The sequence below is a fragment of the Rhinoderma darwinii genome, chromosome 11, assembly GCF_050947455.1.
Source record: "Rhinoderma darwinii isolate aRhiDar2 chromosome 11, aRhiDar2.hap1, whole genome shotgun sequence".
Classification (NCBI taxonomy): Eukaryota; Metazoa; Chordata; class Amphibia; order Anura; family Rhinodermatidae; genus Rhinoderma; species Rhinoderma darwinii.
In genome coordinates this window covers 36,209,323-36,353,501 of record NC_134697.1, presented here as the reverse complement: position 1 = coordinate 36,353,501, position 144,179 = coordinate 36,209,323, and the positions used below count along the sequence as shown (strand labels likewise).

General features: G+C 42.8%; 1 protein-coding gene across 1 annotated transcript; it reads left to right on the top strand.

The window, feature by feature from the left end:
• The first annotated feature begins 38,093 nt into the window (after nt 1-38,093).
• On the top strand, nt 38,094-135,140 carry NT5C2 (5'-nucleotidase, cytosolic II). Its single transcript, XM_075841086.1, has 18 exons — nt 38,094-38,164; nt 70,903-71,024; nt 85,702-85,775; nt 96,717-96,834; nt 97,563-97,658; nt 109,393-109,484; nt 113,364-113,421; nt 113,883-113,976; nt 115,224-115,277; nt 115,518-115,601; nt 117,261-117,302; nt 119,512-119,619; nt 122,772-122,838; nt 123,965-124,135; nt 126,767-126,818; nt 127,552-127,612; nt 129,793-129,969; nt 130,819-135,140. The coding sequence occupies exons 2-18, from the start codon at nt 70,924-70,926 to the stop codon at nt 131,053-131,055; spliced, it is 1,686 nt and encodes a 561-aa protein (XP_075697201.1). The 5' UTR covers nt 38,094-38,164; nt 70,903-70,923; the 3' UTR covers nt 131,056-135,140.
• Nucleotides 135,141-144,179: the final 9,039 nt, after the last annotated feature.

Sequence of the window (144,179 nt, the reverse complement as noted above, 5' to 3'; positions counted from 1 at the left end):
AGAGAGCAACAGAGACAGAAAGAAGAAGAGGCCAATTAGTAAGGAAAGAAAGAATAGAAAATGGGGAGTGAGAAAACAAGAAGGGAAGTGGGGGGAGCTGACCTGACATTCCGGGTCTGGACAGGAATTCCCATCTCTCTTTTTAACGAAGAAGAACCTGGCCCCCGGCGCGGGGGGGGGGGGGGACTGTCGCATGAAACCTCTCTCCAGATTCTCCTTGATATAGGCCGACATGGATTGAGTTTCTGGCAAGGAGAGAGGATAAACTTGTCCACGGGGAAGAGAAGCATTTGGGACTAGTTCAATCGGACAGTCGTAAGACCGGTATGGAGGACGCATCTCAGCCTCCTTTTTTCTAAAGACGTCTGCAAATCGAGAAAAATGAGTAGGCAATCCTGCTAATCACTGAGGCAGAGAAGGCTGGACAGGATGGAACTGTAACAGGCAGCGGTGGGGGCATTTGGGGCCCCATTGGAGAACCTCTCCGGAACTCCAATCCAGGACAGGAGCATGCAGCCAGAGCCAAGGCAGGCCCAGCAGAACCGGATTGATGGCTTTACGCAATACTAGGATGGTAATCAGTTCAGTATGAAGAACTCCAACTTGGAGCTTCAGTGGCTTGGTCTCAGACACGATTGGATCAGGCAGAGGAAGACCATGCACGATGCAACAACTAAAGATTTCTCCAGAGGAACAGTGGGCAACTGGAGATGGTCACAAGCAACAAATACAGAACCTCAGTAATACAAACAGATCGCTCCGGAACAGTCACAGGACCCCCATTTAATAATTATCATTAAGCTCTCTACAGCAGGCGCCAAACCTTTTTTTTTTTTTTCTTTTTTTTTTTAAAAGCCACTAGAAATGCTTAAGAGTTATTTTATCCTGTGGTGTAGGGCCACGGTCTCCTCACACATGGGCAATGGATGTCCTGCAGCTCCCGTGCAAGGAAAATACTGTTGCATGCCCATAATGACAGGCATGCGATGAGTTTCCTCAGTCCGGCTCTATGGTGAAGCTTTAATGCTGTATAGTTGTTCAATTTGTGTGGAAAAAAAAAAACACTTTTCAGCTACAGTCCCCAGATCATGGCTTGTAAACGGAATTGCAACTGGATATAAATTAAAAACCTCCAGCACTTAGCTAAAGGGGTAGCAGATGTAGCAATGGTATCCTGGCCTGATGCCTAGGGAACCCATAATCCACCATGACAAATAAGAATAGTGATGCCATAAGTAGGAGGGACAGAGGTGTAATGACATTTCATGCTTATTACAAAATTGTAAACCCTTAGGGTTCCTGCCAGCATGATGCCAAAACGTGTGGATGTCTATATATATTTTTTGTATGTATGTTTTATATAATTTCTTGGTCTCTGATGAAGGGATAATTAAGTCTGAACCGTGCAAGTCCATTACCTTTAAAATGACATGCATGTATTTTGTAGCGTCCACGGCCGCAGACCGTCGGGATTACTCACTCCCCGACAGCCGCAGCCATGGATCTGTGAGCAGTGGTCCATATTTCCTCCCTAGGAGACGCCAGCGCTCACTTCCGCTCTGTTCAGCTGTGTCCCGTAGGGTGCACGCGCACGCTCGTGCCTAGCCTTAAAGGGCCAGCGCGCGCACATGAAAATAATCATCTATTAGCCCATGATCACCCTGGACTATAAGAGGGGCCCTGCCCCTTTACACCTTGCCTGAGCATTGTTGTGCTTACCAGTGTTAGTCTTGCAAATGGTCCCTTAGTGTTATCCTGTTCCCAGTGTTCACGTACCTGTTACCTGTATCCTGTATCCCATGCTACCTTGTTCCTGTGCCTTAGAAAGTTGGAGTTGTGTTGTGCCACCGGTCACGTCTGCTTTGTTACACCATGCCTGGTGTCTGCTGCCAAGGTCCCATCTGAGTCTAGCCATTGCTACTGTCTGAACTACTAAAGGTACACTTGTGCTTGGACTATATATATACATTGACTTGGTACACTGTTTAGCCAGCTGCTATCCCGCTATGGTGGTACGGCCCAGTGGGTCCACATACCCACAGATCGTGACATATTTTATGTCTTTTACTAACATAGCGCTACATTTTTACCTTTATATCCATTCACTGGCCTATTATCTTATAAATAACTATGGTTTCGATGTAAGGGGTGATCTGGATTCATATGTAGTGTAGCCTTTGACAACCCACATGGTGTGATTGACTTTTTTATTACCATATACTATTATATGTTTGTTCTATACAATCCAGTGCTCTTAACTGCTTTTATTTTTCTGTTTTGTTTGTCTTCATTAACTGTTTCCTATTATAAAGAAAAAGAACATGTATGAAATTTATCTAAACAATGAAATAGCTGTGCATGTCACTCAAGCCGTGCATCTAAATTCAAGCTTTGGTTACCAGTGAGTTTTACCATCCAGTCATCAGCAGGGGTCACTCTAATAACATTATAGGTTTGAAAATAGACACAAGTCCATCATCTTCAGACTATTAACCTACAGTGGCAAAAGAGATAATCTCCGAATATCTCTAACGAGGTACAGTAAATACAGAGCTACCCTTTATAATATATATAAAAATGGGAAAAATAGGGGAACAATGGAAAAAGGCATTTGGTCAGATATGTGTTCAAATAATTAATATCTTTATTATAGCTAAATAGATTTAAAAACATAATAAATTCATTAGGTGATCTTGCACGAAAAGGCACCACACACCCATACTAATTCATAGAATCGGGCCAGATCGACAATCTTAGGGCGGATTTACACGAACGTGTAATCCGTCCGTGCAACGCGCGTGTTTTTCATGCGCGTTGCACGGACCTATGCTAGTCTATGGGGCAGTGCAGACTGTCAGTGATTTTTGCGCAGCGTGAGTCCGCTGCGTAAAACTCACGACAGGTCCTATATTTCTGCGTTTTTCGCGCATCACGCACCCATTGAAGTCAATGGGTGCGTGAAAATCACGCCCACCACACGGAAGCACTTCCGTGGGACGCGCGTGATTCGCGCAACAGCAGTCAAAAGTATGTTTGCAAACAGAAAAGCACCACGTGCTTTTCTGTTTACAAACATCCAAACAGAGTGTCATAATGATGGCGGCTGCGCGAAAATCACGCAGCCGCACATACTATGTGATGACTCACGGAGCTGTTAAGTGCCTTTTGAGCATGCAAAACGCAGAGTTTTTTGCGTGCGCAAAAACGCACACGCTCGTGTAAATCCCCCCTTACAATCACAATTCATAAATGTTCTGTATACTTAGGCCGGATTCACACGAGCGTGTGCGTTTTGCGCGCGCAAGAAACGTGGTGTTTTGCGCGCGCAAAAGGTCTGCAAAAGCTCCGTGTGTCACCAGCATATGATGCGTGGCTGTGTGATTTTCGCGCAGCCGCCATCATTATGACTCTGTTTTTATGTTTGTAAACAGAAAAGCACGTGGTGCTTTTCTGTTTTCATTCATGGTTTTTACTACTGTAGCATCACGCGTGGCACACGGAAGTGCGTCTGTGTGCCGTGCGCGGTTTTCACGCACCCATTGAATTCAATGAGTGCGTGATGCGCGAAAAACGGCCAAATATAGGACATGTCGTGAGTTTTACGCAGCGGACATACGCTGCGTGAAAATCACTGACAGTCTGAACGGCCCCATTGACTAACATAGGTCCGTGCGACGCGCGTGAAAATCATGTGCGTAGCACGGACGTATTATACGTTCGTCTGAATAAGCCCTTAGGCTGTGTTCACATCAGCGTTGGGTTTCTGTTGATGGGTTCTGTCAGACCTTTCCATTGGAGGAACCCATCAACGGAAAGGCAAACGGAAACCAAAGCTTCCGTTTGCATTAACATTGATTTCAATGGTAATGCTTCCGTTGCTAATAGTTTCCGTTTGTCTCCGTTCCATAAGGTTTCAGTTTTTTGGATGGAATTAAATGGCACAGTCGACTGCCCTATTGTTTTCGCCCCAAAAAAACCTGAAACATTACGAGAGAAACGTAAACCATTAGCAATGGAAGCATTACCATTCAAATCAATGGTAATGCAAACAGAACCTATGGCTTCCGTTTGCCTTTGCGTTGATGGGTTCCTCCAATGGAAAGGTCTGATAGAACCCATCAACGGAAACCGACGCTAATGTGGACAGGCCCTAATTTTAATAGATAGGAAAATAAATAATTTCATCAATGGATTCATCCGTAACCAGTATGCTAGGATGACCCACTACATATAAGAGCATAATGCAAACAGTAACCTAGGCTCTGTGCATATCAAGTTTTTGGTCTACGTTTAACGTATGTGACAGGAAAAGTATCCGCCATCATAGATTATAGTGGCATCGTCAAAAATATACATCATGAACTCTCATGACCCTGTTCATGACATATAGGTTAAATGAATACCATTATAGTCTATAGGTGACAGATGCCACTGTTAGTCATCAGTTTAACGCATATGTTGCCGATAGACTATAATGGTATTTGTATGTCATGAAAGGTTATTGAAAATGCCATGATGTATACGATAAACGTATACTTGTGACATATGCCATACACTGGCATACGTCACCTATAGACTTCTAGGTTCAAAAAATGTATACCGTGAGGTATCCTTTTTTTGCGGGATACGTCGGGATGAAAGCATAGTATACTACGCCATTTCATCTTCCAAAAAAAGATATACTAACGTTTTCCAGTCCAATGGAGGCCAAAAGGAAACTCTGAGGCCAAAAGAAAACCCTAAGGCTAATGGAGCTTGACGTCAGGGCCGGATGCTTTATGCTGCCCCTGGGCGTAGCTATAGGGATCGCAACGGTTGCAATTGCGACCGGGTTTCCAAGCCTGGGGGGCCTACAGGGCCCCCTTTGCCACACAGTGCTGACTGCGCTGGTCCCGCTTCCAACTGTATTGGTGTCCTCAGGATGCAGATACAGTTCAATTCAATTCTGTAGCCTTGCTCCAGCATTCACTGCATTCCAGCAAGTCACTCACCTGTCTTCGCCGAGTCACTCACAGCACAATACAGAGGCGGAGAAGGATCCCCTCCACCCATCGTGGGAACGGGGATAGGTAAATAATTATGTTATTATTTTTCTATTAGGCACATATTGGGGCATTATACTAGGTATAGGAGGGAGGCTGATATGGTAGCTGCTGAGGGAGCATTATACTGTGTGGGGGCAGCTATGGGGGGCATTATACTGTGTGGGGGGCAGCTATAGGAGAGCATTATACTGTGGGGCAGCTAAGGGGAGCATTATACTGTGGAGGCAGTTATGGGAGGGCATTATACTGTGGAGGCATCCATGGGGGCTGTCGGGCAAGGCAGTTGGGCATAGGCATGCACAGGGGTCTGGTGGTGCTGGGAGGGGGTAGGGGGCCCAAGCTGAATTCTTGCACCAGGACCCATGAGCCTTTAGCTATGCCCATGGCCCCTGTAGATAGTGCCACACACACACATACACACAAACACCAGGGGAAGCCACTGACGTCATTGTCCATACATCGACAGTGACATCAGGGGCTCCTCCGGGACCCAAATCCCCGGCCACGGTATCGGCAACGCTCTGGCTGGGGTTTCCACTCCTAGAGGGAGCCCCAATTGTGCTATCTACAGAGGGTGTGTGGATTTATCTAAAGAGGGCACTGTATACATGGGGGCACAAACTGGGAGCCTAACTTCTATAAGGGACCATAAAGGGGGCCTAACTTCTATAAGCGGGCACAAACTGCCATTTTCTGCTGCTGTGAGTTCCCCCGCAAAGGGGCCCACTAAGTCTGTGTCGCCCAAGGGCCCACATAAACCTGCAGCCGGCCTTGCCTGACGTACACACTAAACATAGGGCCAAAACGTAGTGTGCACACAGTCTTAATAGGGAGGTGATTTGAAGAGAAAGGAAATTAATTATCAGGGAACACAAAAATCCAAGTTGTCAGTTCATTATGACCGATATGTCCATTAACCTGCTCCAATACAATGCCAATTATTAGGATTTTTTGCATACAATTCCCTGGACAAGCAAATTGTTGCACATTCCCTTTTAAATATTGCACAGACTTGTTAACATGTGCCAAAATTTATGGAGAATTATATAAAAGCATAGAGCTCAAAGTTCAAATTTCATCGCTGACTTTCTCTTTACAAGTACTACACCAGTTTCAGCCTTAAACCAGAGTAGACAGAAAATATGATTCTCTTTCGTAGACACGGATAGCGTCAAGGCAGATGGCAGGGCGCTGGTGTTCATCCATGGACGCAAGTTGTAATCGGGTAAGAAGCACGGATTGAATATTGAGAACTTTATTCTGTGGGCTAATACGATTATGGCAATACCTAATTTTTATAGTTTTTCTATGTTTTACTACTTTTACAAGAAAAAAAATATATTAAAAAAAATAATTGTTTTGTGTCGCCATATTCTGAAAGCTATAAATTTGATATTTTTTCGTTGTTTGAGTGTGAGGGCTTTTTTTTAGCGGGGCTTTGATCACTTTTTCTTAATTTTTTTGGGGGGGAGCTAAAGTCATCCAAATAATATTTTTTTTTAATTTATTTTTTACACACGGGGCGATACAAATTATGTTTATTTTTATTTTTTACATTACTTTGGGGGAAAAATGTTAAAAGTTTTTTTTACTTTTTAATATTTACATTTTTTTATACATTATTGAGGACTTTATTTAACTGTTCTTTGCAACAACCAAAAAATTAGCCCCCTAGCGTAGCGATCATTTGATCACTGGTACAACACACTATAATACCTATGCATTGTAGTGTATTGTAATTTTTACCAGCTCCTATTAAGCTGTTCATTAGGCCCCCAGGCTGCCAAGACAACCATCAGCACTCTGTGATCACGGGAGAGATGGGGGCGACTCTTTCTATCTCCGACCGCGGCCATTACAGTGAAGAATCAGCCAACACCCACCGAGTATGGCGCAGGCTCAGTCCATGAACCTGCTCCATAGTTCCGCTTCCTGGCCATGACCTACAGTAACGTCATATGTCGGGAAGGGTTAAGGTCCGAAAATCCCTTAGAAAGAGTTAGTCACTGTAATGAGCTAAGGAGTAAATGTGCTGTTAACATGTTGTGCTTATATATGTTATGCAAGATTTATACAGTTTTTTTCTATGTGGTACCCAAGCCAAGGTTGCAGTGACTGCAGTTGTAAGTCTGCATTCACACATCCCAGTTAAAATGCACTTTTTGATGCATTTTGACCACGCCGTGTGAACCCAGCCTAAGCAGATGTTGTGTATTGTGTACACACACCTCCATACAGGGGCGTAACTAGGAAAGACTTGGCCATGTAGAAAACTTTTGACTGGGGGCCCACCCTCCCCTGGGTATCACACAACCACCCCTTGTAGATAGTGCCTCCCTGTAGATTCCACCACACAGTGCCCTCCTATAGATAGCACCATACAGCCCCCTGTAGATAGCGCCATACACAGAGCCCGGTAGATAACGCCTTACAGCCCCCCCTGTAGATAATGCCATACAGCCCCCCTGTAGATAATGCCATACAGCCCCCCTGTAGATAACGACATACAGCCCTTCCCCTGTAGATAATGCCATACAGCCGCCTATAGATAACACCATACAGCCTCCCCTGTAGATAACGCCATAAAGCCCCAAACCCCCCTGTAGATAACGCCATACAGCCCCCCTGTAGATAACGCCATGCAGCCCCCCTGTAGATAACGCCATACAGCCCCCTGTAGATAACGCCATACAGCCCCCTGTAGATAATGGCATACAGCCCCTCTGTAGATAACGCCATACAGCCCCCCCTGTAGCTAACGCCATACAGCCCCAACCCCCTGTAGATAACGCCATTCAGCCCCCCTGTAGATAACGGCATACAGCCCCCCCCTGTAGATAACGCCATACAGCCCCAAACCCCCCTGTAGATAACGCCATACAGTCCTCCCTGTAGATAACGCCATACAGCCTCCCTGTAGATAACGCCATACAGCCCCCCCTGTAGATAACGCCATACAGCCCCCCAAAAAATGAACAGCCTACAGTTTGTCCTACAAAAGAGATGTATCCCCTATCCACAGGATAGGTGATACATGTGTGATCGCTGGCAGCGATAAAGAGAACGGGGGACCGAAAGTCCCCCGAAGTTCTCCATGACGAACCTCGGACTTCCGGGGGCACAGGGTAGATTACATCTTGCATGTTGCACTCATGTTAACCGTACAGAAGAATATTACAGTAATAACTTTCCAGTGATAGTCTGTCATCCAGATTAATGTATTTCTATATTATGTTATAATTGTGTTTCTTGTAAGGTTTCTGGTTCCCATCTGTATATTTTCTTGTGTGTAACTGCAGTTTTCCAATTATTGTAGACCGTCACAGCAAGATTCAATAGCGTTACTCATATTTATAACATATTTTATGATTGGATCATATATTGCTTTTATGAGAGATCGCTGAGAAGGGAAAATGGACTTCTAGAGCAATATAGTAAAGCATTTTCTCCATACAATACAAAAACAGCGGCAACCATAAAGTTGTCCTTTCCAGCACGGCCAGACACAGATGGGATAGAGCCCCCATTCAAGAACAGGTCAATTATTCTCCAATAGTCCATCATATTGCGCCTTTCTTAGGGCACATTCACTTAAATTCCGCTGCGGACACTCCGCAGCGTTAATCCGCAGCGGTGCTGTTTGTCCATTGACTTACACTTTAATTTAGCAGTGTTCGTTTAGACGAGGCGTAAAATTCCGCTGCGGAGCATAGGCTGCGGAGCGGAATTTGGTGTCCGCAGCATGCTCTGTCTGTTGCGGAGCAGTGGCGGACTCATGGCGGAATTTCTCCATTGACTTCAATGGAGAGTCAAAATTCCGCAATGAAGTCCGCAGATCTTATGTGTGCTGCGGAGCGTATTGGTTTTACTACCATGACATTTCTTCATTCTGCCTGGACCTATGTATTTCTAGGTCTACAGCCAGACTGAGGAAGTCAATGGGGCTCCCGTAATGACGGGAGCGTTGCTAGGAGACGTCTGTAAATAGTCACTGTCCAGGGTGCTGAAAGAGTTAAGCGATCGGCAGTAACTGTTTCTGCACCCGGGACAGTGACTACCGATCTCAATATACATGTATCTGTAAAAAAACATATAAGTTCATACTTACCGAGAACTCCCTGCGTCTGTCTCCAGTCCGGCCTCCCAGGATGACGTTTCAGTCTAAGTGACGGCTGCAGCCAATCACAGGCCAAGCACAGGCTGCAGCGGTCACATGGACTGGCGCGTCATCCAGGGAGGTCGGGCTGGATGCCGAAAGAGGGACGCGTCACCAAGACAACGGCCGGTAAGTATGAAAATCGTTTACTTTCACTAGGGAAAGTGCTGTCCCTTCTCTCTATCCTGCACTGATAGGGAGAAGGGAAGCACTTTTCCTGCAGTCCGCAGCAGCTAGTCCGCATCAATGTACTGCACATTTTGTGCAGATCCGCAGCAGAATCTGCAACGCAGATTCTGTGCGCCATTGATGCGGACAGTTGCGGAGGAATTCCGCCACGTCTGGCCGTGCCCTTATTTTAAAGGGAATGTGTCGCTAGAATTTTTACATTTTTTTTTTTATAGTTAAACAATTATTATTTAAGTGATTACACATTGTTTTAATTTTTTTAATTTTTTCACAAGTCAGGAAATATTATAAATTAGATTCTAATTTATAACATTTCCATGTGCTGGCCACTAGAGGGAGCAGTTCCCAAAATTGCAGCATTGGCATGTGGTAAAGCAACCTCATTGCTTTATGCTGCAAATTTGGGGTAGACACACTCTTTCTAGTGTCCTCACACAATCCCCCATCCTTTATTCTGACTAGTGCCAGGAGAAGGAGGGGTTTGAATCTTCAAACCTCCTACACTGTGTGCCGCCATTTTCTGAGCGACTGCACAGTGTAGGAGGATTAGATACAGTGCTCAGCAGACAGTATAACACGAACATACACGCACATAATATACACATCATACACACAAACATAAATTACCTGCTCCTGCCACCGCAGCCGCCTCCGCTCCTATTCCTTGCGCCTTCGCTTCCTTGAACATATGGCCGGAAGTCGCGGCCGGAAGTCGTCATCTTAATGTCCGGCAGCGGCTTCCGGTCCACATGAAAATGGTGCCAGATTTCACTCTGCGAACTAGCTTAGTTTTGGTCTGTGTGGGAGCGGCGCATGCGCCGTTCCCACACAGACGCCGTACGTTTTTGAGAATGGAATGGCTCCCGTTCGCATTCTCTATGGGGTTGTATGTGCAGTATTCCATCTCTGTATGTGTCGTTAATCGACACATACAGAGATGAAAAAAAAATGGCAGCCTCCATAGAGAAGTAAAAGTAAGAACACAGTAAAAAGTTTAAAGTCACAACACTAATAAATAACATTTTTGTTTATATTTTATTAAAAGCAATATAATAATAATTAAAAAAACATGACACCTTCCCTTTAAGAAAGGTGTGATCTATTCACACAATGCTCCTCGTCTGAGAAAGACAGGTATTGCCAGCCTGTGGGAGTCAGAGGTTCTGGTAAGAACATATGTTTGTTGTGAGGTGCTGGGCAGAAGGCCTTTCACCCTGATAGCTAGGGAAGCTGTATGTTTAGTTAGAGGCTGGACGGCATAGGGTTTATTTTTTAACTGTTTTGTAAAACCGCTTTTCCTGTATGAAGACAATAAAGCTGGTTGCGGCCAGTTTCATACCGAATCCACTGTGTTGGAGTGAAAATTCTTAAAGAGGCACTGTCACCAGATTTTGCAACCCCTATCTGCTATTGCAGCAGATCGGCGCTGCAATGTAGATTACAGTAACGTTTTTATTTTTAAAAAACGAGCATTTTTGGCCAAGTTATGACCATTTTTGTATTTATGCAAATGAGGCTTGCAAAAGTACAACTGGGCGTGTATTATGTGTGTACATCGGGGGCGTTTTTACTTCTTTTACTAGCTGGGCGTTGTGTATAGAAGTATCAGCCACTTCTCTAAACAACGCCCAGCTTCTGGCAGTGCAGACACACAGCGTGTTCTCGAGAGATCACGCTGTGACGTCACTCACTTCCTGCCCCAGGTCCTGCATCCTGTGTCGGACGAGCGAGGACACATCGGCAGCAGGCGACAGAGGATCCAGTTCATTCTGCAGCATCGGCGTTTGCAGGTAAGTAGCTACATCGACTTACCTGCAAACGCTGATGCTGCAGCAGAATCAACTGTAGCCTCTGGTGCCGATGTGTCCTCGCTCGTCCGACACGATGCAGGACCTGGGGCAGGAAGTGAGTGACATCACAGCGTGATCTCTCGAGAACACGCTGTGTCTGCACTGCCAGAAGCTGGGTGTTAACGAAGAGAAGTGGATGATACTTCTATACACAACGCCCAGCTAGTAAAAGAAGTAAAGACGCCCCGATGTAACGAACACAATACACGCCCAGTTGTACTTTTACTGTAAACACGCCCAGTTGTACTTTTGCAAGCCTCATTTGCATAAATACAAAAATGGTCATAACTTGGCCAAAAATGCTCGTTTTTTAAAAATAAAAACGTTACTGTAATCTACATTGCAGCGCCTATCTGCTGCAATAGCAGATAGGGGTTGCAAAATCTGGTGACAGAGCCTCTTAAAGTGTGCCAACCATCTTACCCTGGAGATGGCGACCATCTGGAGTGGCCAGCGCAGTCACCAGATCTCAACCCCATAGAGCTGTTGTAGGAGCAGCTTGACCTTATGGTACGCAAGAAGTGCCCATCAAGCCAATCCAACTTGTGGAGGGGCCTTCTGGAAGCATGGGGTGAAATTTCTCCCGATTACCTCAGCAAATTAACAGCTAGAATGCCAAAGGTCTGCAATGCTGTAATTGCTGCAAATCGAGCATTCTTTGACGAAAGCAAAGTTTGAAGGAGAAAATTATTATTTCATATAAAAATCATTATTTCTAACCTTGTCAATGTCTTGACTATATTTTCTAGTCATTTTGCAACTCATTTGATAAATATAAGTGTGAGTTTTCATGGAAAACACAAAATTGTCTGGGTGACCCCAAACTTTTGATCGGTGGTGTATATATATATATATATATATATATATATATATATATATATATATACACACACATATATATATTTATTTATATATATATATACATATATATATTTATTGATATTTATTTATTTTGTGAGCCTGTGGCTGGAAAAGTACTGGAGGCAGTGTATTTTTCACCTGGCTGGTTTGATGGATGAGATGAGGAATCCAGGAAAGTTGGGTTTCTCAACAAAGCTTATTTTGCTGAGGCTTTTGTAAAGGTAGGACTAGTATGGGTACTTGCCATTCCCTTTCCACTCCAATGCTGGATTTTTCCTTGCCCAAATTTGTACAGGAGTTCTCACTGGGTTATTTAGGGCTGCAGTAACAGAGCCTGATAATTCACAAAAGGATAGTGCGAAAAGTCTGATCCAAGAAACATTGTACTCATGGTTTATAAATTTGAGGAAACCTGCTGTTTAGTTAGTGCCCAGACAGGCAAGGTGTTTGCTTTGTTTGTATGCTGCAAGTCTTGTATGCTGGATAAGCACTTGTTTATTTTTGGACTGCAATAAAGCCAAGCGTGGACTTTCAACTTGAACTGTATCGACAGTCTCATTGCCAACCCCCCATATGCATAGAGCCTGACAATATATATATATTCGCCCATAAATTGTACAGGATGGCATGATAAAGGCACAACCAAAGCTAGGATTATGATTGCCCGTGTATGCTTGGTAACATAATCTCATCCTCAAATTGACACAAACGATAAATAAATGCAGTGGCGTAACTACTGCTGTAGCAGCCATAATGGCTGCTACGGTGCCCGCGGCATGAGGGAGCCAGTGCCACCCGCTTGCGTCGTTCAGCTCCATGCAGACCTCAGAAGAGAGCAGATCTGCATTGCCACCGTACGGTGCGGGAAAAGGATCATGTGAGTATGTTCATTTTTATCTTTTTATAATAATTCTGTGAGTGGCATTATCTACAGGGGGGTTCTATCTACAGGGGGGTCTATATGTGGGGATGTGGAGCACTATATACAGAGGGTCTATATCAGGGACACTATATACAGGGGTGGGCTAAATGTGGAGCACTAACTATAGGGGGACTATTTGTAGGGCACTATCTATAGGGGTGGGCTATATGTGGGACACTATATACAGGGGTGGGTTAACTGTGTGGCACTATCTACAGGGGGGCTATATGTAGGGCACTTTCTACAGGGGTGGGCTATATGTGGGACACTATATACAGGGGAGCAATATGTGAGGCACTATCTACAGAGGTGGGCAATATGTGGAGCACTATCTATAGGTTAGCACTATTGCCTTGCAGCTCTGGAGGCCATATGTGGACACTATATACAGGGAACTGTTTGTGGGGCACTATCTACAGGGGCTCTATGGGTGTCACTATCTATAGAGGCTCTATGGGTGTCACTATCTACAGGGGGGCTATGGGGCACTATTTACAGGGGGCACAGTGTTTGGGAGACAGTGTATGGTACTGTTATAATCAGGGACATAGTGTATGGCGCTATTACATTTAGTGGTGCAGTGTATGGCGCTATTACATTTAGAGGTGTTGAGAATTTTATCTTCGTTTATAGGTGCAGAAATGTTTTAAAAGTGAGAAGCTGAAGACATCTGAGCGAAAAACTGCAGAAATGAGTTGTGGACGGGAGAAGTCATCATAGAGGTCAGGACCGGATCGAGAAGAAAATAAAAAAAGAACTAGAATCTATAACGTCACCGGTGAGTCACTTAATGTAAATGTTTATTCTGCCTCTTATCAGTAATGTAGTCACTGTATGATCTGCAGCAAGTTCATGGGTGGGTTGATTTTGATATGATTTTTTGGCACTATATACAAGGGGGAAGCAGAGTGGCACTATATACAAGGGGGGAGCAGGGTGGCACTATATACAAGGGGGGAGCAGGATGGTACTATATGCAAGGGAGGAAGCAGGTTGGCACTATATACTAGGGGGCTGTGTGGCACTATACACAAGGGGGAGCTGTGTGGCACTATAAACAAGGGGGAGCTGTGTGGCACTATATACAAGGAGCTGTGTGGCACTACTAAGGGGGTGCTGTATGGTACTACTAAGGGGGCTGTGTGGCACTACTAAGGGGGGCTGTGTGTCACTATCTACTAGTGTGGCTCTATGGCACCATATACAAGGGGGAAGGCTGTGGCGCTTTCTACAGGGGGCTGTGTGTGGCGCAATCTACAGGGGTCTGTGTGTGGCACTATATACAAGGGAAGGGCGCTGTGTGGCACTATATACAGGGGGGCTTTATGGCGATATCTGCAGGGGGGCTGTATGGCACTATCTACAAGGGGGAGGAGGGGGCGCTATCTACAAGTGGGGTGTGATACTGTTTACAGGGTTGGCTGTATAGCACTGTCTACAGAGGGGACGTATGGCACAATCTACAGGGGGCACTATCTATAAGGGGGGCTGCGTGTGGCACCTGTTGGGGGTCCCAGTCAAAAGTTTGCTATGGGGCCCAGTCTTTCCTAGTTACACCCCTGAATAAATAGTTTGTATCACTGTTAATTTTAATATAAGGGAGACAACTGCTTTGCTGTGCAGTATTTCCATAGTATAGAATTGATGACCTATTTGTTAAGGTCTCCCTTTATAGCACTGTGAATACTGCTGTCAGCAATGCTACATCCCTATAGACCTGCTATTTTTTCTAGTCTCCATGTGATGTATTACTGACTTTGGTAGAAGCTCTCAACACTGTTGTTGCTCTGTTTTTGGTTTTGCTCCAGGTTTTGCTAGAATCTGTTACAATAACCTGGTTGTTATATTTACTGTAAACTGTGTTTAGTGCCAACTCTGTCCTAGATATTGAGACATCCCAAAATGTGCAATGATATACACCCACTGTCAATTCACTCTATTCAAATAGTAGTACAGGGGTCACAAAGCATAGCTACGCTATTCAATACATGCAAAAAGAGTAGACTTTCTTTTTTTATTATGAAAATCAATGGCAGAAGTATTTATTGGAATAAATAAATCATGTAACACTACTACATGCCTTAAAACCTGTTGGGAACGGCACTTTATCCATAATTAAGCCACTAAAGGAAATTTCTGTTTAGTTTTTTAAAAAAAACCTCTTTTAAAATACACTATTTCTATTAATTCTAAGTTAATAGTGGGGGTCCCTCATTTCTAATCTCCATCAATAAGCCGGAGCAAATACAGAAAGCCCATTGATTTCAAATGGGCACCATGTCCTTGTGGTGGTGCGCTGCAGGAGAATAAAACACTTGCTGCCAGGTACCCCTACAAATTACAGCTGATCGCTGGGGTCACAACAGCGGAACACTCAGTGAACAACTTATTTTGGGGGGCCCTTCTATCAAAAAAAATCAATCCTTTTTTTGTTTACACAAAATTTCACTAATGGCCAGTATGGACAGAGCTATTCTGTGCTTTTTCAATCCTTTAAAAAAAATGGATCCAGTCTAAACTAGTGCAAACATTTTTACAACAGTTTACATTCTATAACAATTAATGGGATCCATAAAATACTTCATTCTTGTACTTAACTGGCAAAATACTTGCACAAAGAAAAACTCTAGTATGAGCCCATTTTAGGCCTCATTCCCACTTCAGTTGTTTTTCTTCAGGGTGCTATCTGTTTTTTAATTTCTATGGGACCATGCACACTTCCGTTGTTTTAACGGAACCGTGTGGCCGTTCCGTCAAAAATAGGACAGGTCCTACTCCTGTCCGTTTTTGATGGAACAGTCTCTGCCTTTTCATTGATTTTGTCCGAGAAAAAACGTACCGCACACGGAAGCCATCCGTGTGTGGTCCGTGTTTCACGGATCCATCATTAACGGTCGTACGATGGCCAACAGAAGTGTACATGAGGCCTAAACCTGGTGGGATACAACTTTATTTAGGTCAGTTTCACACAGAGTGTTGTGCACTGTTTTTGCCTGCGTTTTTTTGCTGCGTTTTTTGCACCCTTTTTGGGGCTAAAACACTGCAGCAAGATGTTAGTTAAAAGTCTACTATAAATTATGAAAATGTCCACATTTTTGGGGACAGTGGCGTTTGAATTAATACGCACCATGCTCCATTGACTTCTCAATATCACTTCAAAACCAAAAGGAAAATTGCCTGTATAAAAAGCTACAAAATAAAAAATGCCACCACAAAAACACATGTGAAAAACGCCATTAGAAACACCTGTCATTTTTTCCATGAATTTTAAAATCCAGAAAAAAAACAATGTGAAGGATGCCATACGCTAGTACAACATGGTGACACACATGCGACCACTTCAGAATTTTTTACTATGATGATTGCAAAGCTGCAGGTAGCGTTAATGCCGCCATTTTTTTAACATTATTCGCAGGCAACACCATATTGCCGGGAAGCGCTAGCCGTAATCTTGTTAATATTCACTTACATTAACAGTCAGTAGCTTCTTTATATGAAACACCTGTACAGCAGCTGGTAATGTAGATATCTAATAAGCCAATTTTTACAGCAACTCAATGTATACAAGCTGCAGACATGGTCAAGATGTTTAGTTATTGTTCAGCCCAAACACAAGAACAGGGCAGAAATGTGATCCCCATGGTATGACTGGTGGTGCCGGTGGGTGGTTGGAGTGTCTCAGAAACTGCTGATCTTCTGGGATTCTCATGCACAACTAAGTTTACAGACAGGGGTGTATAAACTAAGAGTAACTATTGAGAGCCAGTTATGTGGGTGACAAACACTATATTAATACCAGACATCTGAGAAAACTTTCAATATACAGAAATGAAGAGCACTAATCATCTTGTTTAATGATCATATTACCCCCTAGTGGTAGATTTTTATATACCTGTTGTTAGGGCCGATTATAGCTTTTCTGCTGCCTGAGGCGAAAATTGAAATGGCGCCCCCCCCAGATATTGATTGACATTCCCCTGACTGTTCTACATCACTATCAGCCACCTCCAACTCGCCATTGCCTTGTACTGGGGCAGCCTGGCAGAGTACACCTCGCTGCACGGTGTGTGCCCAAGGAGTACAAGGCATTGGCACATCCGAGAAAGTTGGAGGAGACTGGTAGTGATGTATAACAGCCAGGGGGATGTCAATTAAGAATGGAAAGGTGGGTTTGGAGGCAGGACTATTTGACTCTTCAGGATAGCGGCACCGCCCCATGACCCTTTAATGAGAAATTAGCATATAGTGTGCGCCTTTTTAAAAGCTGATTTTATAGATTTTGCTGCATCTGAAAAAAACGTACAAGGGAATGTTTGGAAATATTGTCAGGTCATATATTACCGCCTGGTGGTGGTTCAAGGGGTTAAAACTACCTGACATTCCCATTAAATATACAATGAACTGAAAACAATTCTATCAGCCCTGCAATTTTGTTATTATAAATATATCCTATATAATTACAGCTTCAGAACCAAGCTCATACATTTATACAATACCGCAACCAAGCTCAGTACATAAATACAGCAACAGAACCAAGCTCATACATATATACAACACTAGAACAAAGCCTATACATATATACGGCATGAGAACCAAGCTCAGTACATATATGCATTCCCAGAACCAATCTCAGTACATATATACATCCCCAGAACCAAGCTCAGTACATATATACATCTCCAGAACCAAGCTCATTATGTATATACATCACCAGAACAAAGCTCAATATATATATATATATATATATACACACAGCACCAGAACCAAGCTCAGTACATAAATATAGCTCCAGAACAAATCTCATAACATATGTACAGCACCAGGCCCAAGATCATAACATATATAGCATCAGAACCAAAATCATAAGATATATACAGCACCAGAACAAAGCTCAGTATATAAATACAGCACCAGAACAAAGCTGAGTACATATATACAGCACCAGAAAAAGGTCATACATATATACAACACAAGAACCAAGCGCATACATATATACTGCATGAAAACCAAGCTCCGTACATACACAGCACCAGAACAAAGCTCAGTACATAAATACAGAACCAGAACCAAGCTCAGTACATAAATACAGCTCAAGAACAAAGCTCATAACATATATACAGCACCAGACACAAGATCATAACATATATACAGCACCAGAACAAAGCTCATACATATATACAGCACCAGCACAAATACAGCTCAATTTAGTGCAAACCCTGCTGTATAGGTTTGTACGGCGTAAAAGTACAGCTCCCAGCATGGCCCGAACAATGGTAAGGATATGCTGGGAGTTGCTGTTTCACAAAAAAACAAATCATACAACCCATCATAATGCTGCAGATCATACAGTGACTACATTGATGATTAGAGGCAGAATAAACATTTACATTAAGTGACTCACCGGTGACGTCTCTTCAATTCGAGTTGTTCTTTTTCTCTTTTCTTCTCCATCCGCTCCAGACCTCTATGATGACTTCTCACGGCCACAGCCGATTACTGCAGTTTGCCACTCAGATGTCTTAAGCTTCTCACTTTTCAAACATTTCTGCACCTATAAACGAAGATAAAATTATCATGGTGCCACACACTATGCCACGAAATATAATAGCGCCATACACTGAACCTCTAATTATAATATCACCATGCACTGTGTCCCTGATTATAATAGCGCCATACACTGTGTCCCACACACACAGTAATCCCTGTAGATAGTGCCACACATACAGCCCCCTGTAGATAGGGCCCCACATACAGCCACCTGTAGATAGTGCCCCACATACAGCCCCCTGTAGATAGTGCCCCACATATAGCGCACCCCTGTATATAGTGCCACACATATAGCCCACCAATGTATATAGTGCCCCACATATATCCCACCCTTGTAGATAATGCCCACATATAGCTCCCCCTGTATATAGTGCTTCACATATAGCCCATCTGTTTATAGTGCCCCACACTTAGCCCACCCCTGTATATAATGCCCCACTTATATCCCACCCCTGTATATAGTGCCCCACATATAGGACACACCTGTATATAATGCCCACATATAGCCCACCCATGTATATAGTATCCCTCATATAGCCCACCCCTGTATATAATGCCTCACATATAGCCCGCTATTGTATATAGTGTCCCTCATATAGCCCACCCCTGTATATAGTATCCTTCATATAGCCCACCCCTGTATATAGTGCCCCCTGTAGATAATGCCACTCTTATTTTTATTAGAAGAAAAAACCAAAAAACTTTACATACTCACCTTGATCCCTTTCCCATGCTGCCTATTGGCAATGCAGACCTGATCTCTTCTGAGCAGATCTGCTGGGGCTGAACGAGGAAAGGTGTTGATTGACAGGGCAAGTCATTCTGCCCTGCCAATCAGCGCCTTTCAAAGACGCAAGCGGTGTGATGACATCAATGCGCCGCTTGCGCCATTGAAAGGCGCTGATTGATAGGGCAAGTCATTCTGCCCTTCCAATCATCGCTTTTCAATGACGCAAGCGGCGCGACAAAGTCATTGTGCCGCTTCCGTAGTTGAAAAGTGCTGAATGGCTGGGAACGGTGCTCGTCCATTCATCGCTTATGCAATTATAGTGCAAGAGGGGGTGGCGGCGCCTGGTTTCAGTGGCGCCGCCGCCCCCTCAGAGAGGCAGCAGGCCGCAGACTGAGGCGAGATGCTGATCTCGCCTCTTGGACAGTGCGTACCTGTCTGTTGTTCTTCAGGGGTGCAGGCACTGGGAAGATTGGCAGCTCATGCAACCATATGGCCCCTTCCCAAAACAGTAGAACCTAGGAGTTGTTCAAACACCCTTCTCCATTCTTTGTAGGTGGTGGCATTTCCCTTGTTGCGTAATGCTGTAGTGCATGAGCTGAAGCGACTTCTTCCTGCCCCCACAGCAGCAGAGGCTACTGCTTTTGTGTGTATATATATATATGTAAGATACTTTTAATATTTAAATAATATGCTCAGGTTAATTTTCAAAATTTGCCACTATATTGTAAAAAAATAAAGAAAATAAAGTGCTGTTGCCATAAGTACACAAGAAGGAAAAGTAGATATAGACTAACGCTACCATTTGAAAACGAACCACAGCATTATCTAAAATAGCTACAAAACCACTGCAAAAATTGCAATGTGTGAATGGGAAAATCATAAGTTGATTGCACTTCTGCCTAATGCATACCTCCCAACTTTCAAGTATCGCTGTAATGGCAGGAAGGAGGTGAAGGGAAAGTGAGCCCTAATCTACCCACCGCCCTGTCCCTGCCTACTTGCAACGACCCGCCCTAGGCGACGAGGTACAACTGGGCGGCGGTCCCTACGCTGGCTAAGTGCACAGGAAGACAAACAGGGAACACGCAAGGGAAGGGGCAGTAGCCACGGAACACCACGAGGAAACGGGGCGGCGAACGAACAGTCAGGACCAGGACGAAGTGAGTACCCCCGAGCGGACACGGAGACAGAAGCAAGCCAGGGCAAGCAAAGCAGGTCAAGCAGAACTGCAGCAAGGCAGAAGCACGGCAGAAGCAGGCTGGAGCAAGCAGCAGTGGGGCCAGGAATCCAAAAGAATTACAAGCACTGAGGGAGAGCACAGGGCAGGTAATAAAGGGCAGGGGGCGGAGCTAACTCCGAGAGACCAGGCCGCGATAGGCTCTCCCACTCCTGAGCCTGCCACCCTGGTTGGTGGGAGAAGGTGTCAGTCGAACAGGTCTGGCCTCAGGTGTGGATTGATTAATCCCAGGAGTGTAGCTAGATGAAGTACCTGGCAGATCCCTAACAGTACTCCCCCTTTTATGAGGGGCCACCGGACCCTTACTAAGGGGACCCGGTTTAGTGGGGAAGAGGAGGTGGAACCTCCTGATCAATACCCCAGCGTGAACATCACGGGCAGGTACCCAAGTCCTCTCCTCCGGCCCGTATCCTCTCCAATGGACCAGGTACTGGAGGGAGCCCTGGACCATCCTACTGTCCATAATCTTGGCCACCTCGAATTCCACCCCCTCAGGGGTGAGAACGGGAACAGGAGGTATCCTCGAGGGGGACCAGGACGGGGAGCAGCGTTTAAGGAGGGAGGCATGGAAGACGTCATGTATGCGAAAGGATGGGGGGAGCTCCAGACGGAAGGATACAGGGTTGAGGACTTCAATGATCTTATAAGGTCCAATAAATCGGGGAGCAAACTTCCTGGACGGGACCTTAAGGCGCAAGTTCCTGGACGACAACCAGACCAAATCCCCGACGACAAACCGGGGGTTAGCAGAACGTCTACTATCCGCCTGAATCTTTTGTGCGCTCTGGGACGCCTCTAGGTTCTTCTGAACCTGGGCCCAGACAGTGCACAGTTCCCGATGAACCTCCTCTACCTCAGGATTATTGGAACAACCAGGGGAGACGGAGGAGAACCTAGGGTTAAACCCGAAATTACAGAAAAACGGGGAGACCCCTGACGAGTTACTGACCCGGTTATTCAGGGAAAATTCAGCAAGGGGAAGGAATGAGACCCAATCGAATTGACAGTCAGAGATGAAACACCTTAAATATTGTTCCAGGGATTGGTTGGTCCTTTCCGTTTGGCCATTGGTTTCGGGATGGAAGGCGGAGGAGAAGGACAGATCAATCTCCAACTTTTTACAAAAAGCTCTCCAAAATAAGGAAACAAATTGTACCCCTCTGTCAGAAACGATATTGACTGGGGCCCCATGGAGACGCAGGATGTGTTTCACAAACAAAGAAGCTAACGTCTTGGCGTTAGGTAGCTTCTTAAGGGGCACAAAGTGGCACATCTTGCTGAAGCGGTCGACTACCACCCACACCACCGACTTGCCCTGAGATGGAGGCAAATCGGTGATAAAATCCATGGAGATATGGGTCCAAGGTCTCTGGGGAATGGGCAAGGAACGTAGTAGGCCCGCAGGTCGGGACCTAGGGGTTTTGGACCTAGCGCAAACCTCACAAGCGGCGACGTAAGCCCTAACATCTTTAGGCAACCCAGGCCACCAATAGTTTCTGGTAATGAGGTGTTTGGTGCCCAAGATGCCAGGATGACCGGATAGAGCGGAGTCATGGTTTTCCCTGAGTACCCTCAGCCGGTATTGCAGGGGAACAAACAGTTTGTCCCCAGGGACGTTCCCGGGAGCTGCACCCTGATCAGCCGCGATAACAGAAGCTAAATCAGAATCCGTGGCAGAGACGATTATACCAGGGGGTAAAATACAAGCGGGATCCTTCTCGGAAGGAGGATTGGCCATGAAACTACGTGACAGAGCGTCAGCCTTAATATTCTTGGACCCAGCCCTATAGGTAACCAAGAAATTAAATCTGGTAAAGAATAGTGCCCACCGAGCTTGTCTAGGATTAAGCCTCCGGGCCGATTCTAGGAAAACCAGATTCTTGTGATCCGTAAGGACCGTTACCTGGTGTCTGGCCCCCTCCAGGAAGTGCCGCCACTCCTCAAAAGCCCATTTAATGGCTAGAAGTTCGCGGTTGCCAATATCATAGTTACTCTCCGTGGGCGAAAACTTCCTAGAGAAATAAGCACAGGGGCGGAGATGGGTGAGGGAGCTGGTACCCTGGGACAGGACGGCCCCCACTCCCACCTCGGAAGCGTCAACCTCCACAATAAATGGCTCCTCTTGGTTGGGCTGAATCAGCACGGGGGCCGAGATAAAGCACTTCTTGAGAGTCTCAAAGGCCTGGACGGCCTCAGGGGGCCAATGGAGGACATCGGCACCCTTGCGGGTAAGGTCCGTAAGAGGCTTAGCGACGACCGAGAAGTTGGCAATAAATCTCCTGTAATAGTTGGCGAACCCTAAAAAACACTGTAACGCCTTAAGGGAGGCAGGTTGGACCCATTCCGCCACAGCTTGAACCTTGGCAGGGTCCATGCGGAATTCATGAGGAGTGAGGATTTGCCCTAAAAATGGTATCTCCTGTACCCCAAAGACACATTTTTCAGTCTTAGCAAACAGATTATTCTCCCGAAGGACCTGGAGCACCTTCCTGACATGCTCCACGTGGGAGGACCAGTCCTTGGAAAACACCAGTATGTCATCAAGGTACACAACAAGAAAATTACCCAGGTACTCTCTCAGGATTTCATTAATAAAATTCTGGAAGACAGCAGGGGCATTACACAACCCAAAGGGCATGACCAGGTATTCGAAATGACCCTCGGGTGTGTTGAACGCAGTTTTCCACTCATCCCCCTCTTTGATGCGGATAAGGTTATATGCCCCCCGTAGATCGAACTTAGAAAACCATTGGGCTCCCTGAACCTGATTAAAAAGATCCGGAATCAAAGGAAGTGGGTACTGGTTCCTTACGGTGACCTTATTCAGGTTACGATAATCAATGCACGGCCTAAGACCACCATCCTTCTTCCCCACGAAGAAGAAGCCAGCACCTACAGGAGAAGTCGAGGGGCGAAAGAAACCCTTGGCCAGGCATTCTTGGATATACACCCTCATCGCTTCACGTTCAGGACATGAAAGATTAAATATCCTACCCTTAGGAAGCTTGGCACCAGGCACCAAATCGATAGCGCAATCGTAATCTCTATGGGGGGGCAACACCTCGGAGGCCTCCTTAGAAAACACATCGGCGAAGTCCTGAACAAACTCAGGAAGTGTGTTTACCTCCTCCCGGGGAGAAATAGAGTTAACAGAAAGACATGACATCAGACATTCATTACCCCATTTGGTGAGATCCCCAGTATTCCAATCAAACGTGGGATTATGCAACTGCAACCAGGGAAGGCCTAAAACCAGATCAGACGATAATCCCTGCATCACCAGTACAGAGCACTGCTCCAAATGCATGGAGCCAACCAGGAGTTCAAAAACAGGAGTATGCTGAGTAAAATAACCATTAGCAAGGGGTGTTGAGTCGATTCCTACTACAGGGATAGGATAAGGTAAATCAATACAAGGCATCTTTAGAGACATAGCAAATTCCACAGACATGATATTAGCAGATGAGCCAGAATCCACGAAAGCACTGCCCGTGGCAGACCGGCCAGCAAACGAGACCTGAAAGGGAAGCAAAATTTTATTGCGTTTCACATTAACGGGAAATACCTGTGCGCCCAAGTGACCTCCCCGATGATCACTTAGGCGCGGAAGTTTTCCGGCTTCTTATTCTTGCGCCTGGGACAGGTGTTCAGTAGATGCTTGTCGTCCCCACAGTAGAAGCAGAGACCATTCATTCTGCGAAACTCCCTATGTTGTCGAGGGGACATGGAGGCCCCGAGTTGCATAGGTACCTCCGAGTCCTCCGTGGAGGGGCGAGGAGACGGGACCTCGGGGGGAATCGCAGAAAAGTCAGAGGGGAGCACACTGAAGCGTTCTAGCTGACGTTCCCTGAGACGTCGGTCAAGTCGTACTGCTAGGGCCATAACCTGGTCAAGGGAGTCAGGCGAGGGGTAGCTAACCAGCAGATCCTTCAGGGCGTCAGATAATCCTAACCTAAACTGGCACCTTAGGGCCGGATCGTTCCACTGAGAAGCTACGCACCACTTCCTAAAATCAGAACAGTATTCCTCAACCGGTCTTCTACCCTGACGTAAGGTCACCAGCTGACTCTCGGCTAAAGCAGTCCTGTCAGTCTCGTCGTAAATGAGTCCGAGGGCAGAGAAAAAACGATCAACAGAGGAAAGTTCAGGGGCGTCAGGAGCCAAGGAGAAGGCCCACTCTTGGGGCCCTTCCTGGAGTCGGGATATGATGATACCCACCCGCTGGTTCTCGGAACCTGAGGAGTGGGGCTTTAGGCGGAAATACAGTCTGCAACTCTCCCGGGAGGAGAGAAACGTCTTACGGTCCCCTGAAAACCGGTCAGGTAACTTGAGGTCGGGTTCTAGAGGTGAGGTGAGGGGTACTACTAAAGCAGCGTCACCCTGATTGACCCTTTGGGCCAGGGCCTGGACCTGTAGGGAGAGGCCCTGCATCTGCTGGGTCAGGGTCTCAAGGGGGTCCATGATAGCGTCAGCGTAGGAGAAATGGTAGACTAGGTAAGGGCTTGTAATTATGTAATGGCAGGAAGGAGGTGAAGGGAAAGTGAGCCCTAATCTACCCACCGCCCTGTCCCTGCCTACTTGCAACGACCCGCCCTAGGCGACGAGGTACAACTGGGCGGCGGTCCCTACGCTGGCTAAGTGCACAGGAAGACAAACAGGGAACACGCAAGGGAAGGGGCAGTAGCCACGGAACGCCACGAGGAAACGGGGCGGCGAACGAACAGTCAGGACCAGGACGAAGTGAGTACCCCCGAGCGGACACGGAGACAGAAGCAAGCCAGGGCAAGCAAAGCAGGTCAAGCAGAACTGCAGCAAGGCAGAAGCACGGCAGAAGCAGGCTGGAGCAAGCAGCAGTGGGGCCAGGAATCCAAAAGAATTACAAGCACTGAGGGAGAGCACAGGGCAGGTAATAAAGGGCAGGGGGCGGAGCTAACTCCGAGAGACCAGGCCGCGATAGGCTCTCCCACTCCTGAGCCTGCCACCCTGGTTGGTGGGAGAAGGTGTCAGTCGAACAGGTCTGGCCTCAGGTGTGGATTGATTAATCCCAGGAGTGTAGCTAGATGAAGTACCTGGCAGATCCCTAACAATCGCATAGAGGGGCAATTTTTTTTCCTTTTAAGCCGCACCCTGCCCCAACCTCCATTCACACACCAGATTCATCCCACACAGTATCATGCCTCTCCACAGTATAATGCCCCGATAGAACCCCCACACAGTATAAAGCCACTATATCTGCCCCCACACAGTATAATAAACCATAGTGCCTCCCACACAGTAAAATGCCAAATAGCTGCCCCACTCAGTATAATGCCCCCATTGCTGCCCCCATATAGTATAATGCCCCCATACATGCACCCATACAGTATAAAGCCAACATAGATGGGTACACACAGTATAATGCCCATGCAGATGCCCCATACATTATAATGTCCACACAAATTCCCCCATACAGCATAATGCCCCATAGAGCATAATGCCCCCATAGCTGCCCCATACAGTATAATGGCCCCATAGCTGCTCCATGCAGTATAACCATATACCGTCTGAGCTGCACAACCATCAGGTGCGCCGCGTGAGTGGCAGCAAGCAGGAGCAGCTCCCGTTTCAGAACATGTCAGTGTGTGTCTGTCTTTGTACCTGTGTCTTTGTACCTGCTCGTTTTCGGTGTAGAGGACGAGCGGGTCGGAGGATTCAGGAGGAGAGGCGGTCCATCGAGGGTGGTAGCCCCTGGGAGCTTGGAGTGGGTGTTTGAGTCGGCAGCTGAGCGCCACGACTCACGGCGTTGCGGTGCGGCTTTGTAGCCGTGAATGAGCCAGCGGTGAGTGACTTGGCACTGGATGATGAAAGGAGAGGAGTCGTGATGAGTTCTAGGGGGACGTCTCGGTGAACCAGCGCTCCATCAAAGGGGTTTTGAGGAGGCAGTGTTCTGGCTGTGAGAGAGCTAGACCTCCAGGTACGTGTGCTCCAGGTGGTGTTGGTCTGGCTGTGAGAGAGCCCGACCACATGGTACACAGACCGACAAGTGCAGGTGAACAGCTGAGAGATTCTGTGGGGTGCCTGGAGAGAAGAAGGCGCGGTGTTGGACCAGCTGTGAGACAGCAGGACCGCATGGTGCATTGACCTAAACCGCAGGGGGCCTGCAGTGAAAGACTGCTGGGTGTTTGGAGGGAAGTTGGAGGAGTGAAGTTGGAGGAAGTGCTGGTCCGGCTGTGAAAGAGCATGGACCAGCAGTGACTTTGAATTCCTGCTGGAGAGGTGAGAACCTGCTGGTAAACTACTGGAGACCTGCTGGAGAGGTGTCTGTCCACCATTACTTGACATTCATTGCCAGCACGGACAGAGGGGCCCATGCAGGATTGATGAGGCAACCAGTGCGAACAAGGATGGAGGGATTAGGAGGGCTTTTTTGCCAAATGCTGTTTTCCATTTTTTCCATACTTCAAATATTATCGTTATTGAAGATGCAGTTAGGGGAATCTGATTTGTCATCGTGCCTTAAATCATCTGGTTATTCCATGGAGATAGCTGACACTCAGGACTTTGGAAGTTCAAAGGGACCTTGGTATTCTGGAGGAATAAAGGAAGAACTGTTTGCGGATTCTAAACAGGAATTGAATTGTTTTTCTGTGGTTTTTAACAGGGGTACCGTTGTTGTGATTAAATATTCAAGGAGAGAGTTAATACAGATTCGTAAGGATATGCCAAAAGGTATTACTAAACTAGTGAGGATTCCTAGGGATGTGTGGAGGCCGTTTAAGGGGTGCAGGGTGGGCCATAAGGTACGGGCAAAAAGAAGGAGGTATAAACCGGCGGTTCCATCTGTTCTAATGGGGAATGTGAGGTCTCTTGGAAATAAAATGGACGAGCTGGTTGCAATGGGGTTGCTTGTTCGTGATGTGAGGGAGTGTAGTATTTTGGCTTTTACCAAGACGTGGCTCCACAGGGATGGATATAACCGATGCGAGTATTGAAGTTCCAGGGTTTGAATTAGTAAGAGCGGATAGAGACTTTTGAGAGTACAGGGATGAAAAAAGGGGGAGGAGTGGTACTGTATATTAATAGTAAATGGTGTCATCCAGGTCATATCTCTGTGAAAAAGACATATTGTAGTATCAATATCGAATTGCTTGTGGTGGGAATAAGACCATATTACGTGCCGAGGGAATTTAATGTTGTAATGCTGTGATGGTGTATATTCCGCCGTCTGGGGACGCTAAAGTAGCGTGTGATGTTTTATCATCTGTAATATCAGGTATCATGACTGAATATCCTGACTGTTTTTTTGTATTAACAGGGGATTTTAATCATGTGTCATTGAGTGGAGTCTTACCAAATTGTATGCAGTATGTGGAAGGTGCAACAAGAGGTGATAGAAAGCTGGACTTGTATGCCAACGTGAGGAATGCATATCGTGCCGATATACTACCTCCATTGGGTCGTTCGGACCATAACTTGGAATTAGGTCGGCCTGTATATTGCCCAATTGTAAAAGCAAACCCGGTTGAAATTAAACATGTAAGAAAATGGACTAAGGAAAGAGAGGAGAGGTTAAATACTTGTTTTGAAGTAACAGATTGGGGCGTTTTTGGAGTTGAGGTAGACGGATGTGATTTTAATGAAGTTACAGAACATATAACAGATTAAATAAAATTAAATCAAATGAAAGCTGAGAGCCTGCACATTAAGCCAATATTTATTATATAACTGTATATTCAATATGTTTTGGTAAACAGCTAAAATGCCAAAACTTGTGTCACTGTCCAAATAATTCTGGACCTAAGGCCTTATTCAACTTTCTTTGAATGGCCGTCACACGGCCTTTTTCAGAACAATGATGTTCTATGGGTTTATTCACATGGACATTTTTTTAACGGCCCGTGAATAATGGCCATCATAAAATAGGACATGTCCTATTTTTGTCCGTTTTCACGGCCAGACGGCCCCCATAGAAGTCAATGTATCCGTTTTTAACGGTTGTCAATACATGTAACAACCGTTAAAAATGTATCTGTGACATGGGGATTGGCAAAGGAACTACTAGTTCCCTTGCTGGCTATCGGCGGCATACTCACCGATGCAGCGCCGTCCTCTTCACGTGTGGTCTCTCGTCTTCACAGGTTCTGAGATGGCGACGCGATGACGTCATCGCGCCGCCTTGGCAGATCCCGTGCAGACGAGAGACCACACCTGAAGAGGACGAGAGACGGCGCTGCATCAGTGAGTATGTAGGGCAGCCGAAAGTTAATTAAATGTAGTGTATTGTTGCGCTCACTACAAGGGTAGTGTGGCGCTAGTACAGCGGGCATTGTACATAGTGGTCAACTGTAGTGAATTTTCCGGGACTGTCCAGAATTTACAGAGACAGTCCCTGAAAATTCCTACGGGGAGGGTGTGTGTGGCATCATATACAGGGAGGCTGTGTGGCATCATCTACAGGGAGGCTGCATGGAATCACATACAGGGAGGCTGTGTTTCATCATACAGGGGAGGAGTGTGGCATCATATACCGAGAGGTGTGTGCCATCATCTCCAGGGGGGCTGTGTGGTATCATCCACAGGGGGTCTGTGTGGCATATACAGGGGGTCTGTGTGGTATCATCTACAGGGGGTCTGTGTGGCATAATCTACAGGGAGGCTGTGTGGCATCACCTACAGGGGGGCTGTGTGGCATCACCTACAGGGGGGCTGTGTGGCATCATCTACAGGGGTCTGTGAAACAATCATGACAATGACCTTCCTTTGGGTGTTTTCAGGGGGTTGGGACAAAAAAAGCCTGACAAATGAAATTCATCAGTTTTTTTAACGGCCATGAATAATGGACAGATGGACTGGTAATGGATGAAAATTTGGAGACACACTGATGCAAAACGGCCATGAAAAACTGACAGTTGATCAGTTTTTAATGGCCATTTTTTTTCACTGTCGTGTGAATAAGGCCTAACTGTATATCCTGTATTTCTGGATCAGATCCATGTACATTTGGTGTGCTAAGTGTTCTGTCCAAGGCCAAGAAAACACAAGGCAGGAGGGAAATGAAAAGGTTGTATTATCTTTTCCTCTCCGAAGGTTCAAACTTGTCTTGCTTCATTATAATTTGCTGAGCTGGCCCAATGACAGGGAGCAACGCTGCAGTGCAAGGGATCAGGGACAAGTTGCCATACTTCGTCAAGTGAAAGAAGAGTATACATAAGCCATTGATGTAAAGGAGAAAATACACTCAATATAGGAAATAATAATCAGTTACTGAGTCATTATCAAGATTATGAGACGTTATATAAAACAAAATGAATTGAGATTGCATAAACTCTATAGCATGATGTGACTTTGATGCTGGGGTATTTTATTGCAGCGGACAGATGTGCAATGTTAGTGAATGGGAGTTTATGAATTTTCATGCACACATTACCGCTGTCGTTTGCAGTAGTTTTAGACCATGCTGAATTTTTTTTTATTTTAACATTTTTTATTTTCTGCACGTTATACAAAACCATACAAAAAAAAAGAGCACGCAGGCTCAAACATATTAAACAGTATTAACACAAAGTGTAATATAACAAATAAAGAGATTGCACATTAGGTTGTATCAAAAATTTAAAAAATAAGAACAAAAGGGGAACAAACCCCTCCCACCTTCTCGGGAAGAGATAATCCTAGTTTAGTTTGGTAAGAAATTCAGCTGTCCCGCAAATGCAGACGACCCAGCGTACCCTTTAAGACTTCCAACAAGTACCATTTGACCATGCTGCATTTTATAAAACACAGCAAGGTATAGATGGGATATAGAAGTGTACAAAAAAAATCATTGAGCCTAATAACAAAAACGGGGGCAAAAAAGCAGAAACTATGTGCAATAACAGCTAAAACTGTAAATACTATGTGTATATACTGTGTGTGTGCATTCTGTGCTGAATAATTCAATAATATATGTAAAAAAGAGTTGAAGCTCACTTTTTCTGACAGCTCCAAATCCCCTGATTACTTAAAGGGGTTTTCCCATGAGAGACATTTATGACATATCCACAGGATATGCCATAAATGTTAGATAAATGCAGGTCCCACCTCTGGGACCCGACGGCACCTATCTCTAGAACGGGGCCCCCTAAACCCCGTTCTTCCGCTCTGTGTTGCGTCAGAAGCAGGTGAATTCCGACCATGAATTAGGAAACAGTGTAGCTCGCTGAGCTACGCTGTTTCCGTAAGTCACATGGAACTGAAGAGTAGTTACGGAAACAGCGTAGCTCACATGCTACGCTGCTTCCTTAAGTGCCATCCTCTACTATGGGAGTTACGGAAACAGCGTAGCTCAGCGAGCTACGCTGTTTTCGTAACTCCCGACCATATAGTCAGGAGGTGGCCGGGGAGGCAGAGGGAGCAGAAAAAGGTAGAACGGGATTTAGGGGGCCCTGTTCCAGAGATAGGTGCTGGTCCCAGAGTTGGCATCTATCTGACATCTATCTGACATTAATGACATATCCTGTGGATATGTAATAAATGTCCTTCATGGGAAAACCCCTTTAATACCATGATAACGTTAATTGACATACATAATTCAGGCTGCATGTAGCCACCACTAGGATTTATACAGCTCCCTATGAGTTCAATTAGCGCAGTACATACCAATGAGCTCCAAAATTGTATGCAGAGAGCTCCTCCAAGTGGTGCAAGTAAACAGAATGTTATGGTGGGGGTAACAGTAGTAGCAGTTCAGTGCCTCCTCTCCCATAGGGTCTGCCTCTGTGGTAGGCGCACCCCTAGTGTGGAATGTTTGTGGACTTTTTATCTATTGACTGCAGTGGAGTAAAACACGATACAGATGGCAAAAAGTGACTACAACAATATATTTTTTTTTTTCTTGTCTCTGGGGTCGTCATTTCCCATCCCCCACACAAAAGTGACTGAGAACACAGATTGCCCATCCCAGACTTTCCAGACCTATTTTGGCTAAATTGTTGCTTTGCTGAATAGCATCCAAAATTGTACTCAAACTCCAGAAAGTATTTATACACGGGTGATTAAATATATAAATACCTTTAGGCTGGGTTCACACACCATATTTACGGACGTAATTCGGGCGTTTTAACCTCGAATTACGTCCGAAAATACGGCTCCAAAGCGCCGGCAAACATCTGCCCATTCATTTGAATGGGTTTTACAATGTACTGTGCCAACAGTCATTTTTTTTACGCGCCGCTGTCAAATCACGGCACGTAAAAAAGACGCCCGCGTCAAAGAAGTGCATGTCACTTCTTGGGACGTAATTGCCATTATGTCTGAAATTCAGGAGCTGTTTTCTCCTGAAAACAGCTCCGTAATTTCAGGCGTATCGGACGTGTACGTGTGAACATACCCTTAGGGTATGTTCACACGCTTAACAAAAAACGTCTGAAAACACGGAGCTGTTTTCAAGTGAAAACAGCCCCTAATTTTCAGACGTTTTTTGAGCAACTCACGTATTTGCAGCGTTTTTTACGGCCATTGTTGGAGCTGTTTTCATTGGAGTCTAAGTTCACACAGAGTTTTTTGAGGAGTTTTTTGATGCGGAAACCGCGCCAAAAAGCTCATCAAAAACGGCCCAAAAATGCCTCCCGTCGATTTCAATGGGAGGCGGGGGCGTTTCCGCCTCTGACCTCCCATTGACTTCAATGGGAGGCAGAGAAAGCGTATTTAGCTGCGTTTTATGCCCGTAGCGCCCAATGGCCGCGGGTGAAAAACGCAGCGAAAATCGGCGTGCAGGGAGAGGAAAATCTGCCTCAAACTTCCAAACGGAATTTTGAGGCAGATACTCTGCACTTCTTTTGACGAGGCTGTAATATTACGCGCCGTCTTTTGACAGCGACGCGTAAAATGACAGGTCGTCGGCACAGTACATCATAAAGCCCATTGAAAGTAATGGGCAGATGTTTGCCGACGTATTGGAGCCGTTTTTTCAGACGTAATTCGAGGCGTAAAACGCCTCCATTACGTCTGAAAGTAGGTCGTGTGAACCCAGCCTTAGGGTGTGTTCACATGGCGGAATTTTTGCGGCGATGTGATCAATTACAGGTGGATCCTTTGTGTCAGAGACACTCAGGATCCGCCAACACTGTATCTCCAAAAGTAAAACATTTTTTTAAATAAAAACTAATTAAGAAGTTACACTAATCACGCTGACTAATCTATTTATAATTTAAAAAAAATAAAAATAGAGCCCTCAAAGGTGTCCATAGTCTTTAACTATATAGATAACCCAGAGCCATAGCTAGGCTTTTCTTCACCTAGGGAAAAGGTTTATTTTGCTAATTCTAGCCCATTATCTAAATATCCTGGCCAAGGCAAAGTGACTTGTTGACACCCGCCCTGGCAACCAGCACTAGGGGCATGTGCCTCGGTAGCCCCCCCCCCCCCACAGATATGCCCCTGCATAACCTGCCAAAATCGGGCTGGTCTGCCTGCAAATTTCTCATGTCTATCGCAATTATAAAAGGCAGGAAATTCTTATATTAATTTAAATGATTTCTTTCTTGCTTTAGATTTCTTGTGGCTACTTGGGCTATTTTGAGTAAAATATATTTACAAACAGGGCATTGCCAGCTTTAGCTGTAATTACTGCAATACCTAAGACCACCAAGCGCAATGGTGCAAAAGTGCCAACATCTCTGTGAAGCAAATAACCCACATTTTTAGGGTATGTTCACACGGCAGCGTCCGTTATGGCTGAAATCACGGAGCTGTTTTCAGGAGAAAACAGCTCCTGAATTTCAGACGTGATGGCATGTTGCCGGCATTTTTCGCTGCGTCCATTACGGACGTAATTGGAGCTGTTTTTCTATGGTGCCAATGGAAAACGGCTCCAATTACGTCACGAGAAGTGACAGGCACTTCTTTGACGCGGGCGTCTTTTTTACGCGCCATCTTTTGACAGCGACGCGTAAAAAAAATGACCGTCTGCACAGAACATCGTAAAGCGCATTCAAATGAATGGGCAGATGTTTGCCGGCGCATTGGAGCCGTATTTTCGGCCGTAATTCGAGGTTAAACCGCCCGAATTACGTCCGTAAATAGGGTGTGTGAACCCAGCCTTATTCTCTCATGGAACTTGGTGTCCCTTCAGATGGTATTATCACTGAACACTATTATCGGAGCAGCACACAGAGTTCACAATGCACATCATACTACACTGGGTGGGGATAATACGTCTTTGGATGCCAGCCATGCACATTTTTCTGTCATCAAAGTAATTTTATGACAGATCTATAGATCAGTTCCAATGTGGTGTCACTTTGAGATAAAGGAGGCACAGGGAGAGAAAGAAAAAAGCATTTGATTCTTGACCCGTTGTGGGCTTTTTTATTTTTAAATGGGAACCTGTCAGTAGGTTTGGAGCCACTAAACCACCAGCATTTCGGGTATATGGCCTCTGCTACATCTGCGCAATGTGCATTGCCTGATGTCGCTCCCGGGCTCATTTCGGTAAGTGGTTAGTTACTTTACTAACTTTACTAACTAAACTACAGTTTTTGACACACAGATAAGGCCCTGTTCACATAAACTGTATGGCCTCTGTTTAATGTATACGCAGGGAAAATCTCACAAGATATACGTTAAATGGATGCCCTTGACAGGTGCCATACAGTGGCATCCGTCACCCATCGAGTCCCATTGTAAAATAAATCTTACACCGTGTGTTATACATTTTCTTCTGGATACTATTGTATGGAATAATGTAGTCGTCTTCGCTTTTCCATTCCTTTTTTTTGCAGTATGCTGAAGTAACCGGCCCCTTTTGACTTTAGTCAGACTAATGTATTCCTATAGAGACGTTTAGTGTCTACATATTGAGGTTTCCTTCCGTACACGGTAAATATACATGAAAAACGTTAACAGGGCCTTAGTTGCAGAAATTTCTGTGCCTGAAAAATCTGTTCCATGCATCTGAATGGAGCTGTTCTGGAGCATGTGATTTTTACAAGCCTCATTCATATATATGGGACAGGTTTTCTGCCACGTGTGAACATACTCCAAGGTCCTGTTCACACTGAGTTTTTTGGTGCTGATTTTGGAAACCGGGTCAAAAACTGCCAAAATCGCCCCTTTGATTTCAAGTGGAGGCAGAGGCTTTTTTCCCCGGGTGGCTTATAGCCGCTCGCAGGAAAAGAAAGCGGCGTGTCCTTTCTTGCTGTGGTTCTGTCTCTGACCTCCCATTGAAATCAATGGGAGACAGAAAAAAACCTGTGGCACTAGTTTCCGAGCATTTTTTTGCCTCCAGTCCTTGCATTAGCTTCAATGGCCGTGGGCGTAAAACATCGCAAAAAAACTAGGCAAAAAAACGCAGGCAGGTCACAATCTGCCACAAAATTCCTGAAGGAATTCTGAGGCAGATTTTTTCTCCCTTCAAAAAACTATGTGTGTGTCACGGAGCGGGTTAGTGGACCCACTAGGCCGTACCGCCGTAGCGGGGAGGCAGCTGGCCAAACAACAGGACACCCCAGAAATACAATGTCCCGCACAAGGGTACCTCGATAGTCCAGACGGTGGCCGCAGCTCTGGCACAGATGGAGATGGGTGCAGCAGATAGCGCCAAATGTGGCAGATGACACAGGAGCCGCAAGTTGCGCCAGACGTGGCGGACTCCTCCGGACGTGGCAGATGACACAGGACATGGCAGATGACACAGGACGTGGCAGATGACACAGGACATGGCGGATTCCTCCGGACGTGGCAGATGACACAGGACGTGGCACGACTTGATACTAAGGCACAGCACAGGAAACAGGAACGGGGAACAAGGCACGGGTCAAAACTGGAACGGGAAACACTAAGGGACCATTTGCAAGACAGACTGGGAAAACTAACAATGCTCAGGCAAGGATTAGAAGGCCAGGGGCCTTCTTATAGACAAGAAAATCATGGCAGTTGATGATGATGACTTCAGCCGAAGTGAGCGCTGGCGTCTCCTAGGAAGGAGATGGGGACCAGCGCTCACGGATCCATGGCCGCCGGCGTCGGGAGGTGAGTAAACCCGACGGCCCGCGGCCATGGACGCTACAGTGTGAACAGGGCCTAAGCCGATTTTGTTTATAGTTGGCAACCATGCAGATACTGCATGGGAGCTGTATACACAAACTAGTAGGACATTTGTAATCAAGATTATTTGCAAAGTTGCTTAATTTAAATGAAGGGTCTGAAACTCTAGTTGAGGTGGTATTCTGGTTTTAGTAAATTAATGTTAATTCTTTGTATAATGAAAAGATCTCTGCTTACAGTCCTTTATTTACATTTATTGTTTACTTCTAGTGATCAAAATTGTCCTCAGGACACAGATACAGTTGAACCCAATGCTGAAGCAAGGACCCGTCAGCTCCCTGCTTCAGCATTAGTACAGAGCGGAGGAGCAGAGGGAGCTCCTCCACTCGTCGAAGACTCCACGGCCACAACGCTACTTTAAGCGCTGAGCCTGGAGAAACCCTTGACGTCACTGTCCATATATGGACGGTGATGTCGGGCTTTCAACTATGGAGTCCGCGGCCAGAGCAACCCAAGCTCTCTGGCCGGGGACTCCTGTCTTGGGAAAGCCCTTGACGTCACAGTCTATATATGGATAGTGAGGTCAGTGTCTCCTCCAGTAGTGGAATTCTCAGAAAAAGCGTTGCCGATGCTCTGGCCGGGGATTCCTCTCCTAGAGAGAACCCTTGACGTAATTGTCCATATATGGACAGTGACGTCAGGGGCTCCACTGGGAGTGGAACCCCCGGCCACAGCGTGGCCGATGCTCTGGCTGGGGATTCCGCTCCTAGAGGGAGCCTCAATGGCGCTATCTACAGGGAGTTAGCGCTATCTTCAAGGGTGGTGTGGCATTATCTATATGGGCACTGTGGCACTATATGGGCACTATCTACAGGGGTCACTGTGACGCTATCTACATGGGAACTGTGTGGCACTATCTACATGGGCACTGTGGCACTATCCATGTGGGCACTATGGCACTTTATATGTGGGCGCTGGCACTAGGGGCAGATAAGGGGGCATTATACTGTATAGGGGCAGCTAAGGCAGCATTATACTGTATTGGTGCAGCTATGGATCATTATACTGTATGGGGGAAGCTTAGGGGCATTATATTGTATGGCGGTAGCTAAGGGGGCATTATACTGTATGGGGGCAGCTATGCGGCATTATACTGTATGGGGGCACCTGTGTGGGCATTATACTGTATGGGGGCATTTGTGTGGGCATTATACTGTATGGGGGGCATCTATGGGGGCATTATACTGTATGGGGCAGTTATAGGGCCATTATGCAATATAGGTGCTACTATGACTGGACAGACGGATCCAGTTAGGGAAGTCATCTGATTATATAACACAATTAGGGTATGTTCACACGCAGTAGCAAAATACCTCTGAAATTACGGAGCTGTTTTCGCCTGAAAACAGCTCCTGACTTTCAGACGTTTTTGTAACTACTCGCGTTTTTCGCAGTGTATTTACGGACGTTATTGGAGCTGTTTTTCAGTGGAGTCAATGAAAAACGGCTCCAAAAACATCCCAAGAATTGACATGCACTTCTTTGATGCGGGCGTCTTTTTACGCGCCATATTTTGACAGCGGAGCGAAAAAATTACACCTCGTGGGAACAGAACATCGTAAAACCCATTGAAAACAATGGCCAGATGTTTGTAAGCGTAATGGAGCCATTTTTTCAAGCGTAATTCGAGGCGTAAAACTCCAGAATTACGTCTGAAAACAGTGCGTGTGAACATACCCTTAGGCTGGGTTCACACGCACTATATACGGACGTAATTCGGGCATTTTAAGCTCGAATTATGTCCGAAAATACGTCTCCAAAGTGGCAGAAAACATGTGCCCATTCATTTGAATGGGCTTTACGATGTTCTGTGCCGATGGTCATTTTTTTTATGCGCCGCTGTCAAAAGACGGCGCGTAAAAAAGACGCCCGCGTCAAAGAAGTGCCTGTCACTTCTTGAGACATAATTGGAGCCGTTTTTAATTGGCACCATTGAAAAACAGCTCCAATTACGTCCGTAATTGCCGCCGCGAAAAACGCGAGTACGAGCAATTATGTCTGAAATTCAGGAGCTTTTTTCTCCTCAAAACAGCTCCGTAATTTCAGCCGTAATGGAGGCTGCCGTGTAAACATACCCTAATAGTAGCAGTTGTATGTTAACGTAAAACTCTGCCCTTACAAATAAATTTGATTTACTCTTCAATGACTTTCTGATTATCCAGAATATTTGCTAATCCGGCATCTACGAGGTCCTGTAGATGTTGAATTACAGGAATTTTACTATATAAATATTCTGTCAATTTGTCGCCCACTTATTGTAATTATTTTGTTATGTCAATGATTTGTAATGATGTTTTCCCTATTGCTGTTATATAGATGCTGCCTGTGTTTTGTGTTCACTGTTGTATTGTCACGAGTGTTTATTTTTTAGTTTAGTGTTTTGCAGTAAGGGGGCGGCTCTGGGGTTCGTAGCATTGACGTGTCACGGTGACGTTCCTATAGAAAGTATCTTCTCTCTGCGCTTTCGTCGAAGTTGGAACTTTGCCTCTGATCCCTTAGTACACAGCTCTGCGCACGCGTGCTGCGTTTCTGGTTTCTGTTCGCTGTCTTGACAGGAAAGGAAGGTGAGTGACGGAGACCGTGGCTGTCCGTGTACCGGGGGAGCTGTGCTCGGTATTATACGGGGTTATCACTGGTCCGGGGCAGGTATTAGTGGAAGGTGACGTGTCCTTTACTTGGAGAACCCGGGGTATCCTACATCTGCACATGGCATATACCAGACTGCAACCTCTGCTTACACAAAAGGATGTAAGACGTACTGAGAGCCGGCTCCGTGTGAATAGCTGTATATAGCAGCTCACATTATATGTTCAGACCTACTTACACATGGTCACAGCGTGACACAGATCCATCCATAGTGTGACATCATCCTCCAGTATACAGCTGCAAACTGATGTATGGCGGTATACAGGAGATGCAGGCGGTATACAGGAGATGCAGGCGGTATACAGGAGATGCAGGCGGTATACGGGAGATGCAGGCGGTATACGGGAGATGCAGGCGGTATACAGGAGATGCAGGCGGTGTACAGGAGATGCAGGCGGTATACGGGGGATGCAGGCGGTATACAGGAGATGCAGGCGGTGTACAGGAGATGCAGGCGGTATACGGGAGATGCAGGCGGTATACGGGAGATGCAGGCGGTATACAGGAGATGCAGGCGGTATACAGGAGATGCAGGCGGTATACGGGAGATGCAGGCGGTATACGGGAGATGCAGGCGGTGTACGGGAGATGCAGGCGGTATACAGGAGATGCAGGCGGTATACAGGAGATGCAGGCGGTGTACAGGAGATGCAGGCGGTATACGGGGGATGCAGGCGGTATACAGGAGATGCAGGCGGTGTACAGGAGATGCAGGCGGTATACGGGAGATGCAGGCGGTATACGGGAGATGCAGGCGGTATACGGGAGATGCAGGCGGTATACGGGAGATGCAGGCGGTATACGGGAGATGCAGGCGGTATACGGGAGATGCAGGCGGTATACGGGAGATGCAGGCGGTGTACGGGAGATGCAGGCGGTGTACGGGAGATGCAGGCGGTATACGGGAGATGCAGGCGGTATACGGGAGATGCAGGCGGTGTACGGGAGATGCAGGCGGTATACGGGGGATGCAGGCGGTATACGGGAGATGCAGGCGGTGTACAGGAGATGCAGGCGGTATACCGGAGATGCAGGCGGTATACGGGAGATGCAGGCGGTGTACGGGAGATGCAGGCGGTGTACGGGAGATGCAGGCGGTGTACGGGAGATGCAGGCGGTGTACAGGAGATGCAGGCGGTATACGGGAGATGCAGGCGGTATACGGGAGATGCAGGCGGTGTACAGGGGATGCAGGCGGTGTACAGGGGATGCAGGCGGTGTACGGGAGATGCAGGCGGTGTACGGGAGATGCAGGCGGTGTACGGGAGATGCAGGCGGTGTACGGGAGATGCGCGCTGCGTACAGGAGATGCGCGCTGCGTACAGGGGATGCGCGCGGCATACGGGAGATGTATACGGGGCGATGTGCGGCATTATACGGGGCGAGGTGCGGCGGTATACGGGCGATGTGCGGCGGTATACGGGAGATGTACACAGGGCGATGTGCGGAGGTATACGGGAGATGCATACGGGAGATGTGCGGCGGTATACGGGAGATGCACACAGGGCGAGGGCACCGTTATACAGGGCAATGTGCGGCAGTACATGGGAGATGTACACAGAGCTGGGCACCGGTATTCAGGGAGATGTATACAGGCGTTGTACACAGAGCTGGGCATCAGTTTTCAGAGTAATTTACACAGCTGGGCACCCGTTTGCAGATAGACTACGCTGAGCTAGGCACCAATTTGCAGAGGGATGTACACAGAGCTTGGCACAAACTTACAGAAGCTGAGCACAAGTCTGCAGTGCCCTGTACATGTGTATACAGAGACATGTACAGAGCTACATACTAGTACGCCAATAGATGCACACTAAGTACCAGTATTCCAAGTGATGTATAAAATACCTGGGTACCATTAAACAGATAGATTCACACATCTGGGCACTAGTCTGCAGATCGCTATTCACTGAGCTGAACCTTATGCAGAAAGATGAACAAAAAGCTGAGAACCGTTATGCTGAGAAATGTACAAATATGTAACTTTTGATGTAATTTTGCGTATACTTTGAATTTGTATTTTTAAACCAAAATCAGCCGTAGAACCTAAACACAAAAAAATATAATGGGCCAAATTTTACTTCCATTATTTGCTATGCACTTTGCTGTAAATAAAGTAGCATAACATTGAGCAAACAACTAGGCATCACGTGGCATGTATCATAGTACAGTTGAGTTTACAAATACCCAGCCAAAGATCGAGCGTGAAATAAGTACTGAAGTATAGGCTAGGTTCACCGTGAATTCATCAGTGAAATGGACATATAAATAGTTAGAAAGATTAGCAATAAAGTGGTGAGCAAGTATTCTTCTGTCTGTAACTTCTCTGTTTACCTCCTTCAAGGCTTATGCTTAAAGGTTTTTTTTATTTAGAGGGTGGTGTTTTTTTTGGCGTTAACTGGTAGATTTTATGACCCCATTAAATCCCACCATATTTCAACTCTCTACCTTGAGCCGTTCAAAAGTTATGAGTCTGTTCTGGAACTTTTGGTGGGCACTGTATAAACACGGTGAACAAATCACACCGATATAGGCTAAATATAAATCAACAATTGTGGATGGCAAGCTGGAAAATATACTATTAACCTTTTCTTACTTATACCTGTTTTGGAAATGTTGAGTGACAACCAATATAGCTACCATTATATCTCCCTTATATTGAATAACCCATCTTATCCAGACTCCTGAATGGCAAAATGCATAGTTAGGCCAGGGCTCCACAGCAATATATCGTGCTTGAAAACTTATAACATACTTGTAACATACACCATATGCTACAATACATTAGTTTTGCAGTATATTGTGCAAGTAATCCAACGATCGCTAGTTCATGTTCGAAACAGTTGAGTTATTTATATATATATATATATATATATATATATATATATTTATTTTTTTTTATTTATTTTTTTTTAAGTTCCAAACTGTTTTCCACAAAAAGCAATGTAAAAAAAATCCCAACAAAAACATAACTGGTATCGCCACATCCGTTTAAAGTCCGAACTATTACTATTAACATTATTTAAGGGTGAACACATTAAATGGTATAAAAAGTGATCAGAAATTCATACCAAAAATGGTACCAACAAAAACGACAGTAACACAATCCATTACACCGCTGAATCAACGGACAATTAAAAAAAGTTATGCCTCAGAATATGGGGACACTAAACACATTTTTATTTAACAATCAGTTTTTTCATTGCAAAAGTAGTAAAACATAAAAAAAACATAAATTCGTTATCGTTATAATGGTCTTGACCCACAGAATAAAGTTAATGTCCCATTCTACCCCACAGAGATTTATTTTTTCCGTTTCCCAGTACATTTTATGGTATAATAAATGGTGCCACGACAAACTACAACTCACCCCGCAAAAAAACAAGCCCTTATATGGCTATGTCCACAGGGAAATTAAAAAAGTTATAGCTTTTGGAAGGTGGGGGAAAAAATGAAATTGAAAAACGGCTGTGGCGGAAAGGGGTTAATACAGAAAGTATATTGGAAAATTGTTTAACTTTTATAACTATTATACAATAAATATTTAATTTGTTGAAACCAGACAACCCCTTTAGCCCTTATTCACACGACAGGGTTGCCCGGCCGTGTGTCGGCCGTTAAAAAACAAAACAAAAAAAAAACGGCCGTCGCACGGCTGCAGTAGGAACAATAGACCCCTGTGAGCAGATTTTTTTGACGGCCCGGGAAACCCATCCGTCAAAAAATGGGACATGCCCTATTTGCGGCCGTTCTCCCGGCCGCCCAGCTCCTATAGAAGTCTATGGGGCCATGTAATACACGGCCATCACTTGAATGTCTCCAAGTGACGGCCGTGTCTTCCGTCGCTCGCTCTCTCTCCTTCTCACAGTGCGAAGTGCATGTGAGGAGGAGGAGGGTATGTCTTTTGCTCCCTGTAGGAGCTTTGGCAACGCTGTGGCCGGTGATTGGGGATTCCGCTCGAGCAGAAGTCCCTGACTTCACTGTGTCCATATATGGACACCGTGACTTCAGGCACTTCGGAAGCGGTATCCCCGACCCTGTGACCGGTGTCTCCGCTCCAGGAGAAGTCCCTGACTTCACTGTCTTCATATATGGACATTGAAGTCAGGGAAATCTCCTGGAACGATGGCGCGATCTACAGACAGGTAGGGGGGGGGGGTGGGTGCTGTGTAGAACTACCTGCAGTGGGCTGTGTGACATTACCTACGGGGGGGGGCTGTGTGGCACTACCTACAGGGGGGCTGTGTGGCACTACCTACAGGGGGGCTGTGGCAGTATCTACAGAGGGCAGTGTGTGGCATTATCTACAGAGGGAAGTGTATGGCAAGAATTAAATTCAGCCGATTTTTAAATCGGACAGGGAAAAAACGGATACATAAGGGGTCAAAATCGGCCGTTAAAAACGGCAACACGGAATGGAATCGGAACGGATGCAAACCGGCCGATTTTATCTTCCGACACTCTGACCTTGTCGTGTGAATAATGCCTTAAGAGAGCTGGGTAACGCACTTATTTGCACTTGTCTTGGCAGCCGTTCTGTTACCAAGCTTTCTCAGAAACAGATGGAACAAAGACTCAGTAAACTCAAGGCCCTATTACGCCGGCCGATTATCGCCTGCTGCATCCAGCGCCGATCAACGATACATCGTTGGTCGGCGTTCGTTTGCTCCTGCCACACGGAGCTATGGATGGGGGCGAGCAGTCGTTTCTCCGATCACTCGTCCCCATACATTATTATGTCGGCAGTGCGTCTCCCTGTTTACACAGGGAGATGTGCTGCCGACAACGATAATATTTTACTTTTTTAATACGAAACGATCAGCAGATGAAAGCGTTTGCTCGTTCATCTACGGATCACTGCCCTGTTTACACAGGGCAATGATCGGGAACAAGCAATAATCATCCTGTGTAAAACCCCCTTTATGATTTAGAAGTGATTTATCATTCCAGGGGTGCCCTTTATAACAGGACGATGTAATCACCATCTAATGCCCTTTTTACTACACCGGAATATGTGCTGTGGGTGGTTGCGTCACACGGATGTAGACATGGTTTGAAGCCCCATTGTGCGGATGTCCGTGTCCCGACATATAGAACTATTTCAGCTTATTATATGCAGACTGATTGCAGTTGGTTTAGCCTTTCTCATTTTTACAGACGTTACTGACTGGTGACTCCCTGGTGTGTTTTTAGTAAGGACTGTGGAGTTTTATGATCGCATAGTCCTCTGTTGAGATTAACGGCCCTTACCATCGTCATGTAGATGATAGTGGTTCTTGTCATTCAGAGACTAGCAGAGTATCGAGTTGTTATGGCCGCAGGTTGGCCGACCCTCTGTCATTTTTCCAGACTTGACATATGTCAGAAGATAGGGAGGTCTAATGTTCCTGCTGAGGCCAGCTGATAACTGCGGGCAATTACATTCATGCATCAATGTAATTAAATGGTGATCGCTATCTCAATGTGTTTAAATCTATCTCTGTTCCGTTAACTGTTTTACATCCAGTTTTTCCTGTATCAGAATACACTTACCTTTTAATATACGATGTTGCCTGTACTAGTGATCCAGATTTATGCTTCATTTTTGTGAAGTAATTTACTGGATTCCTCTATGAATATAATTTGAATATTTTATGTATGTTTACCATAATCGAACCTACACATCAGGGAGGTGCATAAATGGCCATTCCAACAATTCAATCCATGTGTCCAAGTTGATGTCTTCTCTGATTGTAGTGGTCGTGTCCCCCGCCCCCCATCTTTTCCATCCGGCTTAGATCAACATGAAGGCTTCTTCTAGCTATGACTCCTCTGAAGTGTTTGCCACCCAGGGACCCTCGCTTTTCACATATTTTTCATGACAGCCAAACATTTACTCCAATAGACGCTCACCCCCCCCCCATGCAACCCCCATGATCCTAGTTCATGCTTACCCACCGGTTGAGACTGACTTCTCCACGCCTGCAGTAACTAATGTTGGCATCGACTTTATTTGCTTAGGCCACTTGCGCATTACGTCTTTGCCCTACTTTTAGCGTGTATGTCAGGAAAGCTCACAACGTACAGGCTAAATGTGCCCATAGGCTTCCCTTAGCCCAATGGATGCCAAACGAGTGTCCTTTTTTGTCTTCGATGAGCTGATATACGTCAGTTTAATTTTTGTAATTTTTTTTTTTAGGATGGAATCACGTAGTAGACTCACGTGGGATCCCACAAAAACATGGGAGACTATGGGTGACGTATGCCACTTCATGGCTTACATCGCAGGCATACATTTAACATATACGTCATCTGCTTTTCAATAGCTTTTCATGACGTATACATTCAACATACACCATTATAGTCTATGGTGACATCGGGAGAATTTCCCAGCATGTGCACCAAACGTAGGCTAAAAAACATAATGTGCAAGACAAGGAAGCAGCCACAACCTAAACGTTAAAGCTGCTTCCCTGCTAGTTTTTAATTGTGCCCGCTTCCTAAGGACACCGTTGCAATTGAAAGTTGTGGTTGTTGGCCCAGGACACCAGGCAAAAGACCCAGTGACCTTGCCCCTGGTGCCAGGGCTTAGCAATGCCACTGAATTCCACACGATAGTGCTTTTATTGCAACTGTATGTTCTCACACTTTTTTGCAGGCAGTGTTCCTACAGGAATTTTGAGGCAGATTTTGACCTGCCTACACTTTCTTTGCCGCATTTTTAGCAGTGCTTTCTCTGCCTCCCATTGATCTCAATGGGAGGTCATAGACGGAAATATGAGAAGAAAGAGAATGACGCTCTCTTTTTACGCCCGCGGGACAAAAAACGCCTCCGCCTCCCTTTGATTTCAATGGGAGGCGAATTCGGACGGTTTTTGGCGCAGTGTGATGAGGTTTCCGCATCAAAAACAGCTCCAAAAGCTCTGTGTGAACGAAGACTAAGGGTTTATTCATACATTCAGGTTTTTTGATTCCGGTTTTGAAGCCAAAACCAGGAGTGGATTTTAATAATCCACACCTGGTTTTGGCTTTAATAACTGTTTAAAAAAAATCTGATCAAAACCTGCATGCGTGAATACACCCTAAACCAGGGATGCCGCAAAAAATATTTTGCTGTTCCCCTTACCAAACAGACATTCTGCTTACAAAGTGTCAGGGCATTAATGGGAAATTTGGCTTTACTGCTGCCCTACAGTCTTAAAGGGGTATTCCCATCTGGAACATTTATGGCATATCCACGGGATATGCCATAAATGTCCAATAGATGCCCACACATCTCTCTAGAATGGGGCACCCTGAGCCCCGTCCCATCTTCTGCTGAGTTACGGGGTGGCCAAGAGTACATAAACAGCCGAGCTTTTATTAGAATGAAAGTTACAGAAACCGTGTAGCACTTCGAGTTACGCTGTTTCCGGAACTCAGGAGTTATGGAAACATCGTAGCTCGCTATGCTACGCTATTTTTGTAACTCCCACTTCTACTGGAGTTAGAGAAATAGTGTAGATCAGCAAGCTTGGCTATTTCCGTACTTCAGGCCACCTCTTAACTCATGGGCCGGAGGCCACTGGCAGCAGGAAAAGGTAAGGACGGCAATCAAGGGGCCCCGTTCTAGGGATAGGTAAGTGGCCCAGAGGTGGGACCCGCATCTATCTGACATTAATGGCATATCCTGTGGACATGCCATAAATGTCTGAGACAGCAATACACCTTTAATATTGGATTGCATTTACTTGTGATGGGTACAATTTAAGATAATGGGACTATGCAAGAATTGGTATTCAAGAAGTTTGGAATATATTTTTAGAATGGGCCGCCACAGTGGTCCTTTTTTTTTTTTTTTTTTTTTTGTTGGCGCTGCTAGTCTTTGAAAAAAGATCTCTCTGCTGCTTACAATAAGGCCAGGTTCACAAGCCCGTAACACCAGCCACATTTTAGTATCCATATTACGCCCACAAGCAATGATGTAACTACGGTTCAGAGGGCCCCATTGTAAAACCAGTAATGGCCTTTTTACCTTCTTGACCGTAAGCTGGACTGTAGTAACGTGAACAACAGCATAACTAATTTTATTTGCGCTGCCACCAAAGGAAAGACAATCATCATATATCTGATCTTCTGCACAAAGAGAAGCATAGTGGAGGTAGAAAACCAGCACTGTTTTTTTTTTTTTTTTTTTACCTCTATGGCCTCATGCACACGACCGTAGCGGTTTTGAGAGCGACCGTTGTGGGGCATTTGTCCACAAAAAAACTTTTGTTGTGCATCCGTGCCATCAAGATTCACGACTTCGCAAAAAAAAAAAAAAAATTGATGGCGGGAGTTTAGTCAAGCCGAAAATCCGTACTGTAAAATGACTTGTCCTTGAGTTTTTGCGAACCCGGTTTTGCAGCCCCAGCACAAATCCGTGAAAACCACAGTTGTGTTCATGGGGCCATAGAAATGAATGGGTCTGCAATTTAATCTTAAAAATGCAGATAAATTGCGTACACAAAAGCTCGGTCATGTGCATGAGGCCTAAGAAAGGTGCAAAGAATCCTGCACCTCTGTGGGCCCCCTCAGTGTCTGGGCCATGTAGCTGCTACAGCTGTCGCCACACCCATGGTCACAAGAACTGCTTTAGGGTTGTGCGACCTGTGCCATTGCACAGGGCGCATCAGTCCAGCAGGTGGAAGGGGGCGCTGTGTTACCTCCCTTCCCCTGCTTGTGTTTTAGATACGCCCGGGCCCGGCGACTCAGCAGCTGCCTTTCTGTCAGGACGCTTCACTCTGTGGCGTTGTCACCGATGTAGCAGCCATGGCGATGCCACATTCAATAGTATCTGCATCCATAGGACGCATATACTATTAAACACTATAGCCGTACAGGGAGGTATCTCCCTGCTCTGCGATCTACTAGGCCTGTGGTTCCCCAACAGGGTGCCGCGACGCTCCTCTGCCGTGCTTTCTCTCCTCACAGAGCGAAGTGCATATGTGGAGGAGATTTTTTTTGCAGCCCCCTTGTACATAGCACCACCACCTCCTTCCTGTACATAACGCTGTCCATGGACAGCGACATTAGGGACTTCTCTTGGAGTGAAATTCCCGGTCACAGTATCCGCTTCAGGAGTTGCCCCTGATGTCACCGTCCATATATGGCCACAGGTGTATTCTGCTCCTTCAGGAAGCTACAGTGGCGTTATCTGCAGGAAGGAAGCTGTGTGGCACTACCTACAAGGGGGCTGTGTGGCACTGCCAGGGCCGGCCGTAGGATAGATGGCACCCTGTGCAAAATTATCTTTTGGCGACCCCCCCCCCCCAAGCATAGTGCTCTATATAGTGCCCCTACACAGTATAATGCCCCTTTAGTGTCCCCAATACAGTATAATTCTAATATATTATTACCCCTTCAAGGACACAGTATTTTGTCCCCCAAGTGCGACACACAGTATATTGTCCCCTATAGTGCCATTACACAGTATGTCCTTGTTGATAGTGCCATGTTACTCACCTAGCCCCCCTTGTGGGTAGTGCCGCACAGCCCCCTTGTAGGTAACACCACTGTAGCTCCCTGAAGGAGTGGAATCTCCACCCCCCCAATATGGATAGTGACATCAGGGGCTTTTCCTGGAGCCGAATCACTGGCCACTGCAGCCGCCAACACTGTGTATGAGGATTCTTCTTCAGGAGTTGCCCCTGATGTCACTGTTTTATATATGGACAGAGACCTCAAGAGACCTCAAGTGCTACGTCCAGGAGCGGAATCCCAGGGCACAGAGGGATTCTGCTCCTTCAGGGAGCTACAGTGGACGCTATGTACAGGAAAGGGGGTGTGGTGGTTGCTATATACGGAGGTGGGGGTGCCATCTACAAGGGGGCTGCAAAAAATCTCCTCACATGCACTTCACGCTGTGAGCAGGAGGAGAGCAAGCACGGCCGTGGCAGTGGTTCAGAGGAGTGTCGCGGCACCCCGTTTGGGAAGCACAGGCCTAGTAGATCGCAGAGCAGGGAGATACCTTGAATGTGGCGTCGCTACCACTGTAGCAGCCACAGCGGTGGCACAGGACATGGTGGCATGGGCACCCTCATGCCCAGTGCCGCCGCTATGGCTGCAGCAGCGGTAGCGACGCCATTGAAAGAAGCGCCCGGGCGGAAAGGCAGCTGCTGAGTCGTCTGGCCCAGGCGCATCTGAAACACAAGCAGGGGAAGTGAGCCAACACAGTGCCCCCTTCCACCTGCTGGAGTGATGCGCCCTGTTCAATGGCACCGGTCACACACACTCCAAAGGCCGGCCCTGCCTGCATGTCTCATAACTTAGATGTGATCGATTACAGGTGGATCCTATGCCCCCTGTGTAGGGGCATTACAGGGGGCAATATACTGTGTGTGGCACTTAGGGGGCATAATACTGTGGGCACAATTTAGAGGACAAAATGCTATGTCTTTGAAGGGGTTATAGTGTATAGTAATATTTTACTGTATTAGGGGCACTAAAGGGGCATTGTACTGTGTGGTGGCACTATATAGGGCATTATACTTTTTTATGGGGCATTTTTTTTTTATGATTGGGGTGGCACGCCAAATAAAGATTTCGCACAGGGCGCCATCTATCCTAAGGCCGACTGATTCTACTGAATAAAACTTGGATCACCGTAGGGATAGTGTAAAAATGGAAGTTCCTCAGCAATGGATGTAGGATGTCATGTGAGAAATAAAGACTGTAAAACCCTTTCAGGTACACCCAGTGGAGGAATCTTGTTTTTGTGCACAGTAGTATATCTGTCCGTCTTCTAGGAACTAGAGACTGCATTCTTGAAATAACGTTTCTGAGGCACGGCTAGTATCTGTAAGGAAATATTTGTTTTAGGGATGCACGATTCATCGAAACTTCGATTACTGTTTCGATACTCTGCATCCCCAAACGGTTCGATACTGTTATTTCATGTATTTAGATACTGAGGTGTGCGGCCGCACAGCTCAGTATTGTAACACATAAATGTATGAGAGCAGGGCTGTGGCTGTGTAATACAGCCATTGCCGCGCTCCTGAGTCCTGATAACAAGTGCGCTGGGTCAGGATAATGCAATGCGGCTGGCGCGGCACTGAAGACAGAACATGGCGGGCACACTACAAAACACCCCCATGTTCTGTCTTCAGTGCCTGAACCGCCGCTCATTAGTGCATCACTTCATGCTAACCACGCACGCACTTCCTGTCAGGGGCGGGGTAATGGCTGTATTACACAGCCGCAACCCCGCTCTATAACGGCGGAGATCAGAGAAACCTCTCATCTCCCCCGCTATTCCCCTGAATGCTGCGATCACAGCGGACTGCAGCATTCAGGAGAAAATGAGAAGGGGGGATGCCCCTTGGATCGCGTCACAGGGAATTCAAGTGACGCGATTGAGGGACATACCATATATGGCCAGACAGCCCAGGGTCCATTGAAGGACCCCACGGCTGTCCTACCATATTTCCTCCTGTTAGGGCATACTTAGGTATGTCCTAACAACTGCCTGTGTACTATCAATTAACCCCATCATGTACCTCCCACATTAACCCATTATGACTGAGAAACATGATGGGGTTAATTACTATTAATGTAAGGCACGTGGAGGTTAAATTCATCATCACACCACGCGCCCCACATCGGAAAATGGAAGAACTTGGTATCTAATTGGTATCTAAATCGCAATACTAAACGAAGTATCGGTATCAAAGTCCAAATTCTGGTATCGTGACATCCCTAATTTGTTTGCAAATAGCTTGACCTCGTCACACAAAATGTTTACCTTTTGTCTTACCAGCTACCTGTTTGGGTGACAAGTCTATTCAGGTATGTAGAGCGAGGATTTTATTATGCACAGATAAGATTGGCAGTAGGTGTGGTTATGGCAGCCAGCCTGGGAAGTTCTGTTCTCAAACCATAGAGGAGCTTACCTGCAAAGAACACCCCAATCCTCTGTCCCTATCCAACCTCTGAAACCAGGGGACCCCCGTAAGGAAGACATGGGGGAGAAAGATGTTAGTGTAAGGCAGTTTGTCCTGAAAAGTTATGAGAACAACCTGTATTTCAATGAAAAAAAGTCAGAGACCGCATAGATGTGCCTCTAATAATGTGTTTATGCTGAATAAATGCAGATAACCTAAACCGATACCTAAGATATCTTCGTAGAGTTTTCGGTATTTACGTTAAATATGAGCTCTATAACATTATAGGGGTATTTCCATCTCAAGCATATGCACAGGATATGCCATAAATGCCATATAGGTGCGAGTTCCACCTCTAGGGCTTTCACAGATCTGGTTAAAGGGCTTCCTGCAACCTCCGTTAGCCGATTTGCGCCTGCTAAATTCTCCATTGAACACTATGAGAGACTGTGGCACCAGCAAATTGGTGAATTTATGATTACATGTGTCAAAAAATTACCATGTAAAGTCCCAGAGTCTTCCAAATCTATATTTCCCGATGGGTAGATATGTGTATCTACGTTCTGTCCTGTGGATATTCCTAACGTGCTTAACTTGGGAATACCTCTCGGGAATGCCCCCAAAAAGGCCGGAAACGCACACTTTAATGCAAATTTGCATAAAATCTAGACCTTTTGCAAACCGGTTCGTCGGACTGTCCGGCCAAAGTTGGGTCTTTTAGCAAGTATGTGAAGGTTGTAAGGCTTCAGCCACAGCGTATTGTTTTGCATAAGAGAAATCACACTTTATATCATGTTACTAATAGTTATAGGAGAGACTTTGCAAATATGATACAATAACGTTCCATGCGTCCTGGACCTTCTTCAGATTTATTAAACCCTTGCCACGCAGCCATTTTTTATCCCCCCCCCCCTCTTCCAAGAGCCATAACATGGAGCTGTATAAGGGCTTGTTCTTTTGTCAGGCGAGATGTAGTTTTCTAATGGTACGTATGTTTTTGTTACGTAAGCGGAAAAGAATGTTGTTTATTTTTTATTTTTTTTTTTGTTTTTTTTTACCTGTAAAGTTAACTTTATTTAACTCATTTTGACATTTGTTTTTAGTCCCACTATGGCACTTGAACAAGTGATCGTTACAGGGGGCTTTGAAGCCGCGGTTGCCATTGACTGCAGCATCTGTGGTTAAACAGCTGGGATTGGAATGTATTAAATGTTGGAAAGGGTTTAAAAGTAGTGCAAAAGAAAAGTGCAGCAGTTGCCCATAACAACCAATCAGATCCCAGCTGCCATTTTTGAGGCCCTTGAAAATGAAAGCTATAGGCAACACCCCCACTTTTTTTGCACTAGTTTTGATAACTGCAAATTAAGGGGGAGATGTATCAAAAGTGATGCAAACAAAATTAGGAGGACTTGCCATAGCAACCATTCAGGTTTCGGTTTTCATTTTCCAAAGGACCATTGAAAAATGAGAGCTGGAATCTTATTTCTATCAGTGACGTTGCACTAGTTTCCATAAATCTCTATTTTCGGGTCAATGTTCACAGCAGTCGTGTATGAACCTGTAGGGACTCTTTATGACGTTGTATGTTGCTCTGCGTTAAAGATACTGTAATATATTGTGCATTTTTTTTCTTACGGACTCATCAAATCAGAAGGTACAGCATGGGCCCATAGCGGTCTATGGGCTCCGTATTACTGATCTGTAATATGGAGTGGACATATGCATGATCCCTAAATTTGCAGTTAAACACTGCATAAAAAACTGATACACTATTATGCCCAGTGCAGTCCCTGAGGGGGAGGTGCAAGGTTTTAAAAGAACACCAAAGATGGAGATCATGCACCACCACTTCAGGCCCAGTGTGAGGCATAACACAATGCATCGGTTTTTCCTGGAGTGTTCCTTTTTAAAGGGGTTATCCGGGTTACTAAAATTGATGGCCTTTCCTAAGGATAGGCCATCCATTTTAATATCCCGGAAAACCCCTTTAATTGGTGTATGACATGAATATTTTGTAAAAAGATCAGAGGAACAAGATCACCACAGTGTAGGAGTACCATCTTTCATTGGGATTGGACTGGGTTGCAAGGTTAGTTACAAATAATTTACATATATAGATCACATGTCAAAGAGTTATTACCAAGGAAAGTCCCAGAGTCTCCCAAATCTAAGTTGGTATTTTCAGTAATAAGAGTGTAGAGAGCAGTTGTCACGAGTTCGTTCGCCATATAGCAAATCTAGAGGCAGGGTAATCATTGAGGGTCATGACCACACAACTCTCATCACCCAGAACCACAGGGGCAAAAATGGCCAATGCACCCTCATCTTGTGTGAATGCAAATTCTTAACACCCTATTACTTTACTTGTGACATCTGGCTGCTGTGGTGTTTAATACGGATACGCCTGGATTGATCACGTGGCTTTTATTTGTCCTATGATCCCACCTGATTTCATTCATCTATTCATGAATTGGCAAGCACTCAGCAAATTGTCTTTTTTTTCACCATTTGTATTACTACACACTTTACGAATCAATCTTTAACCTCTATTACTCTTGGTGAATAAACAAACCTCCCCCAAGCGAGAACACGTGTAAAATTTGCTGAAAACTTTTTTTTTTTTTTTACTTTCAGACATGGGTCTTTAATGGACTGTCACATTTCTCTCAATTCGGGTGAATTCAGACACGGCGGAATTGACATGTATTTTCCATGAGTATTCATCAATAAAAATTGATGACCATTTACAGTACAATACATGTAGATGGTTGTTTTAAAACTATATGTAGCGTAAAAAATTTGTGCGGAATTCAAAGCATGCTGCAGATCTCAAAATCCACAGGACGGTCATTCTGTTGTGGAAATTTTGCGGATTGAAATCCATCGCATAATTCACAGGCTACAATTTTGTAACGAAAAATATCTGCCACGTCTGACTTCTGCCTTCATTGCAAGGACTATTGTCTGCCAATGCTGCAGGGCTGGAATATGTTAGAAGGGGATTAAAGCACTGTAGCATGATGGGCCCTTATACTCTGTAATTCGCTCCATCTTGGGGACAACATTGCTGTTCAGTCCCCGAAATCCCAAAGTGAGGCATAGCACTGACTATTTATATTGGTACACCAAAGATCATTTCTTAAATAAATATATATGAGAGGATAATATACATAGCTATTGCCTCATAATAATTTTTTTTCATCAAAGTTGCTGTGTTTAACCGTGCACATGGAGCCTGTAGGTAGTCCCCAGGTGTCCTTACTACAGAGACATAGGCGTTCTGTGCTGCCATATGGTGCCTCCCTACAGCAACGTATTATGAGATTAGGCATCTGATGTAACATGTAATTATTCTTATGATAACCGAAAGAAAAATCCTCGTATGCCTCCGATGTCATGTAGAGATCGCAGACTTTTCTTTTGTGTATTGATTTTACTTTTGGTACAGTAGTGCCCCATACATTTCTGTGGGTGCCATATTATGACACTCTGCATGAGGTCCTAAAATTCACAATTCCTTCTGTTGCCATGCCACTCTAGTATGTGTATAGGACATAGATTAGAGGCTGGGGTAAAACACTTTACTAGCTGAATTGGGCTGTGCATATTATAACACTATATTTGGGAACTGCTTTATATGCAATTCTCTAATATATTTCTCTAGGTTTATCCTATAGTTGGTACTAGATACAGTTGGAGGAGAGCTAATTTGCATACATTTTCCCAGCAAACATTGCCTTAAATAATCTCTGCCAGTTAAATCTCTATAAGGAGAATCAGTATCGTCCAACAACAGAGGTGATTATATACTTTAAAAATTGTCTTTCCGGTGCGCCAGCTGTCCAAAGCATCAGTCAGCTCTTAACACGAGGGGAATGTAGCAGCTCTTTGGTTACTGCCCTGTTAGGTATTGAGTTGCAAAGCTTTGTCTTTCCTGCCGTCACACACAAGACACTATCGGTGCATTATCTCTCCCCGTCAGGGATGGGGGGGGGAATATTATATGCCACTTTAAATCCATAATTATTCTTCATTTCTCATTTACAAGGACTTTGTACCTTTTATCTTAGTGATGTCAATATTTCAAACAAATTACTAAGCAGGTTTTCATGGAAATTAGTTTAGTACCCAAGTGTTAGTTGAGCACATTGTTTCTTATCTCTCATAGACTATAATTGAAAGGAACTGTACATTCATCCCTCTTCTCACCGCAACGGGCGGAATCAAAGATCACTTTCATTTCGCCAGTTTAACCCCTCAGATGCAGTGGTCAATAGTGACTGTGGCATCGAAGGCATTAGAAAGAGGGGTTGGCCCCCTCTGACAGTCCATCAGCCCCCTCGCAACACGATCGTGGGTTTATGATGGTTGTCATGGCAGCCTGGGTGCCTAATGAAGGCCCCCAGGTCTGCCATCTTTATGCTCCTATTGAGCCTGTCAAAATCACAATATACTGCAATACATTAGTATTGCAGTATATAGTGCAAGCTGGTACAAGTCCACTTAGAAATTTAGGGAAAAAAGAAAACAGAATTAAAGGGGTTTTTTTTTTTTGTTTTTTTTATGTCAAAAAAAAATACTAAAACTTCAAATTTTTAGTTCTCAAAAGTATCCGTTGTGACATCCGTGTGGTTTCCGTTGTCACTCCCCATCTGTTCCGTTTTAAACGGACGTTGTGCTTCTGTTTTAAACGGTCTGTTTAAAATCCATTTTGTGTTGAATGCAGGGAAATTTGGCACACCCTGTTGTTGCTTGGCAACGGATCCGTGAACAACGGACGGCACACGGATGCCTTCCGTGTGCCGTCCGTTGTTTTGACGGACCCGTAGGCTTCAATGGGCAAGATGGACACTAAACAGACACAAGTAGGACACGTCCTACTTTTGACAGAATGTGCGCACAGAACCATTAAAACAGAAGTGTGCATGGCCCCATGGAAATGAATGTGTCCTTGTGCTACCTGTTAAAAAAAACGGATAGCACCCTGAAGAAAGTAACTGAAGTGGGCATGAGGCCTTCTACAGAGGGATTATGGCTTGCATCCCCTAATGGAGGAAGAAGTCGTCTGAATTTGAAAAGGGGTGAAATCCGTAGTTGAAATCCGCAATCGAAATTGACATGATTTAACCCCTTCCCCCTGCCTGCATTCTTAATGACCAAGCCATTTTTTACGTTTTCCATCGTCTCATTCGAAGAGCTATAACTTTTTTTATTTTTGCATCGATATAGCTGTATAAGGGATTGTTTTTTGTGGGACAAGTTGTATTTTTTAATAGCACCGTTTTGGGGTACATATAATTTATTGATTAACTTTTTTTGGGGGGTAGAAGAAAATCTGAAATTTTGCCCCTCTTTTTTGCGTCCTAAATCTACGCCGTTTACCGTGTGGTATAAATAACACAATCGCTTTATTCAGCGGGTTGTTATGATTGCAACGATACCAAATTTGTATAGATTTTGTAGGTTTTACTACTTTTACACAGTAAAAACGCTTTTTTTTTTCAAAATTATTTGTTTTTGTGCCTCCATATTTGAAGAGCCATAACTTTTTCATTGTTCCGCCGATGCAGTTGTATGAGGACTTTTTTTTTGCGGGACGACTTGTAGTTTTTATTGGTACCATTTTGGAGTAGATGCGACTTTGATCACTTTTTATCACTTTTTTTTTTTTTAGTCGGGATTCACAGAAAACAGCAATTTTTCCATTGTATTTTATTTTTTACGGTATTCACCGTGCAGGTTAAATAATGTAATGGCTTTATAGTCTGGGTCGTTACGGACGCGGCGATACTTAATATGTGTAACGTTTTTGCTTTATTTTGTTTTTTTTAATAGTAAAGCACAGAAAAATACATATTTTATTGAACAATACAAAATACATGGTTAAAATACAGACTACAAATCAAACAACTGTATATCTCCAAATATGTAGGAGGAAAAGTAGAACCACAGTAGTTGTAAGTGTATACACAGGAAAAGAAGTTTCTCAAAGACAGGTTATGTTAATTATTCTAAGGTAAATCAAGTAAAGATATAGGGCATAAAGCAGAGTGTGCACATGTTCATATCACCATTACAGTGAATCATGTAATATAGCGTGGAAGATGACGTAAACAGTAAATATTAGTAATCATTTTCTCCCACACTAGTTGTATTTGGGAAACATTAGGTAATGAGCTCAGCCTATCTAAGGCTATGTTCACACAGAGTATTTTGGGGGAGGAATATCTGCCTCAAAATTCTGTTTGGAACTTTGAGGCAGATATTCCTCTCCCTGCACGCCGATTTTCGCGGCAATTATCGCACCGTTTTTCGCCCGCGGCCATTGAGCGCCGCGGGCATAAAACAGCGAGAAATACGCTTTCTCCTGCCTCCCATTGAAGTCAATGGGAGGTCGGAGGCGGAAGCGCCCGAAGATAGGGCATGTCGCTTCTTTTTCCCGCGAGGCAGTTTTACTGCTCGCGGGAAAAAGACGCCGACGCCTCCCATTGAAATCAATGGGAGGCGTTCTCGGGCCGTTTCTGCCGAGTTTTGCGACGCGGTTTCCGCGTCAAAAAACTCGGCAAAATACCCTGTGTGAACATAGCCTAAGCCTCAAGTGAGGACACAACGTTTCTCAGAATATAAATAACATAACAAATTGTTTAGTTGTAGTAAAACCTGTTTTTATTACTAACCCATGTGGCTCCTCAGATGCAGTGACACCCAGGTATGAAGAAACCCCATTTTTTTTTATTTTTACTTGTCCTACTAAGGGACTTTAATATGCGATAATCCAATCGCTTTTATAATACACGGCAATACTTTTGTATTTCAGTGTATTACTGCCTGTCCGTTTAAAACGGACAGGCATCTGCTAGGCCATGCCTCTGGCATGACCTAGCAGGCATTCACTACAGGCAGACCTGGGGGCCTTTATTAGGCCCAACGGCTGCAATAGAAGAGACAGACACACGGCGATCTTATCGCCGGGTGTCAGTTGGATGAGAGGGAGCTCCCTTCCTCTCTCCAAAACCACTCCGATGCGGTGCACGCTATTTAGCCCCGCATCTGAGGGGTTAAACGGGTGAGATTGATACTAATATCGATCTCACACGTTCGAGCGGGGACGCCCCCAGCCCTCCGCTGCCTCTGGCAGCTGAGAGCAGGGAGATTTAATGGCTCCCTGCTCTGTTTATTTATCCTGATGCAGCGCCGTGAAACGGCTATTGCTCCAGAATAAAGCCCACTAATAACCGCTGTGAAAAGGCTAATCGGCGGTCATTAAGGGGTTAAAAATCCCCACCACATGCTGATTTCTGTGCGCAAAAAGTTTGTGAATGAGATTTGTATAATTTCATCGGCTTTTTCCTAAAACTGAATTCATTGTAGGTTTTACATACACAAATCTGTAGGTAACATCTGCAGCAATTCCGCCTATTGTTTGCATTCAGTAATTCTTAGTGGCAGAATCCGTATTGAAGATACCACTGACCTTCCCTTAGTCCTGAAATGGATACTTGTTAATGAGGCTTGGCAGTGGCAAATGTCAAATCATTTATACTAATGAAATTTCGAGCAAGGATAGAAGCAGCCAGGCAAGATCCACCGCAATGTAACTCACTGTCAGCAAACAGTCTAACGTAATTCCTCCTGTCAATCACCTGAAGGCGCTCTACTTTAGTCACTGGAATGTGGAAGATATGTTCTCATGGGACAGTATTATGTTCTTTTATCAGAAGGATGGGACAGGTTGCATTGTGAGAACCTCCCAGTCATCGCTGCATTCATTTCTATTTTTGTCCTGGGCAAAGAGCAGTCCTACCTGCTTCAAAGGTGAAGTGTGTGGAGTGATTCATGGAGAATGGGCTGAGTCTACGTGCAGCCTCCAGAGCTGTTTTTTTTTCGTTACAACTTTTTCAAAATTTTTAATAATAATCTACTAGAATATTCAATCAGTAACGATAGTTACACATGGTTTAGTCCACAGTGTTTTTTTTTTTTTTTTTTTTAAATAAACTCCCCACTCCCACCCAAAAAAAATCATGCAGAGTGGGAACCCATCACTGTGATTTTTGCAGCGATTGTCCGCTAGGTGGAGCAGTCTGTTGTGTGTGTGTGAGGGGGGGGGGGGGATCTATGCTTCTCTCAGCAGTTCCCTCAGAACTCTTCTTGGCTTTGCTGATTGGCAGAGAGCGCGGAGATTGGTGCAGATTCCCTTACATTGCTCTACCTAACTGACTGAGTCTGTGAGAAGATCTAGTCTGCGGACCCCAAATAGCAGCACCGGGTGCTTTCTAGGTAGTGTACTTTGTGCTGTAACTCACTACTGCTTTAACCCTTTAAAGACCATTATCAAATGTGTTTTTTTAAGGGGCTTGTCAGCCCCCATTCATACTCCCTTTTAGAGCATATTGGTACAATAAAGGGTCCTCCATTTGGGACCCCCTCTAGGCCACTAAGGAGGATCTGACATGTCCATGCACTAAACTGACAGCCGTCTGATTAATTTTTTTCCTGGACTTCACATTGCCTGTTGAAATCAAAACGACCCGTCCATATATCTCCGTGATAATTAAGGGGTACAGCAACAGGAACCTATGTGATGTGAAATATTACAAATATCTAAAATTTTGTGTAGGTAGATTTCCTGTACCCAATTGTGATTTAAAGGGGTTATCTGGCAAGATTTTAAAAAAAGGTCCAAAACACGACGACGTCTAATTTATTTAGTGTCCTATAGGTATTACATGTGAAAAAATGTGCACATTTCATTACTCGCCTAACTTCACTAGGATGCCCGTGCTGCTGCGCAATTTCTTACTTTGAAGTGGGACTTTAAGTCCAGGCATCCTCCTGTTTCCTGTGCACCGCTGCTGTCTTCACCCCGTGAGATTTACCGAAGCTCGCAATCTTACTCTGTTCAGCCCCTTGCGGTCACATAAACGATGACGAACTGACACGAATGGGAGGGGGAGACAGCCCTCCGTCACGTGGCGCCAGGCCGAAACGTTACCGCACAGGAAGAAACTGCAGAACTTCCTGTGCCACGAGGACTGTAGCGGCACAACTGGGCATGTTTGCTCATGTATGTTAATTAGTAAGTGCACTTTTTTTTTTCTATTTTACTCACAGGACAATGATTTTTTTTTTCTCTTTCCTCTCCCGATAACCCCTTTTAAGGACAATGAACGTTTAGAAGAATTTGCTTGTAGCAGATCGCCCCATCAATAAACAGATCTGCGGTTTGTGGATGCAGAGTAACACAAAAGCTCTTAAACCTTACACAAAGCTCCTGCCACAACATCAAGTCATTTTCAGAGGCTTAAGCAGAAAAAGCTTATTACATTGGAGCCGGTCCAGTGCCGATCTGTACTGATGTGAATTTACAGGCGGCTTTACATTAAATAGAAAAGTCTACATTTCAAGGCTCAGGAATTAATCTACAAGGGGACTGTGCTTTTTATTTTGTAGTACTGACGTAGAAACTTGCATAGACTTTGTGTCATTGAAGTTTGTACATTGCGTCTTCAGCTGCACCTGTGTAGTGGCAGCCATATTGGTTGCAAATTCAACTTATTCATATCCCCATCAATTAGTGAGCTTCTCTCTCTCTGTCTGGAGAACTCTGCACATATGTTTGCTGCAGGCAAATTGAACACTTGTTGCGAGTTTTCCATGAAGACTACAACTGATTGCTCGGGGTCCCTGTGATTATCTTATTTCCAGGAGAGGGGGGGGGGGGCTTCTAATTAAAACAAATTTTCCAAAGTGGAAAACCCCTTAATAAATCTAAATGATCAGTGTAGTGGCTTTAAAACATATAAAATGTCTTTGAAAGAGAAATCTTGCTTCAAGAGAGATGGTTATTCTTTATGATAATAATGGTGCTATTAGAGAGAACATTTTACCTGCCCATACATGTGCAGCATGTAATAGGCAGGGCTTCACAAACACTCTCACTTTGCATTTTTTTTTCCTATCTTCCTCTGTTATTTACATATCGGTGCCGTTATATTTGGTGCCCGATATGTAAATAAGCCCCTGAACGGTCAATGGGGCGTTTCTATCTAACTAAATGGCAAGGGGGCGTGATCTCTTCGCTCTGACACTGTCCAATCAGCTACTGACAGTGTCAGGGCAGCTTGCGTTGCCTTTACTCCCGCGAGAACACAGATTGGTGGTTCTGCAGAGAGCAGCTCTCAGAATGTGACACACAGACAATCACATTGCACAGAGAGATGATTTCGGTGTGAATATAAAGTACTGACTACTAAACCAGCAATGAGAAAGAGATAAACTTCAGCTAATTGCCACACGTATGCTAAGGGGAATGAGCCCTTTAAAGATATGACATGAATCTAATGATTTTTCCCTTTTTCACCCTATATGATCATGAAATAATTAATCTTAAAAGAATTTTCAAGTAGGGAAAGAATGCAGCAAATCATCTTTGTAGGCATAGAGATTAAGAAATTTAGTAAAAGATTATTTATTTACATGACACCTTTTATTGTATTATGGCCTGGGCAGAATTAATTTGGCTGCAAATAAATTTCCATGGTGGAAGTCCGCTCTGAGGTTATGAGAAAAGAAGGTGACCACCTCTGGTATAGGTGTAATGGTGGACATTCACCAGTTAAAAGGGTATTCCAGTCTTAGCAAGTGATGGCATATGACTAGGACACAACATTACTCCCCCCCCCCCTCCCTACTGCAGGGACTTGCCAATCCTACGAACAAAGGAAGTGAGACCTTTTCGGCATACTCTCGACACAACACTACTGTTCAGACACTTTGGATAGAACTGCAAGCACCGTTCCAGTGATGCTGTGCAGGGAAGAATTCAGGAAGAGCCACAGTGCTGCGCAGAGTGTTCTACAGAACCATTAGGCTGGGTTCACACAGAGTTTTTTGCAGGAGGAAAATTCTGCCTCAAAATTACGTTTGGGATTTTGAGGCAGATTTTGACCTGCTCTTCGCGGCGTTTTTCGCTCTCACCCATTGAGTGCTACGAGCAAAAAACTTAGCAAAATACGCCTTCTCTGCCTCCCATTGATGTCAGAGGTGTAACGGCGCGAAGATAGGGCATGTCCCTTCTTTCTCCAGCGAGGCGGTTTTACCGCTCGTGGGAGAAAACCGCCTCCCATTGAAATCAATGGGAGGCATTTTTGGCCGGTTTTTGACGAGTTCTGCGGAGCAGTTTCCGCGCCAAAAAACTCGTCAAAATACTCCGTGTGAACAGGGCCTTACGTTTCCTAATCAAAAAGTTTAAGTTTTTTTTGTCATGTCTTTACTTTGAAAAATAAGTATCCGCTTTCTATTGAAATGAATGGGAGGCAGAATTTTGCTGTGGGAAAAATTATGCCGTGTGAGCATACCCGAAGTCAAATGTCGGCTGCTTGCAGACAAGTATTTGTATTGTAGAGGATTCATTCTGTGTTGATAACAAGAATACTCTCTGCGTGGTATCACTGTGACTTGTATATTGTGGCTGGCATGCGTCCTTGCAGAGTTGTCACAGTAGTAGCACATTCTGCTCTAGTCTTAAACTGTGGCATGATTTATGAAGGATATGTTAGTCGTTTTTTTTGTTTTTTTTTAAAGACTATTTTTCCAAAGCTTTTACAATTTGTTACAGTACAAACAAGTACAGTAAATAAAACCATAGAAACAAGACAAATGACACGGCATCTGGTAGGCACAATAATGCAAGAATATTTTCAGAAGAGATGTAGCATGTATAGAACATACCTCCCCAATAAATTCGGAATAGTGAAGTGTGCCCTTGCAATGCCTCACAAGAAAACCATATTCACACCACAGGATATGTTTGTCTTTAGAGTGACCTTGAATATATGCTCTGTGTATGAATAACTAGAATGCTCTATATGTATGAATAACTAGAATGCTCTATATGTATGAATAACTAGAATGCTCCAAGTGCAGTAAATCACTAGAGTGATTATTATTTATGGGTAACTGCCAATAGTTGGTTGCTCCCTGTTTTGGCTTTATTCACACTGCTGTATTATGACTCTGTATGACAGCTCTAATATTTTTAGCCAAAAGTAGGATAGGATCCTGTCCCATCCCAAAAAGGCTTTTGGAAAAGTTTCCCTGCAATCCCCTCACTATGTCTGAACCTCTGTTTGTTGCTCAATATCCAGCTCATGTTTAATATGGTGGTGTGAATAAAGGCTTATAAATGTTTAGATGGAACATGAAGATAACTATTACAGCTCCTATAGGGGTTATTGACCACTCCGGTGGGAGCTGTAATAGTGGGCACGTTGGTTGGCTCCTAGCTTTTCCACAAACAGCTGAAGGCCACCGACACGCTGCAGATTTTGTTGCTGAGACAAACCATATTCAGCTGAATGGAACAGATTTTCGGTTGCCGAAATTTCTGCAAATAAATATGCTGCGTGTGAATGCACCCTTAGGTCTCATTCAGATTGCAGTGTTTTGCATCAGTATTTGTAATGCAAAACCAGGAGTAGGACCATAAGGGTATGTTGACACGGCTTCGTCCATTACGGCTGAAATCACGGAGCTGTTTTCAGGAGAAAACAGCTCCTGAATTTCAGACGTAATGGCATGTTGCCGGCATTTTTCGCTGCGTCCATTATGGACGTAATTAGAGCTGTTTTTCTATGGTGCCAATGGAAAACTGCTCCAATTACATCCCAAGAAGTGACAGGCACTTCCTTGACGCGGGCGTCTTTTTTACGCGCCGTCTTTTAACAGCGACGCGTAAAAAAAAATGACCGTCGGCACAGAACATCGTAAAACCCATTCAAATGAATGGGCAGATGTTTGCCGGTGCGTTGGAGCCATATTTTCGGACTTAATTCGAGGTTAAAACGCCGGAATTACGTCCTTAATTGGGTGTGTGAACCCAGCCTAACAGAGAAAATGTATAATGGAAAAATGTGCATTCCATCCACTCCTGGTTATGGCTTCCAAATACTGAAGCAAAATACTGCCGTGTGAAAGAGGCCATAGGGTAAACTTACACGTACCGCAAACACTACGGAACTTCCGACCGGATTTTCTATGCGGACATTCGGCTGCGTGTTACAGTAGGAGCAAAGTAGATGAGATTTGATCAAATCTCATCCACGCGCTGTGTAAAAAATACGCGGAAAACCGGCGGTGTAAATTCGCAGAACATCCGGTCGGTGTACGCTACGTGTAAACATATTTCCAATTTTTATTGGGGTACATATAATTTTATAGGCTTTTTTTTTTTTTTTTTCTACAGACCTGTGGGAATTTATTAGGCCCCCAACTGCCATTGTAACACATTCGCACCCTGATATGTCGCGGGGTGCTGATGGGCTGACAGAGGGCTTCCCTCTGTGAAACACCTTAGATGCCACAATCCCACTTGACTGCGGCATCTAAGATGTTAAACGGCAAAGATGGGAGAAACCCTTTGTTACATCTTCTGTGCCTATGCGATCACCATGATATACATGTATGTCATGGTGCTATAACTTAGTCCAGATTTGAGGCAGATTTTGCGTATTTTTTTAGGCCCAAACCAGAAACTGAACCTCAACAGTAGAAATATATAAAAGAAGGCCTTATAGGTCTGCTCTCCTGAATCCAATTCTGATTTTGGCTTAAAAAAATGTATGCAAAATCTGCATCCAATATGGACGGTGTGAACAAGGCCTTAAGGGCCTTGTCTTAAAAAAAAAACAAAAAAAAAAAAAAACTTAAAATAAATAACCTTAAAAAAGAATACTCTCCTCTCCTATCCCATGCCGATCCAGCCCAGACGGTCCTGTGGTCTCCCAGGCCTTTGTCTTACAAACAGCTGACACGTGACTGCTGCAGCCAATCTACTGGCGTTACTGCTCAGCGATGGGAGCCATGGTGTCAGTAGTACGACACATGAACGATGAGGCTACTAATCGCCTGCAGCAGTGACATGCCGGCTGATTGTCAAAAGAAGACTGAGGTTATGTTCACACGACAACGCAAATTACGTCTGAAATTACGGAGCTGTTTTCAGTCAATAACCGCTCCTGAATTTCAGACGTTTTTGCATGTACTCACGTTTTTTGCGCCGTCTTTTACGGACGTAATTGGATCTGTTCTTCATTGGAGTCAATGAAAAACTGCTCCAAAAACGTCCCAAGAAGTGTCCTGCACTTCTTTGACGCGGGCGTAATTTTACGCGCCGTCTTTTGACAGCAACACGTAAAATGACAGCTCGTCTGCACAGAACATCGTAAAACCCATTGCAAGCAATGGCCAGGTGTTTGCAGACGTATTGGAGCCGTCTTTTCAGGCGTAATTTGAGGCGTAAATCCTCCGAATTACATCTGAAAATAGGTCATGTGCACATACCATAAGGAGGACCACCAGACCATCTATGCTGGGTCGGCGGGGAATAGGAGAGGTGAATATATATATATATATATATATATATATATATATATATATATATTCAATGGGAAAACGGCGCTCTGTTCCGACGGAGCATTTTTTTTTACGTGTAAAAAAACGGCCGCGAAAAAGAAGTGCATGACACTTGGGAAGTTTTTGGAGCCGTTTTCCATATACTCTATTGAAAAAAGCTTAAAAAACGGCCGTAAAAAAACGCCACGAAAATCGCGAGTGGCTTAAAAAAACGTCTAAAAATCAGGAGCTGTTTTCCCTTGAAAACAGCTCCGTATTTTGAGACGTTTTTGCTCACTGCGTGTGAACATACCCTAAGGCTTTCCATGACGTATCATGGTGATGCAAGGGGTTAAAGTGTCTGTCTCGATTTTGGCTTCCTTTCTGCTTCTTGAATTAAAAAAAAAAACAGCAAACAATGGGTGGTTCCGTTTTGTTTTTCCTATGTCCATGTCCGAGCCATTAGCACCACTTCTATTTTTAAGAGAATATTGATACGGTTACCAAATGCTTCTATTTTAAATGCTCCGCGGGTCTCCTTGCCAGCTTCTACTTTAAACGCCTCATTTGCACGGTTGGTGCCAGCTGGGGAATGACAGGTGCCCTTTATTTTCATAAATAGCTGGTAATAACGAGCCGCGGCTCTCCAGACAACAACATTGGCAGTTGGATTATCAAGATGATGAGACGAAGCCATTCAGTAAGTGTAAATCATTTGTGCGCTCGCCATTCAGAAGGGAGGATACTCTCGAGTTCTTCTGCACGCACCAATTTATTAAGGTTCATAGCAAAAATAGATCATCAATGAAGGAAGAAGCCTCATATTACAGTACTTGTCGCTTCTCATTGACTGCTTGCCCAGTGTGATCGGAAATGTCTGTGTTATTTATGAATGTGCCATTTCCATCCCTTCGTCCAGATGATAACTTTTTTTTCTTATGATTTTTTTTTATATTTTGAAATTAATAATAGAAGAAAAAAATATTATTTCGTGTCTTTTTAATTTAATCTGTAAAAACATAAATAATGGTGAGTAGACTATCTTGTACAGTTGCAATTTTTTTTCTTTATTTTGTGTTTTTTCATCTTCTAATTAGTTATATTTTTGTTTCTTCCTGTATATAATTGTCCCTTAATAGTGCTATGCCCACTTTTGTGAAATTTGCAAAATGCAAACTTTAATGCTGCAGGTCGCCACACATACATGCAATGTTAAAGAGTACCTTAAAGACTATGTGAATTTTTATGGGGCAATTTTTAAAAAAAAAAATCTTAATAAATGTACATATTTATTGATCAAAAACATTTTTGTATGTAACTGCCTTTTAATAAAAATGTTGTTTACTTTTGGAGGTGAAGATGCCTTCTATACCCTATTACCGATCAGATCTAAGGCTAAGTTCACACTTGCGTTGCATAATCCGTTAGCCTTATTCTGATCTAAAAACGGATCAGAGTAAGTTTACACTACCGTTAATATACATTTACCTCTCTTCCGTCAGAGGAAGAGAGGATCGAAAGATTAAACGGTTAGCAACGGTTCCGTTAGAATTGGCATTGAAATCAATGGTAATTCTTTTGTTGCTTTCCGTTTGTCTCCGTTCGCTAGGTTTCCGTTTTTTGATGGAAGCAAAAGTGCAGTCTGCAGAACTTTTTCTTTCCTTGAAAAAAAAACGGAAGCCTAGCGAACGGAGACAAACGGAAAGCAACTGAAACGAAAGAATTACCAATGAAATCAGTAGTAATTCTAACGGAACCATTGCTTTCCGTTTTACCTTTCGATCCCCTCTTCCTCTGACGGAAGAGAGGTAAACATTTATGAACGCTAGAGTGAAAGAAGCCTAAGGATAAAAATGGATCAGTTAAAAATCCCATTGAAATCGATGGAAATTTTAATTGCATCCATTCGTGTCCGTTATATTAGTAATCCGTTTTTTTTAAAGGGCATAAAAGTGCAGTGTACAGGACTTTGTAGTTTGTTCAAAAAACGGATGTCTAACGGATGATTTATTTTTATTATCGGTACTAAAGTGAATGTCCATCGTTTGAATATAATTTTACCAAGATGGATTCAAAATTCAGTGCCGATAAATGTCTTTTATAGTTGTGAGGGTATGTGCACACGTAGTGTTTTCAGGCGTATTTCGGGCCGTTAACGCCTGAAAAAACTGAAGCAGAATGCCTATAAACATCTGCCCAATGATTTCAATGGGAAATACGCACGTTCGGGTCCGACGGGGCGTTTTTTTACGCCTCGTTTTTGGAGCCGTTTTTCATTGACTCTATATAAAAACGGCCGTAAAAAACGCTGCGAAAAACACGAGTGACATAAAATACGTCTGAAAATCAGCAGCTGTTTTCCCTTCAAAACAGCTCAGTATTTTCAGACTTTTTTGATTTTGTGTGTGCACATACCCTAAGGGCGTTGTTTTTCAGTTACTGAGTTTCAAATCCTTTGCATAGACCGGGGCAGCATGGTGGCTTAGTGGTTAGCACTCTTGCGGCGGGGGTCCTGGTTGACATCCTGACAAAAAGTTGAGATTGACTTTAAGGTTGGGTCTACAGGTAGTCACTGTCGGACCTCCAGTTAGATATCTATTTGACCTACGCTTAAATGAATAATGATAATTGTAAAGGGAAGTGTTTTTTTTTTATATATATATATATATATATATATATATAAAAAAAAATTTTCACGATACCAGAATTTGGACCAAGATACCGATACTTTTGCCAACGATGATAATAATAAAAAAAAGTTCTTCCATTTTCTGATGTGAGGCACGTGGTATTATGAATTTTGAACCTCTATGTGCATCACATTAATAGTAATTAACCACATCATGTTCCTCAGTCATAATGGACAATATTGGGTTATTGTGTGAGGTACATGATGGGGTTAATTACTATTAATGTGAGGCACATTAATAAGTGAAAGAAAGCAGCAGTTTTTTTATTTTATTACAGAGTAAACCTCATAAATGACGCTATGAATTTATTACGGTCGTGACTATACCGAATGTGTATATTTTATGTATTGAGACTTATTTTAATGTTCATTGTAAAAAAAATGTTTTTTTAATTTTTTTTAATTTAACATTACTTATTTATTTTTTTACTTTTTTATTTTTAAACTTTAATACTGGCACTTATCTATATTCCAGTACTTTAGCCTGTGCACTGATAGTACACAGGCAGTTGTTAGGACATACCTAAGTATGCCCTAACAAGAAATATGGTCAGACAGTCCTGGGGTCCTTCAATGGACCCTGGGCTGTCTGCCCATATATGGTATGTCCATCAATCGCGTCACAGGGATGATCCAAAGGGCATCCCCTCTTCTCATTTACCCCTTGACTGCTGCAGTCAACTTTGATTGCAGCATTCAGGGGAATAACGACGGAGATGAGATTTCTCTGATGTCCGCCATTAGAGCAGGGCTGCGGACGTGTAATACAGCCATTGCCCCTCTCCTGACAATAAGTGTGTGTGTGTGTGCGCGCGCGGTCAGCATAAGGTGATGCGGCCAGCGCTGCAGTAATGAGCAGCGGCGCAGGCGCTGAAGACAACATGGGGGTGTTTTGCAGTGCGCCCCCTATGTTCTCTGTCTATAGTGCCACCAATCATTAGCGCAGCGCTGGCCGCATCACCTCATGCTGACTGCGCGCAAACTTGTCAGGACTCAGGAGCGGGGCAATGGCTGTATTACACAGCCGCAGCCCCGCTCTAACTACATTCATGTGTTGCAATGCGAAGCTGTGCGGCAGCACAGCTTGGCATCGAAATACATGACATAACGGTATTGCACCGTTTGAGGGTGCATGGTATCGAAACCGTATCGAAGTTTCGATACATCGTGCAACCCTAAAATATATATTATATATATATATATATATATATATATATATATATTATAATTTGTCCCATCAGATAATCAACTCTCGCTGCTTCTATCTTGTCTGATCTCTTCTTCACCGCTCAATGAGCGCTGTGTATATGAATAGAGGTAGCGGCAGCCTCTATTGGGCCTGGTGATCATGTGACTAATAAGGGACAATAGTCACTGTCACAGGGCTGATTTTTTTTTTATATACGTATACATACATATACACTGTTGTGTATTTTGTGTTTCAGACTGGAGTGTGATTTGTGTTGGTAATAAACCTTTCTTTACTATACACTTTTGTTGTGAATCACCGCTAGATAGTGTTATACAAAAGAAAAAGGTGGGGGATCTAGGCATAACCATAGTGACCCTAATAAAAGGAGGTAGTAAGAGTGGGTTACTCTAGCCCAGTGAACCCCACTAAATACGACCCCTTTTGCAATAATTATGGTCGTTTTGAAAGAAAATAGCAGGGCTCAATTTTAATAGGATGGGAAATTTTACTATTTAGGCCCTGTTCACACAGAGGTTTTTGCAGGCAGAACATTCTGCCTGTAAAAATCGGCTTCAGTTTTCTTGAAGTGGTTTTGTACGACAGGCATTTTTTTGCTGCGAATTATGCCGCTTTTCTTGCCGTGTTTTTTTTACCTCTTTCTTCAACAGGCAAAGAAAAAAACAATGGGCGGTTTTTGCCATAAAACGCCTCAAAAAACACGTCTGCCATTCGCAGAGTTATTTTCCATTTCCCATTAAATTCATAGGGGTTTTTGAGGCTGAAAACGCCTCAAGATAGAGCACGTCGCTGTTTTTTTTCCGCTCGCGGGATAAAAACGCTTTATCACATTAAAATCAATGGGAGGCAATTTCGGACATTTGTTCACCGCGGCAAAAAACATGTAAAAAAAAAACTGTGTGAACAGGGCCTTACTTTTTCCATCCCAGCATGTTTTCATGAAAATATAGCATTCAGACCCACCTCTACAGAAGAATTTATTATTAACTACACCTTGTCCTGCAATAAAACAAGCCCTCATACGGCAATGTCGACGAAGAAATAAAAAAGTTATGGCTTTTGGAAGGCGGGGAGGAAAAAACGAAAATGAAAAAACTCAAATTGGCCGCGTCCTTGAGGGCTAAATAGTGAAGAATATTGAATTATTACAGGTTTACAATGTAAAATGTAGCAGTTCCTTGTGTTCCTATAGAGTTACAGGAATAATACAGTACTTTTATACATTTGCATATTGACTTATTTTAGGACTAGGTTTAACTTTACAAATTTGCATAATTTCAAATCTCTCTTTTTCTTTTCCTGAATTCTAATGAAGATTATATATATTGCTTCAGTAAACTCCTTAAAAACTACCAGAAAATGAAAAATTACTTTATTGAGAAATCCACACTCCACATTGTACTGTCTCTAATTCTGGGAAAGGAGCTAGTGGAGACAAAACAATACTTGCTGCCATCAGCACTACTAAACAGGGGCTGACACTTTCCAAGCAATACAATTGTACATTATTTTTTTTTTTACCTGATTCAGTCTTCCATAATGTTTCCATACGGGATCAGATCCTGTCAGGACAAAGCAGAGAAACCTTTCCCAAAGGTTTTGTTCAGAAAAAAGTTTTCTATCTTTGTCCTGATGGGATTGAATCCCATTTTTTTTGCGCTCATATGGAGCCAAGTTATGGCCGACTGAGTTCACCCTAAATCATATAGGATTCTAGGAAGAGCCGTGTTAACATTTGGCAAAGCAATATAATACTTTCAACACGGGAGCCCTGCCAAAAAGCAGCATAGATCTCTGCTTCTTGGGCTTGGTGATAATGCTCAGGAACTTTTGTTTAAAGGGGTTTTTCCCCAAATAACTCTTATGGAATGCCTTCTTTTCCAAAATCGTGGCCCTAAGCGCCCTTATTCGTGGGAAAACTTTTTGGCTAATTCATCTCTTCACATGTTGTTATAATCCATTATTTTATGGTCCACTGTATATTGATTGATGGTTTGGCTCCGCTCTGAGTTTCCGAGTATAGCGGCAATATGTGCCAAGTAGAATAGCTGCCAATAAGTGTGTTGGCTAAAGATATGTTTCTAGATGACCCTTTTCAGTTCTCTGAATGCTATAAAGATTTAGGATTACTCATGTAGGTTATACTGTTGGGTTGACATGTCTTGGAACATACACAAGTCCCCCTACGTATTAACATGCTTGTTACCAGTACATAATTTTATCAGAATGTTATGGGCCTTATTTTAGGAACATCGCAGTTCTGATACTGAAGGAGTTTGGGTTGAGGGGCTAAATATACTGTATTGAGTGATTAAACCTCACTGTATAGGATCCAGGGGACTATTCTGTGGTGTATGGGTCTGAAATCTTCATACCACAAGATGAAGTTAGCAAATGTTGAAGCTTGATGGGTGATTTCCAAGATTATAACCCAGTTTGATGACATTGTTGTTTTGTCTTGTTTTTTTTTCCTCACAGTATCGAGGATCCGGTTTAAAAATGACAACATCATGGAGCGATCGTTTACAGAACGCGGCAGATCTTCCTGCCAACATGGATGGCCTCGCTATGAAGAAGTATCGGAGGGAAGCTTATCACAGGTGAGCTGGGGAGGTTTCACGCCATTTTATTGTTTCCAGTCACTAAGGCGTTGCTAATTACCCCGGAGGGGGGGGGGGGGGTTTGTAGTTTTCTATTGCAGTCTTTATATTATATTTCATTGGGGATGGTATTATTGCCCCGGTATTGTAGCAGTTGTTCATTTATAAAGCATTGCAAATCCTAAGAAGGGGTTTAAACACTGAGGCTACTGTCAATACATTTGCATTACTCCAAAGGTGTCCGACAAAGTGGTAAAGTGGGGTTTGAGGGTGCAGCACACGCACGGTGGCTCTGTGGTTAGCACTATTGCCTTGCTGGGGTCCTGGGTTCAAATCCAACCAAGGACAACATCTGCATGGAGTTTGTATGTTCTCCCCATGTTTGCGTGTGTTTCCTCTGTGTACTCCGGTTTCGCCCAACACCCCAAAAACCTGCCAATAGGGATTTTAGATTGTGAGCCCCAATGGGGACAGTAAAAAAAGAGGAATTTTTAAAAAAATCTGCATTGTTGCGAAATTTCTGCAGATTTGCAAAGCAATCTGTTGCAAAATCCTGAAAGCCTCCTTTTTAAATTGATGGCGCTTATTAGACCGTACTCCGTTACTACGAACAAGGAGGAGTCTCCTGAAGTTTCTGGCTTGAGTAATTCTTAGAAATAGCTTGTTATGGCTAAATTAACTTTAAAAATACATTAAACCTTGGGCTTTAAAAACGCAATCCTCTTAGTACAGATGTGTTTTTACACATTTTGGTCCCTTTTAAAAACCTATATTCTTGTGCATGCAGTATATTAAAGTCTATATTTACATTAGTTGAACCCACATGTATAACCGAAAATTACATAAACCGCAGTTCACGAATAAACGCCTATTATTGGAATTGCTATTATTTATAAAAAATAATAATGCCAGTGGTATAATAATGGAGCTGAGCAGCACCAGTCAGTCACATTCCTAGCCTGTACTCCGCCTATGTAGCTGCATACACGAGCTCCTAGTGACCCCGAACATTATAGGGACATGTAAAAAGGTTGATTCTAATAACATGTAAAAGTGAATTGTCGTTAATGCAGTTTTCTAATATATTAATATAAATTCTTAAAAGACTCCGCTCCAGTCTACACTTTAACAGGTTCCCGACCGCTGGCCGTAAATATACGGCCAGCAGTCAGGGTCTCTAAAGTCCGGCGTATAGTATATATACGGCCGCACTTCAGAGACTGTGCACGCGCGATCGCGTGCACACAGCTCTGTGCCCTGGCTGTTACTAACAGCCATGGGCACTGGGCAGAATGTCAGGGGTCAATCTTTTGGCCCCTGAACATGTGATCGCTGTGACAACCAATCACAGCGATCACATGCATTTCTGCATAGAAAACAGTGTGCACGCGATCGCGTGCACACAGCCCTGTGCCCTCGCTGTTACCAACAGCTCTGGGCACTGGGCAGAGTATCAGGGACCAATCTGATGGTCCCTGATCATGTGGTCGCTGTGAAAACCTATCACAGCGACCACATTTGTTTTATTTTGACTTTTCTGGCAGTAAATCTCCTGCCTCTTTTCTTCTCCTCAAACATTGTTTCAGTTTGAGGAGAAGAAGAGACTCGAGAGAATTGCTGCCAGAAGAATACAGTGAAAAAAAATACAGTTACACTAAAACATTCTCTGTATAGATAGATTTCTATCTATCTATACAATCTATCTATCCATCTATCTTTTTTTCTATCTATCTACCTTTCTTTCTTTTATTCTATTAGAATAGGCAGGTAGGGAGTATATAATTATATATATATCCACATATATATAATATATATAGCAATAGCGGTTTATTTTTTTGTTAGCGGTAGTGTAGATATATATAGCAGTTAGTTTGTGTGTTTTATAAAAAAAAAAATTTGTTTTGTTAGTGTTAGTGTTAGTTACGTTATGGCGAGGAAGTTGTTTAGCGCCGAGGAGGCATACGCCATGCTGTGGTCTGAGTCGGAGACCGCATCAGAGATGGCGTCCGAGATGGAACCTGTTTTAGGTAGTGACGATGACAGCGTCACTTCAGGTTCATCTTCAGGGGACGTTGTCCCTGATGCAGTCGAAACTGCAGAACATGAAAGCGCAGGGCCAAGTAGCGCTGTAGCACGGGACAGCCTGGTCCCTCCAGTCCAGGCTCTTGTATGGGCACCTGCCCCATCTTTTGGGCCTAGAATCCACGGATTTACGGCCACTCCTGGCATAACCGTGGACAATACAAATTTTGTCCAAATGGATTACTTCCATTTATTTATAACGGACGACATCCTAAATCAGATTGTCCACGAAACAAATTTATATGCCACGCAATATATAAGGCAGAAACCTTCATCCACCCATGCCAGAGATTGGACGCCCACCAATTTGCAGGAATTAAAAATTTTTTTGGGGCTCACCCTAAATATGGGTATTGTCAAAAAGCCCTCCATTAGGTCTTACTGGTCAACAAGACCCGCCCAAGCCACCCCAGTATATTCTGCAGTAATGCCCAGGTCTCGTTATGAGACAATAATGAGGTTCCTCCACTTCAATGACAACGCACAGGCCCCCCCAAGTACCGATGCAAACCGGGATCGGTTGTTCAAAATAAGACCGCTAATAAATTCCCTGAATAATTTATTTCTGCAACTCTACACCCCTGAGCAGAATGTAAGTGTGGACGAATCCCTCCTCAACTTTCATGGCAGACTTAGCTTTCGCCAATATCTACCTTCCAAAAGGGCAAGATATGGCGTTAAGCTCTACAAATTGTGTGAAAGCGGGTCAGGATATACCACCGCCTTCAGGATTTATGAAGGGCGGGACCGCACAATAAATGTTCCTGGATGCCCCCCTGATCTTTCCACCAGCAGTAAGATTGTGTGGGAGATAATGCAGCCTCTGCTTCACAAGGGGTACCACCTGTACTGTGATAATTTTTATTCGAGTGTGCCCCTGTTTAGGCATTTGCATGCTGCAAGGACTGGGGCATGTGGTACCATGCGCAAAAACAGAATTGGTTTTCCACAGCAATTAGTGGGGAAGCGCATGGTAAAGGGGGACTCCTGTGCTTATGCATCTGAGGAATTGCTGGCGGTCAAGTTCAGGGATCGCAAAGATGTGTATGTGCTAAGCACGATTCATACCGCAGGAACAGTGGCAGTGAGGGAAAGAGGGGCAACATCGGACAAGCACAAACCAGTGAGCGTGTCCGAATATAACAAGTACATGGGGGGGGTGGATTTAAGCGACCAGGTTTTACAGCCCTATTTAGTAAAACGCAAAACTAAAACCTGGTACAAAAAGGTGGCCATTTATTTGTTACAGGTGGCCATCCACAACTCATTTGTGCTCTATAAAAAAAACAGAGGCAGAGACACATACCTGGATTTCCAGGAAAAAATTATTGAAGGCCTCATTTTTGATGTTCAGGACACCCGAGAATGCCCCCAGTCTGAGGATGTCACGCGACTGACTGAAAGACACTTCATCAGTCGGATTCCCCCAACAGCAACCAGAAGCAACCCCCAGAAAAAGTGCCGCGTCTGCAGAAAAGACGGGCACCGCAAAGATTCCCGATATTTCTGTCCCTCATGTCCCTCACAACCAGGCCTGTGCATTGAGCCATGTTTTAAAAAATACCACACTGTTCTGAATTATTAGATTTTAGTTAATTTGTTGAAAATATATTTGCCCTACATTACGTTTTTATTTTTCCCCTGATTTTACTCCAAGGGTGAGGGAGGGAATGGGTGGGGGGTGGATGTCATGTTTGATGTTTTCTAAAGTTCATCTGCTGGAGAGCTCCATTTGCATTAACCTGAAATTTCTTATTTTAGAAAACCCCAAAAAATAAATTCCCATTATACCCCTAGATGAATATTTTGGGATTTCTGCTTCAAGAGCAGATATTTTGGAAGTGTTATAGAAACTCTGTTGAGTTTTGTAAAACCAGCTTTGAAAAAAAGCGATTTGTGAAATAATCTTCTTCTATCCTCCGCCCTCCTACATCTCTATGTGATAAATAAGGCCACATATTTGGTATCCCCGTGCACGGGAGAAGTGGCAGAATGTGAACGGAGATTAATTTTGACCGTGGTCTAAGCCGTGTGTGAAAAATGCTGGTATAAACTGACGCATTTGCTAAAAAATTGCTAATTTTATTTTGATCCATCTTATTCAAGAAACTTTCAGAAGAAAACTGGACTGTCTAAAAATATGATAAACCCCTTGAAGGAAACCTTGTGGGGTCTACTTGTGTGAATGAAGTCATTTATGGGGTGTTTCTAATGTTTCAGCAGCATTACGGCCCCCAGAAAACAGTATGCGGCTCTAAAATCAAATGCAGAATTCCTGGACCGAAAAGGCCAAAAAGCCTCCCTTTATGCCAAGCCCTGGCACATGCCCGTGAATAAAGCACACATATTTGGTATCCCCATGCACGGGAGAAGTGGAAGAATGTGAAATGCGATGAATTTTGTCCGTGGTCCATTTTGTGTGTGAAAAAGCTAGCATAAACTGACGCATTTGTTAAAAAAAAAAGGTAATTTTATTTTGTTCCATCTTATTCAAGAAACTTTCAGAAGAAAACTGGACTGTCTAAAAATATGATAAACCCCTTGAAGGAAACCTTGTGGGGTCTACTTGTGTGAATTAAGTCATTTATGGGGTGATTCTAATGTTTCAGCAGCATTAGGCCCCCCAGAAAACAGTATGCGGCTCTAAAATCAAATGCAGAATTCCTGGACCAAAAAGCCTCCTTTTATGCCAAGCCCTGGCACATGCCCGCACTGCGAATAAGGCACACATATTTGGTATCCCCATGCACGGGAGAAGTGGAAGAACGTGAAAGGAGATGAATTTTGGCCGTGGTCTATACCGTGTGTGAAAAATACTAGCCTAAACTGACGCATTTGCTAAAAAAGTGCTGATTTTATTTTGTTCCATCTTATTCAAGAAACTTTCAGAAGAAAACTGGACTTGCTAAAAATATGATAAACCCCTTGAAGGAAACCTTGTGGGGTCTACTTGTGTGAATGAAGTCATTTATGGGGTGTTTCTAATGTTTCAGCAGCATTAGGCCCCCCAGAAAACAGTATGCGGCTCTAAAATCAAATGCAAAATTCCTGGACCGAAAAGGCCAAAAAGCCTCCTTTTATGCCAAGCCCTGGCACATGCCCGCACAGTGAATAAGGCACACATATTTGGTATCCCCATGCACGGGAGAAGTGGAAGAACGTGAAAGGAGATGAATTTTGTCCGTGGTCTATACCGTGTGTGAAAAATACTAGCCTAAACTGACGCATTTGCTAAAAAAGTGCTGATTTTATTTTGTTCCATCTTATTCAAGAAACTTTCAGAAGAAAACTGGACTTGCTAAAAATATGATAAACCCCTTGAAGGAAACCTTGTGGGGTCTACTTGTGTGAATGAAGTCATTTATGGGGTGTTTCTAATGTTTCAGCAGCATTAGGCCCCCCAGAAAACAGTATGCGGCTCTAAAATCAAATGCAAAATTCCTGGACCGAAAAGGCCAAAAAGCCTCCTTTTATGCCAAGCCCTGGCACATGCCCGCACAGTGAATAAGGCACACATATTTGGTATCCCCATGCACGGGAGAAGTGGAAGAACGTGAAAGGAGATGAATTTTGTCCGTGGTCTATACCGTGTGTGAAAAATACTAGCCTAAACTGACGCATTTGCTAAAAAAGTGCTGATTTTATTTTGTTCCATCTTATTCAAGAAACTTTCAGAAGAAAACTGGACTTGCTAAAAATATGATAAACCCCTTGAAGGAAACCTTGTGGGGTCTACTTGTGTGAATGAAGTCATTTATGGGGTGTTTCTAATGTTTCAGCAGCATTAGGCCCCCCAGAAAACAGTATGCGGCTCTAAAATCAAATGCAAAATTCCTGGACCGAAAAGGCCAAAAAGCCTCCTTTTATGCCAAGCCCTGGCACATGCCCGCACAGTGAATAAGGCTCACATATTTGGTATCCCCATGCACGGGAGAAGTGGAAGAATGTGAAAGGAGATTAATTTTGGCCGTGGTTCATACCGTGTGTGAAAAATGCTAGCATAAACCGACGCAATTGTTAAATTCTTGCATTTTTTTCCAATTTTGCCCACTTTAGTGAAAAAAAAAAAAATGATATATACTGACAAATGCCACTAAAACAAAGCCCTATCTGTCCTTTAAAAAGAGTGTAAAATTCAAAGATGAACTTTATTCACCTGCTGAGTTATAGTCATCTAAAGAAGCGCATAGCAAAATTGTGAAATTTGCTCTGGTCATTTAGCTGTAAAACAGCCTAGTCCTTAACCGGTTAAAAAAGGATTTCAATTTGTGCTGTATATTTTGCCGCTCTATTCAAAGTCTATGGGACTGTCAGACAGCGGAGTACAACGCCGTCCACCCAATAGGCATTATATGAAGCAGCAGCACACATACTTGACCGCCGCTCCATTTAAGTTCCTCCTCCTTGTGGGGGAGGAATGGGGGGCTCAGGACCCTTCTTTTTAAGTCATTGGTGATGATCCCAGAAACGGGGCCCTAGCGATCAGACATTTATCACCTATCCTGTGCATAGGTGATAAATGTTGATCTTGGGACAACCTCTTTAGTATAGCGCCCAGCATCAGATAGATTCTTGTGCCCTTATGTCACCCGGTAAAAAAACTTGTTATACACAGACTGTATTTTGTGCTCGGTGTGACATAAACAACAGCACAAACATGTTATAAATGTGTGAGTAATACTGACGTATTATATTAGGAGGCCTAAATGCTCCACCCTCGTTTTGGGCACAATGAGCTGTCTGACAGACAATACATTTTACAAGCCAGTCACGAGTAGAAGAGCCATCACGGTGTGAAAGAAGTCCAACTAAGGGATTTGTAGCTTTTGATTGATGTCATCACATCTATCTCCTTGAAGTGCCATCAGTCTAACTAAGGAGACGGTATTCATAGTCTATCCAACAAATTAGGTAGAGTCCAATATGGAGGTGTTCCGGCCACCCTCCATGTACGTGGACTGCAAGGATCTAGATGCAGCTCATAGGTAATGTGTCCTTTTTTGTTTCATTTAACTTCATTATTTAATATATCTCTTCCATCTTATTGACAGATCACATTATAAATATTCTATTTCTACATACACCAAATGTTTGACTCCAGATCCTACCACGATTCAAAAGAGGAACGTGAGCACAAAGATTGTTCCAGTGCTCCTCTTGCTTAAATTTACTTAGTTCTTGTTTAAGTTTAGTTTATATAGTTATTTTAAGTTTTTCTCTTTCTTGTCGGCATCTTTGTCTGATTTTGAGATATCTGTATTGTTTAGTATTTTTTTTTTCCTATGCAAGAAAATGACCTGGCATTCTTGACAACTTTAACCGTGTGTAGTAGAATATATACCATAAAAGGAATTATTGGATTTCTAAATGTCTTCTTGTAAAATTTCTTAAAGGCCCTTTTACACGGGCCAATTATTGACCATACGCCAAAGTCTGGTAGGGGAAGTATGGAGCGGGCTCACGCAGTGAGCTCGCTCCATACGATGCCGGTGTCGGCTGTATGTTACAGCCGACACTTCAGAGTAACTAGCGACATCGCGCTTGAGCTCGATCACGCTAGTTTAACTTGTTAAATGCTGCGGTCAATACCGACCGCAGCAATTAAATTGTCAGAAAGAGGGGGGCGACCCCCTCTAACAGCTCATCGCGTCCCCGGCAATGAAATTGCGGGGGGGGGGGGGGGGCGCGATGGTTGCTATGGCTGCATGGGAGCTTAATGAACGCCCCCAGGTCTGCCATCTTTGTACACCTATTAAGCCTTGCCTTTGGCAGGGCTTAAAGAGGCTCTGTCACCACATTATAAGTGCCCTATCTCCTACATAAGGAGATGGGCGCTATAATGTAGGTGACAGCAGTGCTTTTTATTTAATAAAACGATCTATTTTTACCACTTTCTTAGCGATTTTTGATTTATGCTAATGAGTTGTTTAATGCCCAAGTGGGCGTATTTTTACTTTAGACCAAGTGGGCGTTGCACAGGGGAGTGTATGACACTGACCAATCAGCGTCCTGCACTCCTCTCCATTCATTTAGTCAGCGCATCGGGATCCTTCTAGATCCTTATGTGCTGTCTTTTACTAACACATTAACAATACTGAAGTGTTTAGACAGTGAATAGACATTCCACGGGATTCACAATCTCTGCACTTCGTTACTCTGTCTGTGGTAGTTACAGCAGAGGACGCGTAATCTCGCGAGATCTCGCTGTAAATGACATGTTACAACGAGATCACGCTTCCTCTGCTGTAACTACTTTTTCTATGGTAACGAAGTGCAGAGATTGTAAATAAACATCATGATTGGTCAGCGTCTTACACTCCTCTGTACAACGCCCACTTGGTCTAAAGTAAAAATACGCCTACTTGGGCATTAGGCAACTCTTTAGCATAAATCCAAAATCGCTAATAAAGTGGTCAAAATAGATCGTTTTTTTAAATAAAAAGCATTACTGTCATCTACATTACAGCGCCCATCTCCTTATGTAGGAGATAGGCCACTTATAATGTGGTGACAGAGCCTCTTTAATAGGTGCATGTCAGAATCACGATATACTTCAATACCCATTTTCCCCCTAGAGCATAGTAAAAAATAAATAAATAAACATAATTGGTATTGCCGCGTCCGTAAAAGTCTTAACTATTACAATATATCATTATTTAACCCGCACGGTGAACGCTGTAAAAAAAAACAAATTGTAAACGCCAGAATCTCTATTTTTTGGTCACCTAATCTCCCACAAAAGATGAAATAAAAAGTGATCAAAATGTTGCATGTATCCCAAAATGATATTATTAAAAACGACAGCTTGTCCCGCAAAAAATAAGCCCTCATACCACTTAATCGACGGAAAAATAAAAGACTTTTGGCTGTCAGAATTTAGCGACACTAAATAAATTTTCTTTTTTACACTTAAGTTTTTACATGTAAAATATAGAAAAAACTATATATATTTGGTATCGCCATAATCGTATTGACCCACAGAATAAAGTTAACATGTTGTTTTAATTGCACAGTGAATTCCGTAAAAATGGCGCGCAAAAAACCATTGAGGAATCTTTTTTTCATTTTCTACCCCACAAATAATTTTTTCCCCGTTTCCTAGTACAATATACGGCAAAATAAACGGCGCTACGAAAAACTACATCTCGTCCCGCAAAAATCAAGCCCTCATAGTACTATATCGACAGAAGAATATAGACGTTATGGCTTCTGGAATGTGGGGAGGAAAAAACGAAAATGAAAATCTGAAAGTTGTTTACGACGGGAAGGGGTTAATCCAGTTCCATACACTGAAAACACACACATGAAAGACCATGTACATGAACTAGACTAACTGGTTCTTTAGGAAATAAGAGCCCATAAAACCCTAAAATATACCAGGAAACAATTTATCCGGGTGTTTCCAGCTTCTAGTAGTTAATAACCCCGTACATTTGAATGGCTCGTGCTGATTACCATTTGCTGGAATGTTTGACGGATGATGTATATACTCCTTTTTTTGTTTAAGAAATATGCAAATATTTACCTTCGTCATCGGGTTAATTTAACGTGATTAATAGTATGTCATGTAATGCTTTTTGAAAGTGATACTACGACATTGGTGACCTTTTTATAGTGAATCATTCTCGTAAGCATCCTGCTGCAGTTTGGGAACTTTGTCAATGTGGGAACTTTGAGGGTCCATCCTCCAGGACTCTTTGAATTGCAGAATAGATTGGATTGCAACACTTGCTGGAGTGATGTGGTCTTTACACTACAGCAACCAACAGAGCGCCGTCCGTGTGGCTGACTTTTTTTGTACTGCAGCGCAGCCACATGCAAGAGCTGCAGTACCATGCAAAGCCATATGAATAAGGGTATGTTCACACGCCCTATTTACGGACGTAATTCAGGCGTTTTTCGCCTGGAATTACGGCCGAAAAAACGGCTCCAAACATCTGCCCATTGAATTCAATGGGTCTTACGGTGTTCTGTGCAGACGGGCTTTTTTTTTACGCGCCGCTGTCAAAAGAAGGCCGCCTCAAAGAAGTGCATGTCACTTCTTGGGACGTAATTGGAGCCGTTTTTCATTGACTCCATTGAAAAACAGCTCCAATTACGTCCGTAATGGACGCCGCGAAAAACGCCTGCACTTGCAAAAACGTCTGAAATTCAGGAGCTGTTTTCGCCTGAAAACCGCTCCGTAATTTCAGACGTATTTTACGTTTGCGTGTGAACATACGCTAAGAGCCCCTCAGTACTGTAGCGAAGAGGCCACAGTTCCTTCTTTCTGCTGAGCGGTGGAGGTACTCAACTACGTGAACACACATTTTATGACCTAAGGATATGCCATCTATATCCATCTATATTCCTGCCTTGGCTCAATCACACTGGAGAGCTGGTTGCGCTGTGCCTGCCTGTGATGTGGAAGGTGAATGGATGATCTCCAGTGGTTTTCCTTCTCTTACTAACAAAATTGTGACTCTGAAGGGTTCAAAAAGAAATTATATTTTTCACCCTTTCTTGGTAGTTTTGGAAAGAAATTCACTGGTGACCTACAGTTACAGGGGCAGGCAAAGCGGCTTTCCAATATGGGGACCCTATACCCCAGCCTCCTCATTTGTAGAATTGGATATTGAGACTGACTGCAGTCTTATCTGAGAGGATATAATCTTCATGACGAATAGGGCAAAGGGAATTGTAGTCACCCATAAGATCTAGCTCTATTGCTGCTTTCCTATCAGTTTTCTATGTAAAAAAAAAAAAGTAAGAGTAGACCTCAATGTAGCGATGCATACCAAGCTGTCACTTGTTCAGATGCTTGTTTTATAAACTGCCGGTGACGGCTGTAACATCGTGGGTACAAATCTGCTTTGTTACAGGTCGACAACAATGTTATGTTTTGACGTCCAGGAGATTGAGTAATCTGTGTCTCCATCAAGTACAGAAGTGAAATAAATTGGGGTTTTATTATTAATACTGTTATTTGGGAACACCATCCCATGAGGTCATGTTTATGGGATTACTTCTAGAAGATCAAAATTTGTTCTGAGGATTTTATTAACAGGGAAGAGGGCGGAATTTAGAACTCCTAAGATGTCACTACTGACCGGATATTTATCCATACTGATTTCAAAAGAGGGTCCTGTCACTTAAAAAAAAAAAATATGCATTGCTGTATCTTCATCAACGCTATTAGACATATACATTTGAGAGAACACTTTATTAGTGGTACTGCTTGTATGTGTTACTCTCGGTACGGCTACATATACACTCTTGCATTTATCCTAAATGTGCCATGTCACCCTTACCCTCCCCCGTTAGCAAATGTTTTCAGTATTTGGCTTGGATTAAAATGAAGGGCAATGAAGTTCTTGCATCATCCGGCACCTATTTACACTGTGTGCCAGGCATTCTTCTGATATCGATTACAAATCTAATGGCTGCTCTCATGGAAAGATGCTGTCTGGTCATCCAAGTCGTTCCAAACGTCTTGTGCTCCCTCTTCTAACTTTATGAAATAAATATTCTGTGTGTGTATATCTCTTTTAATCCTTACCGGAACAGAAGGGTTTTTTTTTTCCTGAATAATGCCTCATGCACACGACCGTAAGTGTTTTTTTGCGGTCCGCAAATACGGATCTGACGTCTGCAATTGCAGAAGTGCCCGTATACTTCTATGGGCGAGTCCGTGGCGCAATTGCGGACAAGAATAAGATATGTTCTCTATTTTGCGGATCATTTATATTACCTGGACACACATCCGTAAATTTATGGAAAGGCCAATAGAAAGGGTCTGCATATTCAGCCGTAATTACGGAGCCAAGCTACTGTCGTGTGCAAGGCCTAGTTGACACCGTTTTTTGCAGGCAGATTTTGAATTGCCAGCGTTTGTGTTTTTTTGTTTTTTTTTTCCATCTTTTTTGGCCGCGACTGTTTATTCTAATGCAAAAAACGCAGGCAAAAAAACACTCAAAACGAGTGCCACATGGTCCGTGATTTTGAAATTTTTTGTTTATATTCAGAGGCTGAATAAAATCCATACCCATCTAATAATTCTCGTACAGTGTCATAATGCTCTTTAATTATACAATGCTGAAATAATTTACGTAAAACCCTTAAAAGTTCATCCCTACGCAAATAATGAACTTGCATGCGCTCATGAATGTTCTTTTGTCTTCTGTTATCTGTTTGTAAAACAGCAGATTATGCTTCAGAGCTGCACATCATACTATAGGAAAAGGCACTTGCAATCGTTGTTAGCCACTTTGTATATTATGGAGCGTGCACAGACCCTTCAATACTTGCTCTATTTTCAGTCTTGTGTAAACCCCATACTCCTTCCCTTTTCTCTTTTTGTGTCATGCCCTACCTATTTGTATTAGCAAAAAAAAAAATGTCACTCCTAAACAGTTAGTAATTCCCAGCTCTGCTACGTCTGTATATATAAAGAAGTGCGGGTTTTTTTTTTTTGTGGGGGGGGGGGGGGGTTTAAAGATCTGGCAGGTTGGATTGAGTAGATAGAGAACATACAGTATTGTTTTTAGGGTCTCCAGAGACTGAGAAATTCATGATGCTTTTTCGACGCCGTACACGCACACACTCTGTCCTCCCTGTGACTGTACATGCTATAAGGTTGTCATTGAGGAGTATGCTTTCCTAATTGAAATTGGGCACCTTTAAACTTTTTTTTTTTTATTATTGTATTTGTTGCATAAAAGTATTGCTGGTTACTTAGAGGTTCCTCAACTCTTCTGACATGTCTATTTTAGTAAATAATTGTGTTCCCCATGAAATAACAATTCTGGAGCATCTTTTCTCTGGGTTCTGTGTTGTGCTGTTCCTCTGGTATTCCTCCTAGAAATTGAATAAACTGACAGCTGGATGTTACCTTTCAGAGACTGACACTGTCCAATCAGTGCTGACAGAGTGAGGCCTCATTTACACGAGCGTAATATACGCGCGTGCTTTTCACGCGTGTCGTACGCACCTATATTACTCTATGGGGCAGTGCAGACAATGCGTGATTTTTGCGCAGCGCGAGTGCGTTGCGTAAAACTCACGACATGTTCTATAATCGTGCGTTTTTCGCGCATTACGCACCCATTGAAGTCGATGGGTGCGTGAAAACCACGCATGCCGCACGGAAGCGAACTGCGTGATTCGCGCAAGAGCTGTCAAACTGAATGTAAACAGAAAAGCACCACGTGCTTTTCTGTTTACAAACATCCGAACGGAGTGTCTTAGAGATGAGCGAACCGAACTTCACCGGGTTCGGCCGAACTAGTTTTGACCGAACCCGGCAGGAGACCGTCACTGTCCAGGGTGCTGAAAGAGTTAAACTGGTTCAGCACCCTGGACAGTGACTTCCGATCCCAATATACGTGAACGTGTAAAAAAAAAAAAAAAAAAGTTCTGCCTTACCGATAACTCCCGGCTTCTTCCTCCAGTCTGACCTCCCGGGATGACAATTCAGTCCAAGTGACAGCTGCAGCCAAGCACAGGCTGCAGCGGTCACATGGACTGCCGCATCATCCAGGGAGGTGGGGCCAGATGTCGAGAGGCGCGTCACCAAGGACGCGTCACCAAGGGAACGGCCAGGAAGTTCTCGGTAAGTACGAACCTCCTTCTTCTTTTTTTTTTTTTTTTTTTAAACAGGTTACTCGATATGGTGATCGGAATTCACTATCGAGGGTTCGGAAAGAGTTACTGCCGATCAGTTAACTCTTTCAGCACCCTGGACAGTGACTGACGTCGACTAGCCTCATCTCTATGATGGCGGCTGCGCGAAAATCACGCAGCCGCGCATCATACACTGATGACACACGGAGCTGTCAAGTGCCTTTTGCGCACGCAAAACGCACACGCTCGTGTAAATGAGGCCTGAGACTGTGTAGGGACACGCCCCTATGACAGGGAATAGTAACACCCAATTGTCAATTTATTAATATATTTCTAGGAGTAATAACCGGAATGGCACAATGCAGAGTTCTAAGAAAGGATGTTCTACAATTGTTTCATAGAGAACACAAGTATTAAATAGACACGTCAGGAATACTGCATGCAATCATAAGTGATTATTGGTGGACAACTTTTCTACCTCAACATCTCTACTCAATTCTCCTCATCATAAAAAGGAAATTACTTAGTGTTGAAGAGAAGCGGTGGTAATAAGTGTGTGTGTGTGTGTATATATATATATATATCATGGGACTTACAGAAATCATGACCATACATGTTAATATTTTAAGCAGAGAAAAGACCATATGGAGATGATTATCTGAAGTAAAGTGTCCAATTGTCATTAATTCCACTCATACGTAGAATGGACATATCCACCTAGAGAAAGGGTTGGTTCCATACAACAATTATCTCTACGTTGATGCCACTGTGTGATGGCAGGTGTGCAGAGAATTGTCCTCATCTGCTTGTTCCTCTGCAGAAAATCTGAACTTGTATTGTTCTGTACAAAGACTTCTGTAACACAAGGTTCTCTCTCCCATCTTTAGGTAAATGTGACCTCTGAATGAAATAATATCTTCCACTGGCAGTCGTAAAGGTCATATCACTGCCCCCAAGCATCTCTCATGTGTAATATTCTTTTCTTGTCCTCCAGGGTCTTTGTGAACAGAAGTCTAGCCATGGAAAAAATCAAGTGCTTTGGATTTGATATGGATTATACACTTGCCGGTGAGCATGGAAAGAATTCTAAGGCTTTACAAAGCTGCTATTTATAACTTTTCCCTTTACTCCAAGAATGATGTCACCATTTCTTAGAACAGTTTTTTTTTTATAGATGATTATTTAGTTCAGCTAAGCCTGGGAAATCTTTGAGGGAACTTCAAACGGTAGAGAAGTGCACCTCACTAAACTGGATGGTCCCGGTTAATGATCTTTTTGAAATGCTTAATAAAAAACAAAACACTGTATACCATACATATAGACTGTCGTGCAACAGTTCCCCATAGATCAAATCAAATCTGTTGGGAAATGATTTGGTGAGGTGTGACCATGTTCAAGTAAGACCTCTAAATGCACATATATACCTTCAATCACTATCAATATAAGAGATGGAGCCTTTGATAGAATAATTGTCCCATAAAGACACACTTGTGATCAACTGATTGAAATGCATCCGGAGCTGAAACCCCCGAGCAATCAGCTGTTATCCCTGGGGGAAGCAGCAGGTGGCCGCACATTTCTCATGCAGTTGGGCACTGAAGAGGGAATGTAGTCAGGGCCGGCCTTAGGATAGATTGTTCCCCTTAAGAAATTATCTTCTGGCGCGCCACCCCCATCATAAAATAAATACCCCATAAAAATATAATGCCCTTTATAGGGCCCCCAAGCAGTATAACGCCCTTTATAGTGCCGTCGCGCAGTATAATGGTCTTTGTAGTGCCGTCGCGCAGTATAATGGTCTTTGTAGTGCCGTCGCGCAGTATAATGGTCTTTGTAGTGCCGTCGCGCAGTATAATGCTCTTTGTAGTGCCCCCGCGCAGTATAATGCTCTTTGTAGTGCCCCCGCGCAGTATAATGCCCCCATAGCTGCCCCATACAATATAATAATATTTTATAACCCCTTCAAGGACACAGTTTTGTCCTCTAATTGTTCCCACATAGTATTTTATGCCCCCTAAGTGTCACAAACAGTATATTGCTCCCTGCAGTGCCCCTACACTGTGTGTGTGTGTGTGTGTGTGTGTGTGTGTGTATATATATCTCTATCCGCTTACTGGCCCCCACACAGCTCCCCCTTGTAGATTGTGCCATACAGCCCCCCCCCACCTCCATGTAGATATTGCCATACAGCCCCCCCACCTCCTTGTAGATATTGCCATACAGCCCCCCCACCTCCTCCTTGTAGACCGTGCCATTCAGGCCCCACCTCCTCCTTGTAGACCGTGCCATTCAGGCCCCACCTCACACTGGTAGACCGTTCCATACAGTGCCCCCAAACAAAAAAATTTTTTACTCACTCAGGCCCGTTCCTAAGGACTCAGATACTATTGAATGTGGCGTCGCTACCGCTGTAGCAGCCACAGCGGCTGCCAGCGGCGCCATCGGGCATGGGGGGGGCTGTATCGCTATGACTGCTACAGCTGTAGTGACGCCACTGAGAGAAGAAGCGCTCAGGCGGAAAGGCAGGTGCAGAGTCGACGGGCCCGGGCGCTTCTGAAACAAGCAGGGGAAGGGAGCCAGCGCAGTGCCCCCTTCCACCTGCTGCAGTGATGCGCCCTGTGCAATGTATGCACGCTCTGAATGTAGTATAGCATTCGGCTGAATCGAGAGAATGGCCAACAATATAATACATGATCACACCGAGTCCTCTAGAGTGGAAGCCGCTCTTTTTAGCTGATCTGGCTCATTAAGGGCATCTCAGGTGGAGGACTCCTAATAGAGCATCTGTAAATAAATTTTCCAGAGAGGGGGGAAACAACATCTCCATATTCGAGCTTGTTAAGTGAATGTCTACTGAAAACAATAGACAATTGTTAATTTTCATAGGCATCCTATAATTTGGTTTTGTCCATTTATTGACATTAACATTGTGGTTCCACTATCAGATTGTGGGGCTTCTGTCAGCTGAACCCCATGATCATCTTTATTCTGGGGATCCACAGTGTGTCAAATCAAACATCCCATTAAAGAATACTCCTCCATTGCTCCACATTTGTACTGGCGCAGTCTTGGGTCAGGTTCACGAACATTGTAAATATTACACTGTTGAACCGGCCTACAAATCCACATAAAAATCTGCATGTGTTACATGCGGATTTCGTTGCAGATATGGCCACCGATTTCCCTCATTGAATCTAAGTAAATGGTGTTTCTTAAAACCCCATTCTTTTACGTTGTACTGTACCGTGTTGCGGATTATCGGTGCGGATTCTGCAACTGAATTTCCGCAACAAATGCTCAATGTGTGTATTCACCCTTCGGACTATTGACTCAATGTCAGGTGTCTGGCTACATTGCATATGGTAAAATAATGAGTTTTTCATTGCTGTAAGTCACTGATGTCATTTTCACCATGTACCTCTACAGCTACTCTACGTTTTCCATAGTTTTAATGACAATGCTCTTCTCAGCGAGCAACAAGCTTTGGCCTCTTAGGATGACTGTATTTCAATACTTGTGTATGAAGTTACTTGGATCTACTTAATCTTATCCCAGTTCATGCCTCTCCAACATTCAGTACATTAGAGAGATAGTACAGTGGTTGCATTTCCAGCAGGGGTATTGAATGGCAGTTTATGGAAACACTAGAGTGTCCGGACTGGAAACAAGCCGTCAATCAGTTGTGTTTACTTGTAAACAGGGCCGGCTCCCCTTATGACCATCAACCGCTCACGTGATCCCATGACCTTCCATTTAATCCCATTGGATATAATTTTTGATGACCAGCAGTCTTATCATTATCATTCCGTGTTTTTCATTGACGTAGTTTGTGGTGTTAGTGGTAGGAGCAGAGCACCTTTTTGTTATCATTCTTCATCTGCTGCTCATATTTCTAAAATACGTTTTAAAAGATGATGTTCATTTTATTTTTTTCCTACAGCAAAATAGAATTTTTTTCCCGTATGTATTTAGTTTACAAAATAGAAGCTTATATAGTGAAAAAATGTGCTGACTGATGGGCATTGGTGCAGAGCTTTCAGTGTACCCCATCTGCAGCTCTCCACGTGTTTCTATACGTTCTACTTTTCCTCTAAGAGATGTCTCCTATCACTTTGGGACCCATGCTTACTGTAAAGGAGGATACAGTGGCACCCATGCAATGGCACCTCTGCCACATAATAGCAGACCACTAAAGACTGTAAATGTCAAAGTAAAGCTTAGAGACCCTGTTATAGATTTTGCATTGTTGTGCAGAAGCATCAAGCTATTCTCGTGACAGTAGGGTCTGGGGGTTATCATTATTATTCTCTGTACTCTCCTTTTTTTATTTCATAGCTTCTTTTTCAGGCCCCATGCACACGACCGTGCCCGCAATCACGGCCCGCGATTGCGGGCACGGCCGGCTGCTGACTGACAGCCGCATTTTCGGGCCGTGCTCCCATACAAAGTATGGGAGCACGGCCCGCAAAATGCGAAAGAACGGACATGTTCCATAATTCCCGGAACATTTCCACGGCACTGACACCCTTCCGTAGTGCTACGGAAAGGTGTCAGTGTTCAATGAAAGTGAATGGCTCAGTTTTTGCGGACCGCAATTGCGGTCCGCAAAAACGGAGGTTTTTTGCTGTCGTGTGCATGGGGCCTTAGACTGATATTACAGGTCTTAATAAAAGGGTTGACATGATGAACTGATGCTGGACCAGCAATAACCTGATATGTTAGGGTTTCCGAAAACAGACCTGTGGCAAGCAGCGAAGACATAGAGGGCTTCTGCTGCAGAAGAAATGTAATATTACACACTGGCCATTCGGATGAATTGCTGACCATATAGTACATGGCTTGACCATCTTCCACCGTGAGAGTCGTGCTTTGTTAGCAGGTCTCTGCTCCTTCAAGGCCAAATCCACCAGGGACACACAAGCTGCAGATTTTACCTGCAGAGTTTCACTTTTTCAATGTAGCAAGGGTTAAATCTGCAGTGAATCCACAGCATTATCTGCATATCACACGTGGACCTGCCCAATTGAGTGTGTCTCTAAGGCCGGGAAGCTTCCTCTTAGACATACATAGGACATTTTGCGTATATTCGCATGCTGTAGTCATATTGGATTTTTGCAAAACTGCAGAGTCTTCCCCAGATTTTGGGGAAAATAGCTGCAAAATACGATATGACTGCAATGTGTGATTACACTCTTATTGGGACAAAGCTGGATCGAATATACACGTTTTATTGCAGAGGAAAATGGATGCACTCAATTACATAATGCAAGAGTCATTTTAAAAACTGAGTTCATTGTATTAGGCTATTGGAAATTGGTATTTATGCAATGTTGCTTTATCTGCTTTATTTGTCACCTTGAATATGTAAAAAGTAATTTAAGAAAATTAAGAATAAGTAAATTGTGACAAAAAAAAAACATTCAAAGTCTAAATTCTTGATGTTTTTATCCAATGCGAATTTGACTCAGCAGGTCGTTTCATTGCTTCCCGCTGAATTGAATACAGACCTCTAGTGTCAGCTTTATCTTCCATCCGGTATTCATTTGGATAGAAAAAAAGTGTCTTTGTGGTTTTATTTTTTTTTTTTTTTTTTCCCCTACTTCCGTTGAAAGAGAACAGGCTTTAACAAAGATTCTTCACATAATGACGTTGGTTTGATTTTTAATGGAAGTATAAAAGTTTAAATCACAATATAGTGATGTTTTAACCCCTTCCCGCCGCAGCCCTTTTTCAGATTTTCATTTTTGTTTTTTCCTCCCCACATTCCAAAAGCCATAACGTCTTTATTTTTCCATCTATATAGTACTAGGAGGGCTTGATTTTTGCGGGACGAGTTGTAGTTTTTCATAGCACCATTTATTTTGCCGTATAATGTACTAGGAAACAGGAAAAAAATTATTTGTGGGGTAGAAAATGAAAAAAAACAGCGATTCCTCCATAGTTTTTTGCGCGCCGTTTTTACGGAATTCACTGTGCAATTAAAACAACATGTTAACTTTATTCTGTGGGTCAATACGATTATGGTGATTCCAAATATATATATTTTTTTCTATATTTTACTACTTTTACATGTAAAAAAGAAAATTTATTTTGCGTCGCCAAATTCCGAGAGCCATAAGTTTTTTTTATTTCTCCGTCGATTTAAGGGGTATGAGGGCTTATTTTTTGCAGGATAAGCTGTAGTTTTTAATAATACCATTTTGGAGTACATGCGACGGTTTCATCACTTTTTTTTATTATTTTTTTATTTCATTTTTTTGTGGGAGATTAGGTGACCAAAAAATAAACATTCTGGCGTTAATTTATTTTTATTTATTTTTTATTACGGCGTTCACCGTGCAGCTTAAATAATGATATATTGTAATAGTTCAGACTTTCACGGACGCGGCGATACCAATTATGTTTGTTTATTTTTTTACTATGCTCTAGGGGGGAAATGGGAAAAGGTTTTTTTTAACTTTTACTATTTTTTTTTTTTTACACAAAAAAAAACTTCAACTAATTTTTACTTTTTTTTATTAATCCCCCTAGGGGACTTCAACCAGTGATCGTTAGATCGCTTGCACGATATACTGCAATACTAATGTATTGCAGTATATCGTGATTATGACAGGCACTTATTAATCCCAGCGGCAGGGCTTAATAGGTGTACAAAGATGGCGGACCTGGGGGCCTTCATTAAGCCCCCAGGCAGCCATAGCAACCATCGCCCCTCCCGCGATTGCGTTGCGGGGGGGTTCGATGAGCTATTAGAGGGGGTCATCCCCCCTCTTTCTGACGCTTTAAATGCTGCGGTCGGTATTGACTGCAGCATTTAACGAGTTAAACTAGCGGGATCGCGCTCGAGCGCGATGCTGCTAGTTACTCTAAAGTGTCGGCTGTAACATACAGGCGACAGTCATCGTATGAAGCGAGCTCACTGCGTGAACCTGCTCCATACTTCCCCCTACCCGGGGGAAGTATGGAGTCAAAAATATTTTTGGACTCCTTAAAATTCATCTGTTAATATATCGGGAAGCCTGTACGCTAATTCTACAATACACTAGTCAGACGGATGCCGTTTTATAGAGAAAATCGAAATGGTGTCCTCATAATGGTCAATAAGCCCACTATACCGCCATCCTGAGCCGCAGCTCTGGGGGTTGTACACTGCTTCTAAATACCCGCTAAACACTGGTTGGTGTGAGGGAATCCTTACCTTTGGCCATAATCGGAGACAATCTGGGGCCAAGCATGTACTGCTTTAAACATGTAAGGACTGGTGCTGACTACTATGATGTGAGTTATTTTATTTTTCCATTAAAGGGGTTTCTGGGTTTAATTTTTGTTTCAACAGTATTCCGGGGGAATTTTTTTTTTAATGATTTTTATATAGTCTGAATTCTTCTTTTGTCCATGGTAAAGTGACGTGAATGCATTATCCAATGGCTGTAAGTTGCTTTGATGAGTCCATAATGTTTCGCGACGCAGTCTCTGATGTGGACAATATACCACATCAGAGACTGATGCCACATCCGAGCATTCCAGCAGACGAGGATATTGACCGCGGCAAACAGAAAAATTCCAGTGTATAGAAGACTTTTTTTTTTTTTTTTTACGCCTTGCTTCAGTTGATACGTGGTGTGGCTGCAGTATTGAAAGTACAAACGGCAGCAATTGTGAATGCTTCAGTGGTTAAATCCATTACCATACCTTGAAATGGTCATGTAAGTTACAGTGAAGGAAATAAGTATTTGATCCCTTGCTGATTTTGTAAGTTTGCCCACTGTCCAAGACATGAACAGTCTAGAATTTGTAGGCTAGGTTAAGTTTACCAGTGAGAGATAGATTATATTTAAAAAAAAACAGAAAATCACATTGTCAAAATTAGATATATTTATTTGCATTGTGCACAGAGAAATAAGTATTTGATCCCCTACCAACCATTAAGAGTTCAGCCTCCTCCAGACCAGTTACACGCTCCAAATCAACTTGGTGCCTCCATTAAAGTCAGCTGTCTTACATGGTCACCTGCATAAAAGACTCCTGTCCACAGACTCAATTAATCAGTCTGACTCTAACCTCTACAACATGGGCAAGACCAAAGAGCTTTCTAAGCATGTCAGGGACAAGATCATAGACCTGCACAAGGCTGGAATGGGTACAAAACCATAAGTAAGACGCTGGGTGAGAAGGAGACAACTGTTGGTGCAATAGTAAGAAAATGGAAGACATACAAAATTACTGTCAATCGACATCGATCTGGGGCTCCATGCTAAATCTCACCTCGTGGGGTATCCTTGATCCTGAGGAAGGTGAGAGCTCAGCCGAAAACTACACGAGGGGAACTTGTTAATGATCTCAAGGCAGCTGGGACCACAGTCACCAAGAAAACCATTTGTAACACATTACGCCGTAATGGATTAAAATCCTACAGTGCCCGCAAGGTCCCCCTGCTCAAGAAGGCACATGTACAGGCCCGTCTGAAGTTTGAAAATGAACATCTGGATGATTCTGAGAGTGATTGGGAGAAGGTGCTGTGGTCAGTTGAGACTAAAATTGAGCTCTTTGGCATTAACTCAACTCGCCGTGTTTGGAGGAAGAGAAATGCTGCCTATGACCCAAAGAACACCGTCCCCACTGTCAAGCATGGAGGTGGAAACATTATGTTTTGGGGGTGTTTCTCTGCTAAGGGCACAGGACTACTTCACCGCATCAATGGGAGAATAGATAGAGCCATGTACCGTCAAATCCTGAGTGACAAACTCCTTCCCTCCACCAGGACATTAAAAATGGCTCGTGGGCTGGGTCTTCCAGCACGACAATGACCCGAAACATACAGCCAAGGCAACAAAGGAGTGGCTCAAAAAGAAGCACATTAAGGTCATGGAGTGGCCTAGCCAGTCTCCAGACCTTAATCCCATCGAAAACTTATGGAGGGAGCTGAAGATCCGAGTTGCCAAGCGACAGCCTCGAAATCTTAATGATTTACAGATGATCTGCAAAGAGGAGTGGGCCAAAATTCCATCTAACATGTGTGCAAACCTCATCATCAACTACAAAAAACATCTGACTGCTGTGCTTGCCAACAAGGGTTTTGCCACCAAGTATTAAGTCTTGTTTGCCAAAGGGATCAAATACTTATTTCTCTGTGCACAATGCAAATAAATATATCTAATTTTGACAATGTGATTTTTCTTTTTTTTTCTTTTTTTATATATAATCTATCTCTCAAAATTCTAGACTGTTAATGTCTGACAGTGGGCAAACTTAAAAAATCAGCAAGGGATCAAATACTTATTTCCTTCACTGTATATCTGCTATACATAAGACTGCCTCTCTATCGGTTGGGAGTTACGGCAGGCTTTCCGGTATTTTTGATGCCACAAGTAACACACTTTACATCTATATCCTCGCGGTCCAATATACCGAGACCCTGACTGATCCCATTAACATCAATGAGGTCTGTCGGTTATCTCTTGGATCCACCTACGAGAAATCCGTCTGTCATGGATTCCATTCTAAAAGGGAGTCGTCACGCTAGTGTGAACAAAGCCCAAATTAGTTTCAGGTCCTTCCCAGTCAGACAACAGATTGCACAAAACTGATAATGCTTTAAACATAAAAAACAAGGTGGAAAATGTATTGGAACAGGAGTACGTGTAAGTTATAGGTCATCTGTAAGTGAGTAGTAGGATTTCTGTCTAACTGTATGTGGTGGTTCTGGTGTCTACATCACCTTGTCCTGAATTGGTTTATGTCCCTGCTGCCCTCATCATTGTGACTACTTTCTCTACTGATCTGTTTGTGTTTTCCAATGTCGAGAACATCCTGTGCTGTGGCAGCAGCTGAAGAATTTGACTCTGGAAGCCGGGCCAACTAAAAATAATACACCTCTATGCTTAGTGGTCCTCTGCCAGAATTTATACAGCATTTCACTAGGTTGAGTCTGTGCGACGTATGCAATGTGTTTCGCAACGATACATGTAACACTCCGTAAGACGTGAACAAAGTGACTACACAGGGTGCATAGCCATTACCCTGCAATTCTTTATGTGCTCTGAAAACCTGATTTCCACTCCAAGATGTCTTGACTGCTTACCAAGGACTGACTTATTAAAGAGGGTGTCCGGATGGAGTACTTAAAGCGGCTCTGTCACCAGATTTTGCAACCCCTATCTGCTATTGCAGCAGATAGGCGCTGCAATGTAGATTACAGTAACGTTTTTATTTTTAAAAACGAGCATTTTTGGCCAAGTTATGACCATTTTTGTATTTATGCAAATGAGGCTTGTAAAAGTCCAAGTGGGCGTGTTTAAAGTAAAAGTCCAACTGGGCGTGTATTATGTGCGTACATCAGGGCGTTTTTAGTACTTTTACTAGCTGGGCGCTCTGACGAGAAGTATCATCCACTTCTCTTCAGAACGCCCAGCTTCTGGCAGTGCAGACACAGCCGTGTTCTCGAGAGATCACGCTGTGTCGTCACTCACTTCCTGCCCCAGGTCCTGCATCGTGTCGGACGAGCGTGGACACATCGGCACCAGAGGCTACAGTTGATTCTGCAGCAGCATCGGCGTTTGCAGATAAGTCGATGTAGCTACTTACCTGCAAACGCTGATGCTGCTGCAGAATCAACTGTAGCCTCTGGTGCCGACACGATGCAGGACCTGTGAGTGACGTCACAGATCTGCACTGTCAGAAGCTGGGCGTTCTGAAGAGAAGTGGATGATACTTCTCTTCAGAGCGCCCAGCTAGTAAAAGTATTAAAAACGCCCCGATGTACGCACATAATACACACCCACTTGGACTTTTGCAAGCCTCATTTGCATAACTACAAAAATGGTCATAACTTGGCCAAAAATGCTCGTTTTTTAAAAATAAAAACGTTACTGTAATCTACATTGCAGCGCCGATCTGCTGCAATAGCAGATAGGGGCTGCAAAATCTGGTGACAGAGCCTCTTTAAGCTTTTTGAATAATGTCCAATGTATTGTCTCATTCCGCGTATGACACGCTTCAGCTGAAACTATACTGGTGTAATGTTATGCAGCAGGAAGTAATAAGTAATAAACGCTCTTTCCTCTTATTGATTGTGCAACTTCAGTTACTTCGGAAATTATATATTATGTTTTTATCCTGTGTCGCAAGTAGTATATTTCTTGTGAACAAATCTGCTTTATAGGTTTGACTGTGGTAAACTCCAAGACGTCCTCCCAGCAGTTCAGGATGCTGAGATCTATAGTCCTGCTTAAAAGCGTCCTCACATTGGAATGATGCTTTTAGCTGTGGTTGTACTGGTCCGTAATATGGAGAAAATAAGGTGATTAATAAGGAGTTTTCTAGTTATCGATTTACAAACAAAAAGAACATTTGCCAGGGGAGAGTCGGGACGCCCCTATAAACGTTAAATTGCCTGTCGGTCTTGCCTAAATTGGCAGGTTCATCCGACATCTTATGTGTATATATAGCCCTTGCAGTAGGTGGTGTGGCTTAAAATGCGCCAAATTTTTCATACAACATGTGCCACAGTGATAAATTTGCCACATCTACAGACTGCCTGGTCTAAGTTTATACTGTCTAAATCTTAGGCTGCTTAGTAAATCTTCCCCACTCTTTTTGTCATTTCAAAACATATTTTTATTTATTTTTTTTAAACTCCTTGACCTTTCAAAGCCACTGTTATATCAGTCAGAGAAGGAAATTCACTGATGACAATCTTCTTCTCTTTGTCACAGACAGGGACAGATAGAGCAGCCTTGTATGCAGCGCCATAGATCTCAGCTCCTGGATCCTTGTGGATATGACTTGGTGTAATAGGGATTGAATAAATTGCAGTCCAGGATGTTGAATGTTCAGGTTTGGGATGATCTAGGTTTATTGAGATTATTTTCATTTTACTTTCCTCTTATACACATTCTCCTACGTTGCACATCATATGCTGCTTTGGCTTTGGTGAGCGACACTGCAACTAGATTTTTTAAATAAAAAATATACCTTTAGAATTGCATTTCTTTTTATGTTTTTTCTCAGTATACAAGTCTCCAGAGTATGAATCTCTTGGCTTTGATCTTACTGTTGAAAGACTGGTGTCCATTGGCTATCCTCAGGAACTTCAAAGTTTTGTTTATGACCCAACATTTCCTACTAGGTGAGATAATATTGAGTATCTGTGTCTGTCTGTCTATGTATGTCTTCTCTGTAGTCCTTTGCATTATGTTTCCTCTACATCTGGCAAAGACCTTCATCAAGAATTTCTTCAGCTGCCACTCGCCTACTGCTGGACCCAATAGTTTTCCTGCTGTTCTTCCCAAGTTGCTCTATAAGACTGTCTGCTGTGGTTCCCCCTAATATCTTGCCTACAATTGCCCCCTAGTACTGTGCATACTCTGTCCCTTTGTACTGTGCCTACTATGCACTCTTGTACTGCTCCTGCTTTGCCCCCATGTCCTGTGCCTGTGGCTCCCATGTATTCTGCCAGCGAAACCCTTTCCTTTCCAGCATTTTGCTACTCCAGGGTCCAGCACCTTCCTGGAGGAATTGCCTATGAACGGCTCAGCCACATGCTGAGGATGTGGAGACCATTAAATGTGTCATGGACACTGTGGGAGTAGTGGCTTCCCATGCAGTGGCTCCCGCCTAGGCAACGGGCCCCATGATAGCTTCGTAGTCTGCTGCCTCCTTTTTTTTTTTTCTCCTTTCCCCCTCTCTGTCTCTCTCTTTTCGTCTCTCTCATCTGCCTAATAGATCATGTGCATATGGGCACCTTTATAAAGAAACTGCCTGTCTGAAAAGCGGTCTACTCTTGTAGCTGAGGTTTATGTTTTATGAATACATTAGCAAACTAATTCTATTTAAAATATCATCTTTCTCCCCCAGGGGCTTGGTGTTTGATACGACATATGGAAATCTTTTGAAAGTGGATGCCTATGGCAATATTCTTGTTTGTGCTCACGGCTTTAACTTCATGAGAGGGTAAGTACAACTGTTGAATATTTTACCATGTCATTACATTCTATTCAAGATCATATTTCTTCATTGTTTTGAATAAAATAATTGTCCATGGTCCGTTACTAAAAGGGGCAGTGAAGAAGTGGGTCAACCTAGTAAGCAAGTTTCATATGTGCCTGTTCCCTGTGTAGATCTCGCCTGATATTTTTATTCCACTGTGACTTCTGTCATCACATTTGCAGTGTTGATTCAGCAAGAGCAAAATGGTAGGCATAGATTTTTCACATTGTGTCACTGAGTTGACTTGGTAAGTAGCTGGAAAGAGAACTGGAGTTGGGGATCTGTGTAATGGGCACTCAGCATCCCTGATTTAACCCTTTAAGGACTGTTTAAAAAGGGCTCAGAACCTTTTTCCATATGCCATATTTGAGCATACGAAAGTCTGAAGGGTCCCCTTCTTGGGACCCTCTTTGATAAACCAGAGAGGAGGGCTGCTAACAGAGCTGCTGTCACTCTGCTGGACCTGGCCCCTCCATATGACACTTATTCTGCAGCGAATGTTCGTCATGGCTATCAGTAGTTGGACCCTGATTGCTGGGCCGGCTTTACATAAGAAAACAATTGTTAGGGCATGTTCACACGGCCTATTTTCGGCCGTTTTTCGGGCCGTAAACGGCCGAAAAATCGGAAGCAGAACGCCTCCAAACATCTGCCCATTGATTTCAATGGGAAAACGGCTTTCTGTTCCGACGGAGCGTTTTTGACGTGTAAAAAGACAGCCGCGTAAAAGAAGTGCAAGACACTTCTTGGGACGTTTTTGGAGCCGTTTTCCATAGACTCTTGAAAAAAGCTCCAAAAACGGCCGTAAAAAATGCAGCGAAAATCGCGAGTGCCACAAAAAACGTCTGAAAATCAGGAGCTGTTTTCAAGAGAAAACAGCTCTGTATTTTGAGACTTTTTTGACTCTGCGTGTGAACATACCGTTCTAGTGAGACATCATCTTGATAACATTGGTTTATAGAGGTTGTCCAATTTAGAAACCTCATTGTCTTACGCCTTATTAGGTTAATAGAGGGGGTGCCCTGTTCAGGATTCTTATCTCTTTGACAGAGTGGAGAGCGGTTACAAAGAGCCTCTTTTGATCTGGAGGAGCTGTCCTGTCCTTCATTGCACAGACAACCCATTGATATGAATGGCCGTGTAATGCTTAATTTCTCCTGTGGTGGTGCTGCAGAGAAACTGTACACTTACTGCCAGGATTCCCCACATATTGCAGCTGATCGCTTGGGGTCCCAGCAAGGCGACACTTTGTGAACTGCTTATTGTCAAGCGACCTTTCTAACAAGTAGAGATTCTCCAAAGAGGAGAACATCTTTAATGTGTCTTTACTAAAAGTCCATCTATCTTGCGCCATATGCACATTCAGTATGAGAAATTGAATCGCTTCCAACTTACACAAGGACTTTCATAATCAAATATGACTGATCATTTACTCCAATGCCCATGTCACACGTTGCTCTGGTGTGGTATCCAGGTAGAATGGTGCCTTTTGTATTGATTTATCATTGTGCAAATTCCCAGACCAATGATGGCTGTTCTTAGAGAATCAATTGCTAGCTTCGGTAACCACTTACTTCACAACACCCCTTTTTTTCTATCATACTTCTTGTTTGTCTGCACCCGCTATCTCTTTCTGAGACTGAAGCTGCAAACAATACTTTGTGCCAATCATTACTTTTCTGTATTAATCCGGTCACTCAACACCTACTTGAGCTGCAGATATGTTACTCTTTTTCTTCTTGTGGCAATCGATTTTAAGTATTTGTTTTATGTATCTGAAGTTTAGTCTGTGTGGCAATGGTACTCCTGCTTGCTAAATTTGCCTCTACATGGACAACCTGAAAGTAAGATATGTTAATACTGCTTATCATTACAGGAGACTAGCAACGTGACAATTGCCCATTTGAGCTAGCCCTTGTGCAACAGCCTACCGTAATTTCGCTCAATAAATAGAATGGGGATAAGTGATGGTCAGACAACTTTGGTGCTGATTATCTCTCAGGGGCACAAAGAAACAGCTGGGTTATCCCAACAATCCAAAACTTGTTTAGCGTGACAGCCGGGCTGTCATCATTTGATTGAATGTGCTGAGACACTGGAGCAATAAAAGTTATGCTCTCCGTGATGGCTTTAGATGTCGCCCTTAACTGCATCAGACATATCGTGTTAAGCTTTGAGACAGCGGGTAGGCATACCCTCACCCTCATTTACACTTCCATATTTGCCTTCTTTGTTCCCACATATTCGTTATTTTTGTTCTGCCCAGGTCTAGTCTTGTTTTTGGTCATATATATGCAGAGTGAGCGCAGATTGCAAACTGACAGCATTGTTGAGTAGACCTTTTATGTGTGTATATACTGGCCCTGTCATAGCTTGAGCAGACCCATCAACAATATCTCAATACCAGTGACATGGCCTTCATACTTGTCAGCCGCATTGAAACACTTAAAGGGGTTCTCCTCAAGACCACAACTTTTTCAAATTAAGCCAACCTGGCAGTCGGCTGATCAGCATCTAAACCCACTATAAACGGCTGTTATCCCTAAGAGAAGTTGCGGCCTCTACAGGAAAAATATATAAGACATGGCCGGAACTGGAGAGCGAAAGCGACTCTCTTAGTGGCTATCTGCTCTGGCTTATAGATTGGGTTCAACACTGGGTATGCCCTTTAATGAAGGCTATCTTATGGTTTAAACCACCACACTCTTGTACTGCTCTGTTCTCTTCCAGCCAGAAGTTTCAGTGAGCTGCCAATCTAAGGGCACTTTAAGTAACAAACACTCTCCTGTGCCGGAGACTGCAGAGAGATGTGCTACTCTCTGCTATATCCTGTGTCTGATGGAGGACAGAGATCAGGGGAGCTTTCAGATATCACTCTATGCACTATGATTGGGCAGAGCGCCCCATCATTAACCTGAAGAAAATACTGCACCCTATTCAGCTGCCTTTTACTGGTCCCCAGGCTGCACAGAACTTGCACATAAGCTGCCACTGGACTTTACTGATCTAGCTCCTGTATCATCAAGTATACAGTGCATGTGTTTTTGCTTTTTTGTGTTCTCCTTACAGTTGCAAGAAAAAGTAAGTGTCTTTTGGTAATACCTGTTTTTTTGAATTGATTACCAATAAAATGTGGTTTGATTGTTATTTAAGTCACGATTCTAGGCAAACACCATCTAACTAAATTAATAATACACAAACAGTTGTACTGTTCATGTCTTTTATCGAGCATATTGAGTGAACGTGCAAGGAGAAAGTGTGCAAACCCTTAAATTGTAGTTCTTCCTTTAGCAGCAATCACCTCAACAAAATGTTTCCTGTAGCTGCAAATAAGATTTGCATAACGTCGAGGATGAATTTTGGACCATTCCTCCCTTCAAATGTGTTTCAGTTCATCAATATTTCTGAGATGCCCTTGTGGGCAGAGTGCTCTTGAGGTCATGAAACCGCATCTCCATAGGGTTAATGTTAAGACTCTGACCTGGCCATTCTAAAACACAAATCTTTTATATTTTGCTTTCAAAGTATTTTATTGAATTATTCAATAGATAAATAAAAAGTAAGTTCGAAGAGTTGCTACTCCATAATAGTTGCAAAACCGTAACATTGGTCGGTTGCCCTTACATTCTCCGGTAAAATATTTTGTTATTTCTTTGAATTCATTGTTCCCTCAATGATTGTAAGACTTCCTGAGCCAGCAAAGCAGCCACAAACCATGAATCTCCCTCCACCATGCTTCACAGTTTGGATGAGGATTTGGTGTTGGAGTCCGGTGTTCTTTTTCTTCCAAGATCGCATTGTCCATCTTTGGAAAAAAGTTTTAATTTAGTCTCATCTATCCATTAAACATTTTCCTAGAAGCATTGTGAAACATCCAGGTGGTCTCGGGCAAAGTTAATACAGGCCGCAATGTTTTTTTGGACAGCAGCGGCTTCCTCCGTGGTGTACTTCCATGAACACCATTCTTGTCCAGTGTTTTTCTAATTTTGGAGACCTGAACATAGGTTTTTGAATAGGAATATTCTCCAGCCTTGACGCTTCTTGGACTTCAATTTTTTTTTGATCTTGCACTCCTCCCATTCTACCCTGGGTGATTTTGATTAGTTTAATGCTGGTTCCTACCATCCCCAGATATATGCAGGCTTCGTCCCAGTTCTGAATGTATGTACAGAGTAGGTCACCACCTATGGAGGACGCCTTTTCGTGGCAGATGGGCAAACATAATTTGATCAAAAGATCCTCCCTATGGTAAGTAGATTTAGCAGTAATTACTATTTATTTATATTTAGTGGCTTAGGTGACATTGGTGTTCGCAGTCTGCTGTCGCCATTTTCTTGTGTGCTGTATTTAACAGGACATACCCTTCTAGAGAAAGTAGCAACAGCCCTGCATTTTCTCCATTTGTAGACAATTTGTCTAACCGTGGATTTATGTGCACCCATGTTTTTTAGCAATGCTTTTATAGCCAGCTTTAGGCATCTCTATAACACGTCTTCTGAAAGTTCTTTGCCTTGAGGCATGGTTCCCGCTAACCAGATTAGATTTGTCAGTAACTAGGCATTGTGTGTCTTTATTTAAGGGGCAATGCACCTGTGAAACCCACACTTCCAATCTCATCTCGTTAATTGAAACACCTATAGCCCATTAGCTCTTGGACAAGCCATTAACACCTAGGTTCACTTTTATTAGTAATCAATGCAGAAATCCAGATAATGCCAAAGGGTTCACTTACTTTTTCTTGCAACTGTATCTGAATGCTGCTAATCATATAATGTGCTGTTGGCATATAATTTTATCTATGATCAACAGCTACATCCCTATTACTAGTTACAAAATGCAGATTTTCTTTTTCATACTTGTGGATTGTCCAGCAATTTCAACACCATCCGCAATATTGTTGGTTATTGATCTAGATAGATACCTTCATGTAGCGCCATAGCTGGCATTTAGCGTTACTTTTTTTTCTGTATATAAATAAACAATTCTGAAATTAGATTTGAATATAAATGCCACATCCAACATCTACCCATTTGTCATTCTAACCAAACAATTGATGAGGCAACACCCCCGCTAGCACGGAGACTGTTTGCAGCCTTGTCAGGACTCATAATAGTATTATAAGCCTTTCTGCTCATGATAACGTTGTTTTGATTAAATGTCGTTTGCTTTTTAGAATATTAATATTATTACAGTTTGTGTGATTTCCATAGATCCACTTCCAATTTATTTAGATTTATTATTTGTCCCTTTTAGTTTTGCTGTTTTTGCTTTTATATATTTTCTCGTTTTTTATGCATTGCAGTCATACACGTGTATAAAAACATAGTCAGCGATAGAAGTAACATTAGAAAGTTTGTGTACAACAAGGAAAAATCCGTAATGTCAACACTCACCACAATGAACTAAGCAGATGTTCCCTTGATGTGACGGTCACGTTTTGTAGATTGTAAAGTGGACTGTTGTTTGCAGACTGTGCACCACTCTCTTTACCTGCTGTGTCTGTTGTTTGTTTTTCTGCGTGTGATGGTAGATCATGGTGAGCCCGGCTGCCTCAGCATCACAGCCAGACATATGTTTTAGATTCTATTCTTATTACTTCGCCTTTTTAGATCATGGACAGTACATCCTACCATATCATTTAATACTCAGTATTGAAATATTCTGCGCAAAGGCCATGCAGCTGCTACATAGGAAACACAATGCTTTATTGTTCAATTATCTTGTGAAATCTATGGCTGTTATTTTGTAATCATCATTCATTACCAGGCTGTATAATGTTATAGGCAGCGCTGCCAGAATTTTTTGGCTCCGTAACCAGTCTTGAAAGTCAATAATTATATTGCTGTTTTTAGTTTTTTAATAAAGTCAACACACACCGCTTCCTCATCCAGCGAGCCTGGGAAAACAAGATCAGACATGTGTAATTTTAGATATAGAGTTGATGAGGAGGTTCTTCACCTAAATTTTATTTTTAGAAAAATCTGATTAATGACGCAGATTGAGATTGGGAATTCAAGATGTGTCTGCAATCTTTCCGTCTCAGAAGCAGACTTTGATTTGACTAAGACAGTGACCAACATTTGTCTTAAAGTCTTCTGTGTATATCTGTTTATAAATGCAAAAAGTACGTATGGTGAGATGTTTGATCGCTATAGATACAGCACAGAATGTGGTAAAATAGTCAACACATTATCGTCAGAAAATTATCTATTATTTAGATCAGCTTTTTAATTTTCTAAATCAAATTTAAGTTTTTTTGATTGCAGTTTTACAAATATAAAGCTTGCAAAATAACACTCTGGCTGGTTTTTATCTTTCCAAATAAGTGACCTAAATAACCGTTGAATTTTACAGAAATGTACCATCGGGATCCATACAGCTGAATTTTGTAGTAGATGCAAATACTGTGGCATTAGCACCATTTTAGTCAGGTTGACCCTACCTATCACCGAGAGTGGATGACCACACCACGTTTTAATTTTGGCCTTGGCACGTTCCATCATAGGGTGTAGATTAAGTGAAACAAATTCCCCTTGGCAGGAAGACACCTGAACACCTAGATATTTAAAGGAAAGAGACTACCTGCAGTTGAGTATTCTCTCCCAACAGCTCCCTAGTCGAGGGATCCATTGGCAAAATGACAGATTTATCCCAATTTATGGATAGTCCCGAAAATCTACCATAGTTCGCAATCATTTGCATAGTCGGACGAAGAGATCTATCTATATCTCCCAGTAAAAGCAGCATATCGTCTGCATAAAGTGCAATACGTTCTTCCATATCACCATACTTAAAACCCGTAATCTCCACAGAGTCTCTAATCATACAAGCCAAGGGCTCCAAGGCAAAAAAAGGGGGACAAGGGACAGCCTCGACGGGTGCCCCTCCCTAGTGCAAACGTTTCAGAGAGCTGTCCATTCGCCATAACCCGTGCCGTTATAGAGCAACTTAACCCAAGCCAAATGCCTCCCCCGAAAGCCTACTCTAGCCATCACCTCCCACAGAAATCTTCACTCGACACTGTCAAAGGCTTTGGCAGCATCGAGCGATAGCACAGCTCTGTTCTCCTGCATCTGGCTTTAACTGGAGGTTCAAAAACAGTCTTCTAATATTTATGGACGTTGATTTTTCCCGGCATGAATCCAGTTTGGTCACTATGTATCAAATGCAAAATAACTGTAAGCAGTCTATTAGCAAGCACCTTTGCCAGTAATTTCACATCCGCACACAGCAAAGAGATGGGGCGGTAGGAGTCCGGTCGTGTCAAATCTTTACCCGATTTTGGTAAAACTACAATTCTCGCCTCACCCATAGAATTGGGTAGTGACCCCACTTTTTCTGCTTCCCTGATAACTTCCAAGACCTCTGGTAACCATACTCCCTTATGTTCCTTAAAAAATTCCCCGGGAAGACTATGTACTCCCAGTGCTTTTTCATTTGGAAAATCTTTCAAAGCAACCCCATCTCTTCAATGGTGACTGGCCTGTCAAGATCAGACTGTTGGGCTGTTGTCCGAGATGGAGGAGAAATTTGGTCAAGAAACCCCCCAACCTATGAGTCCCCATATACTAATATGGATGAGTAGGTATCTCCATAGAAATCATGGAGGATTGTTAGAATCCCCTGGTCATCTACCCCCTCGACACCCGAGGAACATTTTAAAGTAGCAATACGTTTTGGGCCTTCCTGTGCTTTTATTATAGTCGCCAACAGACGGCCAGTACCTTCCCCTTCCTAAAAAATATTTTTGCTTCAAGAAGAAGCGTTTAAGTTCGGAGGATTGAAGAAGTTGTACTTTAAGCAACTGTTGAGCTTCTATTCCGCTGCGTTTTCGTTTACTCGCTAGAGGCAGTAACAAACCATTTATACGTATCCTCCACTCTAGATTGGAGGGTTAACGGAAACTGTTTACGTTTAAACTTATGTCTAATATTTTTTACATAAAGCCCTCTCGTACACACTTTCAGGGTATCCCAGACTACTAATGGAGAAGCAGATCCCTTATTATCCCGTAAAAATTCCTCTAACTCTGTCACTACTCTGCCTGATGGACCAAGTACTTTGAGCCAGAATGGGATAAGCTTCCATAACACGTGAGTTCTCCCTACTCCTACAATGAAGGCCAATGAAAGCAGTATGGGGGAGTGATCAGAGATGCTCCTTGGCAAGTACGAAATATCTCTGACGTAACCGAACAGCAGATCATTCCCCACGGCAAGATCTATTCTAGACGGGAAGCCATGTCAACTTGAGTAACACTGGTACCATCTCTCTGTGGGGTAACACGCCCCCCATATATATCTCAATCCCACCTCAGATAGAGTCCTGGCCAGTGCAGTATTTGTAACCTGATGAGGTACGGTATTACCATGAAACGTATCCAAAAGTGGGTCTAAATAAGAATGTCACCCAGTGCAACGGCTGGAAGGTGAGGGAATGTCGCCAGGAAAGCCAGCACTTTTTTAAACACTACATTAGAATAAGGTGGAGGTATATATATCGCCACCAATATCATCTTGACATTATGAATCTCACACTTCAGGCACACATATCGACCCTCCGGATCAACAGATGATTCTCTGCATTGAAAGGGGATTATCCGGTGCACGAGCACACTTCGCGTGAGATGAATATGTGGAGTGGTAAGCAGAACCAATCCACGCTCTACGAAGTGATCAATCGTGTCCGACGTTAAATGCGTTCAGATAAAAACAATATAGCCAGCTGATATTGCTTCAAGACATTCAGTACTGCATATCGCTTGGCTGCACCCACCCAGCCCCCTCACATTCCAGGCCATAAGATCACAATTACAAGCCATGAGAGCCAAGAGAACATATTTAGCAGGTTATCACCAAGTCCCCCATGTCCAAGACCGAAAATCTGTAGGAGTCCCAACCCCACTTGTCTCGCCATCTATTTGCAGTGTCGAAATCTGCTACAAAAATCTCAGCTATCCCAGAAACTTTCTTTAAGTCAAAACTTCTAAACCCTCCCACAACAAGACAATACAAGTACAAAAACACACGTACAATATCATCCCTCCACAGGGAAGGGCGGGCGCTAGAATATATAACCCTGGCTAGCCAATAGCAGGAAGATGGTTTAGTAGGCGATTAACATCATGATACCTCAGGCTGAACCACCATGGGTCACTATGTACCCGCTGGTGGATGCAATAGGTATAAGACCGTAGTACGCTGCTAACATTGCACCCCGCCATCCACATGTAGGTGAACCCGTTTCGTACCGTCACCACTAAACTGCTCCCCATGTTTGATAAGCATAACACCAACATACCATCAGAGTAGCGAGAGATGTGTAATTCCAAGTGTTCTCAGTATTGTGAAAACCCATTCCCAACAATTGTAAAATCCAGTTATCGGTAGTACAAGCAAATGTACTCCAATACGTTATTTCCTTGAAAGAAATTTGCATTAACATTATTCAACACATAACCGCAAACAACGTATATCAATAGCAAATCCGTAGTATTCGAGCTGCTACACACTCCAAAATTGTATCAGCCAGTCCTTCCAGCCTTCATTCACTGGTCTCCCTGTATCCAATAAGGCAGCAAGACACTCAAGGCATCCAAACTTTTAAGTATTTCCTCTGCCTTCCAGTCACAATGCACGCTCATGTCTCTCCAGCCAAGATGTCACTTCTGTGGAAGTATTAAAGAAGTGGGTAGTTCCCAGTGCTGCCTGCTACTCTGAGCTTTGCTGGGTACAGCATAGAGTAAGAAACATTTAGTTGGCGCAGTTTGCGCTTGACTTCTATAAATTTGATTCTCTTGCTCTGCACCGCTGCAGAATAATCAGGGAATAATGAGATCTTGTGACCATTCATAGACATCCGGATGGTCTCTAGCCCTGCGAAGGACAATGTCTCTGTAATGTAAAATCTTTGAGTATCGGTCTTGGCGGACTCCAGGAGGCAAAGGTCTAGAGGGGATTCTATGAGCCCTTTCAATGGCGAATAAAGGCGTGAGATTGTTGGTGCCAAATTTATCTTTAATCCAGGATTCAAAGTATTTATCACACTTACCACCTTCAGATATCTCTGGAACCCCCACCAGGTGAATGTTGTTGCACCTTGACCTATTTTCCAGGTCATCTGCTTTGGCCCTCAGCTCAGCGATTTCTTGAGCCTGCCTGCGGGTATCTCTAGCAATGGGAGTCAGACTATCTTCTAGTTCCAGAGATTCTACCTTCCACTGCAGTTGTGCGTTCGGAAACATTTTTTAATGTCTTGTTTGCTGATAGCGAGAGATTCCATGATACCTCTGACTTTGGCTTGAAGCATAGGGCAGCGCTACACTGTTTAACAGCAAGGAATACGTCTTTGAGAGTAGGTTCCGAATTTGAGTCAGAAAATTCATGCCCAGGTGATGGCGTCGCCCCAGCGGCAATGTCCTGTTCTTCTCCTGTCCCATGACAAGCATTTGTCACCCCGGGAGTGTTATCTAACAGGGAGTCTTGTTCAGGAGCAGTGATCGACCACGCGGTCTGAGATGTCGTTGGTGTGTGAGCAAAGTGTTCCAAGCGGGCAGCTACGTCTTTCTGTTGCTCAGCCCTTTTAAGTTCTCTTATTGGGGTGTCCATGCCATCTTTCAGTCTATCTCCTTGTGCCTCTTTTAGTCATATCTGCCACAGAGGAACTGAGGAGCGGAGCAGGTGTACAATGGGGGCTAGTTTTGGGAGAATATACAGTAGCTACGTGTTTTAGGGCCGTGAGACACCCTGGCTTGCATGTACTCACAGTTCACCACAGCACAATAATCTCCAATCACTGCCGGGTGTTGTGTCCTGGTAGCTGTCCAGGAGGATTTACTGTGACAGAGTGGATGCAAAGTTGTCCCTACCCGGTACCCAGCGGGTGTCAGCGTCTCGGACCGTGCTGAAGCAGGAGGGACCTCCACAGTGTCATGAGCACCATCAGGCCAAAAATAGTGCCGGAGCGGGAACAGGCAGTCTAAAGATTAATGCAGCGAAAGAATCATGGCTTACCGGGTATGTCCGTGATCCCCCTCAGACAGCAGAGCACGATGAGGAACAGGTAGATATGAAACAGAGCAGAGTTCAGGAGAATTTTGCCGGATAAATGCTGTGACGGCGGGAGCTCAGCAGATCACGTCCTGCTACATTTCCAGCTAGGCCACACCCACCAATGTTTCATTTTCAATATTTCGTTTTTTCTTTCCTTTCTGTTAACCTCTATATTTACAATAATATATATTCGGAAATTTTCACACACTCTACTGACCCTCGCAATAGCCTGACACTGTTCTAGAGATCACTTTTCAGGATTACAATGAAGGGTAACACCTTTATTATAAAGCTTTAGGCCGATAACAAAGGATCTACCATTGACAATAGGTGATGAGGACCGTGTAGCTCCCCTCCCTCTCCCTGCAGAGTGACTTCTAGATTTGTCACAGAGCGTGCCCACAACACTATCCCAAAGGAATAATTTTCTGAATTGGGTTTCTTGTCCAGGTTCCTGCTGTAAAATTTCTCGAACAGGCAAGATAGCTGCTTCCATAACCATGTTAAGAAAATCTAAAAAAAAAAAAACAGAACATACAACCAGAAAATAAAAACAGATTTTAAAAAAAATGTTTCACTATGGATTTTGATTCTTAAAAATAAAAAAATGTGATTTCTTTAAGGAAACAAATTTCTCTTCTCCACAGGCCTGAAATAAGGGAGCAGTACCCAAATAAATTTATTCAGAGAGATGACACAGATCGGTTCTACATTCTCAACACCCTGTTCAATCTACCAGGTAATAAAACACTGGTGCCTCTTATGCTTTGTATCTCTGTAACATAGGGATGTCACGATACCAGAATTTAGACTTCGATACGGATACTCCGTGTAGCATTGCGATACTCGATACCAAAAATATACTTTTGCCAACAATAATAATAATTAAAAAAAAATAGTTCTTCCGTTTTCTGATGTGAGGCGCGTGGTGTGATGAATTTTGAACCTCCACGTGCCTCACATTACTAGTAATTGAGGAACATAATAGGGTTAATTACTATTAATGTGAGGCACATGGGGGTTCAAAATTCATAACACCTCGTGCCTCACATTAATGAGTGAAGAAGCAGTTTTTTATTTTTCTAACAGTGGAAACATGAATTACGCTTTAAATGTGTTATTACGGTCGCGACGATACCGAATGTGTATATTTTATGTATCGAGAAATTTTTAGTGTGTGTGTGTGTTTTTTTTTTATTTAACATGACTTTATTTATTTATTTTTTTTTTAAACTTTAATGTACTGGCGTATATCTATATTACAGTACATTACTAGCCTGTGCACTGATAGTACACAGGCAGTTGTTAGGGCATACCTCAATATGCCCGAACAGGAAATATGGTCAGACAGCCCTGAGGTCCTTCAATGGACCCTGGGCTGTCTGCCCATATATGATACGGCCCTCGATCGCGTCACAGGAGCTCCCTGTGATGCGATCCAAATGCCATCTCCCCATCTCATTTTCCCCTGAATGCTGCGGTCAGCTTTGATCGCAGCATTCAGGAGAATGGCGGCGATGAGCAGTATAATACAGCCATTGCCCTGCTCCTGACAACAAGTTCGCACGCGGTCAGCATGAGGTGATGCGGCCTGCACTGCATTAATGAGCGGCGGCACAGGCACTGAAGACAGAACATGGGGGTGTTTTGCAGTGCGCCCGCCATGTTCTGTCTTCAGTGCCGCCGCTCATAAGTGCAGTGCTGGTCACATCACCTCATGCTGACCGCGTGCACACGTCAGTACTCAGGAGCGGGGCAATGACTGTATTACACAGCCGCAGCCCTGCTCTCATACATTCATGTGTTACAATACAGAGCTGTGCAGCCGCACAGCTTCGTATCGAAATGCATGGAATAACGGTATCGAAACGTTTGAGGGTGCACGGTATTGAAACCGTATAGAAGTTTCGATGCATCATGCATCCCTACTGTAACTTAGAGAAATCTAAAAGGTGTATAGAGCTGCTCTCTCGCTTTAGTGTGGCTCATTACTAATAATCACACATTAGGGTTTTGTTTGGAGGTCTTTCAGCTAAAATATCTTAGGGCTCATTCAGACGAGAACGTATCCCGTCCGTGTGACGGCCGTTAAAACCACGACCATCGTACGGACTCACGTGTTTCAATGGGGCTGTTCACACGACAGTTGTTTCAACGGAGTGTGTGAAGGGTTCGTGAAAAAATAGGACATGTCCTATTTTACTGCATGTCATGCATCCCTCCATAGACTAGTCTATGGGGGATCCGTGACAACGCGTCCCGCACGGGTGCACCTCGGACGTGAAATACGTCAGGTTTTTCACGTCCGAGGTTGGTGACACTCGTCTGAATGTAGCCTTAATGACCTATCAGAATGTTGTTAAAGAGGACCGGTCACCTCTCATTACATGTCTATTTTAGGACATATTTGTATGCCCTATTTAATAACCATTCTGGAACATCTTTTTATAGGACTGGTGCCGTTCCTCGGTTATTTCTCAGAAATATGTATGATTAAATTGACAAACTGGTGTTATCAGTTGGGGGTGTGTCCATAGACAGAATGACACTGTCCAATCAGCGCTGACAGAGTGTGATTGTGTAAAGACATGCCCCTTTTGACAAGGGGAATTGTAACACCCATTCATAAATTTCTAGGAGGAATAACCGGAATGGCGCAACGTAGAATTCTAAGAAAAGACATTCCAGATTTGTTATTTAATGAGGAATACAAGTATTTACTAAATGCGACATGTCCTGAGAGATGAAAGGTACTCTTTAAAACTAGAGAATCCCTTTAAAAAAAAATAATTGGTGACCGATCTAGCTAAGCATCAGAAATTATTGAGATCATGTAAGGGGCAGGGATAACTAGGATAGAGAATAGTTTGTTCTATTTAATAACCCTATATCCTCATCGTGGAAAGTAGGAGACCGTGATATCCTGTTAATCAACTTCCACGTAAGAAGAACTTTGTTCAGACTATTGAAGTCTGTGTACGCTTCTATGTCTGCGAAAACAAGGAGTTATGTAGAGCGTCTAACCCTGATATGTATTTCTTATTCACGGTTACTGCAGTTTGAATGGTTATGTGGGCGCTACAACAAAAGTAAAATTTGTCATTATTGTACTTAAAGTGTAGTTAAACGTTCGACAAACTTCTGACATGTCATAGTGACATGTCAGAAGTTTGGATTGGTGAGGGTCCGAGCACGGAGACCCCCACCAATCGCTAGAACGAAGCGTTCGTGTGAGCGCTCAGATGCTTAGTTTCTGTTCGGCTTTTTCCGGAAAGCCAATGTATCGGAGTACAGGCTCATAGACCTTGTATTGCGTCCGTACACCGATACATTTATTTCCGGAAAAAGCCGAACAGACACGAAGCAGCTGAGAGCTCACACGAGCACTTCAGCTGCTTCGTTCTAGAGATTGGCGGGGGTCTCAGTGCTCAGACCCCCACCAATCCAACCTTCTGACATGTCAGAAGTTTGTCAAAAGTTTAGCTACACTTTAAATTAGTATAAATCTTAATCTTCTACAAAAATGCTTTAAATTTAATTGGATATCTATTTATTATGGAAACAAGGGTCCGCGTTAGAATATGATGTTGTCCTTCATACCTCTGGAAAGAAGCTAATGACCAAAGCAATGAAAAAGGAAAGAGACATCCATGTCAGACAGCACTGTAATTTCCCTCAAATTTCCATCTAAAAAATGACAAAAGGTTAAGGAGTTTCCCGGGACTTAAATATTGATAGACTATCTTTCAGGAAAGGCCATTTAATATTTGATCAGTGGGGGTTCTGCCTCCTTATAGGGGTGTTCCGTTTCAGCAAATTAATGTTATTTTTTTGTATAACTAAAAGTTATACAATTTTACAGTATACTTTTCTGTATTAATTCCTCACAGCTTTCAAGATCTCTGCTTGTTTTTATTCAGTAGGAACATTCATTGTTAACATCCAGTAGATAAAATTCTGTCCGTGGTCATGTGATGGACACACAGGTGCTGGGGTCGTTAGAGTTACAGTATGTGTATCACAACTATGTCTTGTAACAATCCAAACACCTGTGTCCATCACATGACCATGGACAGAATTTTATTCCCTGGAAGGAAATAATAAATGCTCCACCTGGATAACAACAAGCAGAGACCTTTAAAACTGTGCGGAATTAATACAGAAAGTATATTGGAAAACAGTATAACATTAATTTGCTGAAACCGGACAACCCCTTTTAACCCCCACCCATCGGCTGAATGAAAGGAACGCTGCACTTACTTAAATTGGACTGTTCTGCAACACCAAGCACAGCCACAATTTTATGTAAAGCACTATGTAAACAATGAAGGTCCCCTCGCAGCCCTCACTGGAGCGTCGCATCTTCATTTTGCGGATCCGCTAAAGTCCTGGGTGTTAGACCTTACAGTCAAATATTAATGTTCTATCCAGAGGACAGACCATAAATATTTACTTCTATAGTAGATGCCCTTGTATAATGTACCTCTGTCTCATGGTAGTGGTGTTTTAAGTAATTTTTTTTTATCTATTTGTTATAGCGATCTCATAATTCACTGTTTGTATGCGTATAATAGACCTCATTGCTGCATGATAACTCCAGTATTTCTACTCCCTCCAGAAACCTACCTGCTGGCTTGCCTGGTTGACTTCTTCACTAACTGTGACCGGTATACTAGGTAAGGGTTTACTTAAACAACATATACTGTTAGGCCCTCTTCACACACAGTTTTTTGCAGGTGGAAAAATCTGCCTCAAAATGGACCTTCCGTCAGAACGCCCCCCTCTCTGCCACCCAGTGTCAATGGGAGGTCAGAGATGGAAACCCCGAAGAAAGGGCATGTCGCTTCTTTTTCCCGTGAGCGGTTTTTACTGCTTGCGGTGGAAAAAACCGCCTCCGCCTCCCATTGAAATCAATGGGAGGCGATTTTGGGAGTTTTTTTGGCGCAGTTTCCACATCAAAAACAACACCAAAATACTCAGTGTGAACTACCCCATAGTGTTACTTGCCATTAAACAAGAGCAGTGTAATATTATTCTGCTCATTTCTTTCGTTCCAGTATGGCCAGCACTGCACTCGTATCATTGCTTTTCACCTTCCTAGTCTCATAGTACCTTCTTTTTCTTTTTAATGCTGCAGCTGCGAAAAGGGGTTTAAAGATGGAGATCTCTTCATGTCGTTCCGCAGCATGTTCCAAGATGTCAGGGATGCTGTGGACTGGGTTCATTACAAGGTAGATCCTGATCTGTTCTAGCAATCTTGTTGTCCAGATCTTATAATTCACTAATGTTTTATATCTGTGTTTAAAAGGATCTGTTACTACAGAGTGCTGAATTTCTGCATAGCAATAGCTACAAGAGCAGGACAGCTTCTGTTTTTTTTTGTCTTATCTTCTGTTTTTCTGACTTCCTACCGTCTGTGAGTCTGAATTCGTTTTAGGGGCTGGTCTGGGTTCAGGATTATTTTACAGGCTGGTCTAAATTCTGAATAATAGGAGCTGGTATGGGGTCTGAATAATTTTAGGGTCTGGTGTGCTTAATTTTAGGGGTCTGGTCCAGGGGTCTGGATTAATCTTAGGGTTCTGCTTTGGGGTAAACTCATTTAGGGGTCTGAATAATTTTAGGGATCTGGTCTGAATTCATTTACAGGTTTGGTTTTCCCACTATAAAATAATAATTACTCTGATGTAAATAGTTCTACAAAATTTGCAAAACATTAACCAAACTACAACTTTACTGTTGATGATCAGCTAGGACCTTTACCTGATCCCAGGTAAGCGGATCTTTACTGAAATTAGTTGCGTACCCCTGCCCTTAATGATGGCTTCCATGATAAAAAGTAGTGCATGCTATAATAAAGTATGGGCTGTTCTTCACGGAAGATTTTTTATTTTTTTTTAGCTGATGTATTGTAAAAATGAAAAGTAGTGCGAGCAGTCTGGATATGCAGTGTAAAGAGACTTGGGGAGGCAGCGCTGTGTTGTCCTACAGCGTATCTTTTCTCACCTCTCCTTGACAGTCATATAGGGGCAGGATAAAGTCCCAACAATCAAGTACAAATGAGCCACATCAGGAAGGGATTAAGGGGCAAACCACAGTGAATAGTTTTTCAATAAAAGCAAATGCAAGTGCTGGAATTGCTGTAAATTTGAATGATCTAGTGATTTGGCCCCTTTTAGACCAGAGCTGTCGTGAGACAAACCCATAAAACAGGACCCATCCGCTCTCCTGACATGTCTGTTCTAGTAAATTCTTGAATTCCCCATAAAAAAAACAATTCAGTAGCACTTTTTCTTAGAACTCTACATGGTCATTCCTCTGTTATTCCTCCTGGAAATTGAAGAATACATTGACAACTGGATGTTCCTATTCCCTTTGACAATCAGGCCCTATTGACCGAGACAATATGTCTTCCTTATATTTAATTTGCAATGATTTTCTGCCTGGCAGGAGACTTAATTTTCACATCTTTCTTTTCCAGGGAACACTTAAAGAGAAGACTGCGGAGGATTTGCCAAAGTATGTTGTGAAAGATGTAAGTGCATTTTTCCTTGGCCTGAAAATAGCAATTCTTGGTGAAATTCATGTTGTAACTTTGGAGAAAAAGGAACATGAACTTCCAGATTTACCCTTTTCCCTATTTATTAATTTTGAATTAACCTTGGGAAAATATAGGTAAATTGATTTTATTAGAGTTTTTCATTTATTTTACACTACTTTTTTTATTTTTTTACATTTGAAGTTAAGCTTTTAACATCTTTTCTTCTACTTCCAGCATAAGCTACCTCTCCTGTTGAGCCGCATTAATGAAATGGGAAAGATTTTTCTGGTCACAAACAGTGACTATAAATATACCCACGTAAGTACTAATTAAACATTCCCATCACTTTTCGTTGCCAGGGTACCGGGAAAAGAGTGCGATTCTCTCACTGTGAGTTGAATGTGGTAACATGTGACTGAACTGTTTTAAAGGGACAGACTAGAGGAATACACAATAACATTAGTTACGCTGGAAGGCAATGATGGGAGTTTGACATTCCCTTCGGGTCCACAGGAGATTTTTAAGGAACGGAATCAATTACTAATAAATTATTTAAGATGACACTTTTGATGATTTGTATCCTTAAGGCCTTATTTACACGTTCGTGTTAAACGTCCGTGGGACGGCCATTGAAACAGCGGCCATCCCACGGACCTATGTAATTCAATGTGGCCGTTCACACAGCCGTTGTTTCAATGGACCGTCTGAAGGGTCCGTGGGAATATAGGACATGTCCTATCTTTTCGCGCATCACGCATCCCTCCATAGACTCTCAACTATGGGGGATGCGTGACATCACGTCCCGCAGCGCTGAGCACGTATGCACCTCGGATGTGAAAAACCGCAGTTTTTCATGACCGAGATGCGCAGTGCTCGTGTGAATCAGGCCTAAGGCTGTGTTCTGCTGAGGGGTTCCGTCGGAGGTTTCAGTCGGGTTAACCTCTCAGCGGAAATGCAAACGGAAAGGAAAGTCTGTTTGATGTCCTATTGTATTGGAAAAAACAGCTGTACATATGTGACATGTGTATGAGTATAAGTGACCTTGGCCCCTGTTTTAAAACTGTAGAGGCTGTTGGTAGCGGAGTTAAAAATGTAGTAATATGATAGTACGTGTGGTATACAAACTTTCTGCTATATGTTTTTACTTTATTTTGCAGACCGTAGATCAGGGTTAGGTAATGTGCATTTTATTTAAACTGTGCCACTATTTGCAATCTCCTACCGACATTGGTTGTGGAGAGACACTACTGCATGCTGGGCGTTATAGTTGCAGTGGCACTTGTAGGTCACCCAGAGAATATTGTGCACGGGTCCTACTCTAATAACTAGGACCGGTGCGAGATACTCTCAGGGCGTCGTATGGTTGCCACGACAACTGTACTACCCAGCGTGCAGTAGTGTCTCTCCACAGCCAATGTCAGGTCGGGTGGGAGATTGCAACTGGAGGTACAGTTCAATGTGGACCCAGCACACCAGGGGTCACAAACTGTGAAGGGGTTTTTGGATAATAATCTTTGTAATATACTTACATTCCTACACTACATATACATAGATTTAGTGCTTTATACTTTTACCTACACTTCATTATGGATGAAACATGACATGATGTCAAAACACTATTAAACTGACCGTAGCCATAAGATAGTTGTTGCAAAAATCCCAACTATTCGGTCTCATCGCGGGACAGTCACAGAAATGAGTTCGTGGATCCTGACCAAACTGATGGGATCTGTCAACAAAAATGACTGGTTGTGGTTTGCTTTAAAACCAGAGCTAGAAAGACGATCTTAGAATAGCTAGAAAATGTCTTCTATAATACTGGAAGATTTCTCTGAACCTTCTTTCAGGTAGTAATTCACACTCTATATTTGTCCCTTGTTATGTAGGTGAACAGTGGGGGGAACTTTTGTATAATCCAGGAAATTAATTTTAGGATGAACACATATTGAATTAAATTCTATTTTTTAATTCTTCTAGAAAATTATGACATACTTGTTTGACTTCGCACATGGACCAAAGGTATGTTATCAATATGATGAGTCATATTGTTTTCTCTACATCTCTTGAGTTCTTAAAAGGAGCCTGTCAGCAGTTTTGAGGTCTATATAGCAAATTTCGGTTTCTCGGTCATGCAAAAAATGGAAAAAAAAAAGGATAAGTTTAAAATGCCCCTACCATCCCCTATGTTACTCTGTCAGCAGTTTTGAGGCCTCAAGACTGCTAACCGTTTCCTTTTAGGCTGCTCAAAATATTACATATGATCTGTAATGTAAATACTTTGCAGTTGAAGCTCCGTTTATACTGTACAAATGTATAAAGTTTCAATCTAGTTCAATACTAGCTGTTTAAATTCCTATGTACTTATCTCGCCTAGAGGTGGCTGCATGCAACCAGATTTATCCGCTCTGAAAAAACGGACATTAAAGGGGTTGTCTGATCAGATCAGCTGACCGCAGCTGGTCCAGTCTCGGCAAACAGCTGATTAAGCTAATAGGGCATACGGACAGGACTTTAATTTTTATTGTGACAGAAAGCCGCTTATGGCTTTTGTTTAAAGAGAAACTCCCTCATTGAATTACACTTTTTACACTTTTATTTAGCGTATATACTTTTGTAACAAGTGACCCCCATTTTGAGAATAAATGCGGCCGTCAGCAGTTCTGTTGTTCCTTCAATTTAATGGAGATTTAGGCTACGGTTGCGCATGACTCCTTTTATTGAAGTCTATGGGAAATTATGGAAAGAGCCAAACTATTTGTTCTGAATAAGATTCATGTGTAGACAAATAGATGCAGGCAGGTACCTTATAGGGCCTAGTTCACACGGAGTATTTTGCAGGCAGAAACAAATCTGCCTCAAAATTAGATTTTTACCTGCCTGCAATTTCTTGCCGTGGTTTAAAGAGGCTCTGTCACCACATTATAATTGCCCTATATTGTACATGATGTGATCGGCACTGTAATGTAGATTACAGCAGTGTTTTTTTTATTTAGAAAAACGATAATTTTTGACGGAGTTATGACCTATATTAGCTTTATGCTAATGACTTTCTTAATGAACAACTGGGCGTGTTTTACTTTTTGGCCAAGTGGGCTTTGTACAGAGGAGTGTGTGACGCTGACCAATCAGTGACCAATCAGCGTCATACACTTCTCTCCATTCATTTACACTGCACATAGTGATATAGCTATATCACTATGTGCAGCCACATAAACACACTATAACGCTACTGCAATGTCCTGACAATGAATATACATTACCTCCAGCCAGGACGTGACGTGTATTCAGAATCCTGACATTTCGCTAATACAATCCCGACACCACAGCACAGCTGTAAACTGTCATTTCAAACGAGATTACGCTTGCTGTGCTGTAGTGTCGGGATTGTATTAGAGAAGTGTCAGGATTCTGAATACACATCCCGTCCTGGCTAGAGGTAATATATATACATTATCAGGACACTGCAGTAATGTTATAGTGTATGTGGCTGCACGTAGCGATATAACTATATCGCTATCTGCAGTGTAAATGAATGGAGAGAAGTGTATGACGCTGATTGGTCACTGATTGGTCAGCATCATACACGCCTCTGTACAACGACCACTTGGCCAAAAAGTAAAACATGCCCAGTTGTTCATTAAGAAACTCATTAGCATAAAGCTAAAATAGGTCATAACTCCGTCAAAAATGATCGTTTTTCTAAATAAAAAACACTGCTTTGATCTACATTACAGTGCCGATCACATCATGTACAAGATGGGCCACTTATAATGTGGTGACAGAGCCTCTTTAAGCTGCGTTTTCCGCCCGCGTCCATTGAGCACCGCGGACAAGAAGACGCCACGAAAAACCCTTTTTCTGCCTCCCATTGATTTCAATAGGAGGTTAGAGGCGGAAGTGCGGCAAGAAAGGACATCAAATCAATGGAGGCAGTTTCAGACGTTTTTTGGCGCTGATTCCGCATCAAAATCTGCACCAAAAATTCAGTGTGAACTGGGCCTAAGGCTCTCCATTCAGCAATGGTTTTAGCATGAAACACTAACAGGCCATGTAATCGCAGCAGACAAAGACAAATATATAGTCACTTTGCCATTTATGTTCACGGTCAAGTGTGTAAATCTGCTTTTTAAACTGTGTTTTATTTCAGGGTAATTTCAGCAAGATGTTTACTTGCTTATACTACAAAAAACTAATCATGATTTATGTTTCTGGTTTTTTTCTCCTGCAGCCTGGCACTGCACATCGTCTTTGGCAGTCCTATTTTGATTTAATTTTAGTAGATGCAAGAAAGCCTCTATTTTTTGGGGAAGGGACTGTGCTGAGACAAGTAGATACTGTAAGTGCTTCTCTTGTTTTTTTTTTTTACTCTTTGTATTTCTTATTATAACCAAATATGCTTATCTTTTTAAATTTGGAAAGCTGTTACCCAAAGAAGTATGTACATATGTGTGTCTATATATACACATATATACAGATCTACGGGGATCCACGTGTCACCCATTACAGCCTTCAGCAGTTCCTGTACCACTCTAGTTTTGCACAGGGGGATAGAAACTTCTATCATCAGTTACCACTGATACTTAAGGCCCTATTACACAGGCCGATTTTGGCCTGTGCAGCGATCGCCGATCAACGAGACAGCTCGTTGATCGGCACTCGTTTGCTACTGTCACAAGGAGCTATGCATGTGGACGAGCGGTTGTTACTGTGATCGCTCGTCCCCACACGTTATGTCGGCAACGCGTTTTATCTGTTTACACAGGGAGATATGCTGCCGACAATGATTATATTTAATTTTTTTAGGACGATTCGATCAGCAGATGAATGAGCGTTTTCTCGTTCGTCTGCTGATTGCTGCCCTGTTTACACAGTGCAATTATTGGCAACGAACGTTCTATGAACCATCGTTTGCCCGATAATTGCCCAGTGTAAAACCCCCTTTAGACAGGTTCCTGTCACACAGGTAAAATGTAGAAGAATATAGTGCAGTCTTCCTGTCTGTATACTTATGGTTTCTCAGCTTATTTAGGAGAACATAGAATGATAATCACAGTGTTCCCCCAGCTTGCAGAAATGGTATGGCTTTTAGCTGGTCATGTGATGCTGTGCTGACGCATCATGGGATCGATCGGATCAAGATGGAGGCTTTTTTTTTTAAAGCACAGACAAGGCAGCAGTTCAAAAAGTATGTGCAGTATACATAAAAGAAGTGTATTGTAGTAACAGTGTGGTAGGAATGCAGACGAGGAAACTTCCACTGGAGGTCTTATTTTTATTTTTTTATTTATTTTTTTAATAGCAATTCACAAATTGCAAAGTGAATGAACCGAAGAGAAATCTAAATCAAATCCATATTCGGTGTGACTACCCTTTGCTTTCAAAACAGCATCAATTCTTCTAGGTACACTTGCACAATGTAATGGGTTTTGTAGGATTATTGTCTGGTATAATTGGTTAATCATTCACCGAACAGGTGATCATGATCATATTGCGGTAGGCAATGAGGATGTCGATACTGTTTAAGTTTAAAATCCATGCTTGGCTTATCCAGCAACCAGGACTTGCAGCAAATAAACTAAACAAGCACCTGGTCCCTCTGAGCACTGACTAAACAGCAGGTTTCTTCACCTATTCTAAACCACGAGTACAATGTTCCTTGGATCAGACTTTCCACACTATCCTTGTGTAGATTCCCAGGCTCTGACCCTCTCTGCACTTGCTGCAGAGTTTTTATGGCTCAGTAACGAGCTTAATCGCATCATCTGAGATAACTGGGCTAGGGTCAACGTCCCAGGGTCGGGACGGGAATGACAGGTCCCACTATCAATCTTACCTCCCATTTTATGAAAATCCAGTCCCAGGACCACATTTAACTAAAGCCTCAGCAAAATAGGTTTGCTGAAGAACCCAGCTTTTGTGTATTCCTTTTTCTCACCCATCTCAACAAACTGTGTGAGATATACACCCCCCTCCAGTACTTTTCCTGCTGCAGGCTTACAATATATAAACATACACTGAATGGCTACTTTATTAGAGACACCATCTTGTAGCGCGTTGGACCTCCTTTGGCCTTCAGAAGCACAGCATTTCATTGTGGCATAGATTGCACTAGGTGTTGAAGTTGTTCTGCAGGAATATTAGCCCATGCGGACAGTATAGTCTCACAGCTGCCGCTAAAGCGTTCTTCTGCCATAGGGTAAACCGTTGCCATAAATGGATGAACTTGGTCGGCCACGATGCTTCGGTAAGCCCTACTGTTCAAATATCCATCAACAGGTTTAATAGGGTGTGTCAAGAAAATGTTCCCCACATCATTGCTCCACTTCCACAAGCATGAACTGTTGACACCTGCCAAGAAGGGTTAATTGATTCATTCTGCTTGTGTCAAATTCTGACCCTCCCATCCGCATGGTGCAACAGATCTGGATTCATCTGACCAGGCAATTTTTTTCCACTGCACCGTGATCTAATTTTTTAGCTACTTTGCTCACTGGAGTGTTGCCTTTCTATATCCTTTTGACAGCAATGGCATTCGAACTGATCATCTGCTGTTCTAGCTCATCCGTGCTAAATTGTGCGTTTGGACACGTTCGTTGGAGCACCAGTGTTTAATTCGGCTGCAGTTTAGTTGACTCTGCACCGCCTGTTCGTCAGAATGATTCTTGACGTCCTCCTCTGACTCCTTTCATCGAAGAGTTGCTGACGTCCACAAGATCCCCTTTCGCTGGATGTTTTTCCACGATGTCACTCACATCGCTCAATTTTACCCACTCTAATGTGGATTTACACTGAACGTGATCCACGAAAAACGTGCTCACTTTGTTTTATGCAGCACTCCGGAGTCAGGTTTCTAATTTTCATACAGAGAAGCTTCGATTGTGAAAGGGCAGGTGTCCAATAAAGTTGCCATTCACTATAAATAAATAATTAAGTGTGTGTGTGTGTGTGTGTGTGTGTGTGTGTGTGTGTGTGTGTGTGTGTATATGTATATATATATATATATATATCTCTCATGATAAGGAACCTTGTTAAAATTAGTCTTTTAAATGCCTTGAAATACCTTAGTGTTTGTTTGCATGGCAGTCACAGCAGATTTGCACCCACCCATTTTTTTTCACTTTGTTAGGAGGTGACGGCTAAGTTTGTCTTTTGCATGATCTATGACCTGTGTGACAATAACGGCAAAGTTTTAGATGTAGTTAACGGTGGATTTGCACATGTTCTGGTTGACCGTAGACCCTCAGAATCGTTTCCTCTGGTGGGCTCGAGGCTTGCTAGTCTGACATTGCAACATGATTTGATTTTATTGACTGCATATGTTACAGCTTGGTAAATTGTAACATATTATGTAAAACAGTGGTCGGTGTGGGCTGTTTTTCTTTAGCATCGGGTGGCTGCCAGCATACTGTTTCTGTTTTCTAGTTTTCTGTGTGCGCGGTGTTTTAATTAAGATGTTTTGTCATGTGGAAATTTGCTTTTCATCCACAGAGCACTGGCAAGTTAAAAATTGGCACCTACACAGGACCATTGCAACATGGAATTGTCTATTCTGGAGGTATGAATCACATGTACCTACAACTTATGCATGAGAGGCAGCCATATTGTGGGCTCCATCAGTCTGTGATTTTTCCTTGACTAATGACATCTGTAGAACCTGTAGACTTTCTGCCTCCATGGCCACCGTACAGCTACCTCCACTGCAGTGATCTTAGGAAGTACTACTAGCTATAACAATACATGTCCGCTCTGACACACAAGTCTTTGTTCAGTCTCTCCTACTCATGTGAAGAATGAGAATGGAACAAAGAGATATGGCGCAACACAATCCATGGAGTTCCCAGTGTATATAGCATTTAATGCAACCTTTTTGTGTATACTTTTTTTATACTCCATTATTTTTTGCTTGATGTGTACATCTAAGGAGTGGGATATATTCGGCAACAAGTGAACAGTCAGTTCTTGAAGTTGATGTGTTGGAAGCAGGAAAAATTGTTTTGGACTTGCTGTGACGCAGTCGTTTACTCATCACAAATTCGCTCTTGTAAAATTGCTCAGATCTTTGCATTATCTGAGTTACTTTGACAAGGGCCAAATTGTGATGGCTAGACGACTGTCTCAGAGCATCTCCAAAATGTCAGATCTTGTCACTGTTCCCTGTATGCAGTGGTTAGTACCTTCTAAAAGTTCTTCAAGGGAGGATAACTGGTTCACCAGCGGCAGGGTCATGTCGCCCATGGCTCATTGATGCACATGGGGAGCAAAGGCTAGTCCATCTGGTCCGCTTCCACAGAAGAGCTACTGTAGCACAAATTGCTGAAAAAGTTAAAGGGGCTGTACAGGATCTTCCAGAAACAGTGCCACACCTGTCCACAGGTTGTGTTTGATTTTGATAGATGGCATCCATGTTTTTCTAATCCTGTACAACCCCTTTATTTCTAACTATGATAGAAAGGTGTCAGAAAATTGCAGCTTGCGGTCTTTGGGGCTGCGTAGCGAGTTGCCATGCTGACTCCTTTCCACCACCGAAAGCACATACAATGGGCATGTGAGCATCAGAACTGGACCATGGAGCAATAGAAGGAGGCCTGGTCTGATAAATTTAATGTTATTCTCTTATCAGTGGTATTAATGTTATGGCTGATCGGTGTGTGTGTATATTCAGAATATATTTCTTTCTTTAGGTTCTTCTGACATTGTGTGTGACCTGTTAGGAGCAAAAGGAAAAGATATTCTGTATATTGGCGATCACATCTTTGGAGACATTTTGAAGTCCAAGAAGCGTCAAGGCTGGAGAACATTCCTAGTCATTCCCGAGCTGGCACAGGAGCTTCACGTCTGGACCGACAAAAGCTGTAAGGGACCTCAAACCATAGTAACGTTAGAGTGATAATGAAGCTGTAACTCATCAGCTGCCTATACTATTCTACTAAATCGTAGACTGCAAAACGATCAATTCATTTTAAGCATCATTTAACTAGTGAATTTAGCAGCGAATGTATTTATAATATGTGTAATACAATTTAATGCAGGACATGGAATATATGACCATATTATATACTAGTCATTGGGGTAATAACTTTTATTTAACCCTATGTATATCTAGAGAAGCCAGAATCATAGAATTTATAGTGTACACAATGTTTTATTCCTGCATTTATTTGAGGAATTGTAGAAAACGGGGCAGAGAATAGATACAACAGGATGCATTATTTTACTACATGCTCCGTTATAGGGGTTATATTATATTAGTGGGAGACCAGAAATTGGTACGAGCTATTATGGAAAGGGGTCAGGCCTAATCAAGAGTCTCTGCGTGCGGACCCTTTGTATAGGGTGACATGCAAGTGCCACGTGATGGAGGGAAGCAATATTATCTCTTCCTTACAAATATTTTGTTATGTAAAACTAAAGCTGCAGAGTTTGTGTAGCCATTACTCAGTGGCTATCTACTTTCAGGAAACTTCAAACCAAGGCTTTATGCTCATGACAAAGTTACGGGCATGGACCTTGTAAGGTGGTACACGGAGTTTCTATTTAGGCACTCCTGTGTGCCACCTTATGGTTCCTCCATGAGGCACCATATTCTTCCCTTGAAGCACTGCTTCCTCTAATATGGCATGTGATGGAACGTGCCACCGTTTTTTTATATATATATAATTTTTTATTTTATTTTTATGAATCTGTGAGCTAAAACAACCACTGTAAAATCTAAAGTACAGTATGCATCAATGCCATATTATGGATCCATACAACTTAGATTTGTAATATGGTAGTGTGCATGAACCCTTAATACCCACGTAGGTGGTTACGCTGAATTGTGCTTGATCGCATGTATTACAAGAACACACATGCCCTGCTCAGCTCAGAATATCAGGAATGCCCAGGGCAATTATCAAATCACTCGCATCAGCAGGAAGTCCGTCAACCAGAATTAATGCCAGGATTTTCTTTTTTTTGTACGGAAATCTTCACCTTTGGACCAACTTTAAAGACTAGTGTAAGGATGTGAATGAACCGCAACAACCCCGGTCTATAAGCCAGAGTGGAGAGCCTATTTGTTTATTTTTTTTGTGGCTGCCCATAGCTTCTGTTGGGGGTTTGGGCCGTCAGACCCTCGGTGATTAGCTTGCATGGGTGGTGTCTAGTCGGACCCTATAAGGCTATTTTCAGAAATGCTCCTGCTTTGCTGCAGAAGGGATTTGATAATAAATGTTGTGTGGAATTTTAAATCTCTTACAGTTTTCCTACAAGCGGACAGCGGTAGCGTGCTGTTTTTTGCATCCTGTACATTACCTTATTACATCTCCATTGTGTCTGGAGCTGTAATAGATCTCCCCATTTAAGTGCATTGGGCCTCTACTGTTCCAGTGTATGCCTCTGCTTTTATGTGGAAGTTTTTTTTCTGTCGGACTCTATGCAACAGAAAAAAAATGTTGCAGGCTCCATCGATTTCCATGTGTATGGAGATTTTAGCGCCATACACATGGCACCCAAAGGTACAGCACGGCGTCCCCATGCAGAAACCACATGGAGCTTTCCTCCTTAAAGATGAATCCTTTCTCTCCATAAAGCTTGTACTGTAAGTCTTATATAATTTTACATTAATTTAGTCTAATCTTGTAGCATTGTGTCCTTTTGTGAAGAAAGGGCAGGTCAGTGAGTGACAAAGTGAATATATATCTGCATATTGGTTACAGTCAGAAGATGACCCCTGCCAGAGAGGTGCAGGGTCAGGGTTAAAATCTTTATATTGTGCAGGACATGTTTTCATGTCACCCAGAGGAACTTTAACCCTACATAGGATTGCAGCATCACATGTGCATGAGGTGCCTCATCAAGAGTCCACCATCTTTTTTGCTGAATGTCAAAAGTAAGATTTAATTTTTACCCCCTTTAATCCTACTCGAGTGCTGCTTCAAATAAAATGTATCTTTTACAAATATATATTTATATACGCACATGTACGGTGTCTCTTTTCGCTCTTTGGTTCTCAAATCCACTTTTCTATGCTCCGTTTCTCACCCTGCTTTCTTTCCTCCCCATCTTGGCTGTTCCCTGACGTTTCCTTAGTCCCCCCCACGTCATGAGTGTCACCTGACAATGCTTCATGTGCTTACAAACCTGTCATTTATCAGCGGCATGTCCAGTCAAGCTTGCACAATGGCAAAGCCATATCTCCTTGGCTACCAGAGGGACCTGCTACTTTAGTAGACCCTGCGGTAGCTGATAGGGATTTATCCAGACCGTGCTTGTCGTGAATCGGGCAGTTTGTCTCCCTTCATAGTGTATTACATTTGGGTGTCGCTAGTGTCTTTACTCTTTCTGTGCCTAAGAAAGCTCTTGCTTTTGTTGTGTTTTTTTTTTTTTTACTTTCCGACGCCTCTTTATCGTGTTTGCCTATAATAGACACCAATTTTTAATTAGTTTGCAATGATTTTCTATGTCATGTGCTTCACATACGTTTCTTATTTTATTTGATTTAGCCCTTTTTGAAGAGCTCCAGAGCTTGGACATCTTTCTTGCGGAACTGTATAAGTAAGTAGTGCGGGATTGATATGGATGTGTCGTTGGTTATCGCCCAAATGTATTTCTTCCCCACTTCAAAACAGTCAAGATTTTCAGCTTTAGGTAATTAGTAAAGTATGACGGTAGCAATAAGATTTGATAGACCATTCTATTTTATTCTAAAAGAGGTATTCTCACAAAAGACCTTTATGTGATGTCAACTAGTCTGACTGATGGGAATCCAGTGTCCATTCCCTGCAGAAAAGTGACCACACAGGTCGAGATATTGAAATAACCAGACTCCCATTCACTATAATGAAGAGTGACCACATATGAGGGGCTGCTTTTGCACCAGCGATGAGAATCCGGCACCTCTGTCCCAAGTGATCTTATTTTTATAGTCTAAGTGGTAAAAAAACAACTAAAAACCCCTTTGATGTGCCCAATACTACCGGTTAATGTATATGCCATCAATTCCTAATTGATGGGAGTCTGACTTTTGGGACCCTAACATTAGAAAAAAAATGAAGAAAACTAATAAAGAGGTCCACTATTTTACTAAGCTTGAGGTTGAACTATGTCATTAGACTGATCATTGCTATAATTTTTATAGCCTGGGTCCAGAGGGTTTTATAGAAGTAGTAGATACTGTAATGGTCCATGAGTGTCCCGGTATGTTTCTGCTGTGTACCATCTTTTATTAAACATTTCTTGCGCTTCATTTCCAGGAACATTTCACTAACACTTCACTATTAACTTGCAGACATTTGGACAGTAGCAGCAATGAGAGGCCTGACATCAGCTCCATCCAGAGGAGGATTAAGGTACTCCATGTTTTAAGATTGTTTATGATGTTTGATTTGCAGTGAATGTGAAATCCGGTTCTTACGCCTGCTGATCTATGAAAACTGTTCAAGCGTCAGAAGAAACTGTTCTATTGTGCAGTCTCTTGTGTTATAAAGGATTATAGTCTTATATTCTCTCATTTGAACACTAGATGCGGATAATTCATATAACTTGAGGTCCATCTGGATGGCCCAATACTAGCCATGAAAAGGAGCGCCGACCGATGATACAGATCGTCGATCGGCGCTCTTTTGCTCCATCAACAAGGAGCAATTGTTGGTAATGTATGGGGGCGAATCATCGTTACTACGATTGTTCGGCCCCATGCATTTGCATCATGTCAGCAGCAGTTGTGCTGCCAATTAGCGACCATTTTTTTTAAAATTCACATAAAAGATGCGATTAGCCAATGAACGAGCGTTTTCTCGTTTATAGGCTGAACTTCGCCCTGTTTACATAAGGCAATGATCGGATACGAGCGCTCGATCAACCGATCATTGGCCCATTTTAAAGGAGCTTTTACATAATTGCTGCTGATTATTCTAGACTAGTTCCACAGTAGCTACATTCACAAAGTTTAATTAAGGTGGTTGTCTTATGATAAAAAATGGTGCCCTTTTAAGCCAGAGCACAGAGACACGAAGCAAGAACAGCTCCCATTCTGTAAGACTTGGCCTGGTCATGTATTACACAATTGCCTATTCATTAGAATGGACACCATGTAATACTGCATTTTGTGGTTGGCTTCAACATCCCCTGACAAAACCAGCTGATCGTCAGTGGTTTGAGGAGCCAGACTTGATTGTCAGGGACGGCAATATAGGGAATACAAATGCACCGTTGGCAGACCAGTATAATGTTGCGATGAACATACATTTTGCAATGTAAGTGTATAGTACTTAGTGGCTGCTATGTAGACAGGAACACACAGGATGAATGTATGACTGAGCTTATTCCTCCAACGTCCTGTGTTATGTTACATAAGGCCAAAGGCAGATTTACGCCAGTTTCCTGACTAAGGCCCTGCGCTAGGTCTGACCTGGTGTGATAAATCTGGCGCACACTGCCCTGGGGGAGAGACAGGCGCATAAACGGTGCACTAGTACATTTTCCCCAATGTGTGGATATCTGTGTTCCTTTTTTGAGCGCATTACTCATTGAAATTGGTCTAGTACAGTGGTCCCCAACCAGTGGATCAGGTGCCGCATGTGCCTCGTGATCCATCATGCCACATCAGTCATTGGCCACTGTCATACACTCGAATTGTACCGATTTTGGGGCACTAAATTACCATTTTTTTTCAGTCCGTACCACTAAATTTCGCTCTCAAGTGCATAATATCACATTCCCATGGCTAGACTATGAGATCCACATTGATACTACTGCAGAATTCCTAACCCCCTGAACAGTGCCAATCTGGATGGTACAATACTTATTTTCTTAAAGAGGACCTCTCTATCTCTACTTTTTTAGTAAATACTTGTATTCCCCATGTAATAACAATTCTTGGAACTCTGCGTTTTCATTCCTCTGTTGTTCCTTCTGGAAATGTATGAATAGATTGAGAACTAGTCAATGGAGCGTGTCCGTACACAGTGTGAAACTAATAGTCTGATACTGTCCAATCAGAGTCAGACTGTGTAGGGACACACCCTATTGACAATGTTAACGCCCAGTTTATTCACATATTTCCAGTCGGAATAACTCTCCAGAATTGTGATTTTATGAGGAATACAAGTATTGGGTTAAACAGAGATGTCGGGAGAGCTCCTCTTTAAAACATGCAGTATAAATCTCTCCATTGCAGACCATCTGTATTTGAAGCGGTAACTAATGAAAGCCTCGCGCTCCCTTGTCTTGCAGACCTACCGAGTGCTAAATATCACACTGAAGTGTTTACCTGTAAATGTTTGCAATTTCATGTTTTCTTGTTTCTCCACGTTTTAATGTGTGTCTCCTCCATGTCTGAGCTGAATGTGGCTCCCGAACATTTCTCAAAATTGAATGTGGCTTTGAAGGTAAAATAGATTGGGGACCTCTGCTCTAGAGCAAGTAGTAGTAGTTGAGTATGATGAGAGTAACGCCAGGAACAGATTGCCATAGCATAGAGAAAAGAAATGATTCATTCACAAATGTTGTCACATTGTGTTTCACACAGAAAGTCACTCATGACATGGACATGTGCTACGGGATGATGGGAAGTCTCTTCCGCAGTGGTTCGCGTCAGACTCTGTTTGCAAGTCAGGTGATGCGCTACGCAGACCTCTATGCCGCCTCATTCATCAATCTCCTGTATTATCCATTTAGTTACCTCTTCAGAGCTGCTCATGTTCTGGTAAGTTCCTCTACTCCGCACTAGACACTTGTCACTCAGTGTTATATTAGTAAACTACTTTTTTTGGATTATATTTTCTTTTCCCAAAGCAAACTAATAAGGACAATGCCTTCTTAAAGGGAACCTGTCAGCAAGTTTATGCTTCTTTAACCATGTGCAGCAGGATTTAGGGACATGAACCGATTCCATTAAACTAAAGTGCTGCAGCGTTTTATAGAAATCCTAGTTTTAACACTGACTAGCGGTCACTGTTAAGTGCCGGGCTCAGGAAGAAGTGTCTGTGGGGCGGGGCAGCTCTCCTCTAGCTTCTCCCTGCATAGCTTGATCGACAGGTCTCTCGCCATACACAAATCGCTTCCTGCCATTACTTAGGCTGGCCATACACATTCGAATTATGCCGTCCAATTTCGTAAGGAATGGCTGACCATCCAAATTGTATGGCGGCGACCCAACTCTCCCTCAATGGCAAATGTCAGGGGAGAAAAGGGTTGTTCATGTTGAATTTCAAAATACCAGATCCTATTGTTTGAATGTGTTTTCAATAGCGAGAAAGCCACTTTCACTCTCTGTTGAGCGGGAGTCCTTAGCTTGCGGCCAACAGCTATTCCTATCTAAAGTGTATGACCAACTTAAGGCTATGTTCATGTCTTATGTCATCAGCTAAACATATGCCAAAAGAAAATACATGAAAGACATATAGAAGTGTATACCTATACAGTATTATATGTCTGGGTCATAGGTTCAACGTTACGTTTTCAACAGTCCCACTGAAAGTAATGCCGAAACCTGATGTGAACTGAGCCTAACCGTGTGCCGCTTGATGAGGTTTCCTTTTCTATTTGCCTCTAGATGCCCCATGAATCCACAGTGGAACATATTCATGTGGATATTAATGAATCCGAGTCACCAATGGCCACACGGAACCGCTCTTCATTGGACTTCAAAGATTCTGATTTCAAGAAGCATCATCTGACTCGTTCCATCAGTGAAATTAAACCGCCCAACCTATTTCCCCAAACACCACAAGAAATCACACATTGCCATGATGAGGATGATGACGAAGAGGAAGAGGAGGAGGAGGAATAAGTAGTATTCTGAGGAGGATATTGAAGAGTTCACTGTAATATTGTACAAGGAAACTTTTGTTCTTTTGGAACAAATTTCCATGAACACAAGATTTGTTTTTTTTTCCTTTTTGTTGTTAATCCCGTCCAACAATTATGAATGCAAGTCACTTGATAACTCCAGGTCATACATTTCTGTCGGAGAGTGCTGATTACTCGGACATGGCACAGTGTTTACTAATTTGTTTCCATATTGTAGTGTTTTTACATCCAATGCCATCCTGCAAAATATCATCTCCGAAACAAACCTCCAATGAGCACTCATGTCCTGCATGTATAACAGCAGCTTCCATCACTGAAGGCAGAATTCTCCACTTCTCTATTAACTCTTTTATTTTCCTACTTTGAGCCTACAGCTGCCATTGGTTGCAGCTTCCAGAGGAAAATAATTGTTCCTTGTTGACACTAACGTGACTCTAGGTGTATGTTGGTTGCGGTGCCCTGCCAACTTCACATAGTGACTGACCCATGTAATGACCAAATGATGTTGGACAGCCCTTACCTGCTGTGCGGATGGAGCATGCATACTTTTTCTTCACTACTGGAGAAACGAGCCTTACATCAGGAGCCATTTTCTGAGCAAGTAGCCTGTGAATTTATCAGCAATTCCGGTTGCATTTCCCTGCACAGCAGGTGGACGGGAGTGATGCTGCGCAGGGAGAAACTATGAAGGAGTTGTAGTTCTTAACTAACCCTGTAGTCCCTATGTTTTTTAGGATTGTGGGGGTCCCGACAGTCAGACACTGTCAGGAAGTGATGACATATCCTAGCGATATGCCACTACTTACTTCTACTGGTGGGAAATGTATTGGGCATTTGAAAATAAGTTTTCTAAACCATACAACCCCTTTAATGGTTACGTTTTTTGCGCATGTCACAAGCACCATTTTAAAAAGCCGTGACAATAAATCTGCCTTATTATACATTTGAAATATTACAAGTTCCTACAGAATTGATAGGCCACTTCCCGATGTATACTGGTTCAGCTCAATAAATGGCTCCCTCTCTTACATGTAGACGGCTCTGACAATGATGTAGCTTTAGGTGTAAATTCTATATTGTAGAGCAAAGCTTATTTTCATTTTTTTAAAGCTGTGATTTTTTTTTTCCACTCTGATGTACAAAAAGCAGCTATTTTGATAAGCTCAGAAAAACCAGTTTTGTTACACTTCTGTGTCAGAATTACTGTAAGGTTTTATGTTGATGCATATACTGTCTTGGATTGATTTACAGCACCATGCAGAAATACTTTAGTACTTCTTACTGGAGCAGCTCTATACAAGGCAGCTTACGATCATACACCTGTATTCATCAGACCTGACAGTGCCCAGTACCAACTAAACTTATATTCCCCCATGTCTAGGTAAATTGCAAGGGGAGCCTGATCAATAGACAATACATCTGTTTGTGTCTTAAAGTGAATGTGCACCATTGAACACCATGCTGGTTTTTTTTTTTAAATTTGTTATCCAAATAGGTCTAAACTCATGTGTTGATTTAATTTCTTCATATATATTTTCTTGATACAGAACTCCAAATCGCCGGTATAGCCCGAGTGTAAAAGTTTGTGGATGCCTGTAACTACCACTAGAGGGAGCTTAAAAGCTTACTGATACTGTTGAGTTCAAACAGTATGCGTAAGCTCCCTCTAGTGGTCGCTGCAGGCAGTCAGAATGGTTTGTTTTAAAAACCTGTTTTTAAAAAAAACTCTGTTTCTGAAGAGGATTTGGAGCTTTGTGTCAGAAAAATGCAGTTCTGTCGCATAGGTAAAATAAGGTATACTATTAATCCGCACAGAATTTTGGACCTAAGAACGACATGGTGTTAAAAGGTGAAGATTCACTTTAAACCCTATCCCCACTGCAGTAACTGCAAAGACATAGTTTAATTAATATTAAATACTTTTTCAGAATCTCTGTCCATTCAGCTTCTTGTAGAAATCCCTCTCTAGTGTGTGTATATTATGTAAGGTATTTGAGTTCACGTTGCCTAGCAACTACTTGACTTCCTATCTGTGTGACCACCATTTGAGCACATGTAGCTACAAGTACACATGTGGTCACAGGATGTTCTGTCCATGATACTTTCGGATAAAATCAGGGAAATACTTGTTAGTTATGTTCTCAGTGTACTGGGTGGGAGGCTTGGGGAGACCTTTTGAAAGGACTTAGACTTTAATCATGTTTTTTCCTTTACAGTTCAGGGGCCAAGTACAAGTGTATACCTGGCCAGAGGAGACTATCCCGGTGTGTGATATTCTCTATAATAACATTATCTTCATCTATTGACGGACAGTTATAAAACGTTTTGACCACGGCACAGCAACCAATCACGTGGTGTAATTGTGAATTAAGTGTTTTGGCTTTTACATAATGCCCCAAGACATTTCACGAAAATACTTTTTGGCTTGACATCCTGCCACTAGGAAGGCTCCATCACAGCCTGCTGTCCTTGTATCATTGTAGATATGACCTGTTTGTTTTTAATCTTCCATTATTATTTTTTTAAGTTTTTGTTTGTTCTTCGTGATTGCAGAATTATGCTCTGCCCCTAGATCTCTTCTGATAATGATCTGGTTTACCCATAGGGCATTTTACGACATACTTAACTGGTTTGCTGCAATATGTTGTTTACTGAAAGTGATCAATATAGTGTAGCTTTTTTCGAGCAATGCTCTGCAGCCTGTAGATCTTCAGAAGTTGTGAACCTACAACTCCCAGCATGCCTTGACACAACAGCTGGAGAGTCACAGGCCGCAGACCGCACATTGAGAACTGACTGTATGATAAATCTGATTCATATTTCCAGAGTACCTTTATAGTAGCGATAACCAGATGATTTACATTGTGTCTCCTTTTAAAATAGATATGAGGCCAATATCTATTCATCCATTGTGGTACTGTAAATATCATTATTCCTTGCCTCCTATGACTGGCTAGGCATGCTGAGTGTTGTAGTCTTACAACAGCTAGTCTCAGAGTTCCTCAAGTAAAGTTTTGATAGTTCACTGGTGCCTCAGTCGTGTTACCTGATGCCATATAACAATGCATGCTTTTACTGTGAAGAATTAAAAAACTGGTCTCTCTTGGTAGCATTTGTTCCTATATAGACAATATAGCAATACAGTAGTGTTCTAAACTTCTATATTCCCCCCTATGACTGTAACTGTGGCAGGATTTATCCAAAGGTAACCAGTTGGGCTGTCTTGGGACCTTAAAGTGAATGTCGACCATTGAACATGGTGTTTTTTTTTATTATTCTAAGTACTGCAGCGACCACTAGAGGGCGCTGAAGAGCTTACTGCAAACTGTGTTCTACTATTTAGTTCCATGTATAAACAGTCTGCAGTTAGCGCCCCCCCCCCCCCCCCTTAATAAATCAGCACAGTTTGTTGGGCCTAAAAATGACATGATATACGGTGGAGATTCACTGTAAACGGGGTTACCCACAATTTATTTTTTTTATGGCATTTCACCCAGATCTTGAGAACAGGGGTTCCTTAAAAGTTGACGAAAGAGAAAGTCTGTTTTGGTATTTCCCATTCACTTTAATGCAGTGGTCCCACATGCATAGAAATAGGGACCGGGCAGTGATCACACTCTCCACTATGTGTAAGAATAGTCTATATTACAATGTGTCCCCTTTGTGTTCTTTATTCTGTTACACTTTTAGCTTTAAGACATAGTATTGCAGAATTATGTCCAATTCCATAGCGCTGTCTGTTCTATCAATTCCAATCAATGATCTATAAAGCACATGTTTGTGAACCCTGCACAATGATACAGAAGGTTCAGATTTTCTATGTACGTTAACAGTTTAGGATAAAGGGACTCGAGACTGCCATCCATTGTGATGTCGTATGCTGGAGCTCAAGTTCTCTACACTAACCACAGGCATGCTTCTGGTTTAGAACACTGCTTATTTCTAATAGTGATTTGTTTTTTTTCCTCCTTTTTATGTTTAATATTTTAATCTGGAAATGGTTTATTTTCTTTACTGGATTATAATTGGACTGTACTGTATAATCAATAAATTTTAAGAAATGTATCTTTTCATGGTTATGCTTCCAGTCCAGTGTTATCTGTGTTGTTCCTCCCCTATCTTTAAGATACCGGTCTGTAGCTGCAGGGCACATTTGGTTCAGGCTGGGTTCCCACAGTGCAGATTTGCTGCAGATTTTGCATATGTTTTTTTAAGCCAGGAACGGAACCTAAAGCAGAAGAAATATATAAAGAAAGGCCTTATAGGTCTGGTCTCCTGGATCTAATTCTGGTTTTGGCAAAAAAAATGAAGTCTAAATCTTCGCTATGGGAACCCAGCCGTAAAGGGGTTTTCCCATGAGAGGCATTTATGACCTATCCACAGGATATATCATAAATGTCAGATAGGTGCGTGGGACCCGCATCTATCTCTAGGACTGTGCCCCCTAAACCCCGTTCTAGCTTTGTCTGATCTCACTGACTCTCGGCCACTTCCTGGTTATATGGTCGGGAGTTACGTAAACAGCGTAGCTCGCTGAGCTACGCTGTTTCCATATCTCCCATAGTAGTGAATGCCAGTTACGGAAGCAGCTTCGCATGCGAGCTACGCTGTTTCCGTAACTACCATACAGTTCTATGGGACTTACAGCTGTGGTGCTGCTTCTGAGGAGGATAATCCTCCTGGCTCGGCTGGAGGCGATGTCTGGTCCGTCTTCCGTCGCTCCGTTGAATGACCTGCGGGAGTAAGTGATGTCACAGCGTGACCTTGCGATTTTAGCGGAGATCATGGTGGGCTGGATTGAAGACAAGTATATGACGCTGATTGGTCAGGGTCATACAGTTTTCTGTACAACGCCCACATGGTGAAAAGAATAAAACCGCCCCGTTGGCCATTTGAGAAAATTAGCATAACTATTAAAAAAAAAAAAAACGATAAATGTTTTACTACATACGCAGCACATATTTTATATTACAAACAAACAATTGATCAAAAAAGTGGAAAAAAAAAAAAATTTTTTTTTTAATTTGGCTATATTTTTTGGCTTTTTAAATTTGTAGAAATTTTTAATCAAGGCCTAAAACATAGTATGCTACTTCTCCCAAGTTTCAGGATACCACAAAAATTCACGCAACCCTTTCTTTCGCCCTGTTATATCATCCAGAATCACAGATGCCCCTATTTACTTTCAGTTTGCATTTTTTGCATGAACCATTTTATCACACCACATTGCCTTTGTGCTAAACCTGTGGTACCAAAACATCAAAAGTGGCCAGCAAAGTGCACCATTTAGTAAAGTAGACCACTTATGGTATTCAAAAAGCCGTGTATTAGAAAGTTGTCACTTTTAATTTTTTTTCAAATTTTGTTAGAGGATGAGACCAAAAAATAAAATGGTCACTTTTTCTACTTTGATGTCAACGGCATTTTTCTTGTATACACCACACATCATTGTAAAATATCACCATATTAACTATACGGCAACTTCTGCTGAGCAAAACGATACCCCACTTGTGCATGTAACCCGCTTTTTGGCCATGTTATGACTCCCAGAGACAAACCTGTACCTTTTGACGTTCAAGTTTTTTTTAGCATGAACGATTTTATGATGCCACACGGTCTTTGCATTCCACCTATGGAGTAAAATCAAAAGTGACATAAAAAGTCCTTAACTATGATAGGAGCCCGGCTCCCTGCAGTGTGTTCGGTCCGGGACTTGCGGCCGAAATACGCTTAGTCCTTTACGGACCGAACCTGCTCGTGTGAATCCAGCCTTATACTGCGTTACATCTGTGAATAGTAAAACTGCGAAAATTGCTCTGGTCACTAAGGTTTAAAACCCCTTCGGTATTAAGGGGTTAATTGGCATAGTTGCATCAGTGTGCACAGTAGTCAACCTGAACATGTCTGTCTTATCACGATAGTGAAGCGCTAGCATATTGCCGCAACGGAGAGCAGCAGATTCCACTTTTTTAAGCTTTTGACTCTTTCGAGCAACTGGAAATCCCTTTCTTGTATGGTGGATAGTGCCACAGGCCCCTGTATTGGCCGCTTGGAGTGTTTTGAATAGGGGGATACCCGAATAATAGTTGTCCACATATAACTTGTAGCCTTTGTGGAGCAATGGGCCCATTAACTCCCAGACAATCTTGCCACTTGTTCAGATTTCTGGTGAGCAACCTGGAACATCTATCTGACTGTCCTTCCCCTGGTAGACCCGCAATTCCAATGTATAGCCAGTGTTGCTTTCGCATAGCTTATACAATTTTGATTCCATATCTGGCACGTTTTGAAGGGATATACTGTTTGAAATAGAGTCTGCCCTTAAATTTTACCAGGGATTCATCAATTGACAAATTTTGGCTAGGTGCATAGACATTCAGAAATTTTTGAGAAAAATGGTTTAGAAGAGGCCGAATCTTGTACAAACGATCATAGTCTGGGGATTCATTTGTGGGGCACTGACTATTGTCATTATAGTGGACTACTTTTCATAGCGCTATGCCGGCTGGAGCAGAGGTCTGTATATACACGTCTTGGCAGCACGGGGTATGTGCGAAAAGGATGTGTATGTACAGATTGTCGGCATGAAAGGGTTAAATACTAACATTCTGGGTACCAGTGACCACCACTAGAGGGAGCTTACTGCATGTTATTGATAATTGAACTGCATAAAATAGTATGTAGTGAGCACCCTCTAGTGGCTACTGCAGACAGCCAAAATTTTATTTACCTTGTTCTATAGTGGTCAAAGCTCCATTTTACGCTAAAATAGAGCTCCAAACCCCCTGCAAAAAGATATATTAAAAAATTAATGAGCACAGGATTTTGGACCTAAAAATGACATGGTGATGAAAGGTGGAGATTTACTTACAGTGAAGGAAATAAGTATTTGATCCCTTGCTGATTTTGTACGTTTTCCCACTGTCAAAGTCATGAACAGTCTAGAATTTTTAGGCTAGGTTAATTCTACCAGTGAGAGATAGATTATATAAAAAAATAAAACTGAAAATCACATTGTCAAAATTAGATATATTTATTTGCATTGTGCACAGAGAAATAAGTATTTGATCCCCTACCAACCATTAAGAGTTCAGCCTCCTCCAGACCAGTTACACGCTCCAAATCAACTTGGTGCCTGCATTATAGACAGCTGTCTTACATGGTCACCTGTATAAAAGACTCCTGTCCACAGACTCAATTAATCAGCCTGACTCTAACCTCTACAACATGGGCAAGACCAAAGAGCTTTCTAAGGATGTCAGGGACAAGATCATAGACCTGCACAAGGCTGGAATGGGCTACAAAACCATAAGTAAGACGCTGGGTGAGAAGCGGACAACTGTTGGTGCAATAGTAAGAAAATGGAAGACATGCAAAATTACTGTCAATCGACATCGATGTGGGGCTCCATGCAAAATCTCACCTCGTGGGGTATCCTTGATCCTGAGGAAGGTGAGAGCTCAGCCGAAAACTACACGGGGGGAACTTGTTAATGATCTCAAGGCAGCTGGGACCACAGTCACCAAGAAAACCATTGGTAACACGGTCTGTATTGGTTCAGAGCGCACAAGATTGTGAGAGGTGCACGAATAGGGTCCCAACCCAATTGTATATAGCAAAGTATCCGACACACAGATGTGGTTCAATTTAACGATTTTATTAAATTCGATGCCGTGGGCAATGTGCGTGCAATGTTTCGGTTCAACAACCTTCGTCAGGCACTAGATCCCACTTGGCGTATGTTTCTTTAGTTATATCGCGCTGCAGTCAGTATGGCGGCTTGCCGCTTCGTTTTGGCAAGCCGCCATACTGACTGCAGCGCGATATAACTAAAGAAACATACGCCAAGTGGGATCTAGTGCCTGACGAAGGTCGTTGAACCGAAACGTTACACGCACATTGCCCATGGCATCGAATTTAATAAAATCGTTAAATTGAACCACATCTGTGTGCCGGATACTTTTCTATATACCATTGGTAACACATTACGCTGTAATGGATTAAAATCCTGCAGTGCCCGCAAGGTCCCCCTGCTCAAGAAGGCACATGTACAGGCCCGTCTGAAGTTTGCAAATGAACATCTGGATGATTCTGAGAGTGATTGGGAGAAGGTGCTGTGGTCAGATGAGACTAAAATTGAGCTCTTTGGCATGAACTCAACTCACCGTGTTTGGCGGAAGAGAAATGCTGCCTATGACCCAAAGAACACCGTCCCCACTGTCAAGCATGGAGGTGGAAACATTATTTTTTGGTGGTGTTTCTCTGCTAAGGGCACAGGACTACTTCACCGCATCAATGGGAGAATGGATGGAGCCATGTACCGTCAAATCCTGAGTGACAACCTCCTTCCCTCCACCAGGACATTAAAAATAGATCGTGGCTGGGTCTTCCAGCACGACAATGACCCGAAACATACAGCCAAGGCAACAAAAGAGTGGCTCAATAAGAAGCACATTAAGGTCATGGAGTGGCCTAGCCAGTCTCCAGACCTTAATCCCATCGAAAACTTATGGAGGGAGCTGAAGATCCGAGTTGCCAAGCGACCGCCTCGAAATCTTAATGATTTACAGATGATCTGCAAAGAGGAGTGGGCCAGAATTCCATCTAACATGTGCAAACCTCATCATCAACTACTAAAAACGTCTGACTGCTGTGCTTGCCAACAAGGGTTTTGCCACCAAGTATTACGTCTTGTTTGCCAAAGGGATCAAATACTTATTTCTCTGTGCACAATACAAATAAATATATATAATTTTGACAATGTGATTTTCTTTTTTTTTTTTTTTAAATATAATCTATCTCTCACTGGTAAAAATAACCGAGCCTAAAAATTCTAGACTGTTCATGTCTTTGACAGTGGGCAAACTTACAAAATCAGCAAGGGATCAAATACTTGTTTCCTTCACTGTAGGTGACCACAAACTGCTGTGAAGCACATACCTGTCATACTCGAGCCAAGCAGCTGACCACCCCAATGTATGGCAAGGCAACATTCCTATCGATGTGTTGACATCATGGTCAGGTTGTAGTCACCTTAGGGTATATTCACTGTGCAGTCATATTGCAATTTTTAACATGTTTTTTCTCAAAATGACAGCACAACGGCAGCATTTGTCATTACTTTTTTTTTTTTTAAATGAAAATGAAGGCAAATTACACTATTTGATTGCACTGTGTGAATAGACCCCTAGGTTACTTATGCTAATAGGGTACACAAAAATAGAAAAAGAAACACCTCCAGCTCACCTTCGTTGCAAATGTAGTTGAGATGGTCGTGCACGGATCCTCGTGTCGGCACACGGCAGGTAGACAAGCCTAGGAAAAATAGGTTTGGATCCAACACAGAAAATGAGATAAAATGGAAAGAAAATTTCCGAGTTTAATGGGCCAGTACGTTTGGCTAGTTAAAAACAGGAATGAGGAGCACAGCGTGACATCCTGATAGTGTAAGGAAGCAAGTGATAGTGATGAATGAGAAGCCTACGCGTTTCAGACGCTGCGAGCGTCCTTAATCATGGCTGAAGCTAGCTGACTGAGATAGATGGCTGCCATATATACTCCAGTCCGCATGTGTTTATCGTTGACCCTAATTATAATTTGCATGTGTTCACCCCGTAATACTTTCAGTATGTTGACATTATTATCAAGTGTGTATACGTTGTCGACAGTATGTATTAGGAGGAGTTCAAATATAGTACGGGCGGATTGGGTGTTTCTATGTTATAATATTAGTTTAGAAATGATTTATTATATAACAGTCGTATTCATTGGAACTGTCATGTTGGAACAGATCCGGTTCAATGGTTCATTCGTTGTTGTGCTTGCGTTCCACAGGGTATGGTAACGCTGGACCGCACAACCGGAAGTGGTATCCCTGACGTTGGAGATTGAAAAGGAACACTGTAGTCCGATCGTAAGTATGAGACCTATATGTTTTTTTCCCAACTGTAAATGTGCTATGGACTATGTTAGGTTTGTACCTGGAAAATTAGCTTAATTATATGGATACGAAGGATCGAGTTCTCTATTTGTTCTGAGGGACGTCCTTTTAGATGTTATATTTGTATATTTAACTAAGAACTTGACAGCAGAAATCACTTAAATTAAGCATGAAGATTATCTTGGTAGATGAAATCTTGAAGATATAAATAGGAACTTTCTTATTACAAACAGTCAGCTTCTAGGTATAGTTAGTCGGATAAGAAGGTAAAAACAATACTAATATATGGAAGTGGATGAGAACGAAAAAACTTGTTTGAGTGACAGAAATCATATGGATGGTCTTATATTAAACTATGTGACTTTAAAAGATGTGTTGTGTAATAAGCATATGACATACACGCAACATCGTTAAAAACGTGTGTAGACCTTGACGAAGAAAGAAATAGCTTACAAATATGTAAATGCTCAGTAAAGTTCACCCAATTGTAGCTAGTTATTGCATAGGAATGATTCATAGATACCAGTTAATTGTTTGTTTGGTAACTCAAGAAGGTGTGTATAAGTATTTTAATATTTTTTAGAGGCAGAGCATATACTTATAATGTGGCCTTGTTCCAGGAACCTGGAATGTTATGCAGTTTAACTTCATAATATAGGTGTTATAAGACTTTGACATGAGACCATTACAGGTGTTTTGGTAATGGAGATTTAAACGTCATAGTATAGGTGCTGTAAGACTTTGACATGAGACAGTTATATGTGTTTTAGTAATGGAGATTTAAATCATGTCTTATGTTAAGGCCATTGGGAAACCGTGTGTTCAATTTGAAAATCCAGTGGGCCTCACGTTGGTAGATTTTGTATTGTAAGTCCCCCCCTCTTTTAGGTAGATGAACTTTTTCGATAGCTTGACATTGAAAGAAATTAGTTGTTCTGTTGTGTTGGTAAATAAAATGTTTAGCTGCGTTGGACACATTCACGATATTAGAGTTACGGATATAACTTAAATGTTCCAGTATTCTAGTTTTAAATTTTCTGCTGGTGCAGCCTACATATTTTAGTTTGCATTCCGTACACTCAATAATGTAGATAACTGCATTTGAGTTGCAATTGATGTAATTTTGTACCACAAATGTGAGTGTGTTATCAGCATTAGAAAAGTTTTTGCTTGGATACGCATATGTACAGGTTTTGCATGGGTGTTGCCCGCATTTAAAGAAACCCTTACTTTCTAGCCACGTGGATTTGGTGTTATTGGGTGAAAATAATGAGGGAGAAAGTGAGCTACCAAGAGATGGGGCCTTGCGAGCAACAATTCTGACTCCTTCTTTGAGAATGGAGCGTAGATTATCGTCTTCAAATAGAACTGGTAAGTATCTATGTATTATGCTTTTGATTTCAGGAAATTGGTTACTTTGTTGTAATATTAGTGTAGGTACCTGATGCTCGGGTTTATTGCTCTTCTTGTTATCTTTGTAATCATTAAGAAGATTATTTCTTGCTAATTTGGTTGTAATGTTGGTAGCCCTATTGAGAGACCAATTGGGATAGCCTCGTTTCTGCAACCTGGAGCATATTTGTTTCTGTTCTATCTTGAATTGTTTATTGGAACTGCAATTTCTTCTTGCCCGGTACATTTCCCCTATTGGAATATTCATGGTGGTTTTTTTAGCATGATTACTCTCTGCGTGTAAGATGGTATTTGCCGAGGTGGGTTTACGGTGAGTACTTGATTCAATTATTTTTCCTTCTATGCCTTTTAATTCCAGATCTAGGAAGACGATGTCAGATTTGTTATGGCTGTAGGTAAATCTGAGATTATGAGAGTTGTCGTTTATATGTTTCAGGAATTTGAGAATTGATTGAGCATCTCCTTTCCAAATAATCAACAGATCATCAATATATCTCTTATACCATTCGATATGGTGTCCAAATGGGTTATTGATTGAAAAAATAGTATGTTCCTCCCACCAGGCCATGACTAAGTTGGCTATAGAGGGGGAGAATTTGGCTCCCATGGAGACCCCCTTCAGTTGTAGGTAAAATACACCGTTAAATAGAAAGTAGTTATGAGTCATGAGAAAAGTTAGGACTTCAAGGATGTACAGTTGGAACTTTCTCGTATATGCGCTATTCGTCGCTAGATGGTACTCTAAGGCAATGTGTGCCGTTTGGTGAGGGATCGAGGTATAAAGCGATATTACATCACATGTGAGCCATGAATATTCATTTTTCCATACTTTGTGTTGAAATGAACGCAACACATCCCGTGTATCTCTTAGGAATGCTGGGGTTTGCTGGACTAATGGCTGTAATAGTGTGTCAAAGTCTTATAACACCTATATTATGAAGTTAAACTGCATAACATTCCAGGTTCCTGGAACAAGGCCACATTATAAGTATATGCTCTGCCTCTAAAAAATATTAAAATACTTATACACACCTTCTTGAGTTACCAAACAAACAATTAACTGGTATCTATGAATCATTCCTATGCAATAACTAGCTACAATTGGGTGAACTTTACTGAGCATTTACATATTTGTAAGCTATTTCTTTCTTCGTCAAGGTCTACACACGTTTTTAACGATGTTGCGTGTATGTCATATGCTTATTACACAACACATCTTTTAAAGTCACATAGTTTAATATAAGACCATCCATATGATTTCTGTCACTCAAACAAGTTTTTTCGTTCTCATCCACTTCCATATATTAGTATTGTTTTTACCTTCTTATCCGACTAACTATACCTAGAAGCTGACTGTTTGTAATAAGAAAGTTCCTATTTATATCTTCAAGATTTCATCTACCAAGATAATCTTCATGCTTAATTTAAGTGATTTCTGCTGTCAAGTTCTTAGTTAAATATACAAATATAACATCTAAAAGGACGTCCCTCAGAACAAATAGAGAACTCGATCCTTCGTATCCATATAATTAAGCTAATTTTCCAGGTACAAACCTAACATAGTCCATAGCACATTTACAGTTGGGAAAAAAACATATAGGTCTCATACTTACGATCGGACTACAGTGTTCCTTTTCAATCTCCAACGTCAGGGATACCACTTCCGGTTGTGCGGTCCAGCGTTACCATACCCTGTGGAACGCAAGCACAACAACGAATGAACCATTGAACCGGATCTGTTCCAACATGAC

Coding starts and splice junctions, on each gene's coding strand:
- NT5C2 (XM_075841086.1), top strand. CDS start 70,924: ATGACAACATCATGGAGCGATCGTTTACAGAACGCGGCAGATCTTCCT. Junction 96,835..97,562: donor GACCCAACATTTCCTACTAG/GTGAGATAATAT, acceptor TTTCTCCCCCAG/GGGCTTGGTGTTTGATACGA. Junction 129,970..130,818: donor TCAGAGCTGCTCATGTTCTG/GTAAGTTCCTCT, acceptor ATTTGCCTCTAG/ATGCCCCATGAATCCACAGT.